This window comes from Enoplosus armatus, chromosome 13, assembly GCF_043641665.1.
Source record: "Enoplosus armatus isolate fEnoArm2 chromosome 13, fEnoArm2.hap1, whole genome shotgun sequence".
NCBI classification, from domain to species: Eukaryota; Metazoa; Chordata; class Actinopteri; order Centrarchiformes; family Enoplosidae; genus Enoplosus; species Enoplosus armatus.
Window position 1 is genome coordinate 12,682,607 of NC_092192.1, and position 140,979 is coordinate 12,823,585.

General features: G+C 40.9%; 12 protein-coding genes across 15 annotated transcripts; 8 read left to right on the top strand and 4 right to left on the bottom strand.

The window, feature by feature from the left end:
• Positions 1-19,886: 19,886 nt before the first annotated feature.
• Positions 19,887-25,067, top strand: LOC139295672 (T-cell surface protein tactile). Its single transcript, XM_070917904.1, has 7 exons — positions 19,887-19,968; positions 20,203-20,541; positions 21,091-21,203; positions 21,371-21,527; positions 23,226-23,708; positions 24,405-24,513; positions 24,694-25,067. Exons 1-7 carry the CDS (start codon positions 19,887-19,889, stop codon positions 24,776-24,778), a joined length of 1,368 nt encoding a protein of 455 aa, XP_070774005.1. The 3' UTR covers positions 24,779-25,067.
• A 2,588-nt stretch (positions 25,068-27,655) lies between these two features.
• LOC139295827 (uncharacterized) lies at positions 27,656-29,783 on the top strand. The gene is made up of 4 exons (XM_070918091.1): positions 27,656-27,686; positions 27,853-27,977; positions 28,356-28,414; positions 29,245-29,783. Exons 3-4 carry the CDS (start codon positions 28,379-28,381, stop codon positions 29,725-29,727), a joined length of 519 nt encoding a protein of 172 aa, XP_070774192.1. The 5' UTR covers positions 27,656-27,686; positions 27,853-27,977; positions 28,356-28,378; the 3' UTR covers positions 29,728-29,783.
• A 4,096-nt stretch (positions 29,784-33,879) lies between these two features.
• timm10b (translocase of inner mitochondrial membrane 10 homolog B (yeast)) lies at positions 33,880-35,655 on the top strand. Its single transcript, XM_070917920.1, has 3 exons — positions 33,880-33,988; positions 34,104-34,199; positions 34,637-35,655. Exons 1-3 carry the CDS (start codon positions 33,962-33,964, stop codon positions 35,297-35,299), a joined length of 786 nt encoding a protein of 261 aa, XP_070774021.1. The 5' UTR covers positions 33,880-33,961; the 3' UTR covers positions 35,300-35,655.
• Positions 35,656-37,902: 2,247 nt separating this feature from the next.
• ilk (integrin-linked kinase) lies at positions 37,903-44,897 on the top strand. Its single transcript, XM_070917200.1, has 13 exons — positions 37,903-37,965; positions 38,530-38,688; positions 40,825-40,990; positions 41,121-41,216; positions 41,423-41,519; positions 41,639-41,722; positions 41,810-41,895; positions 41,985-42,094; positions 43,242-43,369; positions 43,525-43,646; positions 43,786-43,885; positions 44,100-44,230; positions 44,357-44,897. The coding sequence occupies exons 2-13, from the start codon at positions 38,600-38,602 to the stop codon at positions 44,504-44,506; spliced, it is 1,359 nt and encodes a 452-aa protein (XP_070773301.1). The 5' UTR covers positions 37,903-37,965; positions 38,530-38,599; the 3' UTR covers positions 44,507-44,897.
• Positions 44,898-45,948: 1,051 nt separating this feature from the next.
• smpd1 (sphingomyelin phosphodiesterase 1) lies at positions 45,949-52,018 on the top strand. Of its 2 annotated transcripts, XM_070917227.1 has the most exons (8): positions 45,949-46,167; positions 47,624-47,944; positions 48,151-48,431; positions 48,686-48,859; positions 49,140-49,311; positions 49,550-49,626; positions 50,188-50,333; positions 50,422-52,018. In XM_070917227.1, exons 1-8 carry the CDS (start codon positions 45,949-45,951, stop codon positions 50,838-50,840), a joined length of 1,809 nt encoding a protein of 602 aa, XP_070773328.1. In that variant the 3' UTR covers positions 50,841-52,018. The 2 variants fall into 2 exon arrangements, with proteins under 2 accessions (XP_070773328.1, XP_070773329.1); XM_070917228.1 differs by lacking the exon at positions 48,686-48,859 and having other exon boundaries at positions 46,014-46,167.
• Positions 52,019-52,184: 166 nt separating this feature from the next.
• tpte (transmembrane phosphatase with tensin homology) lies at positions 52,185-57,914 on the bottom strand. The gene is made up of 19 exons (XM_070917293.1): positions 57,836-57,914; positions 57,324-57,409; positions 57,086-57,166; positions 56,938-56,985; positions 56,668-56,829; positions 56,025-56,144; positions 55,620-55,719; positions 55,406-55,469; positions 55,219-55,283; positions 54,978-55,038; positions 54,820-54,901; positions 54,602-54,690; positions 54,424-54,485; positions 54,240-54,320; positions 53,781-53,886; positions 53,585-53,682; positions 53,392-53,487; positions 53,232-53,302; positions 52,185-53,113 (listed from the first exon to the last, which is right to left on the bottom strand). Exons 2-19 carry the CDS (start codon positions 57,368-57,370, stop codon positions 53,011-53,013), a joined length of 1,536 nt encoding a protein of 511 aa, XP_070773394.1. The 5' UTR covers positions 57,371-57,409; positions 57,836-57,914; the 3' UTR covers positions 52,185-53,010.
• Positions 57,915-59,413: 1,499 nt separating this feature from the next.
• fgl1b (fibrinogen like 1B) lies at positions 59,414-61,951 on the top strand. The gene is made up of 9 exons (XM_070917658.1): positions 59,414-59,419; positions 59,526-59,591; positions 59,868-60,129; positions 60,322-60,481; positions 60,627-60,724; positions 60,817-60,905; positions 60,996-61,121; positions 61,242-61,306; positions 61,638-61,951. Exons 1-9 carry the CDS (start codon positions 59,414-59,416, stop codon positions 61,816-61,818), a joined length of 1,053 nt encoding a protein of 350 aa, XP_070773759.1. The 3' UTR covers positions 61,819-61,951.
• A 642-nt stretch (positions 61,952-62,593) lies between these two features.
• LOC139295781 (thrombospondin type-1 domain-containing protein 1) lies at positions 62,594-68,747 on the bottom strand. The gene is made up of 7 exons (XM_070918039.1): positions 68,696-68,747; positions 67,185-67,564; positions 66,428-67,088; positions 64,614-64,775; positions 64,028-64,442; positions 63,369-63,930; positions 62,594-63,270 (listed from the first exon to the last, which is right to left on the bottom strand). Exons 1-7 carry the CDS (start codon positions 68,745-68,747, stop codon positions 62,650-62,652), a joined length of 2,853 nt encoding a protein of 950 aa, XP_070774140.1. The 3' UTR covers positions 62,594-62,649.
• Positions 68,748-71,381: 2,634 nt separating this feature from the next.
• Positions 71,382-76,976, bottom strand: vps36 (vacuolar protein sorting 36 homolog). 3 transcript variants are annotated; one of them, XM_070917333.1, is made up of 14 exons: positions 76,861-76,976; positions 76,544-76,612; positions 76,336-76,406; positions 75,795-75,909; positions 75,595-75,684; positions 74,844-74,930; positions 74,187-74,219; positions 73,923-74,000; positions 73,586-73,720; positions 73,395-73,460; positions 73,143-73,207; positions 72,625-72,709; positions 72,387-72,463; positions 71,382-72,128 (listed from the first exon to the last, which is right to left on the bottom strand). In XM_070917333.1, the coding sequence occupies exons 1-14, from the start codon at positions 76,927-76,929 to the stop codon at positions 72,047-72,049; spliced, it is 1,122 nt and encodes a 373-aa protein (XP_070773434.1). In that variant the 5' UTR covers positions 76,930-76,976; the 3' UTR covers positions 71,382-72,046. The 3 variants fall into 3 exon arrangements, with proteins under 3 accessions (XP_070773434.1, XP_070773433.1, XP_070773435.1); XM_070917332.1 differs by having other exon boundaries at positions 76,834-76,976; XM_070917334.1 differs by lacking the exon at positions 76,544-76,612 and having other exon boundaries at positions 76,834-76,976.
• An 854-nt stretch (positions 76,977-77,830) lies between these two features.
• Positions 77,831-87,275, top strand: proser1 (proline and serine rich 1). Its single transcript, XM_070917734.1, has 12 exons — positions 77,831-77,875; positions 77,968-78,033; positions 79,260-79,328; positions 79,555-79,649; positions 79,809-79,902; positions 80,234-80,344; positions 80,836-80,937; positions 81,578-81,656; positions 81,958-82,050; positions 83,289-84,618; positions 85,837-85,981; positions 86,098-87,275. Exons 1-12 carry the CDS (start codon positions 77,831-77,833, stop codon positions 86,221-86,223), a joined length of 2,355 nt encoding a protein of 784 aa, XP_070773835.1. The 3' UTR covers positions 86,224-87,275.
• Positions 87,276-88,386: 1,111 nt separating this feature from the next.
• On the top strand, positions 88,387-92,405 carry stoml3b (stomatin (EPB72)-like 3b). The gene is made up of 7 exons (XM_070917330.1): positions 88,387-88,458; positions 90,264-90,367; positions 90,484-90,556; positions 90,687-90,769; positions 90,883-91,086; positions 91,610-91,744; positions 91,894-92,405. Exons 1-7 carry the CDS (start codon positions 88,395-88,397, stop codon positions 92,080-92,082), a joined length of 852 nt encoding a protein of 283 aa, XP_070773431.1. The 5' UTR covers positions 88,387-88,394; the 3' UTR covers positions 92,083-92,405.
• A 4,250-nt stretch (positions 92,406-96,655) lies between these two features.
• On the bottom strand, positions 96,656-126,146 carry mtus2a (microtubule associated tumor suppressor candidate 2a). The gene is made up of 15 exons (XM_070917659.1): positions 124,068-126,146; positions 122,470-122,704; positions 118,752-119,002; positions 107,201-107,369; positions 103,566-103,664; positions 100,606-100,793; positions 100,405-100,530; positions 99,021-99,087; positions 98,346-98,560; positions 98,145-98,250; positions 97,970-98,043; positions 97,761-97,859; positions 97,440-97,559; positions 97,199-97,299; positions 96,656-97,088 (listed from the first exon to the last, which is right to left on the bottom strand). Exons 1-15 carry the CDS (start codon positions 126,144-126,146, stop codon positions 96,656-96,658), a joined length of 4,362 nt encoding a protein of 1,453 aa, XP_070773760.1.
• Positions 126,147-140,979: the final 14,833 nt, after the last annotated feature.

A 140,979-nucleotide genomic window follows, 5' to 3' on the forward strand; every position in this document is an offset into this window, starting at 1 on the left:
TAGGAGCACATTTCTGCATGCTACTCAATGGGGGCAAAGGTAACCTGCTCGTGGGCTCCACATGTGCTCAAAGATTCAGTGTCACGGTGTGTAACAGCCTGAGCACGACACAGACCCCATCAGTGGAGCCTTTTTCCGTGCGTTTTAACAAAAACCTTAACACTGTTGATAAAATAAGGCTAGACTTCATTTCCAACATAGTGGAAAAAACTCAGAGGTGTTAGATAACAAGAGACCCAGGCTTTTCCGTCAGTTCATTTGCTTACAATAGGGTTGTTGGAGGGGGAAAAAAAACAAGGCAAAACCTCTAAAAATGAAATGAAATGAGAGGATAATTTGAGCTACCCTTGTGTGTCTGTGTATACATGTGTTAGTGTGTGTGCCTGTGTGTAACAAAGATGTACGCTCTTCATGTATTCTGCTCCCCCAGTGCAATTAAACATCTCTTCAGACATTGAACATGCATCAACAGACATCAGACAACAGACCTCAGACTCGCTATAAGCATGCTATTGGCTACAGACAGCTAAAGGCATTTGATAAATTATTTAGGCTTTTTTTTGGCCTAGCTGGTTCTGTTTTTCTGTTGGTTTTTTTAAATGAAGTAATATAATTCAGTTACCTTGATCTTGGATTTATGTTCATGTCTGATATCAATTGATTGCAGCTTGGAATCAAAGAAACACTTAAATCTTTAATTCCAGCACATCGCCATTCTATATCTATCTTACCTTGGCAATAAAACAAAGCTGACATTAGTCTGGACACCACACTTCTGATCACCAGAGATGGTGACTCTGGACAGTCCAGGACTACATGCAGAAACAGCAGCAGTTCCATCAGACATTCAAAAGTGCTGAAGCAATATCCAAAGTAAGTATAAAAATGGTAATACATTCATTTATGTCAAAGAAGGATGTGATCGTGTAGAAAAGAAAAATGCCTCCAGCCAGTGATAGCAGGGGGTCCGTAAGGAGTGGATTCAGTGTGGAGTTGGTGAAGAGCGTGTCAAATAGACATTAAAAGCATCAAGACCGGTATTTGCACCAGGGGGCACAGAAAAACTGTATATGAAAAGAGAAAAAAACTTCATAATTGATGCCAGTGCCCTCCTGTTCAAACAAACAGAAGTTTCATTTCAGACCAGTCATCATCAAGGAATGAACAAAGTGAGCAGTTTGATCTTTCTTCAGCTGCAGAATAGACAGAAAATGGAAATATTCACAGCTCTGATTACTTCTGTGCTTCTATGCTTTCAACACATTGCAGGAAATGTGAGAGTTTTCCCATTTTCCAAAATAAAGGCAGACTCGTAAAATCAGCATATAGAGTCATTAAAACTTAAATACAAGCTCTAATTTGACCAAATTCTTTAGCAGGGACATTAGTTCAGATTGTTGTCTGGATAATTTATTGTACTGTGTGTACTGGCTGCACTAAGATAGTAGACAGACTTAATGGTGGTTTTGACTATGATATAATACCTAATAGACATTCTAATTGATGGTGCTTATAGTACAGTCAGACTGGAAAAACAACTTGCCCAGGGTTCTTTCTAAATTTCTAAATTTGTTTTGCTTATCATCCAAAAAAAGTTTGCTTCCCCAGTCCAACAAGATTGATGATCCACTTTTTCATTTGAATAGTTGTTCAGAAGCAGTTTGAGGCCATCCAAAAGTCCCTTTCCACAACTTCTCTAAATTCCATCCACCACCCTGACTTCCTCGCCCTTACTTCCTGTCTTGCTGCATATAGTGCACAATACATCCTGCAGTGGCACTGAAAATTGGCATTGAACAGAAATCTTGAGATGCAGAATCGTCCAACATGGATGTAATTCCAAGGGATACTGGGCTGTTGTGTCATGACTGCTGCTATTTCACACTCTTCACTTTCATCCTCTGCCCCCAGCTACAGTAGGTATGGGTATTTACATGCATACTGTACAATGGCTCTGAGAGCTCAACGTGCTGCAAAACACAAGTAGACAAAACAAAAGCCACTGAAGAAAACAACTCATCACAAGATTTTCTGTATTTGGTTGTGTTTTCTCACTTTGCAGCGTTTTTTTCTAAATGATGCACATGTGCCATTCTCCACCTGTCTAGCAGTCATCAAAATAGAGCTTTCCCACCTCAGCTACCACCTGATCACCACAGCTGTGCCGCGGCTCCATCACATCTCCATCACGATTCCAATGACCGCAAGACGCCTTTATAAAGCGGAACAAAGCCACATTTCCACTATTTGGGCTGTTTTGCCAACATTGTTTGTGTTTTACACACACACACACACACACACACACACACACACACACACAAACATATATTGAATATAATATAATAACAATAATAATATAATATATTGAATACATATTTGCAGCTCATTTAGATGTGTAAACAGATGCTTTGTGTTGTACTTCACTCAGTTTACTTACTGTAATATCCCATATTAGCAGCAGGAATACTGTCTCCTCCCTTTATTTATTCTCTCTCTCTCTCTCTCTCTCTCTCTCTCTCTCTCTCTCTCTCTCTCTTACTAACAAACCAAACAGCTACAAAAACAAGTTTTTTCTTTATATGTGTTAAGACAAAGTCAGTAACAAGTTACAATTACTATCTACCTATCAAAAGGCAAAAATATTCTAAATCAGACCTGGTGAGTAAACATAGCAAAGCTAGGGGCACCCTGATGGCCAAGGGATTAAGGTGCCGACCAAGACCTGTTCTCTGCCCAGCAGGCATTGCACCCACCCCTACCCATTACCCTCCAGGTGCCAAGCCCACAGGTTACAAGATGGTGAGCCTCCACGGCACAAGCCCAGCTGAGCTCTGAGTGTTACTGCTGGCCACTACTACCAGCCCTGAAACACACAAAGCACAAAAATAAATGGTTTTGTTACGTCTGTAGAACTTACGTTAACATTACTTTCTCCCAGTTTTCTACCACTCATGAACTAGGTCAGCGTTGAACCTCATTGTGCACAGTACCTTCAAATCAGCAGCTGACATAGTTTGGACAAAATGGCTGTCACATAATCAGGCTGAACTGAAAATGCATGGCTGGTGATAGCACTACCACCATTACTTGCTTCAGTGGGTCAGCCAGATGTGAAAAATGATTATGAACACTGCTGTGTTATGAAGAACGTCTTGGGAGTATCTGATCATGTCAGTATTTTTAATGTCCCACACCAGACATTGTGAAGACAGACATTAGTGGTTGAGATTGTACAGGGTTGTACAAGTTCTGATGACGTGAAATGACAAAGGGTCAAAGCCACTGGTTGGGGCATGAAGAGCCCCCACAAATAACTTCCAGTGCCATTGATTATAAGTGATAGTTGGAAAAAAAAGACAGAATTAATTGATGTAATTCACTTTAAACTGAATTGAATCACTGAATGTGATATACATGTTACATACTTTTGTGTGTGTGAATTGTGAGAGTGCAACATTTCAGGTGATTTAGTTTACCAGTGACAGTGGTTGTGTTTTAACTGTGTGTGTGTGTCAGCTTCGGTGCAACTGCTGCAGATCAATTTGTACATTTCAAATGAGAACGGTTTTATTTCTTTTGTCTCTTCAAAAGTGTTGAACTTTTTCGACGCACAGCGGTGCACTGCAATGTGATATTCGCCAGATGTGGTAAAACAATCCTGCTGCCACCTGCTTCACAATTGTCTCTCCGGCACAAAGATACCATTGTATTTGCACAGTCTGTCCATTTAATTGGCACACATAGTACCAAAATCATCTTCAAACTCACACTATTGACCTACAGTACAAAATTAATTTACATAAGTAGTTAATGGTTGGTTAGATGGGTGCCTGCCTCATTTAAGCAGGTCAACAAGTCAGTTAAAATAATTTCTATCATGAATGCTCTCAGAACTGAATGTTAATGTGGCCACACACCTTGATGCTTATAAATTAGACAAAATATTAAAGTCATGCATCTCCAGGCTAAAAGGTAAGTGTAGTATGGATTTGGGACACAGCCATTGTGTGTGCTGGTGATTACAGTTCATTGGTAGTACAAGTCTGCAGAGCTCTATCATTGTCATTCTTTGCTTGACAAATAAGCCTGAATAAGTAGTAAACTTTGACCATCTTAAACTGCATCATTATTGAAAATCATTATTATGCTCTCGTCTCTTACAAAGGGCACTCAAGACAGAAGGTACATGTTTCAATCTCAACCTAAATTTAATCAGAATCTCAACTAAAGGCTCCATAAAATGTGTGCATGTGTCAGTGAAGACTGGGTGTCTTGTCTAGTGTTTATCCTGTATCTATGGGTGAATATATGTGTGTATGCACAGAGGGGAGGGTTAGGGAGGACTCCTGGGGCTTATTTATACTGTTTTATTTTTTTGAAGTAAATCAAATCCCATAAGCACCAGAACTCCCCCAGGTCATACTTTATCAACAGCTCCACCACCTCTAGCTAATATTAACACGTGGCCCATGTGAGATTTGACAAAGTCAAATTTCCCTCAGGCCAACTAAGTTCAATCCTCAAGAAAGGCCACACACATATCACGCAATTATCTATGGAGCTATTTACAAAGTCTTTCTTATGTAATGTAGAAAGACCCTAAAGAAACCTGGTGATGCAAGCATTGCATAATTGATATAATACACAAGTAAGAATTCAACCTGGTGGCATTAAAATGCTCTTTAACCCTTGTTACAGACAAATTCCAAAATTGTCTTTTCAGTGTAATAATTCACTCAGTTCACCAACGTCAAACAGCATATTGAATGCACCAACATCAACATGTTGTTAGACAGGAGTCTAACAAACAATATTGCGTGCTGCTTCGTCTGTCAAACTATCAGTGAGTAATTTGGTTTGGATTAGAGTGAACTCTGTTGATTTATGAAAAACACAGCCCTATGTATTATTTTAAAATGGTATGTCTCAAAAGCATCAACCAAAACAGATTATTTAACATAGAAAGTAATTTATCTGTTTGTGGTGGACAAGGCAAATTGTAATACGTAATCATCGCAAATAATAGTACAGATGCAACACATGTAAACAAAAGGGACTAAACATGAGATCCTCTTTTTACCCTACGGCTATTATCATATTTTTCCATTGTTTAAAACACACACATATATATTTTGATATTCTCTCATGAAGTGCATGCTGGAATAGGCTGGAGCCCCCGGTGACTCTGAACAGGATAAGCAGGTATAGAAACTGGATAGATAATTAGATAATATATATTTTGTCCTCACTAAAAACTAGATCTGCACACACAAACAAATGAAAAGTGTCCTGTTTTACACTGACCATACAACCTTTCACGACACTAAGGCATAGACTTACATGGCTCATTTTTTCCTGGAAGGCTACATAGCCTACAGTATATCCTTTCATGTAACATCAAACATGAGGCAGAATGTATTATCAGAGGTGGTTTAAAAATGTATAGACATACAAGCCACAAAAAATACAAAGTCTTCATGTTAACATCATATTTCATGAAAATCAACTATTGCATATTTGCAGTACTAGTCCCACGTTGCCACATATTCGGAGTGTGTTGTATTTTTTATCTTTCATTGTTTATTTTCATGGCGTTCCATTTTTATAAAAATAATTTTGCGTGTTGATTTTAGAAATGTTTCCCACCATTATTTAACCAAAGATAAAAACATCAACAGGTCGTTTATGGAGGTGAAGGATAAGTAGAGGAGGACAGCGTTATTCATTTAGGTGCCTGGCTGCTTTACATTGCATAATTCATTCCCGAGCTGGAGTGGAAATATATAAACAAAAAATTAATAGGTGCTCTAAGTGTCTTCTAATATCCCCTGTGGAGACTTATATTGCGTTTTTGCTTTTTAAATCACTGAAGCCTCACTTCTTGCCCTTAAGGACAAACAAAGCAATTTTTCAGGTGCTTTCAGCCTGGTAACCAGTTTATGTTTGCAAATTGATTTCATTCAGCTGTAAAAACAGCTTTGGTCTGTGAAAATGTCCTCCCTTAGTGATGTTATCCTATAATAATGCACCACTATGCACGTATTCTTAAAACAGAGAAAGTAATTGGTGTTCTATTAGAGGAGATTAATTTATTGAGGACATAAGTACAACAATGCTGAGAACACTATATTCAGGGTGTTGAATATAAATCTAAAGGCATATAAAGGTTTTTTCAATTATTCTGGCTGATTAGACCTCTTCTCAGGTTGACATTGAGCAGTCACCAAACTGCATATACATAAAAAAAATAAATAAAGGTGGAAGTTATCTTGCTCTAACAGGTACTACAAAACAAATGGAAAAGTCAAGGAGTCATCAATCAAGCGCAGTCTGTACACGCCCTCAACCCTGGTTCAGCCCAAGTAAAAGTGCAAACACCTGTGGGTGAACCATGGTTTTGAGTTCAATTTAAGGAATGGTGAATGTCACTTTCACACACCAAAAACTGGAATAACCATAGTTTTTCATAAACCTGAAACACGCTAAAATATATTAAAGCTAGTTGAGACAAGGCACCAACTTTCAAACACGGAGTAATTCAAAGTGCTTTACTTAAGACACAGAAATACATTAAAACATTATTTAAAACACAATAAGGAGGAACATAAATCATCACGTTATGTACCTTTTTCAGGATTTCTAACTATGTTTATCAGGTCCACAAATTCCCAAACACAAGCTTCTGAAGAGTAGTGTTTCTCCTTGCAGTGCTTAGAAAATGTCTCAAATTGCCTCAGAAACTCATGCATAGTTGTCACATACTGGCAGCAGGCTTCATACCTTAATCCCAGATTAAGCTTTGAAGCAAGGTTACTCAGTGATTAATCTTAGAAGCTGTACATCATTTGGTATGTATCCATCAGTATTTAACTGTGACTTTCAGTTCCCCAATTGCACAATGTGTCTTGTGAAATGACAGGATGGATTACATTAGACAAAAAATCTGACTCATTAATGACACATCACACTTCCCTTTTTTTTATCTCATTTGCTTTCTTGTCAAGATGTTTATTCTTCAAACAACCAGCACAATGAATACTTTCTTTTTACACTTGCAGAAGCAGAATATTGGTGGAATTTGTGAGACACGACTACCTTTTCTTTCACAAAAGATTCCAACTTGAGCATCCTTAGGCTAATTCAGACAGTGATATGATTGCTTTTAGACCACCAGTTCTGAGATCCCTACTCCCACTATCATCGCACTGGATGAAAAAAAATGTTCTACCAGATAATCTTCCATATCTAAACTGCTAATATGAGCAGACCTTTATGGGTGTTCACTCCCATGGCTGTCACTGGCCAAACTATCAAGCGTCTGTATTTATTCTGAGGGTGTTTCTCTTACATTCAAGTTTCTGGTGATGCAGTTTGTGACTGATCTAACAGTCACTTGTTTAATGGAAGTAACTGGCTGTTCCTGCTGCTGAAAATGGAAAATGCATTACTTCCTCTGACTCAGAAAATTTCTCAGAAAATATACATACACAACATCTGATCTATTATAATACAGCATTGCAATTAGGTTAGGAGTTTTTGTTGTGTTCAAGTGGAAAATGTGTTGGGAGGTAGCTTAAAATAGGAGAATTCATGATCTGGGACCGTGAATATTCAAAGTTAATTGCATCATAATCTAGCTATTTGTTGGGGGGGAAATGGGCTAAAGTTGGTAAGGGTACATTTTGCCCTGACAGTAATAGTAAATGAAACATCAGGAGCTCACAGAAATAGTTCCGACTGGGATATTATACTGGAATATCGGAATAAATGTAATATCATAGGAATGTTATACGGGGTTTGATAGGCTGATGATGATAGGCTACTAAGTGAACTAAGATTTTTTAAATGATTCAGCACTGACTTGTAGTTTTCAAGATATCGCACTTAAGATGTATGACTGCCCGACCACTTAGGATCTGTCCCTAAAGGAGCAAAAATACAGTGTGTGCAAATATGAAGTTGTACAGCCAGGATTACAACGGTCATAAGAAAAAATAAAAAAGGGCTAACCCGCAGACGCAATAACACACATAGAGGTGACAAAAGAGCTGGCAACATTAAAGGGTGGAGTTCACACTCAGCATGAGACCCTCAGCTCATGCTGCCTGTAATGTATGTATGTATGTCCCACACTTCCATTCTGCTCCTCCTGCATTTAATGTGTCCTACTTATAATGTGTACAATGTAAAGAACACCTATTATAGCATCAATCAGAATTAGCTCTGAAGCTGTCCATAAACAACATATAACAGCCACGGGGGAAAATTGCATGACGTGCTTATGTCATACACGAATACATGACATAATCATGCCAGACTGGCTCTTCATGGTCTCCAGAGGATGAATCCTGCTGCTTTTAGGTAACACCATGACTCTCTATTGTGCCACCATCTGGACTCATTTTCCTCATGTAGAAAAAAAAATATAATGGGCATAAAATTTGAATGAATGCATTTTGGAAAGTAATCCAGATATTTAAAACTGTAATTAGATGTAGCACTTGAGGAAAATTAGCCTCTTATACTTCATACCTGGCTGCCTCAGAAAGCTTCTGTTTCTCACTCCATGCATTAAGTTCCCTGCTCCACTACAGATAACAATGGCCAAACAACTGCAGGCAACTATTTCATTTCAAAATTTAAGATGCAAACTTTGAGTATGAAGAAAATTTCCAATAATTAAGAAAGTAGAAATAAGTGCATAGGGCACAGTGTACAGACACATAGGGCTACAGAAAAGCACACATGAAAGGGGGAGAACGTATATAACTTAATTAAAAGTGACTTGAAAATGTCCTTTTGCGTCTCTGTTTAAAAAAAAAGTCTGTAATTAAGAACCCTGATTAAATTCTGGTCATCTCCTCAAGACAGCACACTGCATTTAAAACATTTGCTAGTTTAACGGTGGAATCTTATTAGAATGAACGACTTGTGAATCAAATCCAACTTAGTCTGCCATGCTGCATTCACAATAATGGAAATAGAGGATGAGGGGATTCAGTGAAGTGGGAGAGAGAAGGGCCTTTGAACAAGTAGAAGAGATGCGTGTGTTGGACCATATCAAAGCTCTAGGTTTATGTGTCTGTCTGGCTCTCTTGCATTTCATTCACCACACTTTTGGTATAATATTCTGTCACTGTTACCTCACCTCAGTCAGCCAGGCAGTTATGCAATGCAATATAAAATTATACCTAACAGCAAAACACTTCTTTCTTCAGACACAATCTTACCAAATAACTCTATTAGAAGAAGAAATATTTCGTGACACCTGAGTTGGAGGAGGAGAATTGGGATGAAACAGATTGAGACAAAAACAACATTTCATCTGAAAAACAGAGAGAGACAAAGACTGAGAACAAGTGTGAGCGTGACAGAGACTGTTTCCACATACGAGTGACAGAAAAAGCAAGGCGTTATAGCTCACCTTCTGATCGAAGGGAGGGTCACTATCACTCACTGTGACACTGAACATCAACTAAAGTCTGTTAATGCGCAGAGGCTCCTAGTGGATTTACAACAACATAAAACAGAGAACTGACCTGTCTCCTAATTGCTTATAATTCTGCTGCTAACAAGATAGTTAAGAATTGCGCAATCGATGAGGACATTATCATTTTTAAATGATACAGCTTCTCCCCACTGGATACAATCCTTTTCTTTGTTTCCCTAAACTCATCATAGCTTGAACTCTGCCACTGTTATGTTGCATAATCTGAATGGTTGTTATGTGTTTGAATTGCTTGCATTGAGGCATGACAGAAGCGTTGACCCTGTTATTTATCTACATTAGATATATGCATCTTTATCAGCGCAATGTTACAGCTTTACAACTTACAATAGACCAGATGTTGTCATTGTAAGAAGAGCAGGAAGTGGGATATACTGTTGATCCGTCTCCATAAATTGGTAGTTGAGGGTTTTCAGATGTCAGGGATGCCTATGACAAAGGCTAAAATACTTGCAAGGTACTGCTCTGCTTGCCACTGTATTTTAGAAGGCGCTGCTTCCTGGCCCCCTGAATGAATCTGATGTGTCTTGCTGGAGACACAACCTCCTCAAGTGTCAAACAGAGTTTGTGTCTTCCAGAATTTATGCTCCAAAAGAGAATGTGAACATAAATAAAAGCAATAAAGCGTGTGTGTTTTCACATAAAAGTGACAGAAAAAGAGAGGCATTTCTGTGGAAAGCAGAGGCAGACAAGGTAAGGGTGTAATCCAATCTTGAATACATGAGAAGTGAAGTACACCGCGCTGAAAAGGTTTTCTGTTCAAGAACTGACTTGGACAGCAACACTAACACTACAGAGAGAAACAGAGCTGAGAGAAGCAGATCAACAATCATCCCAGCTACACAGTTCATTAAGACTTATTCTGTTGCACGCAGTTAGGCCAATACTTCATTGAGGGGGACAGCTAGATCATGCCCTTGTGGAAAAGCAGCACTGAGTGCATTTGGGACTGCGGTGCAACAGCAAGCTCCTGTCACAATAAGACTTGTCTCATGATGCTTCCAGGGAGTACAAAACCAAAACACAACTGCACATTACAGAGTCTCAGGCTGGAAGTTGGTAATGTAAAGGAGGTTTCTAAGGGGATCCATATAAGGCTACATAGTCAATTGTGTCGCACTGAATGCAATTGAGTCAGACTGGATATAAATATATTTAGGAATCATCCCCTTTTCCTAGAAATTATGTTTGCTGTATTTGCAGCTAGATTGCTTTGCCAAGAACATTTCAAGCATCTATGAAGAGGTTGAATGCTAACGTTAGCTGTTGTCTAACGGTAGCTAATGGATGATCAAATGTGTTGTTTTACTTTGAAACATGGCCCAATGTCCCTCCAGATTTTCACTATCCACTGTCTTTTCAGTTGCTGATCAATCAGGAAGCATTTGTCAGATACCCTATGTTTATACGACCTGGAACACAGCAGCACGACATTATCCTTATGATAAGAGCATTTGAGCTTCCCACCCTGAGTGTGACGTCAGAGAAAAATGGCCGCAGTGTTAATAGGTTGTTTTAAGCAAGCAATGCTGACGTTTTTCTGGCAAAGAAAGTTTCAAGTAATTGCATTTCTTACCATTTGTTGAAAGTTTCATGTACGCTTCAAACATCCCTTTGCTTAGACATCATCTTGTTCTGTTATTAATAAGAGGCAAGAGAGCAGATGATTAGGGAGTGAAAGCGACCTTGAAATATTCCTTCATATCTTTTTAATCAAGGCAAGAACAGAGCACTGCGGACATTGTTGATTTTAAATCACTCTCTTAGCGTTGTTGTTTTTTTAATGTCTTCTTTTTTTTTTTACACTCTCCTACTGCCTGTATACCGCATTGGCATGGGGCCTGCAGTTCAAATGGAGCAGCCAGCTAACCAGCTGGGAGTCAGGATGCACATACCATGGCCATGCAATTTCTCAGTATGTGGATGTTGGAACTGCTGTTGCTGCTGTGATTTAAAATCTAACTAACTGGCTGTTTGCCTGAGCAAGAACAGTGGTAGTTGCATAAGCAGGCTTGATGTGGGTAGGAGTCAGACACAGATCCTGCTTTGTAATACTAAGATGTCTAATGTCTAATCGTCTTTGACGTCCCATTTGCTGTCTCTGGCAGCTTTTTAAAGATGAAGAGAGCACTCCTATTTAACTTGAGGATTTTTGTCATGATGTGTAGGTCTGAATCCTGCAGGTTACATAATCGGCAACACATGAGATGCGTTCTGTTGTGTTTGTGTTTATTGGTGCGCACCATTCCAAATATCATAAACAAAAAGGAAGAGGAGCGAAATAATGTTGGTAAAGAGTGTGCGATGGTTTGTGGCGGTTTCAGTTATTACAAACTCATTAGACACAACTGAGCAAGAATCTATAAGATTGGGATCGCATCAAGGTTTCTGAGCAAAGAGCTTATTTTTCCACTACATACAGCTATTTTACACTTTTTTTTATTTAAAATTTTTCAATTAATTTCCTACTTTCTTCTTTCCTAGAGGAAAAGTCACACCAGTGACCCTTCCATGGTGGAGATTGTCTCTCCACTGCACACACCGTCCACTGTGGAGGATGATGGTTAGCTGTCTCAGAGTACACACACACCATGAAAAACAACAATTACCAAAGTTGAGAGAAATGATGCAGTCAGAGTCTGCTGGCATAAAGGTGTAAATCCTCTCTGCCTTGCCCACTTTCTTTCTGGTCCAAGCACAGTGAACTGTAATTGTATATTGCAAAGGCAAATTTGAAGACTTCTGCCTGAAGCTCATCAGTGATGTGGCATGCACTGAAAATCCTCTCTGGTTAAGAAAAAAAAAACAAGGCGTACAGTGTCATTAAAGCACCATCTTGGATGAATCACACTGATATTGGTGATCCCCGACTTAGTGCCACCGGCAGGTTAACTTTTTTGTTTCAGAGTGAAATGTCTTACAGCTATTGAAGGAATTGCCCTGGAATTTGGTTCAGACATTTACGTCTTGAATTGTATTAACTTTGGTGATTCCCTGACTTTTCATCTAGCCCCATCATCAGGTCAAAATTGTAATTTGTCCAATTCTTTGCTCTATTACCAGAATACCTGTAAAACAAATTTCTCCTATCAGCCTCAGCTGCCCTCTCTGTTTACTGTTTTAGGATTTGTTTAGATTTTGTGGATTTCAAGAACCCTAATTTCCCATCCCTAACTTCATGACAGCATGCAAAGAATATACGATATATGAAAATGAATTAAAGCAATAAGCATAAGAAGTGATTAAAATATTTTATTATCAATGGAAATGATTTTCTTAGCCATCCAAGCTCCCAGTGTAACTCTAACAAGGATGGTCATTTTCATTATAAAATATGAATCTATTACATGCTGGTGAGGTAGCGTGCTGTCACCTGCCCAAAATTTTTTGGCTTTTTTCTCCATTATTATCATTTTCAGCATTCAACATCATTACACCAAACACCAATTTCCCCCCGGGGATCAATAAAGTATTTCTGATTAAAACAGACATCTTGATATCTAATATCAAACTTAACAGAATTTGTGATCATAAGTTAATCGCTGCTTTTAAAACTGCTCATAGTAAGAGCGGTTGTGAGGAATGGTATTATAAAAGTCGATCTGTCAGTCAGAGGGAACTGAAGTGGAGATAATCATGTCGACTAATAGGAGGGGTGGTTGAAGAAGTGAAAGTGAAATTAGCCACAAGGATAATGAGTCATGTCTCAATGTGACTCCGTTACGCCATGCCAGCACAGCAGCACCTTATGTCACTCCAAACACTGCTGCCTAGTTGGCATCTCTCTGCTCCATAAGTCAGAGTGGACCACGGAAACCTCAAAGTGCTTATTCCGCAGTTTTTTATATATAACAAGGAAGGCTTTGTCTTTGTGTTCATAGTAACTGACCTCCATCACTGCCAGGAGGTGAAACACTAATTCTATGATGCTTTTCCTCCTTTAGTTAAGCAACATTTTGAAGCCATTTGCTTTAATCTTGAAGAGGTAAACTGCTTAACAAAATGTCTTACTTTGGTAAAATGTAACATGGCATGGTTGAGCCTGGACAGGAGCCTAACTAGGTGGACTCAACATCACAATGTTTACATGAGAGTGTGCTTGTCTGTGTGCTGACGTACATGTGAAGTACCACAGAAATGGCTTCAGAGAAGAATTCCATCATAGATAACTGTTTTCTTCAAAAACGACACATTTCTCAACAGTATTACTCCAGAAACGTTTGTAAAGAACTGTTGTTGTTTTTGTTATGTTGCTGTTTTGTTTGGGGCAAAAAGAGCCACTGCCCTCCTCTCGTCAGTTATTACAGTACTTTGCTAAAACACATGCTGCTGTTAATGCTATTACATTCTGAATACCAACTGGGGCACATCAAGAGACAATCAAATATAACTAGCGCACAGTGGGAGCAAACATGGTAATACAAATAGCCCTCTGCCTCTTTGATTAGATTGAATTGAATTGGATTGAAAAGCTGGAGAGGAGTTGTTTACATGTCCCCTGCCCCAAAAACACATGGAAGTACACACACAAAAGCACACAGACATGTACTGCACACACACATTTCTAAACTAGATTAGATTTCATTTCTTTGTCACCATTCTAGTCAAATGATGAGCATAAATGCACCCTCCTCTGCTAATCTTGACCTACAGCGCACACACTCAGGGTCCCTAGACAGGCTGTCAAAATCTTAAACCCCCTCAAATGTCATTATAGATAATAAGAGACAAAATGCCCCAGTGAAAATTGTCAGACACAAGCAGTGTATGTGTGTGTGTGTGTCTGTGAATGAAGACTCATGTGTTAGCATCAGGAACCACAACGTGCGGCAATGGCACAGTACACTTGTCCTTACTTTTCCTAAAAGTTTAACAGAATGCCACACAAGCTGACAGAAAAGTGACATCTGACAGGGCACATGGAATTCAAGTGAGAAACTGCAGCTATGTGGTAGTTGTAATGCTAATGTAGACTGCATAAAGAAGTGAGAAACTACCCTACCTGACAGAAAGACTTGTAAACCACTATAGACTATGTAAACCATACCTGTAGTTGATTCTGATAGGTGTCAACTATGAGCTAACTTTCTAAAAGCCAATTCAAGCCAACTGAAATGTATTAGTGGAGCTTTAAGCCCATTTGACACTTTTGGTTGATATTTCCCACCTGACAAGATTAGCTGCCTTACTTAAAAATCAATTGTATTCCACTGGTAGTTCCTCCTGAGGGAGCAGCTCCGAACACAGGCCCAGGTTAGTAAATGATGGCTACTAAAGAATTCAGTATAGTAGAACTGCCTCTTAGGAGTTGAGGCACATTCAACCTTAATCAATGGATGACGTTCAAGAGAGGGACAGCCACAGACTCCTGAAGGGAAAGACATGGAAAAGTACAAGTTGGAGTAAGGGGTCGAACACGGGAAGGAGCTGTGTGTATCATAATAGGAATGAGCAGTTGGAGCCATGACGCTCTCATCTGTTGGGTTTGTTCTTCCTCAGTGCACTAAATCAGATTCCCAGGGGACTTGCATTCAAGCAAGAAGCCCTGAGACATCGGAGTAAGGGTTCTGTACTACAGCAAACCCAACAAATTTGTAAAACCTATTTGTGCTGTCAGAGAGATCAGTGTAAATGCATGAGACAGTAGAAAGAGCAGCATGTCTCACACCGGAGGGAGTAAACGGAAATAAAAAGAATTAGGATAAACAAGAGAATTTAACGCCTTTCACGTAGAGGAAATCTGACTTGCAGCAATTGTTTTAGTGGCTTCATAAACTCCAAAAACAATTTTAGACATACCACAAATAAACTGTTCACCACTGGAGGAGAGTGGCTGGATGCCATTTCTTTTGTTGTGTAGAATAGCAAGATGAAAAAACAAAACATTTCTGCATTCGACATTCTACATTGCCATCACATTCACTTTTATTCATCCTCTGTGCTTTGTCTGATAGAGATATTTTATTCATATCCAGGGGATAATTGGGGATTAACAGCTCTAAGCTGGCATTTTGATGGCTTTTAAAGAACACTGATTTGCTCTGAGACAACCAACAGTGCATTTCTAAGTATAGTTTCATTATGAGCTCTTCTGTGGGAGAGGGAGCCATTGTGAAAACATGAGAGTAAGAAAGGAAGTGACCTCAAACTGAAATGACGTTGTCCATCTAATTACATACATGTCTGTTTGTTGTGTAAAGTTGAGAGACTTTGTTCTTTTTTTTAAGTTTGTCCTCAGTGAATCAAAGTATATCATACTATATGTATGATGACTTATTTTGAAGGGGCCAGAGGGGCTCTTGTGATTGGCCTTAACTGATAACATCTGCCAACAAACCCACTGATGATGTATTTTAATGCATAACAATGTATTCCCCCTAATCCCACCGTGCATGCCACCCACCACGAAAAATATATCAAAAGTTTACTGCCACGTCTAATGCACACTGCATACAGCACACTTGTCTACATGTTGCACTGTTTCTTTTTTCACAAAAATAGGGTTTCAAAGAACATCATATGTTGCAGCTGGGTAATTTTGTCTTTCATGGTAGAATCACTTTCACAGAAATCCCTTTTGTTGATCAGAATGACGCCACACAACATTAGGTTCAATAGTTTTGGTGCCTCTGAATAACTAGAGGCTGGCTAGATATTCAGAAAAGTGCAAGCATGAGTAAACGAATATGAATAGCATGCCCTCTCATTGATTATAATTAGTTCAGTTGAACAGCTCATTACAGTTTCTGGTGTTGCTTCTCATTGTGTCAGTTTTTTCTTTTAAAAGGTGGATGAGTGAAGGAGCAATGAATAAATTGTTACATTTCTTTTTTTTGCTATCCCACCTTACACCCCCATACACTATTCACCATCTTAAAACATTCATTCTGTGGCCCATTGTGTACAGTCCTGACAAGTTATAAAACTCATTTTTATCCTTCACAATGGCTCTCTCAATTTGTCTCTCCCTCCCTCACTCGGCTCCCACTCCCAACAGTCTCCGAAATTTCATACTTTCAGAAAGTTGTTGAGAGTTTTAAGTTGCTCAGTCATTGCTGTGCTTGCTATTTGTACCCATCCATTTATTCTTCAAAGGAAAGGCTGAACTTCTTCCCAAATATTGGGGATAATGAGGAAAACAGGAGACACCCATCAAAGGAACTATTGAGCAAAGGTGAAAGAGGGGCAAACAATCACTGTAAATCTGTCGTTTTCTGAATGGGTCAGTGCTTTCCCCCAAAATAAGTGCAGTCATAAAAGACCCCCAAATTTTGTGTCTTAATGTGGCAGTTTGCCTTCAGTCCGACCTCCACCAAATGGCTTCTTTTGACATCAAGGACAGTGATGTTGGTCTTTTCTGTCAGTCTTTCCGTCACATTGGTGAACAACAACTATTTGATGCCATGAAATGTTGTACTGACATTCATTGTCTCCAGAGGATGAAGCCTAATGACTTGGTCAATCCCCTGACTATCAGGTCAACATTTAAATGTGTCCAATGCTTTGATTCATGACCAAATATTTGCAAAACTACCATCAGCCTCAGCTGCACTTTCTATTTAGTTCTAATTAGGGAATGTTAACATGCTAACATGCTAAACTAAGATGGGGAACATGGTAAATTTCACCTGCTAAACGTCAGCATGATGATTTAGCTAATTAGCCAAAGTGCAGCCTCACAGTGCCCCTAGCATGGCTGTAGACCCATAGTGTTGTTCAACACACCATTACAATATCCACCATGCCATAAGCTTTACAAACCCATTCATAATTTAACATTGGTTTACATAGCTGAGCTTTCAAAATATAGAGAGTAGAGTGTCCCTGTCAGAACACCAGGACAGACATTTCAGAATTGACTCAGTCACAACTTAATTGGGATGTCTGGTCTCCATTGCAGCCTCTAGGGGCCACTAGTTGGACTTTGAAGTTTTACTTTTGGTATTACAATTTTACATTCCAAAAAGGAAAATGTGCCCACTCCTCGTAGTATCAAACCTGGGTTCCTTACAGTGTTACGATGCAGTAATAACCACATATAAACTTGCTCTCTCAGCCACGAGTCCCTCTCGGCCTGATTGGACATGAATGTGGAGCATAAATTGTTAATCTTTAGTGGGGTGACCAAATGGAAATCCCTTAAACTTACATAAGATCATTCTCGCTGTTTCAGATCCAGATCACGTGTGATCCATGATCAGCATGTTCGTTATCTTTTGGTTTATCTATTAAGGTTAGAGTGAGAAAGTAGTAGAAGTTACACTCTTTGTTATATTTAGCAGCAGGACAGTAAAATAGTCTCTCAGGGCTCCAACTGGTTTGTAGTCAGACAATCTGTACTACATGCCCAGAGTTTAATAATACATTGCCTCTAAAAAATCAAACTCGTTCACAAAGATAACACTGTGCTCACAGCAAAACTGAGCAGTGAATGTGGCTAAATGAGCAGTGCAGAATGTGTGAATGAGTGAGAACACTGGCCACACACCCCCTATAGGTCAGCAGACACACAAACGTGCACCTTACACACACACACTTAGATACAAATATCCACACAGAGTTTACAATTAGTGTTCTGGTGAAATATGCTGCAAAAAAAGCACAATTTGCTGCAGGTCACAGGGGTATCGAGGCGCCCTGGAGACTTTCAGCAGGTGTGGAACTATTAGTGTGTGCAGGAGGGGTCGAGTGCACCAGCAGGTCACAGCACTTTCTCTACTTCTCATCACAAGCGGAAAGCAGAGCCTACCAAGACCAGTAATTCATTTTCTTCATAATTATTTAATTGTGAATGACAACAGTTCCTGCTCTTTACACTGGGAGGTGATTACAAGCTAAAACATTACTTACTGGCCAAACGGCTCACATTTTGTTCTCATCAGTCTTCTCGGACCACTGCATGAAGTCGTCACGGTGATGTTACATTCTGACAGAAATCCTTGAGACTTCCGCGAGTCCCCGGGGAAGTGATGCTGCCCTCGTCAAATGAAGCAATGCAGCAAGGTCCCCTTCCACTTTGATAAAACACTGACAGAATACTGATATAAATCTCTCTTTGGACAGCAGTCAATAATTAGATTTATACGTTTAAGTTATGAAGGTCATACATAGAATATGACTGTAAAATGATCAATCATTTAAATACATTGCGGTGTCTACAGAGAGTATTCATAATGAATGATGTCTTACTGTCTTAATATGTGGAGAGATGATAAGAATGAAAGGTGGACAAGCTGTTTGGATAACAGCATTTTGTGAAAAATTGCTACCCTAACCTTTGAAAACATTGCCACCCATTCATCAAATATGTACAGTATATCAACAGGTTTAGCTTAAATCCCTGAGGAACATTCTTTACAGAAACATTTGCCTTATAATCAGCACTGTCTTATTAGCCTATTAGATATGCACATCGATGTAGCCTTTGGTTAGAAGATTTAAACTGATTTCCCAGTTTATTCTTATGATCTGTGCTAATTGGGTGTAGTTATATGGAGCCCTCTCTCTAAACACTGCAGACAAACGATTCAATTTTTTGAAGAAAGAATTGGAAATCCAGTGTTGTGACATAGTGTCTTACAGGAATGATATTGCTTTTCCCTAAAGAATAGGGTAAACAAATGATTTAATTGGAGTAATAAAATCACATTTGTCAGAATTTGCCCATTATTTCTGTAATATTCCCTTTTATCTCTTTATCCCTGCGCAAGTGTGACAAGCTTTATAGTTAAGTTCTGCTTTGATACATTAACCACTAACAAGGGTGTGTACAGTATGTGCCTTCATGTCTTTGGGATGTGCCTGCAAACAATCTACTTTTGTATGTGTGTTTAGTGCATTCATTTGCTCATAGAGACACTACCAAATCAAACTTTGAGTTAATTACAAAAATACAGTTCAGATATTTACAAGAATAACTTAATTTAAACCTCAAGGGATTTATAATTGTTCAACCTGTGCATGTTTGGAATAATAATTAATTATTCAAAAGAACGTTAATTAGTCTTTCAGTCTTGTTTGTGTCTGTGTGTGTTCCCTTGGTATCTTTCTTCCTGGATGATTTCGATCATCAGTGATGTAATCTAAAATCAAATGAGTCTGTTCTCTGCATCTTTTTAATTAGTCCCGACTAAAAGAATAAATAATGATAAGAACTGCAAGGATTTACTGCACGTCTGCTGCAAATCTGCTTTGCACCAGAGGTTTTCACCGCTTCCTATGACTCACTCTTGTCTCTCTCTCTCTCTGTGTGGTTTCCTGTGAAGATAGGTCATTCTGTTCTCTGTCTCAGTCTCTGCCCCACTCTTTAACCTCAGTCGACAGTCTACTGTTTCTGCCTTTGCTGAATCCCTCAATGGATTCAGCCTGATTGATCGTAATGAGTTTGGGGAGCTCAGACATGGCTGGAAGTGCACTGGGAAAGGCCTTCTCTCTCCTGCTCCTCGCCTCTATTATACAAGGTAATCCTGGAGCACATGTGCTGCTGCTCATATAATACACCAGCAAAGATGGGATATTCACCATGGGTTTGAAATGTGTATTGGCTGCTGGTGTGACAAGCTGCCTCAGTATAATGCTCTGATTTTATCTGCCTGCATCCCAGCGGACTGCAGTTTGTAATATCAACATCAAAGTGTAAGTGATTTTGTGTCCTCACTTTTCTTGCTTCCAATGCTATCTGATGTGCTTGACAGGGCTCCAGGATTTTGAGGTGTTCCATAATGAAAAGATGGAGGCAGTAGTGGGCCAGAACGTTGCCTTATCCTGTTCTGTAAAAAGCAGTACTGATCTCCAGATTGTCAGTATTGAATGGCATAAGAACAAAAACGAAAAGACAAAGCTGGCTCTGTACAGCCGAGGCTATGGAATCCATTTATTTTGGCCTAATGTCAGCATGCAGATTGTAAATAAGTCCATGGGATCCTACCTACATCTTTCTGGGGTGCAGAAATGGGACAGTGGCATCTATACTTGTGACCTCACCACCTTTCCTCTGGGCTCCATCAGGACAGAAACAGAGCTAAAGATCAAAGGTAAGACAAAGGCAAGTACATGCAAAGCCACAGCTGCATACCTCAACCAGACGCTGCAGTCTACACAGGATTTAATATTTGGATAGAGACGTGCAGTAACTTTCTATCTTATTGTCCGTTGCATATATTTCATGTTACTCCTGATTGCATCAGAGCTCTGCTCCTCTGCCAACCTCAGCACTTATTTACTTCTGAGAAAATGTATGTAATAATTGCGAGAAAACATCTAAGAGTTTGCCACGAGACATTTACTTTCATCCCTCGCTTGGCCTACCCCCCCCCCCCCCCAATCAGTCATGTAGTTGTCCAATGAGGCAGCCACGATACACCCTTACCTTCTTTTCACCTGTAAGTGAACTGAAGGGATGTTATGATCACAACAGAGGCAGAGGACAATTACAGACGGTGTTTATGCGTATTGCATATGACTTACAGTCAGTAATCTTTCGCTGATAGTAGTTATTTGCTGTATTCATTTTACAGCAGATGTTTTCCATAGTCATTCTTGTGCTGTCAATCCAAATGAATATCACATTATCTCTCTATTAGATGTTGATGTTGACATAATGTGTGATGTGGATAGCACTGTTGAGGTCCACGCTGGAGAAAATGTGACCATTCGCTGCAGAGCATTCCCTAATGCAGAGTACAGGTGGACCAAGGTAAGGGGAAACATTTAATCAGCCCATTTCTGCCATTCCAGTCAATTTCACTCCATTCATCCAACGTCAAGATGATTTGATTACCTCTGACATCAAAACCTACAATACCAACACATCTTTTCAACATGAAAGGTATTTATATGCTGCATAATCTTGTTTTGCCCTAGAACAAGACGGTGGTGTCGAAGAATGAATCTCTGGAGCTGTGGTGGGTGACGGTTGCTCACACAGGGCTTTATGCGGTGACTGTCAACACAGGAAACAAAAGTCTGCATAAAGAGTTTATCGTCACGGTGCTAACAGCAACCACAAGCTTAGGGACAGGTGAGCTTCTATATTTCTTTGCCGCTATTTCTCTCTTTGTGCTGCACTCAATTTCAGCATTTCCTCGGGGCTGGATTAACAATCTAGTAGAGGGCCCAAGAGACTGAATGACTTAATAAACTGCACTGGACCAGAGAGCTGATACTTGACTTTTGTTATTATACTGTAGCTCGCTCAATTTTAATTTTTAATTAGCTGAAAGGGAAAAAGAGAGAGATTCAAAGGATTTCGAAGCTGCCAGCCAAGCTATGACAACATACCAGTAACTGTGAATAAATTGGGAACTACAGAATTTTGAGTGAAACTCTCAATTACATGCTGCAAATCAATTGCCCCGTGGGATTTAGGGTTAATACTGAACTAAGCTGAACTAAAACAGTATTCACAGCTTTAAATTGTAAAACAACCAGACCAGCATGTCGCCTGCCCCCACTGGTGATACAGCTTGCTGCGAGTGGGCTGTGCTTACGTAGGAAAATAATCCCCGGTTGTCTACTTTCTCATCCTGTATTCGTGTTTCTCATGAGAATTTGAATAGAAGAAAAGAAGCAAAACTCAAGCCACACAGACGTCAGAAGTCACTTCCTGCTTTTTCTTTCTATCTACTTTCAAACCACAAGAACAAACACACTGAGCTGAGTCTCAGCAGCGTCTCTGAATCGTGACATGGGGTGAGAGCACAATCTGTTGGACAGATTGGAGTAGTACAGCCCAAATGTAGGTGTGAAAAATACTGAGATAAGCTGCTTGAGACGGACACAGCGTTGTATTAGATCCTGTTGCATCGCAGCATTGGATTTGTTTAATATGCTTGTAAATTAACTAAATTTTAAACTAAACATTTAAATCCCTCAGTTGTGTCTCATCTGGAATTTGAGCTAAGATTAATGATCGATCTGCAGGGGTATGTATGTGGGTACGCATGGCAGCAATAAAATAGTAGAAAACAATTGACGCACTACGTTGAATTTGAAATTCACGCCCACACCTTTGCTTCAGGAATCTGCGCCCATGGCTTCAGGGTCCAGGTTCTTGAATGAGCTCTTTGCCTTATTTTACCTATTGATTATGCACAGAATGCTCATAAATGCCAATTTGGCCCATGTTTTAATGATGTATCACGGTGCGTTGGGTTTTTTAAAGTTTTGTGGTGCATTACTTATACTTCCTACTCGTTATTCAGCTTTTCAAGGTGAAGCTCGTTAAAGGAACAGTTTGACGTTTTGGGAAATATGCACAAAAACCAAAGTGTAAAAACGACAACTTGTCATTTTACTGGGGGTTATGTGCCGCACTATTTCTTAGCCGGGAGCAGTTGCCAGGCAACCAGTGGAAACTCCAGGAAGTTACTGCACCTGGTGAAGAAATAGTTCCAGGAAATAACTCCCTGTAAAACCACAATTTGTTGGTTTCATATTCATGTTTGTTCATATTAAACAAACTAGATATGTTAATTAGTGACCTTTAGAGTTGCTGGTAGCTGGTAGCCTATCCATCGCAGATTCCAGTGTGATGGATAGGCTACATTTTGTTAATCCATGTCCACAGTTTTCCATGACAGGTATTTCTTTTCGAAGTGAGAACTGTGGAGCTCCAGGAAAGTATGTTTTTGATACTGCAGTGACAACATCAAAACAGCACAGTACACTGTTGCTGACAGCATGTTTATTGTAGACTTCTTTGTTCTGCTACTTTCAGATCTTGTGACAGTGACGCCACAGTCTAATGTAACTGAGGAGGGTTTGATCAGATCAACAGACAGCAGCCTTACCACATCACCCACCACTGGGCTTTCAACAACTGACACCAATGTAACGTGGACCACGAGTACGGACACTGACGTAACAGATGATCCAAACATCAGCAATGTTACAGCTGGAGAGCGTATACCCTCTTTCATTAATTATACACAGATCAGCATCACGTCATCCCCTGCCACGCACACTGACCCCTATCACTCAAACAACTCCAGTGATCAGGAGATAAACCCGACTAACACTTTAAACACATCCACTTTTTCTGACCAATCAGCGACCAGCAACCTATCCACGACATTAAGTTATGGTAGTGAGGTGTTCAGGTCAACACAGGAGACGAGGAATGGGTCCACGGGAAGCATTACGGAAAACTCTGACAACCCTGGTACAATCCCAACTGGAAATACAATGACTGAGAATAACGGTAATAATTACTTACTATCACTATTACAGGTGTTGCTAGAGTTGAAGAGAAAAAGTTATATGATCAGCAATGGGTTATTATGCATTTCCAGTCTTTGTCTGAGACCCTGAATTGCCCAACATCCCTTTTGTTTGCCTTGGCTTTTTAGTGATGCTCTCAGATAGTTTTGGGCACATCATTTACTCTGCAGACTGCAAACAGTGTGGTTAGCTTTGTTTGTGGCCATCAAGGTGAGGCGGGCAGCCGCAGTGCCGGAAAGTAAACAATAAAAAGTGAACCCGTAACTACAGACAACAGAGCTCAATGCTTAACAGGCAAGACCCCTTAAAAGCTACAGCTGCATATTAGCTGCAGGTTTCTTTGCCTTCGCCATCTGCATCTTTATCACATGCGGAGGCTTGACAGATTCCAGTGTTTTTCAGCCTCAGGCTAGTTTGCCTTTTCAAGGTAGAAATCTTGTTGAAAGAAGTGTCAACTTCTGGGGTTGGAGTCCGACCAGCTGAGGGGGAGGACGAGACACACTTTTCTGCCTCAAGGCAAAAAAGTTTCACATTGTAGCTTTACATTTATTATCAATATTTGTTGGGAGTCTGCTGGATTTCACCAGAGTAAGCTGATCAATATCTTAGAAACACATATTTAGCTTTTGCTGTCCTCCAAAATGACACTTTTCCCCTCTCTGACTCTGCTTCTTAGATACTGATGGTGTACGGAGTCATCTGTGGTTGGTGTTAATCATCACTCCGATGCTGGTATTGATCGCTGTGGCTGGCTTTCTCTTCAGGAGACAAATTATAAAGCGGAGGTACAACTCTTGTTACCTATCCATTCAAGCATCCTCTACGCCTGCCTGCACTTATTCAGGGTCATGCTACTGGGTGACCCTGAAAAGACATGAGTTCCCATAGATGCACATGACCTATAATATATTTGCATGTCAATTTTCTAGCAACGCCACCAGTGAATGTTTGTGCTCTCTCTGTAGGATGGATCTACCGCCTCCGTTCAAACCCCCTCCTCCTCCAGTCAAGTATACAGCTGCCAGGCACCACGAGCACTTCCCTACTTAAAGGTGTAACTTGGTAGAACTTGGAGATATGAAACATATGTAATCCCTAATATATTGCACAACGGCAGTTAATAAGTTGCGTGCATTAATGGTGGGGGTATAGTGTAAGCTGTATCCTGTGTTACTCTTGCGGTCAGTTTTGAACTGTTACAAGACAGACACAGGCAACTGTACAAATGTGGGCTGTGGGGTGGGTTCTACGCTACTGTGTATAAAATGTTGTTTTAGTTTTAGTTTTTGTATCAAATGCATAAAAATTCACAATAAAGTTTCTAACGTTTGTAAATAAAAGCTGGTTTAATTTCAGTCTGAATTGACTGAGCTACTACACTGCAGGTGCTTGTGTTATTTACATTCTTGCAATATCACATATTCACTGTGCCTTTCTAAAGCAGTCATTTGAAGTCCCAGCTGTTGTAGCTTGTGCAGCAATAAACAAGCACTCTATTTGCATAGAAACAAGACTGTTATGGCTGATTTACTTTCCATGTCCTTTAAAGATCTGCTGTAATTCTGGCTTTCAGCTGTGATTGACTTCCTCTAAAGTTGCTGTTTAGTACTGATGTTGCAAATTGACTGATGGCTCTATATCAGACCAGTGGTGTCCACATGTACCACAGAGTGACATCTGAGTTTACAAATAGGGGCCTAAACCACAAACCACATGGGATAAATGGCTAACAATATTTTGTAGTCCTGTGTGTTGATTATTTCTTTGATATAACACACACACACACACACACGCACACACACTGCACAACTGCATTTTTTCATTTTTTCTTCTGATTTTCCGACCACAGTAGCAAAACCACAATGTTCTGTGTGTAAGCAAGATATAAATTCTTGATATGCATAGCTCTGAAGCCCCGTACACACAGACAATCCATATAATAAACTATAAACTATCAGTCTATTGTACTGCACTCAAACATGTCTCGACATGCAGGCTTGTTGTTCGCAGCACTGTGGGAACTCACCATGTGGAAATGTAATTAATCATTTAGAGGTTAAGACTTGGTTTTAGGGTTAAGTTCGAATCAGGTTTAGTCAGGGCTAGGATTAGGAGTTCATTTTAAATGTTTTGAATTTTCAAAATATTTTGAAATTGTTAGCTGACAAATAAATTGAGCGAACATTTTCTGGCTTTTTAGGGTGAAATGTTTTGGCGTTTTTGATTGTTTGCTTCTGTGTTGACATTTTAACATTTAAAATGAATAGTGAAGTTGCTAACAGATGTTTATAAACCGTTGTCATCTGTACATAGTAATACGTTGATCTATTTAAAATCGTACTGTATCTCACAATGGTATTGAGACCGGGTGCCTCAGAATGAGGTTACATTGTTTCCTGTTTGTAACTGAAGAGCAGCCAGTTTTCAAAGCGCTGTGATAAGCGAGAGGTAACTAAGGCAAGGTAAAAATAGACTACAGTGTAGCACACCTCACTGACTAAACACTGCGATGCCCTGTAGCCTGAGAGCAGTCGTGTCAGACAGACAAACTGTTTTGTTCAAGACGGCTGGAATATGACAGGTAGGGTCAGGGCAACTTTTGAAACTTCTAAAATTGCATTTAGATTTTCAAACTTGCATCTAATATTGCTATCTGTGTAAAGATTGTATCCCTTAGTGTAATTCCGCAAAATGTTTCTTTTACCACAAAAACAGGAAAAGGTAAATCAGCATATGTCACAGAATATGGCAGAACAAAAGGTAAAAGTAAAGATTCGCGGATTACAATGAGGTGATAATCATAATTCATGTATGTAAAGGTACATTTCTCTGTTGATTGTAGTTTAGTATCCACACACAACCTTGTTTTGTTGATGTCACAGTACGTTTATCATACCATGTGCATACCATACCATGTGCAGCACACTCCGACACACTTTTTAACCAAATTGTTTGTTTTTTTGACTTACAGAGAAAGTAAGACAAATTTACAATAAAACTGTGGTAACAGTAGGAAGAATGAATTATGGAATTTGTCGGTATTGTTTAGTTGAAACTGGTAAAATACATATTTCCATAAATATGGAATTTATATTTTTACATGCTTGTTGTCTGTCAGATTATATGTTATATGTTAAAAAAACGTAGTACCAAAATGTAGCTACAAAAAATGTAGCACCATCAGACCACGGCAAATTCCTTGTAATGTAGGTTACTTGGCAATAAACAGTTTCTGATTCTGATTCTGAAGAAGATAATTTTTTTTTTTACAAATCATCATTTAGCCTCAAGACTATTTTTTTGAAAACCATCCGAAGATGTAGTAGTAGTAGATGCAGTAGCTCACAATACATTTGTAGTCTACTCTAATAAATTTACAATGGCCATAACAGTCTTTAATGGTGGCAACTTTCTCTGTTTTTCCTCCAGTTTCCTGTCTTAAAAGTCAGGGTTTGTCCAGTGTTTGTTTGTGATGACGCATTGTTTTACAATTTTGTAAAAAAAAAAGTTTCATCTTCTCTGTTTGTTATTGAGATGTTCAGAGGGAAATTCCAAACAATATTAGTAATAGCTGATGAAAAAGTATGAAAGTCTACACACTGACTTAGAAAATGTACATGTTGATTCCCACAGACAGATATTTAAAGGTTTGAGGTGTTAATAGTCAGTTTGTGTTTGTCTTTCAGAGTGTGACACTGAACTGACAGGTCTGGTGCTGTTATCTCTGGCCTTGTTGATGTCTTTGTGTCTCAATGTCGTCTTCTGCATTAGACGAAGAACCAGTTTGTGCAAAGGTATGGTTAAATGTAAAGTCAATTTTTTGGGCATATTGTGTTTTTTTATTCTAAATCTCTCTCAGCTTTTACAAAGGACAACAGGGCATTCTATAAATTGCCAAATATTTTGTTCATACAGACATAGATGAGAGCTGCTTCTCACACATTTATGACAGAGAAAGGTATGCTTTTTTTTTTTTTTCTTTTTTTTTTACAAATAAAGCACCATTATTATTTAGTCCAATACATCGTATGTCTTAGAAGATAGAAATATTGGAATACCTATCTACAAATGACATCTTATTGTAGAAATAAACTGTGAAATTGTTCCTCCACATCTTGCCGAAGGCCGTCACAGGATGAAGGGCATTACTTTCATAACCTCAATCATCATGAGCAGCAAGAAAATCCCCACAATCATCATGAGCAACAGGAAAATCCAATCTATGGCAACATCAGCACAGACAGAAGAGGTGAGTGCAGGCGTGCAATCTGTCACCTTTTTAAAAAAGAGTAACGGGAATTCATTGCATTTTTCTTGGAATGCCAGTGTATCACTCAGTCTCACAAAATAATTTCTACATGAAAATATATATTTTTTTATGATATGATAGTTTCCTTTTTCTGTATTTGTAGATAGTATATTCTTTGCAAATACCATGTGTGTGAACTGTCTAAGGATTCCTTCACCCACTGTTTTTAGATTTACAATATATAGCTGCTTTGTTTGTAGTAGATGAGCCTTTAAAAATCTAGATTCTTCTCTGTTCTCATTTATGTGATTTCCGTGTGCGTATTGTAGTTAGTAGAATGTTAAACAAGTGACCAAATCATGTGTTTTACTTTTTCAGGTTCTGTAGAGATTTGCTACGAGATGATGACCATGCAACACACAAGAGATCGTATGACGGTAATAGCTGTGACTTTATGTTCAGACTAGCGTGTATCAGCGGTACAATATCTCTCACTGATGTAGTTCTTACACAACTCCCACATAGTTTTCATTATTTATTGTATGTGATGTTGTCACATACTGTACAATGTATATATAATTTTATTATGCATTTAATAGCATGTGTAGGGACTGACAACATTATCGCAGTGAAAAAAAGTGAAAAAAAGAGTGAAAAAAAGAAACACATGCTTCTGTGCACTGTGGCGCAGGGTTAGTTATTTCACCAGCTTAATGTTTGACCTGACATGCACATGTGTTTGACGGGGATACATGCTCAGATAATGAAATTGTTAAACCTCTCTAAAGCTTTGCATATCCAATACAGAGGATGAAATGTAGTGAATATAACATGCACTGAAGCTTAGGAGCAAAAATGGGTTTGTATAATCATATTCTAAACCAATCGCTTTTGTGAATGCTGCTATTCTTGTATATGTGTTGTGATATTCACACTAAAACTAAATATATGATGCCATGCACTTTGTGTAAATGTAGACATGCAGACACGTTTAAGACATGCTGACATATTTGCTTTCAAAACGGAAGGTAGCTGACACCATTAACATTGTGGTCACTGAAACTGTCAACCAATGAACATAATTAACAGAACATGTTCTAAAAATAAACTAGATTTACGGAAAGGCATGAGACACACAGCCACAAGATCCAACCTGAGATAAAGGGAATGTATTAAAACTGTGTAGTGCTGCAACATTTTTGTTTATTCATGTAAACACCTGAAAAAAAAATGACCAATGGATTATGTCTCCATTGTCTGAAACCAGTCTTTAGAGCCTGACCTAAATTATGCCTCACTGGATCTGAAGGTGGCAAATAAGTACAAGAAGAAGCATCGGCATCAGCAGGGACGAAACAAACTGCAAGATCAGCTGCCGGTCCACCTCACAACCCCTGTGAATGCTTTCTTGGAGGTGGAAGCAGACATGGAGGCTCACCTTCCTTCCAGAGACACCAGCACCATGGTTTCACACAGCAGCATCTACCTGAACAGTCAACAGATAGCGCAAGAGACAGAGGAGATGGAAAGAGAAAGGGGCATGAGCATGGAGAGGGAGAATGCGGGTTGGGAAGGAATAAGAAGGCGGGAGGATGGCGGAAGTAGAGAATGGAAAGGAGAGCAAGAGAGTGAGGGAAGAAAAGATTGTAGTAATGGGAGTGTGCGCGCACAGCTTTCAGTAGAGGCTACTCAGAGTGGCACTGATCATTTCATCAGCAGCTTTAGCCTTGATAGTGTCCAACAAGACTAGGCAGATGTCATATTAAGACTTTTTTCATGTTTCAAACTGTTCAAAACTGAATATGCCACTTGAAAAGGGCAATAAAGGCTACTCTCCATTACTGTGTCTGCAAGAATGAAAACTATGTAATCTTCAATATTCAACGAGCTTTGCACAGTTGAGTAATTTCCTCTTTGATGCAAACAAACTACCTCTTGAACTCTCAGTCTCCACATTGAGCAACTGAGGGGAAAAAAAGTGTACCTTTCTGTGCAGAGGATGTAATCAACGTAGAAGATATAAAGAGAGAAGGAAAGTCTGTGTGTGACATTTAGAGGTCAAGGGCCACATGGAAATTTTCAATTTCTTGCGAAAGTCAAGGAAAACATCAAATCATCACAGGACGCGGAAGATCTCGCCCTGTTGTGTCATAATGTGTCATAATCACATATCAACAGATGTCTCATAGAAAGGTGTGAAGGAAAAAAAAGAATCTTTCCATTTGTTTTCCATACTGTAGGCGATGGCCAAGCCTCGAGAGGGGATACTTTCTTGAATAAATAAACTTGCCAAAGCACACGTGAATCTGCTTTTCAGTCATGTTATGACTGAAGATAAAATTAACATGAAGACAAAAATTTAAGGCAAAAAAGTAAAAAGGCAAGTGGGACATTAATAATGTCATTTTGTTTCCCCTGTGGGCATATTGTTATGTAAATGTCACACACAGAGGATTTTCCACGTCAAAGTCATGATAATGGTCATTAGCTTCATAATCTATTGCACTTATGAGCTAATGCGCCATCTGCTTAAATTATTATTTCCCTCTCTGTATTCCCCTCTCGGGGAAGATAATTTAGTGCCCTGCTTTATGAGGGAACTGAGCTCTGAAGTGAACTCAGCAGTCAGAGGCCTGCAGCACACTAACCATTTGTTGACAGTTTTTCAATAACTGACCATGGCCTACTTCCCCTCTATGGATTAATTTTTGGCCTCAGGCCGTTTTGGATGTAACTGTTGTAGACATCCAGGGTAGCAACATAAAAAGACAAATAATAATAATAGGGCACTATCAGTAACCGTCAAATCTCGCCATGAAAAAAAAAGGTTTCACTGACAATACCTGACTTGCAGTGTTTTTGCCTGGAATGCATGCTCGGATAATGAAATTGTTAATATAACATGCAGTTTGAGTTGACATGCAAGTATAATCTATTCTAGACCAATTGCTTGAATACATTTTGTGAATGGTGGTATTCTAGTATATTTATTGTTACATTCACACTGAAGCTAAATATATGATGATGATGCATTTCGTGTTAAAATACACATGCAGTTTTACCCATGCTGACATATTTGCTTCAAAACAGAAGGCAGCTGATGCCATTGACGTTGTGGTCAATGAAACAGTCAACTAACGAACATAATGAAGCACTAAAAATAAAGTCGTTTTACAGAAATACAGGAGAACATACAGCCACAAGATCCCACCTGAGATATTAAGTATGTATTAAAACTGGTGTGAAGTGCTGAAATAACCTAGAAATATTCCCCTTCAAAGTTGTAAACTGTAATTAGTAGCATTCTATCATCAGTAATTAATATCAGCTAGATTCTGAAACATAAGTTTAAGTACCATATGCGATTGACACCATTGCCAAGAATCTCTACACATTGTATCAGTCTCTACATTATATTTTACACTGTATGGCAGTCAGCTGGATTGCACCTTGGTTGCTTTGGGTGACATAATAAAAGGCAGTTTTTAAGGAATCTTGCGATGGCAGGTGGTGGAATGATGAAAGGCAAAAAGGAAAGTCATTTTCAGTTCTTTTTCCCTCTTTACAAAACCAACAAAAACATACGTCAGGAGTTACACAGAAATTATACTAAGGTGTCATGGTTAAACTGAAAGCGAGGTCTTACAGGATAGATTCACAATTTTGTCAAAGTTTGTCCTAAAACAAAAGTTAGGTGCCCACATGAACATTGAAACAGGTTTTGCATACTGGAATTATTCCTCCTGTTTATACTAGCCATTCTTCAAAATTCTTGTCCCAGTCCTTGGTCTGTGCAAAAATCAGGTCTAAACTTCTCCCAAAGCTATTATGAGGCTTCAGCAGTCTGAGTTAGACAAATCAAGTGGGTATCTTCCAAAGTTAAAAGTCTTTTTAATACAAAATTCCCTCTTTGTGTTTCCCTGGACAGCGTTGAGCTGCAGTGGAGGGATAGTAACACGAAGAGGGAATTCTTAACTACAAAGACTCCATTTGTCTAACTTCGACTGCTAAAGCCTCATATTAGCTTCAGATAAAAAATGGAATTGATTTTTACACATGAATTGTCCCCCATCACTTACACTGAAAGTGCAATAGGAAGGGATCTTTGAATGGCCAGTATGAACAAAAGGAGTGAATACAGCAAGCAAAAACTGTTGTGTTCACACAGGCACCTGACTGTTGTTTTAAGACAGACTTGAAAAATGATGGATCTATTCTGTGTGTGCAGAAATGCTCTCTCGTGAGCCTAGATGTGGCTCAGAAAGCATATTTTAATGATCTAAGCTAGGTCATCAAGTGCTCAAGCTGCAATTTCATGCCTCTAATATATTGTGGCAATAAAGGAGGATATAAAATGAAACTGAAGACCAATCTATTCTTCTTTATTGCAATGATCTCTTAAACATAATTGTGTCACTCGTGGTTTTCATTAAATGTTTATGCTATGCAACAAAGCTAAGTTTTGGCTGTATTTCTTGTTGTTCTTTTTGAGGACTCCATGTAGAAGACTTTGCTTAATTGCCAACGTATCTTTGATGAGTTACCAAGGCTGTTCTTGTAAACTGATATTTATTCAGTGAGAGTTCAGGGAACTAAAATCCCAGTAAAATAAGATCCTGCATCATTTTCCATGGTGCAGATTCTGTGGTTGCCATGGTCACAAGGCGAGCCGTGGCAAGAGAGAGGCAGCAGCCCTCTTTCTCATTGCAGCCTAGCTCGTGGTTTGTATGTATGTAGGCTACCACTGTAAAGTTTGTTATGATTGGCTATTGACCTGTAGTCCGCCTAGTGGCCTGAAGTAATAGGTGTTATTGTATTATTTATTTATGCACAGAAGAGAGATGACAGGAAATGAGGGGAGAGAGAGGAGGAATGACATGCAACTAAAGTCTACAGCCGGACATGAACCGGGGACAATTTATGGTTGGTGCTCTTACCTTATAGGGTGCCCCAGTAGATTACACCAAAATGGCTGGTCAAAATTGAATCGTATGTGTTTTCTGATCTGCCAGCCCTATGGTAAATAAGATTAAGTTTAGATAATTTAAATTAATTGAGCAGGTTAGGCAAAGATTGTGGTCATGGTTGATTATGGAGAGATTGCCTTCATTTTTAAAACTGTCTATGGCATGAAAATCTCATGCTTTGCATCCACCCAACCTCCTTCCTATGAGGGCCTTCACACCAAAGCACATTAAAACATTCACTCTGTTTGGAAGTTATTGCTTTCAGGTCATATTATCATACAAAGCTGCCTTTAGGGCTGTTTGTGTCAATATAACGCCACACTTCGTCTGCCTTTGCTACTGGGACATATCAGTCATTATTCTCATATGCAAGAGGTTGTGTGAGAACATTATGTTTTAAGTGTTTGAGAAACAACCACTGTTGTCGTCATCTCCTACAATATGACCCAAGTTTATTTAGACCAAACTATAACAAACTGAAAATACCAGTACTCTGTGCATTTTTAATCAGTACTTTTGAGAAAAACTTTTGTTTTGGGCCTGTACCAAATTGGTTTGTTCTAATGCTGTGCTTTGGGAGGTGGAGGGATATTGACCACTTACCTGTTGAGGCTCCAGAAACACGATTAGCTAACGTTAACTCTTCAGCTTTTTGACTGAATGTGACTTCACCCAAAGAAACTGCAACTGTCGTTAACGCATACCGGAAATGAACGATTTCTCTGTTACCGAGTGAAGCGTCTTGCTGGTCGTAGACGATCTTCGTTACAAACATGGCAGCGCGCATGTGAATGTCATGCCATCGAAGTCTATTATCTGTATCAGTTCGTGTTTGGGTGCGATTAGTGATACGTTAAAGCGGACATGTAAATGACATCTTGCGGAATTGTTCTTTCATTCAGCTCAGACAGCTAAGCGTCAGGAAAATTACACAACTTAACTTGATTCATTAGCTGACCGGCTCTCGATGTTAGCATTTTAGCTAACGAGTAATCAACTACTTCAGACGGAATCACGATGGATCCTGACCAACAACTGAGAAATGTAAGTCACATTCATATCGGTAGATATACACATTCATATGCAGTAGCAGCTACATTTGTGCTTATTTTCAAATGAGCAGTTCGGTGGTGTGTTTGAGTGATTGTGTCTCTTGCAGCTGCGGGATTTCCTTCTGGTTTACAACCGCATGACTGAAATCTGCTTTCAGCGATGCACCAGCAACTTCAACTACAGAAACCTCACTATGGACGAGGTAAGAATACTGGAGTTACAGCTGTATGAATGCATGCATATAACGTTATGGGACATGGCCTAAAGTATGTAGACACACACATCATTACTCCCATATATGTGAGTGTTTAATATCTCCAGAAACATTGGCTGTAATACGATAATGGCCTCACTCTTCTGGGAAGCCTTTCTACAAGATTTTGGAACCTGCTTGCAGTTGGCTTTGTCCCATTCATTCACAAGAGCATTCATCAGTGAGAGTGGCCACTCATGTTGAGGTCATTGGCTCTGTGACCTCGCCTTGTACATGGGGGTCACTGTTGAAACAGGAATCAAACTGCTGCCATATAGGTGGAAACAGATTTCATAGATTGAAACCAAGGAGCCTAGTTCACAGACTCGTATAGCTCATATAGTGTATCATGAACACATACACTCTGATTGCTGTTGTCTGTCCAGGAGCGCTGTGTGGACAGCTGTGCGGGGAAGCTGATTCGCTCTAACCATCGTCTGATGGGCACGTACGTGCAGCTCATGCCTCGGATGATGCAGCGCCGGATGGAGGAGATGGAGAACAAGGCTGCAGAGAATGCCAAGGCAGCAGAGGCGGCTGCTGCTTCTGCATATGTGGGGCCTCCTGCCACAGAAGCCTCACCAGCATCTCAAACCCCCATCACCTCATCTCCGCCCCCGCAAGTACTGCCACTGTTAACTCCCTCTATGACTGATGTCGGACCAGAGGGCCATGGCTCAGTCTTAAAGTCAGCAGGATTAGATATTCCAGTTGAGCTCGACGCTGCTGTACTCAAATCCACAACAGCCGCAGGAGTCAAATTATCAGCTGCCGCACCTCTCACACCTGTAACTGAAGCAGTGAATCCCTCAGTGCTTAATGAAGCAGGCAGTGGACCATCTTATACAGTAGGCTTTCCTCAGGCGCCGATAGCTGGTGCCCAGATTGAGTCTGGGAGCTCAGCGCCTGTGTTTATGCCATCCAAACCAACGACCTTGTCAGAAGATGTGCCTGTGTTGACAGTAGCTGCACCTACAGTGTCTAAATCCAAAGAGAGTCTGTCAGGCCAAGTGAGAGCCCCAGAGGTCCCCCCACCTTCAGGCCAGTAACGATGCCCTGTCTGAGTCTGTCTCAGGTGGTCAAACTTTTAGTCCCTAACTCCCACCACAAACGACCCACATCTGATGAGTAACTCATCACTGGCAGTCCCAAATGTGATGATCTCTGTATTGCTGAAAAGAATAGATGATCTACATCCATTATATATGATATCATCCTGTCAAATAACCTTTTCTGGCTACAGTCTCTCAAATGTGAGCATTTTTCTTTGTTTTCATGTTGCAAATAATGTTTTTCACTATTTGTTTGACACAATTAGCATCTTGAAGATGTCACTTTAGACTCTTAACTGCAGGCGTTGTCATTGTTTTTGACATTTTTTTGACTCAATAGTAGATTTATCAAAATATATTAATTGATTATGAATATAATCTTTAATTGCATCTTTGGTGTGTATATATAATCAAAATTACAATAATATAATTCATTACGATACAGTATTGCAAAGTATGTCAAATGTTAACAAAAACAAATATTCAGACATTGAAATCCTAGGTGTAAATGTTATGTTGTTTTGTGATAACGGGCAATCATTAAAATGATTATAATGATGGCAGTGATATTATCACTCGAAGCTCTACAAGGATCAATTCCCAGCCTGCTGGATTGTGAAGGCCTGATCATTTTTGGACCTGAGTTCGGACTTGCAGGAGCAAGGAGGGCTCAATCTGATGATGCCTTAAACACACTCAGTCTTGATACATGTTCTGTAAGATGACACAGTAAATGCAGAAATAAGATCCTCTTCAATAATAAAAATGAGAGTATTCATGACTTTTTTAATGTTTTCTTTATTTTAAATGCTCCTTTGACAACCTCTTGTATCTGTTTGAAAACATTAAAGGCCCTCCTGCTGCCGGATGTCCTAACGCAGCAGTGTTTTGGGGTGTGTTGCCCTCACTGTTGTGGGTGTGAATCCAGTTCATGACCTTCGTCACATATAATCACCTCTCCCTCCTCCCATCATTTCCTGTCTTTGCACTAAACACGCTATGTACTCTTTAATCCATCAGCAAAACCATGATAAGCAATCTTAAAACAGCATTCCCAGTGGTTTATTCCTCCACCACAAAGATTGTAACGTTCTTCAGTATAACTGTCAGCCAGCAGCTGTGACAGACAAGAAGTATTCTTTAGGCTGAGTATGAAATGGTTTGTTCCTGTTTGCATAATATGGTCATGCAATAATCAGGCATGTTAAGCCACCCTGTTGCAGATTTCACTGTGGCACATGCAATAAGTCTCACTTTTCTAAAAACACATTTTGCAATATTTCAAGTGTCTCTTTTGGAATCATTGATCACTTCTGCTGTTTGGTACAGTTATGAGTTGGCAAAAAGGTGTGAGGTTGCCTCTCAATTATTGTACTTTAAGGGAAACCAATTATTTTTAATTAGCATACATTGATGGTACAACATAGAGGCCAACCAGTATACTGGCCGATATTAACTTTGAACTGTTAAATGTCCTGATTAGTAGACCTTGGTCAATCGATCAATCAAAAATGTTGACGTTATGTGTGTATGTGTAAACTAATGTCAGCAAATATATCCTTGTTGGCTTTTTCACAGCAGATAGTTTGACTTTTCAGGAAAGGCACAGGTGTTACTAATAACGTTAACGATGGCTCCGTTCTATTTATGTCTCCCACTGAACACAAATGTGACAGCATGCACAAAACCAGGACCCTGAAACTGAAGCAGCTAAATGGAATTCAGATGAAATCATTACTTTTATTATTCGCACCTGTGCTTTTCCTACTGTGACATGTCTGTGAAAAAGGCCTATCATATTTTACTCAACATTTTTTACTGATAAAACATAGAGGCCGACCAATAAATCAGCAATGCCAATATACAGGTTGATATTAGCTTATGACAGATATATTGGTATCGGTATATATGTCAGCCAATAAGCAGCAAGAAACTGCAGCACATTAGGATATGTTGACAGTTATTGAGACACAGTTTGGCCACCAGAGAGCACTGACACGTTCATTTCTCAACAGTAGAATTTCCTAATCAGTACACACAGGCCTTATTCACTGAGGACACTTTGTAGGAAATGCACAGGTGTGAATAATAAAATGAATGACGTCAGAATACTTGAATAGAGCAGAGTCGTTCGTTAATGTTATTTGTAACACCAGTGCTTTTCCTGCTGTGAATAGTCCTGTCATATAGTAGCCTAGTATCTTGGTCAAAGGCTTATCTTAATAACCAAATTTGAGGGATCCTTATCAAAAAAGTTTTTGTTTATGTTAAAAAAAAGATCAAAAAAGGAAAATGAGCCTTTTGATGATATGAGCCCATGAGTGCATTCTCAATCATGACAAACTACAGATATAGATGAATGATTAATAAACTGAATTCTCTCCCTCCTCACCAGACTTCGGTGTTTTCGGCCCCGTGTGGTTATGCCGCCGGGTGTAGCACCGTTGCATTGCCTCCAGCAGGGGGCGCTGTTGTGTGAGTGTCCTGGGACGGGGCTGCCAGTAGCAGAGCTCGTCTCTAACTTCTCACCAGTAGCCCACATCCACTCTGAGGAGCGGGGCGTGGACTCAGACCGACTATTCTCTGCTCTCAAATTTGAGGAGACGGCCGACTTTCGGGGGGGGAAAAAAGAAACTGACAAGAAATCGATCGATTAGCAGCTGGTAAGACTTTTGAGAACGCCTTTGTATGTTTAAGAGTTTTGTTTCCATTGTGTTTGGGGAGTTTTTGTTGTGGATGTCCAACTTCACTTTGACTTTTTAACAATAGATTTCACAGTGATCCAATAGGCCAGCCCATCCGATCCCACGGAGGAAGATAAAGCCAAGGGGAAATGTGGGATTGTACAGCTATTTAAGTACTTTCATTTCGCTGGACTCTGGCGGGCTGTTTATGTTTATGTTATGTTACTTTCTTCTAAATACACGTTACTGTTTAACAATCAGTGTAAATCTAATAAAAGAATGTTTAGGAATATACAGATACCATAAAAGGCTAAATATGAAGTACAGCCAGCCTTCTGACACGGATATTGTTTTTCACATCACACTTTACCTTGGCATTATGGACTTTTATTTATTTATGGATACAAGTCAACTTACTGTAGGCTCAAAAGACAGTGAGTGATGTCTGTTTACCTGCTTATATCAGTTCCCTGGAAGATGTACAGCGCAAAATCATTTGTAAAAACCATGTTTACTTTTTTTTGTTTGGGACACCTTTTGCAGGCTACATGTCCCTGATCTCAAACAAAATCAAAAGAGCAAACAGTCAAGAGAGGCAGCCTGCAGCATAACCATGGATGACATCTTCACACAGTGCCGAGAGGGGAACTCTGTGGCCGTTCGTCTGTGGTTGGACAACACAGAGAATGACCTCAACTTGGGGTAAGTGGATATGTATCTGCAACACATGAAGATGTCTGCAGTGGGACAGACTGCCTTTATCTTCCCTTGGAGTCTAGCTGTAGTGTCTAAAGTCTTCTAGAGTCTTCTAATAATTGCAGTTGACTTCATAGCAAACGTACCACATTTGGTATGGTAGGTGAGTGTGTGTTTTAGTGTGTGTGTGTGTGCATACGAAGCAATCCTTGGCATATTAGAGGTGGTCAAATAGTTTCCATACTGTGTGCTCTCCCTGCAACTCCACATGCTGCTGAGCATCACCCAGTAATTCCAGTCCAGTTTGCACTTTTTTTCCATTTTCTTCTTGGATTGCTCTCTTTATGATGTCATCCCCCAAAACTGTGTGTGTGTGTATAAAAAGCAGTGGGTGATTTTGGGAGGTTGTGCGGTGACATAAATGACTCAGACAACAGACTATAGCCTAAAACTCATCCTACGCTAGTCTAAAGAGCACAGACTGACTTTAGATTACAGTGCTGAAACCATTTAGCTGATTGACAGAAAATCAATCAACAGCATGTGATAATTGTATAATGATTTTAAATTGAATATTTGGGGTTTTATACTATTGTTCAGACAAAACAACCACTTTGAAGACGTCACCCTGTTCTCTGAGAACAATTTGTGAAATGTTATATATTAAAGAAATAATAATAATCTGAAATATAAGCGGTAGATGAATTTATAATAGTTATTAGTTGATTTTTTTCTACTTGTTTAGGATATACAGAGCATTTCTGCCTGTTTACATAATCTCCTCACTAGAAAGGAGCTAGAAGACCTCACTGCTAAAGACCTTGGTTATCTCATTCTTGGGCCAGGCCATATATGTGCAGTTTGTTGACGTTGACTGTGAGGGCTGCAGAGCTGCTGGCCAACCACGCAACAGCCAAGGCCATTTCCTCTGCTCAACTCCATACAGGGCCAGGCCCTCGCTGACAGAGCTTCTCAGGCAGCTAGCTGCAGCCCCACATAAACATCTGAGAGACCAGTCATTATGCTGGAGGCCGGAGCTGTGGCTTTTACTCTAAAGAGGCTCAATTGTGTGAACCAGCCCCCCCCCCACCCCCCCCCCCCCCTTCAGAATATCCAATAATGTGTAATAAGTGTTACATGCTGGTGGGAAAATACGTTGCTTAGCACCAACTGAAATGCTTCCCCTTCCATTTGTAATGCACAAGTTAGGAACTGGAGTCCACTGAGACAAACATTAAATGCCATTTCAGATCTCCCCCAGGAGCGGTTTTGTGTGTGCGTGTGTGTGTGTGTGTTTTTGAGTGAGCGACACAGGAAGACATGGGGGAAAAAGAGAGAGAGACTGACAGAGAATGCGTAGCTGAGGATTCCACTGTGCATTTTCCGCTCTGCCATTCCTGAGATTTTTCCCCCCCGTTACTTTTTATAGCACACAGGGTTGGTCAGACTATGAACTGTCTGTCCACAGTGCTGGATCAGGGTTGACAGAGAATGTGATGAACTGCTATTCCACTATAGTGTGAGCTAGTACTGCAGCTATTTCCTACTGGCTAAACAAGCCCACTTGAGGTTTATTGTTAAACAGTGTAGAGCTTGTGGCTTTGCGGGGAGTTGCGAGAAGCCCCTGCAGCTGCCTTGGGATCAGCTAATGTAAAGCACTCGCTTGGGCGAAGGGGGCCAGTCACACATAGGTGGCAGCTCGGCTCCTTGTAGACTGCGGCAGTGCTATGTACGCTGCCTGTGTGTTTGCGTCTCTGCAGCTTGCACAGACATATTTATCGCTGGGCCAGTCGTCAGAAGGATACAGGCTGCCGGCAGCGTGAGGAAGCATGTGCTTAAATCTAAATAAAGATTGGTAGGTAGTGGGTGTGAGAACCTGTGTGGCTGAGTGTCAAAGAGAGAACACCACAGATATTTTGTCAGCTGGTAAATGCTCGGAGTTGTTATGAGAGCCCACCAGCACCCTCCTACAAACGCCTCAAGGGAACAAGTATCACTTCACCTCCAAATGATGTCATCTTCAAAAATTCAAATTAGACTTAAAAGTGTCATGAAGCAAGGTTATCTCAGCTTAATGACTAATGGGCTAATTAATGTAGGATTTGTCCTTCTTTGCTCTTCCTTCTCTCTGTTGTGTTTTAGTGATGACCATGGCTTCAGCCCCCTCCACTGGGCATGCAGGGAAGGGAGGAGCGGCGTTGTTGACATGCTCATCATGAGAGGTGCTCGCATTAATGTGATGAACCGTGGAGATGATACCCCACTGCACCTCGCCGCCAGTCATGGACATAGAGATATCGTGGCTAAGGTACACACACACTCACGTATGGTTGTATGGTTACAACTGGACCTGGGTGCATGCGTTGTTGACACTGTCTGAGGGGAGAACACTTGCTCTGTTGTTCAATTTTCTTCACTTTATAACCCGTGAATGCCAGCTGATTCAGTGCAAAGCAGACCCCAATACAGTCAACGAGCATGGAAACACACCACTCCACTACGCCTGCTTCTGGGGCCAAGACGAAGTGGCCGAGGTACAGTACAATACACCTACAGACACTCCTCTTCTTTGGGCACAATTTGTTGTCTGAAACGGCCCTCTTCTGGGAAGAAACGGCCACTACAGTGCCATTTTGTTAAGCAGTGGAGCTCCGACTGCTCCCAGTGTCTTTGCTTTTAATCCAAAACCTATGCTTAAAATCTAATCGGTGCATAATGTAGTTTAACCCCTCTTTTTTAGGACTTGGTGACCAGTGGTGCCCAGGTGTGTATATGTAACAGATATGGACAGACGCCTCTGGACAAGGCCAAGCCTCACCTAAGACAGCTGCTTCAAGGTCAGAAGTAATTTGTGGGCATTTTAACACTGTGACAGGTTATTTCCTATGAAAAGAAAATTATTATCGCCACTTTATTTTTGTGATTGTTACTTCTTTTATGTGTGTTTTTTTTTTAGAAAAGGCAGAGAAACTGGGCCAGAGTATGACCAAAGTCCCATATAAGGAAACTTTCTGGAAGGGCACCATGCGAACACGACCTCGTGAGTCACCTGTGTTTCATAAAAAGGAACAAATCAACATATTAAATCAGGACTTTTGTTTGATTATTCTTGTTGTGGCTCTATCAGGTAATGGTACCCTCAACAAGCAGGCTGGTATTGATTATAAGCAGCTTTCGCTTCTGGCAAAGATCAATGAAAACCAGTCTGGAGAGGTCAGTTGCACTTTACTGCTGTGCGTCGGTCTTTTTCACTTTTTTTCCAGCTCCTCAGTTGTTTACTCAACTATGTGCTATGTCTGTAGTTATGGCAGGGTCGGTGGCAAGGGGATGAGATTATAGTCAAGGTGCTACAGGTGAGAGACTGGACCACCAGGAAGAGCAGAGACTTTAACGAGGAGCATCCCAAACTCAGGTAATTCATTAGTATTCTAACAATGACAAAGTGATAGTGGTGGATTTGGTTGGCCCTTAACAGTATGTCTTATGGTGTCTGCACACAGAATAGAGATTTCAGGGTTCATTTAGTGCATTAGTCTATGAGCATTTGGACTGATAAACACAGTGCTAATGTGGGGATGGATGAGATTGATTGGTGGCGATTGAGGTCAGTGGTCACAGAGAACTGATTCTTGTGTAACAAGAAGTTTTTACTGCTAGAGGTCACAGAAATGGGTTTGGGTCGATGTTGTGGTAAAGTAGTCGCTGGCAGCTGTTTACTGTGTGATGTGCTCTGCTCTACAATGTGAAAAACAAATTCCACAAACATCCTTCCATCGCAGTAATCATGAAATCCATTATAACATGAAATCTGAAGTATGTACAGTCTATTTCAAGGGAGGATGTTGGTGAGCCAAAAGGACTTCTGCGTTCAGTGAATCATTATTGACACCGTCATCTAATTAATCAAAATGAATCACAGAATGAAATGACACCAAGCAGCGTAACTCAATCAAGCAGAACACAACATAAAGGGGAGCACATTAGCATGTTACCTAACCCGGCCTAACTTCAGACCTTTACTAAGTGACAGAAAAAACCCTAATTAGACAAAAATGAGAGAAACCTTTGAGCAGGCCAATTCAAAGCATGTGAGCAGTTGGAAGACGCTGGCAGTGTGCTGCTTTCATGTCGGCTTCAGCTCTCGCCCTCTTTTAAGAATTGAAACACACATAAAAGTACTCGGGATGAATGTGCTTAAAAAATTCAGCGGCAACATATCATCTGACACATATTGCAAAAAATTAAAGAGCTTCAGATAATGAAAGAGTAAAAACTACTGCTCAGCTTGACTTTAAAGGGCCACAGATGATACAAATGTGGTGTATAATAACATGGATTCTTGAGTTTTCTTCATGCAGAACATGTCTTGTCTTAATGTTTTTTTGTTTTAATGGATGAATTTGTTAATACCTTATCATCAGTGAAGGACTTCCCTGTTCTAAGAGTATATAATTATTTACTTTTTCCCCCCTCCTTCCTCCTTTTTTTGTTAACATTTGTAAAATTACATTTACACACTCATTCTCGCTCTCTTTGTCTGTCTCTCTTTCTGTCCATAGGATCTTTTCTCATCCAAACATTCTGCCTGTTCTTGGGGCCTGTCAGGCACCTCCGTCCCCTCACCCCATCATCATTACCCACTACATGCCATACGGATCCCTCTTCAACATACTCCACCAGGGCACTAGTAAGTAATTTGTGTTTATGCACATGTATTAAATGGATCAAATTAGCATTAAAGTTAATACCAGCCCCAAAGCACTACGGCTGAGCATCTTCATACTTTTTACTTTTCTCTCCTCCCTCCTCCTCTGTCTTTACCGTCCTCTTCCTCTTCCTCAGCTCTGGTGGTCGACCAAAGCCAAGCAGTGAAGTTTGCATTGGACATTGCCAGCGGCATGGCCTTCCTCCACACCTTAGAGCCAATGGTTTCACGGCTTTACCTCAACAGTAAGCATGTCATGGTGAGACACTGTTCTACTGTCTTTGACCTCTGGCGTATAAGCAACCACGATAATAAACAAAAAGATTTTGTCTATGAAGGTGACCCTGTGACTCATTGACTCGCCAGATGTTTGATGATGTGCTGTGTTTCATTTGCAGATTGATGAGGACATGACAGCCAGAATAAGCATGGCAGATGCTAAGTTCTCCTTCCAGTGTCCTGGTCGTATGTACTCTCCTGCATGGATGGCCCCTGAAGGTATTCATTTCTTTTTTTCCCTTCCGCCCACTCCCTGTTCTTCTTATACTTTATGAGTCATTCAGTACAGGAACATACTGCACTGTGTCATTTAGTCTCAGCTCAGTGGTGGTCATGCAGTTAATCTTGTGTGTTGCCCATGTTACAGAATAAAAACAATCCCTGTGAGTTATTCCGGCATGTTTATGGTTCTCCTTGTCCTGGATGTTTCCAGCTCTGCAGAAGAGGCCTGAAGACATCAACAGAAGATCCGCTGACATGTGGAGCTTTGCAGTGTTACTGTGGGAGCTGGTTACCAGAGAGGTCCCCTTTGCTGACCTCTCACACATGGAGATAGGCATGAAGGTAAGTGGGCGCTGTATTTATCCACCCACAGGCTTATACTGTATGTTCACATTCACATCTCTATATCTCAAACACCGTACCGAAATATCCAGAGGCTTTTTACAGCTTTCTATTTCCATTGCGCAGGTGGCTCTCGAAGGTCTTCGGCCAACCATTCCACCGGGGATTTCACCTCATATCTGTAAGCTGATGAGGCTCTGCATGAACGAAGACCCAGCCAAGAGACCCAAGTTTGACATGATCGTCCCCATCCTGGAGAAGATGCAAGACAAGTGAACGCCTTCGCATGCCTTGAATTTGTACACTCCTGTTACGATGTTTTTTTTTTATTATCAAACCACTCTGTATCTTCACTTCAATCATGTATCTGCTAAGCCACTGTAAATAATGCCAAGAGACCACTTCAGCTACACAATTCAAACAATAAGTGTTATATTGCTTTTCTTGTATAATTTAAATTTGAGGTATAAATGTTCTTTTGCCTATGTTGCTTTTTTTTTTTGTATGGCCGAAACATGTTCGCTGAAATATTGGCAAACTAAATAACGGCAAATTATATTCAGTGATGAGTCAGAAAGAAACAGATCCAAAGAAATGTGTATAGAAACAATGCTTTTATACACATTAGCGAATACCAATGCAATAAATGTTTTATATTTATGACAAATCCTTGTTCTTTTATTGTGGAACACTAAATGCTCACTTTCTTAGCACAGGGTCTGCTTGACAGAAAATTTTCAGCCTAATGTGGCTTTCTCCAGCGAATGGAGTTTGCTAGTTATCATGGAGATTATTCAGTTCATAGCTCAGTTGCTGTCCACTGAGCAAACTCTTTCTTCTGATGAAGGCCACAAGATGGGGCTGAAAGCTCCAGAAAGTTTATAGCAAATGGACCCTGTGCTAGTATCTATTTTTCAAGTTCAATAGAGAACCTTCAAGCTCAGCTCACAGGCTGTGGTTGCAGATTTCCTCAAAGAACGTTTATAATTGAATAACTTTGTAACTTAAAAGATTCATTGCCTGAAATCTCTGATGGACTTGGGATGCAGTGTCTTGTATTTGTTTGGGAGTATATAACAGTGAGTGTAACTTGGGTTTATGATGGGAATTTATATTTTGATAAATTCTTGTTGGACTAAGCTACTGTAACATTATGTTGCAGCATTGAGGGGCTTCCTGCTGTGAAAGCATTCAAGGGAAACAAACAGGGAACTGTAAATGCATTCTTCTCACAAAAACTTCTGGTGCAACTTCCATTTCACTAAGTTTTGCTCAGAAGAAAGAAAAGCAAAGAAAAAACCTTTGCCACGTGATGAGTCAGCTGACTGCCTGTGCCTTTCACAAGACCGACGCGTGAGGCTCGCTCACCATAACAAGCAGTGTGCTGCACACGGAGGCGCACGCAGAAGGGCCCGTCCACCTTGTTTCAAGTAGAAGCGGGACTTTCTTGGGTCTGCCTGTGATCACTGCTCTCGGTCCAGAGCCGGGGAAGAAGGCGACGACGACCGACCGGTCTGCACTTCTTTGGAGGTGATTACAATAGCAAAAGTTAGCTAGCTAGTTACTTTGTGAGCAGGCTGCGTCGAAGTCTGTTCTTACTTCAGATTTGTTTGTGGGTGTGTGCGAGAAATGTATTCTCAAGTTAAAGTGTTGCATTACACCGCTGAGTGTTACTTCCTTGACGGGTTGTTCTGCTTCGTTCGTGCCTTCACAGAACAATGAGGCTCCCCACGCTGCTGCCCGCCTTTGGGCTGATAACCTGCACTCTGGCGTTAATGTTGCCGCTGTTTGGGTCCTGTCATCCAGCACAGACCCCAGAGCAGCCCAGGCTGGTGTTCATGGAGCAGATTAACCGACCAGAGCTCGGATTTAACTGGAAAAATGTCACCTGCCGCTTGTGCAAAGCAGTCTTCACCATCCTTGATATCGCCCTTCTGGTAATGTTTGAACATGTTTCTCCCTCAGAAAGAGGATGCAGCTGCACCTTTTAGAGAAAGTGACCTCTTGTAGGGCTGCACAATATCACCTTAAATGTACACCATTCTACATTTTATCTAGCTAGATGTTAGTGGTTGTTGTTTAACCAACTAATTAGCCCGCAGTTCCGTCCAGGAAGTCAGGAATCTTTAACTGGTAGTGGAAGAAAGGATATTTTGACAGTATATCTTCCTAGGTACACCTAGTTTTAAACTAATGCAGTTTAATGCCTGGCCTTCATGATATGATTATTGTTCAGTTTGAGTTGTACCTTTTTTTTTTTTCTTTTTTTTTTAAGAGAGGTGTTGATTGAACTTTACAGTCGCTCTGGAGGGCTGTATTTTTGGTGGTGTCAGATTGTATTGCATTATATAGAGTGGTATTTCTACTATCTAGTATTTTCTTCACCCCATATATTATCGATGATGATGGCATACACCTCTCAGTATATTGAAAACAATTCAGCAGCGCCACAAACTACAGCCTCCTCCAAAATAAAGTTGAATCAACTTAAACAGTTTGAACAAAAACTGAACAGTATAACCTTCATGGTGGTTGGAATCAAGATATACCGTAGTGTCAAAATGGCTGATAACAATAAATAATAACAAATAAAAAATATGTTTGGTTTTTTTAATTCATCATTGCATTTTTCTGTTCTGTTTGCTCTCTTCCTTTTTGTCCTGCTCATAACCAGTTACAGATGTCTGACCTCCTAGACTGAACTGTGGGCTAAAGGGTTGCATGAACTTCTGGTTAGATGTTACTGACTTGTTGTAGCTTCTCTCAGTTTGAAAATACTCAATTCAAGATGATTGAAAAATGTGATGTGAGTACAGTTATGTCACATCCTTTTGCTCAATGCAAACATACAACTAATACACCACATTTAATGTAAGTTAACACTAACTTGCACGGGGTTACTCAGGTTTGCAAACAATTGTGGCATGTGACACTAACACCCCCATATGGAGAGGTCCAGTTCTTGTTTTGTGCCTTAAAAATATTGTCTCTTTTTATATCTCCTGGTGTTTACGGCTGACTTGGCACAAAAACAAGCTCGAGACATCTTGGTCATATGGTCTCTTTGTTGACCTCAAGTGCTCCTGTCGTCCAAAAGCTACAGCTGTTGACCTCAAAAACACGATTTTAGATTCATTTTTATTGTTCACATCAGAAGTGTAAGTATTACACTTAAATGCTGCTCTCAAACAAGAGTGTGACTTGTGCATATTGAGATGTAGTAAGTTGGAATTTTCCATTTCAGATTTCAGCTATTTTTTCAAGAAGTTTGAGGTTTTGACATCAGTCAGTGAAGCATCATGTCTAAGGCCCTTTTGTCTTTATGTATTTAATGTTGTTGGATTTTCACACCTCTTCTCTAATCCTGTTCTGCCTTTTTGTTCACTCTCCTAGAGTGATGTAAATGAAGAGCGAGTGGCATTTGCAGTGCGTGAAGCGTGTATCCGTCTCCATCTGGCTGATGAGCAAGTGTGTCGAGAAATAACAGAGTTGTTCAGGGATGACTTCATCCGGGCTCTGCAGCAGTCCTTGCTGTGGCCCACTGAAGCGTGCGCCCTGCTGGTTGGCCCTTCCTGTGGCAAATTTGACATCTACGCAGCCTGGAACATCACCTTGCCAAAGGCCCCCAAGCCCCCTGTTACACCACCCTCTCCTCCCAAACCGGGTTCTCCACAGAGCAGGGTCCTGTTTCTAACTGACATCCACTGGGACCAGGTGAGTGTGTACCGTTGACCCTCCCCCTATTGATGGTGGACAGTATAAATTCAAAGACCACAATCTCTGTGTTAAGGTCACTTCCTCCAAAAACACATGATTCAAGTTACTGATTTACTTTGACAAACCAGAGAACAGTGGAATGATTTTGGTCACCTGACTTTGTTTTGGATCATGCTTTTAAAAATAGCCATCTCCACTGATAGGAGTATGTAGCCGGCAGCACCGCAGACTGCAAGGACCCTCTTTGTTGTCGTAAAGACTCCGGCTCTCCCAGCTGGAGGCGGAGGGAGGCAGGGTACTGGGGAACCTACAGTAAGTGTGACCTGCCTCTACGGACGGTGGAGAACCTTCTGGAAAATGCTGCCACAGCCGGACCCTGGGACTGGGTCTACTGGACCGGAGACATACCAGCGCACAATGTCTGGTCTCAGACCAGGAAACAGCAGCTGTCAGAGCTTACAGTCATCTCCAGGCTCATCCACAAGTAATCTCTCTTTAGGATTAACTTTGAATTTACATGATATAAACATAATTGCTCCTTTCACACATAAAATAACTTAAACACAGTGTTGAAATGACCTTTCAACCATGTTGCTGGTGATTGACAGCCGCTTAATTTAACCTTAAACTGGCCTTGTACTCTCACTCAAAACATGCTGGCTGCTTTGGTCAGATGTTTGTCATATGTTAACTGGAATTGACCCAAACTCTGGCCTCTTCCTCCTATCTATTGTCCAGACACCTGGGACCTAATGTGACAGTTTACCCTGCTGTAGGGAACCACGAGAGTACGCCAGTAAACAGCTTCCCACCCCCCTTTATTCATGGCAACAGATCCTCTGCCTGGCTCTACGAAACAATGGCAAAGGAATGGGCACCATGGTTGCCGGAGCAGGCTCTGAAGACTTTGAGGTTGATATTCATGTTTTATGATATCTGCATGTCTATTGCGTGTTGACGTTGTTGTGCAGGTCAGGCCACCCTATAGATAAGACGTATGTGCTAACATCAAGTAAAGTGTTTATTTTAGATAAGAAGTAGGAACTGTTCTTGCAGTTTCACTTTGGCTTCACATCCTACAGTTTGCGAACAGAAGTTGTCACATGCCTGAGATTGTTGGTTTGGAGTTTTGATTGGGGGGTGGGGGGCTGAGCTGAATATGTCCTTCAACTCTGTCTTGGTGTAATTTCAGATACGGAGGATTCTACACAATGGAGATTCAGCCTGGTCTCAGGGTGGTCTCTCTCAACATGAACTTTTGTGCTCGAGAAAACTTCTGGCTGATGGTGAACTCTACTGATCCTGCTAACCAGCTGCAGTGGCTGGTCCATATTCTCCAGGCCAGTGAGGACAAGGGAGAGAAGGTGAGCAGAGCATCAGAAGACAGTTTGGTCACTAAACATTGTAAAGCTGATGGAACACACTGTGATTTAAGGAGGCTCAGGTTCGTAGCCACGTGCTTCATGCTAGATGTGGTCAATGACACTCTGGCGTTCTCATTTTGCTTCCCTCTAGTCACTTGTACTGAACATGAGATTGCAATAAAAAATGTATTGGTGCAATAGTCTTCTTGAATGTGGTGTAATTCTCTCCTTTTTATAGGTACATATCATTGGTCACATCCCACCTGGACTGTGTCTTGGCAGCTGGAGCTGGAACTACTATCACATTGTCAACAGGTACATAGATCATTTAACGCCTTAAGATGCAGAATCCCAGAACTGAAATTGAAGTTGCAGTGCAATAAAGATAACTGCAGTAGCGGTACATCATTTAATGTCCTGTTTACCTGCTGTTTTCACTGAGGGAAGGACATGAAGTTCTGTACACTCAGTTGTGGTTTATTGTTAATGTACAATGAAGGGAAAAAAGCCCATTGAATTTAATATGGAACATGCATTCCCCAGTGCTATATGCCTTTTGTAGCTGCCATCTACTGGAAGTGTAATGCCAGTATATGGTAATCAATCGAGATCATCAGTAGTCTGGGAGCATTGGGATAATCTGTAGATGTATCAGTTAAATGTGTGGTTGACTTGTTACTAGTAACGCTTGTTTCACTTCCTCTTTTGTTTGCATGGCTGGATCAGATGTCTCTGTGTTTTTTTTGTATTTGCTTTAATTAATGAATATGCAAGTTTTAAAGGTCCATGTCCTGTTGTGGTTAAACTTGCGTGTGACAAGTTGTCAAAAACAACATTTTCTCTTTTAATTGTTTAACATTCTCTTGTTTTTTCCAGATATGAAAGTACAATTACTGGACAGTTTTTTGGCCATACACATCTGGATGAGTTCCAAATGTTTTATGACGAGGCGACCATGACCCGCCCATTGGGAGTGGCATTCATTGCGCCCAGTGTGACTACTTATGTTAATCTTAACCCAGGTGAGTCCAGAAACTAGTTGAGTGATCTCCCAACATTTCAGAAGCAACACACAGCTTAAAAAATATACAATTATTTTTCTCTTTCCAGGTTACCGTGTGTACTATGTGGATGGGAATTACCCAGGCAGCTCTCGGCTGGTGCTTGACCACGAAACCTACATCCTCAACCTCACAGAGGCAAACCACAGCCCAGGAGTGTCAAGTAGCCCAGAGAAGAACCCCAAATGGACACTGCTGTACCGTGCCACCAAGGCCTATGGTCTGACCAGTCTGTTCCCATCTGACTACGACAGGCTGATGCAGAGCTTTATCAATGATGACCAGGTCTTCCAGAAGTTCTGGTACTTAAGACATAAAGGACATGTATCAGAGCCCTGCAAGGAGACCTGCAAAACCACAGTGCTCTGCTTTCTGCGAAGCGGGCGGTACGATGAGCTGGAGCAGTGCGACCTCCTCAATGGTTTTGGAGGAGACTTGGCCCGGGCTGCCCGAAAAACCCTTTGTTGACCTGAGGAAGTGTGGACTGAAGGTCTGGGTGGGGAGGAGAAAAAAAAGCAATATGACCAATATGAAATGGAGCCGAACAGTTTATTTTTCCTGTTGCTGGTTTGTCAACAAGGATTGTTGTGTTTGTTTGATAACATAAAGTCACATGAGCTAGTACTCTGACAGTTTATGTGGACTTTATAAACCCGACATGGAGTCTGAAGAGTTATGTCTTGTGTAATAAGTCATGTTTTACAAAGACATCTAACTGATTACCATTTGCAACATGCCTTAGGTTTGTCGACTGCTGTTTTGCAATGCCAGTTGTGCAAAGAGTGCTTGGAATGGTCCCGAAAGATGTTTACTTGAAATGCACAGGATTGCAGGGGTTAGGTGGTTTGTTCAAAGTTGTCTAATAGTTTTGGCAGTTCTGCTGTATTGGGTGCCTAGTATCAGGGAAAATGGTGTTAAATGTATTTATACTTGACAACAATCTTAAATGCTGTTCTACAGAATAGCTTGTACCCAATATCAAAATGATTGTCAATGTTAATTTCCTTGAAGATTATCTGGAGGTTGTGCTTCATAAAAATCCCAAAGCTTTAATCAGAATTCAAAAGAATTTGAATTTCCTTTCTCATAAATTGTGAAACATAGCGGGAGGTTTTCATTAGAATTGATGGCTTGTCTGTCCTTTTTTGACCTGTCTCACACTGCAGTGTTAACAGCTGGGATTTGAAGGTTGTAAAATGATTCAGGCCACTTACATTATTGAATCTGGTTGATTAATTGACCTCAGCCATCACCTCTCAGGTTTGAGCTTTGCAGAGTTGCTACGCGGCACCCAGCATCTCTAACATTATCATTTTGACGGTCCTTCGTCAGCACAGTTGTGGGGATTTAGGTCAGTTTGTAAAGTATCTATCTTAATGCGCAGCACCATCTGCCTCAGCAAAGAGGTCTTCACACTTGATTAACAGTATTTCTCATTGAAGTTTACTTTTGTCTGCACTTTAATTCTTTGTTGGCCAGTAGGTTTAATAGAGAGCAAGTTTGATAGACCCTCAAGCACAGCAAGTGTCTCAGACCTCGGTCCATGCGACCTGCGGTGTAACATGAGCATGGCATGTAATGCAACTTGTAAAATGAGCAATGATTTAAAGAGATTGTATAAATTATGAATAAAAGATTAAATCTGATACTCATGTCCACTTGTTTTGTGTTTGCTGTGAAGGAAGAATATTGAATACAAATTAAATGTATTTATTTTATGGCAACACAGTGGTGACATTTCTTTAAAGTGAAAGTGTATTTTTAACTGTTTTTCATATTGGAATAGGAATTAACAGTTCATCCACTGCCCAGTCTCCTAAAATGGCAAATACCAAAACTCACAACAGATAACCATCAATCCCTGAAGCTTCGGCATTCACATCACAGGGATCCCTTCTTGCAAACATTTAAACTTAAAAAAGCTGTGTAGCATATTTACAGATGTATGCAACTCAGTGCAGCAGGTACATGATGGATTTTTATACTTAACTCACGAAAGCCACTCGAGGTGGAGCTGTGACGGTTGTCATGTGTCACCCTGTGTTCTGGTAAACTGTTCTGTGGTTTTCACTAAGTATATTTCCGTCTTGATTTCCTTCACTAATAAACCACTACTTCTGCATATAGTAGTGGCTAAACATGGTATGTTAGAAAACTAGCTAGTTTCAAATGTACTAAATACTTCAGAGGGGATGAATTGATAATAGCACTGGGAAGTAGTTCAAGACTCATGAAATGGACTGTGTTAAAGAGATAAATACAGCCCAACCTTTCAGCATTATAATTCCACCAGGTTTTTCTGATTCTTTTTCAGATTTTAACATTTTATTTTAGGACACCAAAACGAGTCACCACACACACAGATATCAAGTGATTCACAGGAAGACATGACTAGTTATTCAATGGTAATTCTTCACATATGTCTTCTTTTAAATTTCAGTTTAAGTGCCACAACTCATCGGAGCAACACTGCAGTCTACGTGATTTGACTCAGTGGATGACCCCACTGCATACAACAACATCTGAACAAATGTCATTTCTTCAGTTAGTGTTCTACCAATCTCTGCTCACCATCCGTCATTGAAAGTACAACTGTAACAAGCCATTTTATCCTCCTCATCTTTCTACAGGGCTTCTATTATGGTTCTGAGAAGAACATAGTGACACCAAAGTCCTCCTTGTACAGGTTCCAGGTCTTTGGTTTGTGTGGGTTGTCCAGTTCTTCTCTGGGTAGAAACAGCCTGTGGAGAGTTTGGAGGGAACGCAGATTTAACAGGCAGCACCAATGTCAAAGCAGAATATGAAACCTTTTGAGTGAAGAGCGACAGAACTAATAGTATCAGAGGGATAGAAACATACTTATTATCCTCTATGAAGGAGGTATTGAACCAGAAATAGAACGGAACATCTTCATATCCTTTTGGCAGACCCTAAAGGGAACGATGAAAACAAAAGATCAGACAATCAGGCTGAACACCAGCTTTTCTTTCATATGTAGTTTAAAGGGGCAAACACTCACGGCACTTGATTCAAACATGACCTTCACATCCCCTTCAACCACAGGCCCATTCTGTAGGCTGATGACTGCTGCATTGCTGCCTGCATCAGGAAATACCTAAAAAACACCAGAAATGCATGAATCACCCGTAATAACCCTAACAAATGAATCAGGACGACCTGATGAGTGTGTGTGCCGAGTGAGTGAGACTTACTGAGCAATTCTCCTGTTTGGCACACACACATTGAAATACCAGCTCTTTCTTCACAATTATCTTCACTTTGAGATCGCTGCCATCACCTTTACCCACACCTAGGGTATGAGCAAAAAAAAAAAAAAGGATATTAACACGGGCACAAATGTGAAGGATATTCACGTTGGGAGTGTCCTGCTGGCTTGCTGGGTTTTACCTGCTATGGAGTGGATTCGGATGCTCTTGATCCTGAGGCTTTTAGGTGGAGGTAGCTGTCTGTTGAACTTGGACTTCATGATCTCATAGTAGCCAACGTATCGGCTCTGTGGTTCACACAGACACAAAAGAGCTAAAACTAAACTAATCATTTTATAGTCATATAGTCATTTTCTCCACTGACAATCCATTCAAATCTTAACTAACATCATTCAAAGCTATGTGACTGCAGTATCTTTCAAATTGTTTTGATGGCATAATTTCTTGTTTGTAGAAAAATTAAATGTCTGTGTTGCTTTCACCCCTTCTGTCTGCCACAGTTTAGTTTTTGATACTACCACTAGGAGGCGCCAGTCACAATCTTTTCGAACTGTAGACAAAGTGTAGTCTTAAAATTTCTAAATAAAAGCCTCTATTAAAAATAGTCTTTCTGTTTGGCCCCTGAGTGGCTTGTTCTCACCTGAGAGGGAGTCTCCACTCCCTGAAACTTGGAGCTCCGACTCTTGTCTGTCCTCCTCTCACCAAAATACTCCAGACTGTCCTGGTGGACAAACGAAAGAATGTGAGGAAGTAATCTTGTTTCAAAATGTTTTGCTAATTCATTAACCATTGCTTGAACAAATGTTAAACTTAAATAGACGTACCTGTGCACTCTCAAACTGGTCACTGTCGATAAACCAGGTGCACACCATAGTACCTGTGCGTCCTGTGAAAGAGTTTTACCTGGTTAGTAAAGGGTAAACTAAGAGTGAAAGTTACACATTCCACAAATTATGTCTTTGTTCAACTCAAATAATTCACTAAATCATAATGACACATCACCTTTCCCTCCTTTACAGTGAATAGCAATGATGTTTTTGGGATCAGCAGACATCCACTCCCGCACGCTTGCTGTGTATTTCAACATGTCCCTGAGGCAGATAGCAGAACACACAATGATAAAGACATTGTGATAAGATGGCAGGCCCTCGTGTCCTCTGTAATCTAAAGTGCTTCCGTATAAACGAAAATGACACATCGCGGCAGAAAATGTGACTCACTCCAAGGAGGGGACGTTGTGGTCATCAATGAACACCCGTTCAACCCTGTAGTGGAAGAACTGGGGGTCGTAGCCTTTCTCACCTGGAAAAAAAGTGGTTTGTGTGGTTCTACATAAAAGGAAATGCAGCACATGTGACGAGAGGAGGTGCCAACTTACTGCACAGGTTGTAAACTTTATAGTGGTCTTCATGTTTAGTGTCTAGGAACCTCGCCACTTCCTGCACAGAAAGAGAGGAGAAGTAGGTTAAAACACCTGAAGTGAATACTTAGAGGTCTGTGGGTCTACTTTGACCTATTAATGGATTAGTTGTGAAATTGGTGACTGTAATCAGATTGAAACCATGGAGGTGGACTCATGCATGTTGAGATGGATTTTAATGTGCATGTGTCAGACTTACCTTGATTGGATTCCTGTAGAACGACTGCTTCCCGGAGGAGGGGAAAGACATGGCGATGACGCGGTCTAGAGAAGAGGGTAAAGATGCAAACAAATGTTCCACTTCTTAAAGGGTGTAATTTCTAGTCATCTGTTTTAGATGTATTTTCTGACGTGTGGGTTTTTTTGGCATTGAATGTAACAACTACCTGTGACATAGGTAAGGTCAAGGTCAAACCCATCCTTCTGATAACGCCGCTTGTTCTCAGAAACCTGAGAAAAACAACAAGTCAATGATCAGGAAATAGTAGACATCTTCTCTCTTGATGCCAACCCTAATTCTACAATCCTCCAGAAGACTCCATTGAACTTCACTGCAGTAGGTATTCACAGTTTTCTATGCTTCCATGTTGGTGACCTTACCATCCTCCTGGTGACCTTCTCCAGCTCTTTCCTCTGAGCTGCCAGTCTGAAAACCCTCACCAGGATTATTATTCTCAGGAAACGAAGAAACGTCACCACCCTGATGAAGAATGAATAAAGTAAATATGCTTAAGAATCATTAAACAAATGTTTACATCTTAATGGCGTTAAGTATAATGTACTAAACATTATCATAAGGTCTTTCTAAAAAATGATAAAACAATAAAAGGGTCAATAGCACTCTATGTACTGTAGGGGAAATCAATATTACATTACTAATCAGTATTTTTAACAGTATATTCTCAGTATGGCTTATGAACGTAAAATGTTAAATCATCTTTGATGTTCACTGCATTGATTGTTCAGTCTGAGGTTAAACAAATATTGCATGTCCATTAGCTGTACCTGGGGATGAGACTGGCTCCTGACAAGTCACTGAAGGTGTAGATCATGGTGACCACCAGTGTGACTACCACAACACAGGCGTCTATGATGTTCAGCTTGGAGCCAAAGTAAACTTTGAACCTAGGAGATGGTTAGATAAACATAACATGAGTCAATTAACATGCCGCTGGGAAAATTGTCCGGATCATGCAGCTACTAGTATGTGCCTGAATCTTTAATGAATATGAAAAGGTCACACTGTGCTAGTACTCTGAATCATGATGTTTCCCAAGGACCATATTTCCTGTCCAGCTTCCTCTTCATAACTTCCCGTTTAACAGCTAATCACACTTGATTTCTGCTGACACAGGACTCTGGGAATGTTTGCATCACTCTCACACTTTCACAAGCCAGCAGTTGTGCAGTGATAACTGACGACGTGGGTAAGCTACAGTTTCAACCGGCAACACCACAAACTAGTGCCTGAATGAATCCCTTCTAACACAGTGTCAGCAAGTAATTAATATTAGGAAGGCTGTAAGAAATATAAAAAAGGGTACATACATTAAATTGCACAAGTGTTATATTGCATCCGCCCCCATATCATAAAGACGCTGGCTATACCACCACACTACTGCATGCAAGGCCTTCCAACCTCACTCACCCTTCCACATAGACCCGCAGGAGAACGTCAAGGAGGAAGAAGAAGGAGATGGTGAGGGACACGGCCTCTAACGCATTCCCAACCTCTCTGCTCTTGGCTGGCAGGGAAAGGTCCACGATCACCAGCACAAAGTCCACGAGGATCAGTACCACTCCAAATATACTGGGAGGAAAAGACGGATAAGCTTCAAACACATCATCAAACACTACCAGGCAAGGAAAGAGCCATCCTTCCAACATCTCGCCAAAAGAGTTCCCAAAACACACTCACCGAAATCCAAAGGACATAACAAAAGGTGCTATTTTCTTCCGGATATTGCTGCAAAGGAGGACAGAGAGTGACACTGACGCTAGTAAATGTGCTTCTGAATAAAGTGCTGTATATGAAACAGTCTGCAGTCCAAGCTGTATACACTTACTGATACATTGTGTCTGGGACCACGCTCTCATCCTTTCCATCATCAATCTCCACTTTAGCATCCTCCATCTTTGCAATGTTTCTAATAGATAGTAAGACAGATAACACAAGATGACATCTTCACTAAAAGCAGGCTGAAAAGACATAAAACCACATTTACATATAAAGCAACAGCTCAAACATTAGTTACATGCTGCAGTAAAGATTCACACAGACAGAACAAAGGTTATGTTCCTCACCCATTTACACCTGAGTCTGACCCTGGACTGAAATAGACAGAGGACATGATGTGTGTGTCTTCCTTCTCGCTTCCTTCTCAAAGTCTCTACATTAAAAAAGAAGAGTGTGCAAAGATCATGTTGCTCCAAAGTTACGATGAAAAACAAGCAAGAAGACAAAACCTCAGAGTGCTGTTGTTAGTCATTCACATAAAACTCTTTGAAAGAAAGAAACACAAACACTTTCTCCATTAAACGTCTCATCAGCATCCAGCGTTAAATCACATCACAACCAGTGTTCAGATTAGCCAAAGACATTATGATGCAAGAAGTCAGCAGAAGTGTTCAAGACAGTGAAGTATCCGGGAGTCATTATTACCTCTAAGAAAAATGAAAACAACCAGCTAGATTTAACAACCAGCTGGGCCAAGCACCTTCCCACCGCAGTCCCGTCCTCTCCGGGGGCTGTTTGATCACCCGTCGTCACCAAATTAGCTCCCAAAAAACTAGCTAAACTCGCAGCGCCTGCTTACCGTTAGGACTGTCGTTCGTGAAATTATACGGGAGTTTGTCTTGTGACTTCTTGTGAGGACAAAGGAAGACGGTTCAAAGGTTAACCGGGTAGATTTTTTTCTGTCCATCCACTATTCCTCATCGTTTCTGCAAACGTAGCGGTTTCGGACTTCCCGGACCTCGGGGAAAAAAAACAAAACAGAAACACGCTCAGCCCTTTTTTCTTTTCCTCGTTACTTTTTCCTCGTCTTTCCTCCTCGGCTCACTTTCACACCACAGCTGGCTGAGCCTGACCGTAAACTTCCTGCGCAGAGTTAAGCTTTAGTATTAGTTTAAAAAGTGAAGGCAACAGGCTGCCGCAGCCCCCTCACACCTCCCTCCTCTCTGTAACATCTGGTTTTAATCAAACGTGCTTTCCCAAACGCCGGATAGTCCTGGTTTGCTTCGTCTGATCGTAGCTGAAAGGCTCAACGTTAGCATGACAGAAATTGTGTTAGAGGTTTGCTTTTAATTTGCAACATTTGTATTTGATTAACATTTGTGGAAATTTTATTTTTCAGCTAAATGTGTGAAACCTTAGAAAAAGGCAGAAGGCAATTTTGTCAAAACCCAGGAAAGGAGAGGCTAAATTAAAGTTGAAAGACACTGCAAACGGAGGCATAACAATAACCGCAAAGCTATAACACCAATAATAAACTATATTTAAATAGCGATTTTTCAAAAACAGGTTTTCAAAGTGCTTAAAAACAAAGTCATGGTGGAAAAGTTCAAAAACATTAATATAACACAACCAAAAAATTTAAATGAATGTAAAAAATGTAGCCTAGACACAATACATATTGTCCAAATATATGCCAATAAAAAAATATATTATATATATTATATATATTTATATATATATTTTTAACCACCAACCAAAAACGAACACAAGGGGGAGCCACATCTACATCACACATAAAGTAGTTTTAGATCCAACCCTGGATTGTTTTGCATTTGCACTCTCTTGGCATGCAGCCATTACCTCCATTCTGTAAAATCAGCAAGTTATATAGTTAAGTTCATATAGTGTACAGTATATAGTGTTAACAACAAGAACGTCCACTTTGTCTCAGTTATCACTTTCTTCATTTTATCTTCTACATAATTTTCTTGATGTTTTTTTTCTTAACGCTTGTATGGTTGAATTTGAAAGAGGTTTCCCCCCATGTTCAACTGTTAAATGAAGACAAGATGTGCTGTGGGAGCACAGTGATAAAACATAAATCAGCACTTTAAGGAACAAGAATTGACACATTTCTAGACTGATTTTATTTACCAAAAAAGGAAGACAAAAATAAGGTCAGTACTTTTGGTATGTAAAGAATGGAGTCCTCTAGACACTCTCTGTCCATGAGGCCATCTGCAGGTCTGGGATCAGCTACTCTTTCCAAATACTTGATTGCTTGATAGAGGAGGAAAACGACAAACTGGCTTGAGTTCAGTGTTTGGCAAGGTTGGTAAACCTCTAATGCGGACCATGCAGAACCAGCCCAGCCTATAAATAATACTGAGAGGAAAAGAACACTGAACCTGGACAAAACAAGGGGAGACGTTGTGAAATGAAGGTAAGCTTGAGGTGCAGAGATTCTTAAAGTTTCAAGAATTGCAGTTTCTTGATCGGTATCTATTTATTATTATAGTCTTTAATATAAATTGTGTTTATCATTTCAGACTGATATTGCAGCAGTGTTGGTGTTGTTGGCTCTGATGTGCCCAGCCTCATCTACACAGCACTCAGTATGTAGCTTATCCTACTCTCTAAAGGGCTGCGGGATATCTCTCTTTGTTTTTGTGTTTACATTGAAAATTGAAAATGTATGATTCCAAAACCATAGCAATGCAGGGCTGTTAAAGAACTGTTATTCCTAAAAAGAGAGTCCACATGAAAAAAATCAGTTTCACAGATGCCTGGAGATGTGGCCCTATGCTTTTGCTGGCCCCTCTCTGGGTACCAGTATAGTATTAAGGGTGGAAATGTCATGTATAACGTGAAATTGGTTTTACTCATTTAAGGCAATGAACTCATGCGGGCCAGAGGTTGCAGCTCTCAAGCGCAGCATAAGGAAACTGGAGAATAAACTCGTGATTGGGACTTGGCAGATTGAGCACTTGCAGATGCACAAGTACTTCCAGCCACTTCAACCTGCTGTGACTAAATCTGACACTGACACAGCACCCGGTGGAAACCACAACAACAGTGGCACATTAGACAGCTCTGATATGACGCTGATGAAACCACTTCCACCAGCAGTCAATTTAATTGTCCACGATAAAGGTAAGAAGCGCTCACATCATATCATGTAAGTGTTTGGGATGAGCCTAAAATGCATGAGAGAATTCTGAAAAATATTTAATGTTTTATGTAGTTTAGTTGTTAATATGCAACATGAGTAAGCATATTATGAGTTACAATGGTAAGGGTGATAATCAGCAAATCTTTAAGGCCTTTTCAATGCTATTTTCCCAGACTGTTCTGAGCTGTTTGACAGGCTGAGACCACCAAGCGGTTTCTATCGCATCAGACCCAAATCCCAGCAGGAGCCTTTTTTGGTCTACTGTGACATGGAGGATGGAGGAGGATGGACAGTGTTTCAGAGACGACGGCATGGAAAAGTTGACTTCAACAGGTCTTTAAGCCGAGAAAGTAGCCCACATACATTATATGGGAAAATTCCCAAAATCCACGCAGAGCCCTGAATCAGATTACAGTGTAGATGGAGTTTACACAGCTGTTTCATGTGAGGTAAAGTGTCTGCCTAATTCTCCTTGCAGAGACTGGGTGGACTACAGAGATGGCTTTGGTGACTTCAAACTGTGGAATGATGAGTTTTGGTTGGGGAATGAGCACATTTACTCTTTACTCTCAGAAGGTCACAAATTATTAAAATCCCAGAATTCCTGTTTCACATCTCCTTTTCTTACTGTATCTAAATGTTCTTGCCTATCTTTCTGTGCCCTGAAGGTAAGAACCTGGTGAAGATAGATCTAATGGACTGGGATGGACAGAGAAATCATGCATTTTATGAGAACTTCAGGATCACTGATGAGGCCGTAAGATAGGCAATTTCACAGTTCTGTTTCTTGGTCTAGGAAGTAACTGCAATCCCCAACAGACATTACTTGCTCTAATGCCTATTCCAGGATAAGTATCGCCTCCAATATGAGCTGTATAGTGGGAAAGCTGGAGATGCTCTGACTGGTGGTGGGGGGATGGTGGAGCACTGGTCTACTTGCCTAAGCGGCATGCAGTTCAGCACCAGAGATCAGGTCGGTCATCTATCCCCTTTTTACCTATTTAAGATGGACTTTTTATGGTCTTATTAACCGTAGCATTATTGTGCAGACGATGACAGTGATAACACTGATGACTGTAATGGTTTTTGACAGGACAATGACCGCTACCTTCAGGGCAGCTGTGCTCAGGAGAATAAGGCAGGTTGGTGGTTCAACAGGTGAGACTTATCAAATATATCCAAGTGTGTATTACCATCTTTCGGTTCTGTTTGATTGTTGCACAAGCATTATCAGTTGAGCTGTTATTTCTTTTCTGGATATAAAGTTTCTGTAGTGGGTTTTTGCTTTGCCTGTTGAACAATGGAAATAACTATACTGTTCAAGCTAAGGACACAGTTATTTCCAATTTATTGTGATGAAAAATGTTCTTCTTCATGTGTCCCAGAGCAAATGCAAAAGCTATAAAAATATGTAAAGGTTGAATCGCTTCAATTTGTCTTTTGGAAAATGTTACACCCTTGACATGGTATACTATCGTTCTATCTACAGGTGTCATGCAGCCAACCTAAATGGGAAGTTCTACCGCAAAGGGGAGTACAAGGGCCAGTACGACAATGGAGTGGTGTGGGGGACCTGGAAAGGCCTTTGGTATTCCCTTCGACACACCACCATGAAGGTGCGGCCTCTGGTTTTCTTGGACGTCACGGGCAGTGGAGCAGGGGAAATATAAAAACAGCGAGCGTCATATTCCCCTGAGTGATACAGAATGAAGTTTAAAAAAAATGAGGGCAAAGATTGATGTCACGTTTAAATTCTTTGTATTTTAATTTCTCCCTTTGCTTCATTATTTGAAACTATTATCAAATGGCGATAATACAGTATCTTCTGTTTTCCAGACATTGTGTTCTATAAAGTGTATCATATTATTCAATACAATAAAACAAACAGCATCACAGCAATGCCTCACTGACTTTCATATTTGACTCTCAAAAATAGTTACAACTGCATACTATTGCTCTAACTAGTGCATTTTGCAGACAACAATGCCTAACATTGCTTATATCACACATACAAATTGTCCCTGTACAGTATTGTACAGTATTGTAGAGTGGGACTTCACAGCATGATAAAAACAGCACATTCAGCAGTGCAGAACAATAAGACTAATTTGTTTTCTGTAGTGTTTTGAATGTTGTCAAAGATAGGGCTTTGTGTTTAACAGTGCATACAGACGTAGGTTAAATAAATGACTTATTATAGCAAATACTGTACCAGTAGTTGATATACCAAGAAACCTACAAAGAGACATTATGAACATAGTCATACTCTGAACAAGGCAAATACTGTTTGTTCAGTTATAGTGCCAACATTTGACATATTTAAACAATTACAATTTAAAAATTCAATAGACATTTGTTTTTGAAACAGAAACATAAATATCTTTCAAGAAAAAAAAAGCAAACTCCCTAAACCTCTAACTTCCAATACAATCTTCTTCACTGATATGAGTCTGTGTTAAGATGAGGTTAAAGTATTGTAGTTTACTACAAACAAGTGTGACCTACTCCTCTTCGCCTACAAAGGAGGACAGATCTAGGTCCAACATCCTCTGCTCCGCCTCACTCAGCCTGTAGGGCGAGTCACCACTGGTGCTGTAGTCTCCGGACATTGGCAGAGAGCGGCAGCGGCCTTTCCTCTGCTCCGAGGATGACACACTGAAGGTGGAGCTGCGCTGCCGCCCCCTGACCCCAGAGCAGGCCTGAGCCTCCTTTAATTTCCGGGCCAGGATGTTCCTCTGGATAGGTGATGGTCCACGACGGTTCCAGTTCTGCTCGGCCCGCTCTGCGCGATCCACACTCAGGCTGGCAGGCTCCACTGTTGGACCCCCAATCCCTGAGATTCCCCCACCACTCCTTTGCCTTTCCCCAGTGCCACTGAGGTCTGCTTTAGCATGTTTCCCAGATGCTGAAATGTTGTTTGTGTTGGTTCCTGTATGTTTGAGTTCATGATTGTGAGAGGGAACAGCTTTCTCTATCCAGGGCTTCCTGTGGTCATTTCTCTGGGGTCTGGATTTAGCCCACTCTGTGGCCCCATGCTCTGGAATGGGGTAAGAACAGTATGGCTGCCTCTCCCATCCTTCTTTGGTCCAACAACTTCCTTCAGGAAGGGTCCGAGATCCCACCTGAAAAGGACAGCGTATGATCTTTTGTTAATTAAAAAGACCTACACAAATATGACCCACAGTATATAAATACACATAAATAAAGCTGGATAGGCGACCTGGGTCATGCTCCTTTCTCTGAACTGTCTGGGCTGTGCAGAGGGTAGAGGCTGTGGTTTGGTGTCATTAAAACTGGAGGTGCGGCGAAAATTTGGATTCTTATGATAGGAGTTTCCCATTCCTGCATCTCCTCCTCCTCCTCCTCCTCCTCCTCCTCCTCTGAGACCTGCTAACCCAGTCCTCTCTACCATCTCCACCCAGTCAGCGGTACGGTCCCGCCATTTTGAGCTGCCCCTACTTGCATGAGCAGAGACAAGAGGACCTAAGACCAGCTCCACTCTGGGACTCAGTCTGTCTGGCGTGACCCTAGAAGTCTGTGATGGTGGCTCAGAAAAGGGAGCTGCAATACAAAAATGGTTTAGGTTGACGTCGTCCTGGAGGCCCAAAGGCAACGGGGAATGAGTGAATTCAGTTGGTGTAGAGATGGGGGAGTTGGTGGGTGAAGCAGTTGTCTCTACCAAGGTGTCATGGACTGGGCTTGAGGAGACATGGTATAGCTGTGTGGCTTCCTTTAACCCCTTCTTCTTCATTTCTTTCAACTGCTGCTGCGCCAACCGGTACCTAGAGAGACAATTTTATTTTAGTTTCTAAGACTGGGGAGTGACAGAATAAGTTTGTTCTATGTGTGATAAAAGTAGACAATATTCTTGCAACATACCCAAATATTGGTGGCAACAACTTCTGACCTGTCGGGGACAGCCTTTCTGGGTCCTGTGAGACAGGTATCACGAGGGTCTGCGAGATAGGCTGACTGCTCAGAAAAGGAGTGTCTTTCTGGGCTACACCCACACCCACGCTCCCTGGTGGGCCATGGCCATCAGACAGGCTGGGTCTCTGGAGGCTGTGGCCACAAATGGAGGCTTCATCGGAGAGCTTGCGGCCTGCAGGGGAATGCATGGAGCCTCTGCGGACAGAGCTGCACGGAGGGGTCTGGCAAAGCTTTCGCCACACAGTCACCACAACAGTCGCCAGAATCACAGCCAGACAAAGCAAGATACCAGCCACCACGACAATGTTACCACCTAGGGGTGCAACTGGTACAGGGGGAAGGGATGGAGAAGGAGCAGGCAGCACTGTGGAAGAAAGGGAAATATGTTAATATGTGAAGTCTGCATGCTCCACAGTGCATTTTGTTTAATTTTCTAGTCTAGAAAAGATGAGGAAAATGAGACAGTGAAATTCTGCAGAAAATCAAGGGACAGATAGAGCGAAAAAAAAAGGCGATGAGGGGTGAAGAGACTGACCAACACAGTCCACCAGTGAGCAGAGGGACTGTTCCTTCACCATGCCAGTGCACTGCATCCCTCCCACACCTGAGGGCAGCAAACACTCACGCACTCGTTCCCTCACCCCATCTCCACAGCTCACACTGCACACGCTCCATGGCTGCCATGGGCCCCATGACTCTGCAGAACAACAGAAAAAAAAATGTTGACTGCAGAGAAATTGATATGTTTACAAGCCCAAATGATCACATGCCAACAAGCCCGCTCTGCTATCCTCATCCATATTATGAGAAAAGATTTTCAATTTCATGCAGTGCTGGGATGAGGTAATAAAAAAGCCAGTAATAGTATAACAAATCGCACCCTTTTACACGGAGTTGAAAAAGGCTCAACCATTATATCATGATGGTTCACATGACATCCACAAGTTAATGCTTTAACCCCAAAATAGACGAGGTGAGGACACAGCTGCAAGCAACTTTCTACAACAACAATGTGGCAGTTGTGGCTGATTTACTCCCATGTTTGAATAATAATAATAATGTTATATTAATTGTAATGTGTCAACATGACCATGAGGCACCTTATTCAATGGATTTCCATTTAATTTGGTAAATGGCAAATATATGTAGCAAATATAGTGTGGCTTCTATATATTTAATGGTGTCGAGCATTAGAATTTCTTATGAATGACTCAATTGTGTCTGTATGCAAAACAACTGAATAACTGGTTATGTGCGGAGGTTGATGCTTCAGTATGATGTGACATTATGTACTGTGCTACACTGGAATGTACCAGGGTTAATATAGTGGCATGGCCTGTCAGCTGCAGATTACGTTGCCTATTTTCAGTATTGTGGTGATATGCTGATATTTTTATTTGATGACGCTCAGTTGCACACCGCATTTGCATAACATACTATACGACATACTAGGTCACCCTCCACCTCACTATCAAAAAAAAACTATAACAAAAGATGACTATTTCAGTCTAACAGGCCCTAAAATAGCCATCAGTCATGTGATCTTTATTTTCTCTTCTTAAAGTGTGACTTTAATGCGTAGTAATGCACCATCAAACTGACTGATATCATTTTTAATGTAGATCTGTGAGCCTTTTTTCATGATGCAATCATGGATATTGCTATTTATAAATGTGGAATGACCTAAAAAAACAGACAACGAACAAGAGTAACAGTTAAATATGTTTACTATATCTAAAATGTGACTACACTGAATCGGTTTAAAATACCAATTTGTTGATTCTCTTAGCATATAATACATACAAAAATATAAAATGAGTAATAAATAGCTAGTCATACCATCAGCCTACAAATGACTGAGAAAAAAACCATTTATCTGATTTGGACATTGTGGTTTATACCTTGCAACAGAGGCCTTTTTCACAGCAGACATTTTTGTCATAGTAGGAAAAGCACAGGTGTTACTAATAACATCAACATTTTATTCAAGTGTCCTAGAAAGTCATGACAGTGTGACAATGAACCAGCAGGCACAATAGGACCCTGAAACCAAAGCAGCTATCATCATCAACTTTTAATTTTAACACCTGTGGTTTTTCTGCTGTGGCAAGTCAAAATGTCCCCTGTGAAAGAGGCCTCTTGCCTACTCTCTAATGAGGCCATTTCTCAATTAGTGACTGGGTTTTATCCACCACTGGATTTTATCAAAAATATGGATGAATAAAGCAAAATGCAAGTCTTATTGAGCAAACCACTGCACCCCTGCTCCACTGACACTACTGAATGACAAGCAGAAGTAGAGTGCAAACATAATCTTGGCAGCTGTTCTGTGTGAATGTGAAATCTCACCTGCACTCCTGTGAACCACCAAACAGGTCTGTGCAGGACTAGGGGAGCGACTGAAGTTGAAAACAAAGCGAAAGCAGTACTTGTTCCTTCCGGGGGAAAATACAGAACAGTTGAATTCTGTCTCATTCTCTCCTTGAGTCAGCCACTTAAAAGCCAACGGAGGAGAAGAGGGCTCCTCAGGTCCAAACCCCATCAGTGCTGTTCCACTTGCTCCCATCCCAGAGGAAACAGCAACCCCTCTTCCAACACCTGCATCTTTATAGAGTAATACTTTCCCATTGATGTGAGCACAAGGTGGGGTTATCAGTTTAACAGTCATCGTCCCTTCACAACCACTCCTGTAAACGTTGGCGTTTTCCACCAGCAGCTTATAGGAGAAGACACGGGAAAGGTAAAGCGGTTCAGAGCTCTTCACATCCTGTGCTGCATGAGGAGAACGTAGAGCCACTCGTATAAAGTCTCTTTCTGTGAAGGGGAAAGCGCAGGACAGCTCAACACTCTGGGAACGGAGGGGCTTGATTGGGTGACGTGTACGGTCTCGGACCTTGTCAATGCTGTTTCGCCCTATCTGGTTGTACTCCATGTAGCTGACTTCTAGGAAGAGAGCAGAGTCAATGCCGCTGGAGCAAGCCTGAAAGTGTTCGTTAGTGGATATCCCAACCTGGATGTGACAGTGACAGAAGAAGAAACTATAGTAATCATTCTCAGCACAATAAACCAACTTGGAGTGTAAAGTTTGAGATATTGCTGGTCTTGCCTGAAAAGATCCTGAGTGGTTTCCAGCTCTCTCCACAGCGATGTGAAAGGTGGGCCACTGCACCTGCAGTTCTGAACTCCACCACCAGGCAGTGCCCTCCGTGCTACTGCCGTCTGTGCCATTAGCACGAGAAACAGCAGAGATGCTGGTCTGCCTCAGCAGGAACCGGAAAGTTCCCGCGTACAGGAAGCAAGAGCAGTTGAACTCCACCCTGCCAGCCAATTCGTTGTTGGGGAGAGTCTTGGTCAGAAGGGTGGTGTTGGTTTCCGTGTTGACCAGAGACAGGCTTGTGCTGTTGGATTTTGTGCTGAAGTCCACAAATACACTGGCGTTGCTAAGAGCAACGTGGAAGGAAGGCCAGATATTGAGCCCTGCAAAAGCTACAGGACAGGATGCACAGAAACAAGATAGGGCAAAGAGAAAGAAGATTTTACCTATTGCTCCTGCATCTTGCACAAACATTTCTGAGTATGTCCACTATGGTTAACACGTTGTCTCACAGATTTTGTCGTTACTGATTATTTGTGTATTTTAGAGGCTTTTTCAATTTTCTTGATGTGAATTTGCATTTTCTAGAATTGATGTATCCTAATATCAGTTGGTGTGGACAATTATATGTCAAGTTGTCTAATTAATGTCTGGACTGTATGGAAAGTGGAAGTCAAATGGGAACTGTCATTTTTAGTTGACACTCACCATCAATGTGGGAGAAATGCGAACTGCTATGTAGAGCATAATTGTGCATCATGATTCATGATACAAAAAATCCAATGTACAATTATACAACAATAAATTATGTATTGGCCTCATGATATATTTCCCATGTCCAAGTGACACCAAGTTCAATTTTAATGACCACACAGCCGCAAAATTATGGAAATACTCAGAACGACTAAATAATAAGCTCAGTTTTCAGCACACACACTGTAGATCCATATTAACAATTGATAGGAATCACTAGTAGTTCAATTCAATTCAATTTATTTATATAGCGCCAAATCACAACAAAAGTCATCTCATGACACTTTACAAATAGAGCAGGTCTAGACCAACTCTTTATAATGTTATTACAGGGTAATAATAGTAGTAATAATAGTAATAGTAATAGTAGTAAGCTACATATTTCATACACACCATAAGTTCCTCAATTAGTTAACCGCTAAGCAGTACCTCTGAGTATATTAGTACAATATCAGTACCTGGGGAAAAAGTAAAAATGTTGCTGCACAGTAGCATATTGTTTTAAAAGCTATTGTGTTGTGTAGTGTGTAAATCCTGTTGTGCATACCTCACATCCTCACAAAGCAAAGAGGGTGTGGGAAGAGGAAGAGGCTGACCCTCCACTACTCCCCTTCCCTCTCCCATTTGAATGAGGGCACATAGTAGAATACAGGATGGTACAGCCCATTTAAGTCAACATGTGTTTGCTTGATCAGATTCATTTAAAATAGCTGATTCTGCCAGCCTTTTCAAACATGTAGTTATGTTTAAGATGGCTTGGTGGCACTCACCATACCCCATGAGCGCCAGCAGGAAGGGCAGCAGTGAGACAGCCTGTGGCATTCCGATGTCCGTGCCTCTGTTTTCTCCTACACCACATGACCGTCCTCTTCCACCACCCCTGACCTCTACAAATCAGAGGCAAATCACAAAATAACCTGATAATCCACAAGAAGGCAGCAGGGGCAACTATCAATTGTGCCTGTAGGCATCATCAGACAGGAGAAGGCACAGAAGACGTAGTGCACTGATCTGAGGTATGAAAAACAGGAAGGCTGTGACCATGAGGTTTTCTGGATTTACAGTGGCGTCTTCCTCTTCCTTCCATCCTCACAATGGGAATGGAGGGCTGCCTTCTGCACACAAGTGTAGTAGCTACAGGGGGGCTTGGTCCATAACAAATATTTATGAGGTACTGTAGAGCCAAATCCTTGTTGTTTGGTTGCTTGCAAAGTTTTTCACTGACTGTTTTTCTATTGTTAGGAACACAGTAGACTACTGCCTTTCTCAGAAACAAATGCCAAAACTTGGAAACTTTTGGTACCAGGCAGCTGAGACTTACATTTTACACCCCCATTCAAATTCAGACTGCTTTGCACTAGCCATGGACGAATCACATGAGGCAGCAATGACTAAAATTCTCTTTAATACACTGTCGCTGCATCAGAAAGATGGCCTAATATTTACTCTTAGGTTAACACATCTTTTAGTTTTATAGTCAATTCCCAACCAAATAGTTAGCATAGTGTCAATATTTTATCTCCATTACACTCGACTCAAATGTATCTGCTCAGCCATCAGAGGTCTAAGTGGATGAAGGCAGACTATTTATCACGTCACTTCTTCTGTTCATAGTCATTAAACCTTTTTTTTCGGCAGTTAGCATAAGTATTGCTTAGACAACTTTCTCGTGCCTTTGGGACATAGTTCATAGTTTTGTATAGTTGGAAAATAAAGCTGTTGTACTCACATCTCTTGTTGACTCAGCACAGCATTATTCCTGTCCAATTTTCCAAAACAGCAACCGCAACAACGGCCCCTCCACGTGCTGGTAACACACTTCTTCTGACTGCTTATGATTTCAGTGACAGGCAGCAGCACGAGCGTCACGGACCCAACGGAGTTCTCCGAGGGCGCGCGCCGGTGTTCAGGGCGCGCGAGAGATCCGCTCACAGTCACTTCACGGTCAACAGCAGGGCGTATTGAATATCATGTTCGATATTTACGACAACGTCCAGTGACGTACTGGTAAACAAACCAATAGGCTACTTCCTTTCAGAAAAAAACTTGATTCATTATATAATTGAGGAAATATTTGGAGAAAAAAAGGTTGTGATGGGTATATTCCTGCCTGGGAGGATTAACATGCAAAATGAAGCAAAACTATTCTCTGGTTTGGAAGTGGTTCTTTCAGTTGGATTCTGAACTTCTGTGAGAAAATTGAGACTCCCACATATATTATTTTTTTTAAGTGCACATGCACTACCTTGACACAAAGTTGACCTCGGCAGGTAAAAGGCATTATAGAAAACTAAAGCACAAATGAAAGACCCTTTCTCCTTCTGGCTGTTAACATTACACTGTATACAGTGAATCATTCAAGAGATTATCAGTTTTAACAACAGGCACCTGGGTCATCAAAAGACTTCAGCACAGGTGCCTGAGGAAAGTGACTACATGGAAAGACATGTGAGATTCAACAGATGGATCTATAATTCACTCCTTCAAATGACAGCCTCACATAAATATTTTTTTTTATATGTAAAGGGGTTGTTAAAACTCATGATATTCAGACAGGATAGCATTGTGCATCCTAATTGGCACAGAAGGCAGGGTAACAAAATAAAACATTTTATACAATGCAGTCACTGTATTCAATTGCAGAACTATTCATCTCACACAATCAGATAACCTTCCACACACATAAGATGACTGACAAGTCACTCTTGTATAATCCACTGATGAATAAAAACATTACAGAGATTTGTACAGATGACACTCGGCCATTCAGCATATGGGTCAATTTAAAATGCGCCATTGAGTGAATCAGTCCACCTCAGCATGCAAGAACAGGACCTATTTTGTATAGAAAAACGTTCACAGAAAGTTCAATGTCGTGCACAAATCCCTAATTATTAGATCTCAAGATTTCGTGAACCAATTGAGTTCATCTACTATCAATAAATGAACCACATGGCAGGGTCTAATCTAATCAGCTGTAGAGCTCTGCAGGCCTTCAATTTTCCTCCACAGAGAGCCAGCAGAAAACAGGAAGCTTCTCTGGAGATGAAACACCCTTTATCGCTCAGCTCAGCTCACAATGGGAACAAAGAAGTTTTCAATTCTTTGTGTAAAAAGCCCTACAGGGACGCACAGAGATTAAAAATAACAGTACAGTGGTAACACTCCCAGCAGCGAGTCTAACATTCAGACATGAAGCTACTTAGACCAGGTGGTGTTTATTACAATATGCTTTCACGCATTCATTGCTACTTCTGCAGTTACTCTTTATATGATATACTGTGAATAGATGGTAGACAAAAAATTACAAGCACTTGTTTTGCAGGGGCTCTTACCTTTCTTTCAGTTTGGCTTCAAAACAGTCACTGATTTCTATAACACAACCTCTGCAATAAAGGGACTGATGACATTTGGCTGCCCTATACATTATATGCTGTGAATCAAACTGACAGCAGATCAGGCATCTTATTTTATTTAGACAAAGGTGAAGTAGGGTATTTAGACACTTGGGCGGCTTGTTCTTCCCTTCCTAAGAAGATAAGACAGCATGACAGGCTTTATTCCTTAATCATTTATTACATAAATGTATTTTTTAGTTAGGAAATCGTGATCAGTGGCTATGGGATTTTCTTAACAGTCCACACTACTTGAAAAAAGGTATAAGCTGTGTGACACAAAAATGTGTCATCAATGAAATTCAAAATCACAGCGGTGCAACAAAAATGTACACTGAAGTTTACCCAAACCCATTTGTTACTAAACTCACAAGATGATCACTCCTCCAAGCAGAGTGAATCTGGGAACACTTTGCTGCATGTACAGTATCTGCAGTTTCCTGAACAGTTTCTGGAAAAGTATATTCTTGATGAACTTTAAAGACAGACTCTAGCTCTTAGACCTAAATAGAAAATAGCTGGTAGAACCTACAATGGAGTTGCAGAGATCTACCACAAACAGAACACCAACCGTTCAATGATCAAAACCAGACAGTACAGCAGGCACTCTGCTGCTGTACATCAGCATGTACATGTAGATTGTTTTAATGCATCAGTCTATCAGCAGAGACAGTGCAACCCAGTTTAAGTTATTTTTCTATCTCTACAATAAGGACTGTAAACAGGTCAGAAGAGGTTTGGGTAGAATCTCAAACCCTCAACAGAGTCATCTCTACACAGGTGGCCCATCTTCTCAGCCAGCAGCAGCCTGCAGATGAGGAGGGAGCAGAGAAGAAAAACGTGAGACAAAATGCAGAAATGAAGACCAATAAAAATGAGAAACAAAGACAACTTGTCTTTGTTAGAACAATGTGTAGTGAAACAGACAGACTGACATGATGAGTCTTGGTAAAGTGCACATTTTGTGCTTAAAGCAAAGTGAAGGCTCTCCTGGTAAATACTGCCATTCAATCTACAGTATTCGAGTGTTTAACTGCTGCTCAGCTGTATCCATGCGTTAACTTACCGCTCTTTAGACAGAAGAACTGAGAGACCCAAGAGCTTTGCAAACTCCTCTGCTGTCAAAGAGCCTTTGTCTGACACCTGCAGAATATGAAGATGATGAGATGCAGAGATAAGACAGGGAATGAGATAAAAACCTATCTCTAGACATTTTTCAAAGATATATGTCCAACATAGCATGCCTGTCTAATCAGTCTAAACCATGTCACTGTCAGTATAATGTTTGTAAGGGTAAAGCTTACATTGTCCAGTGCTGAGGCTATCATTTCCTCTTCGCTGTGAGACTGCAGCTGGACCACCATCACACCACTGTCAAACACACGCAGCCTACAAACAGGACAAGACAGATGAAGGAAAGAGTGTGTGTGTGTGTGTGTGTGTGTGTGTGTGTGTGTGTGTGTGTGTGTGTGTGACAGAGATAGAAATCCGGTCAACAGATTTAAAATAGGTTAAAAAAAATAGGGAGCTAGCTAAAGAACAGCAACCAGTTTGAGGGTACTAGGACCAGCGTGGTAGGGAAACAGTGTTTCTTTTGAAACCCTGGGAAGTGACAGGAAATGACAGTCACAGAGGGCTGGACACCACTTCCAACAACAGGAAGCCAGGCAGGAAGAGCCTGGCCTCTGTGAAGCAGGCGCCAACTCTGCCCTATATTCCTTTAATAAACACATAGCCTGGTCTATAAACAAATTAAGGTATGAATGTTGTATGCGCACATGCATACATTAAACAATACAAGACAAACAAAACTCAAACTCACCTCAACGGTAGCTTCAATGACTCAAACATCTTGCATGCATTTACTAAATCTTCTGGAGATAAAAGCTGCGGATAGCAAAAAACAGAAAAACCTCAGTATCTGACAGGCCACTGAAGATGTGTGTGTAGTGTGAATGTACAGATAGCAAAGTTGTCTCCTATTATCAATTCAGCTAGAGTGAACATACATGCCCACTCAAGTATGACCCATAAAATCCTTCAGTTGTTGTGTGCACATTTATGTGAGCATTACCTCCATCCCTCGAGCACGGTTGACGAGACAGTACACCTCAGTGAGAGCCATCATACCTCCACGCTCCTGAGAGGAGGGAGTGGTAGAAAGACAGTGAGAGAGAGTTAGAAATGAAGGAGATGATTGAAATTAGTGAATGATCGTAGCCTGTATAGATGCAAAACACATGACGCCCAAAACTTCACACCTACCTCCAGAGGGGCCTGTAGCATATCTCCCAGCTGCTTTGCCAGCTGCAAATGGTAATGTGTACCTGATCCATGGGTTTCCCTGGTAACAGGGTTAGCAATACCCATGCTCAGTAGGTAGGACTTAAACCGAATCGTCTGTAAAACAGAACAGAACAGTTAATAAAAAGCAAACTACTTGAAAACTAAATTGCATTGTGTAGCAGCCTCATGCAGAAACACTTGTTTTGTACATACGTGTATTAGGCCTCAAGTTGTGTGTATAATGGTCCAGTGAGGTTGGACAGTACTACAGTATTACTCCTGTTTCTGTGTCTGATTATGCTGGTCAGGTTCTCACCTCGTCCTCTGTTATGTCTCCCTGCTTGTCTTTGATCTTGTTGGCTATAGATCTGGACAGCTCCACCATCTCTTTGGCCTGTTGGTTAGAGTAGACAGTTCCCCAAAACCCCATTCAGCAAGTCCCACAGCATAGCAGTATATGGGCTTAACACAGGTTTGATATCCATTACGTTATGATGTTTAAATGATCATACAATACAATTGTTGTTATAAATCAACCAGTACAGGATATGTGAACATACAAAAGGAAAGCATTCTTTACCTTCACCATTAGCTTACTGAGGTCCTCAAAGGCCTGAAAAAAAAGACACTAAATGAGTAATAGTTCTTAAAAATGTTCATAATTAAATAAACCACGAAACTTCATGGTGACAGATATGATTTAAATATCATTCCACAGCACACACACCCCTCCACTCCTATGACTGATGATAACACTGAATATTCTCCCTGGCCTTAAACCCCCATTTGTTTCAATGTCATACCTTTCATGAAGCAAAATATATGTCATTTTGTTTTTTTAATACATATTCAAGACAAACATATATACAGTATGTCCAACTGCGGCTGTATAAACACATAACTTCGTGGTTGCCTAATGAGTGTCACAGCGACTGTGGTCAGCTTGAATTCATGTCAGTTACAATAAATTCCAATGATGAGAAGTTTTTATTACAGGAAAAAGCAGATCAAAGCATTCACAGAAACGTTTTAAACCAAACCAGTCTGTATTCTCAGCATGTTCACACATCATAATACGGCTAAATACAAAACTTTGGCTTGGAGGAGGCTGACGGTATGGCACATGGGCAGTTTACTTAACTTAATGTCTAATCAAATCTTCAACTCTATAGCAACACCACCACAATTCCCATTCTGACACACATTTCAGTATTTCAGTATTTTTACTTTATAGTACCTCAGAAATGTTTTTGTCTGTTTCTTTCCTCTTCTCCTCTATCTTCCTCTCAATGCCAACAATCCCAACTGCACGCGTCCTTCCTGCCTACATGACCGTGAAGGAAAGAAAAACACAGAGTGTAACACACAAGCAATTCAAAAGTTGGTAACAAGCCTTGAGGGACAAGGAAAGACAAATGACAAGGGAACAAATTGTGGCCAACTGCTGTTACAATACACAAACTAATTTCAGTGACAGCGATTTCATAGTGTTTATCCAAAAACTAAGATTACTGTAATCTCATTTAGAGACACGTGACCAAATGAGTGTGAGTGTAACAGCCTATGCAAAATCTTTTATTTTTTTACTTTGGTCCTGCTGTGGGATGCTATACCTAATTTGATGTTAATGCCAATTTCTACCAATTGTGCAATACATCAGAATCAAAATCAACAACATGCATTCTGATACTGCTGTTTTAAAATCCCTACATAATACTCAGAGGCAGACACTCTGACTATTTTAACTGTCAAAACCAAGAATATAGTGACAACACTGCCCTCCTGTGGAACATTATTTGAATTGACAGGAGTGTCATTTCCATGTATCATCAAATATTAAACTGTCCACTGGCAGTTTGGCTGGTAAAGTTACAGTCCTGTGGTGTGGAAACAAGTCACATAACATCCTAGCATCTCACTCAAACAATATAACAATATAAGGAAGGGATTCTAGTCGGATGAGAAAGAACATCTATTCAGATTCTAACCTGAGAGCCGGTTCCTGTGGAGATTGGTTGTGAAACTGGTGTGTTCTCCCATCTCTTCTGAGTCATTTCCTCTGTTAGCCTCCTGTAAAACTACAAGAAAACGGCACCATGTCAGTTCCAGGTTATAAAGAATAAAACACAGAGTCTCTCTAAAGAAGGCTCATTATAGGGTGCAAAATAAGCGAAACAAGTGCGACTACCTCAATCTGCCCATGTTCTTTGAAGGACAGCTTGATGAAGGAGTACTTGCTGTGTTGGTAGGGACCTGGCTCCTTGTTGGCAGGTGTGGCGTGCAAGTGGATAACTATTTTTGCACTACAGGATAAACATCAATAGTTAATTTACAATTTTCTTGAAAATTTAAACGATTATTGTTAACAACAGTGAAAGTTCATTCTTGACAGTGAAAATAGTGGTTTCAACTACAGGGGCTATGATATTCTCCCCAAATACAACCACCAGTTATCACATGACCAAAGTTACAAACTTAATTCACGTGACGACAACTGAGCAATCTCCATGACAACTGAGCAAACTCCATCCACTGATGAAGACAATGAGGTTCAGTTACAAACTCCAGAAAAAGCTAGTAAGTGGACCTTGATTTAAGGTTGTTGGTCAAATTACACATTTAAGTATAAAAACACAACCTATTGTTGTTTGATAATTTTTAATATAATACTGAAATCCTAGATCTCCTTCTGTTGTTAGAAACCACAAGATTTATTTACTGACACTCACCTTTTTCCTATTCCTGCTGCCTGCTCCTCAAAGAAGATGATCTGTGATAGGGGCATTGCTATGCAGCATTCCTACAGATGGCAAGAAAAATACAGAAGTCATCATGAGAGTAAGCACCCAATCCATAAGGACAAATCTGTGAACAATAGCACACAATTCTCACGCAATCGGTGCAATCAGTTAGTAGTCCTGTTTACTGCTGTCTTACATGATTTTTAACGTCCCTCCAGATCAACCGATGGGTGCTCAACAAGGAAACTCCAACATCCAGCTTAGCCTGGTACAATGACAGGAAAAGACATGAAGTTACTATTTTCTTATATTAAGTTCCTGAGTCATTTTTCGTGTTATAATCACCTTACACAGCATTTAACCACCTAAAACCATAACGTTCTACCTGAACTGCATCAGCACCTAATATGCACCGCCGATAAGTTATCACTGCGTTCTCAAACTATCTTAGGCCATAAACTTAACTATCAGAAAACAAAACTATACCTTATCATCGCCGTCATACAGTCTGACACCTCGTTGCTGGATCACTAAAGTTTCGTTTATTTCCAAGAGCCCATTTGACCACGAAAACCGGTCCATTTTTACTATTACTAAAACAATTATTCCTTATTCTACTCTGCTACCGAGATCCATTTTTATGTTTACTTCCTGTACGCTGACCAAAATTGGCCTGGCACCGACTGCAGAGAAACACTAAAATAGAACATAAAAAAGAATATAAGTTAAAGTCAATTCAATTAATAATTGTGTTGATTATAAATCAACCATTTTCACTGATGATATTACCTAAACTAACTGTAATCTTCTTACTTTTAATTAATTTCCTACACGATATGGTGATTTTCTGACAGGCTACCTCACAGGGGTCCTTTCCGGTGTTGACGTTACTAGCGCCAGCTGTCAGTGCGAGCTAGCAAGACTGCTATCTTTTCCAGCGCGTTATGTTGAATTTTTTATAATGAATTTTTATATTTTCCAGTCTCAATCGTAATTATCGCCAGTACTGAATTCAAACAAAGCCTGAATGAATAGATGCGCAAATAGTTTTTCGCATTTTCTTGTGACTTTTTGTTGAGCTGTGCTCAGAATTAAGGTAGCTGTAGCTGGCTAGCTTGTTGTTAGCTGCGGACAAATCTGGTGCAGACAGGTTTTGCACTGCAGATACAGCTTCTCTTGTTTTGAAGTCATTGTTCACTGGCGGAACTTTGTATCGTATAAAGGAATGTAAAGACCATGCAGCTTTATTACAGAGCTAATAATTTACTGCGAATGTCCATTGCTTTACATTGTGCAGTCGCGGCATTATGAATTTTATATCAGTAACGTTGGATCAGTAACATAGTATTTAGACTTAAAGTCATCCGAATGCATTTTATCTTAAATAACCTTATCTGTATTGTAAAAACTGTATTTACTAGTTGCGTGGTGTAATAACTGTGTTTATTGACAAAGAGGCGAACGTTTGTTTGAATCTTCAAACATGGATAAGAAATCATTTGATATTGTCTTGGATGAGATAAGAAAGGTAAGGAGTGTCTAATCCTAAATCGCCTGTCTGATTTAAGATTTGAAATCGTCTCAATTTAAGGTTTGGTAATTTTTCATTCTGTGTTTCAGTGCGTCCTGACCGATCAGCGGATCAAAGCCATAGAGCAGGTGCATGGATATTTCTCCAGTGAGCAGGTAACTGTCCAAACAGCAGCACTGTCTTGTAATGTTTACATCTCAGTTTCAATCTCCAGCTCAACACATACTGTGCCCCACAAATTCTTCACAGTCCTTCACAGTGTGTGTTTGTCATAATAGAAAATAGAAAATGCCTCCATATGCCTCATATTAGGACCTGATAATATTACTACTACTTGGCTCACCTTATAACCAGTGTTGCATATGGGTAGATTTTAAAATTGAATTTGTAAATAAATGGAACTTGTGTGTTAGTTATGATGTTTTGACATAGGTGCAGTGGTGGAATGTAACTAAGTACATTTACTCTTACTTAAGTACAATTTTAAGTACTTTACTTTATTTTTCTTCTCATGCCACTTTATACTACTACTCCACTACAATTCAGAGGGAAATGTGACACTTTTTATTCCACTACAATTCTTTCACAGCTTTTATAACTAGTAACTAACTAATTCTGTAACTTTACTTTAATTTTTGATTTTTTGTACACAAGTCTTATGGAGATGTACAGGTACAGCTGAAATAATTAGTTGATTAAACAATTGGCAGATATTTTGATAATCAAGTAATTTTTCATGTAAAAATGCCAAACATTTCTTGGTTCCAGCTTCTCAAATGTGAGGACTGGCTGCATTTCCTTTTGATTATTTCAATTTATTTTGAATAATTTGAGGTTTGAACTATTGGTTTTGTGAAGGTGTTACTTTGGGCTCTGGGTAATTGTGACAGCATTTTTTGCAAACCAAAGAATCAATCAATTCATTGAAAAAATAATCAGCAGATGAATCCATGATTAAAATAGTCATTATTTGCAGTCCTATACAAAATAGTTAAAATTAGCTTCACCTCAACCTCAACTTCAAAACAAATGTAAAATACTGTGTTTACATTAATAAGTAATAATAATCTTATATCCGTCACAGGGGCTATTTATCTGGATTGAGTATTACTTTTAATACTTTAACTACATTTACTACATTTACTTAAGTAACATTTTCAATACAGGACTTTTACTTGTAATGGAGTATTTTTACACTGTGGTATTAGTAGGTGTGCAAATTAATATAATCACAAAACTTAATTAGGTGAAATGCAGTGTCCAGTGTCTTTTATCAATAAAGGTGCTAGTCAAAATTGTCATGTTTTCACACTTCTTCCATACCTGAGCAGTGCAGCTCTAGTGTTATTGTAAGTTGTAACACTGTCTTTAACATCTGCAGGTGATGGAGATACTGAAGTACTTCTCATGGGCAGAGCCACAGATCAAGGCAGTTAAAGCTCTGCAGCATGTGAGTGTGTGGGTTTTAAATGATTGGGGCACCAAAGTTAGTGGTTTGCATTGGTAAATGTGTTTATTCATTTATATTTTGCTAAAAATAGATATAATAGAAATGTGTAAATACACCAATATTAGCGAAACTGTAAATATTGTTTTGTGTTGAATTGACATCTCTCTATGTCATTAGTATGTTTGAAAGTGCTCATTAAATATGTTTCTCCTTCTGTTGCCCTTAGAAAATGGTTGCAATCCCTACAACCAAAGTTGCAAATATCCTGAATTGCTTCACCTTCTCAAAGGACAGACTGATTGTGCTGGAACTAATAGCTTTGTGAGTACATTTTGAAAATGCATTTATGCACCCTAAATGGACTTTAAAACATTGTCAAGTCATGTTGTATTGTAATATCAGCCTGTTTGATTCAGTCAGTCGTGCAGTTGTTAGATTAGTTGGTTATTCGTTAAATAGCAAATATCTGCTCCCTTACAGGAACATTTCAGATGCTCAAAATTATCGTCCTGTGGAGGATCTGTTTCGCATACACTTGTCTGAGAAGAAGCGGGCTCGCAGGATACTGGAGCAAGTAAGTTCACCATTACAAATTCAGCGTCATGGTGTAATTTGTGTTTTAGGTGAATTAGCATACAAAGCATTTTTTTTTACTAATGTTATGTGTATGTCTTGGTATCAGAAGACCTTGGGGAGTCCCTTTGGTAACCATAAAGTCCAAGGGAACAAGTGTTGCCTAGTGCGATGTACAGGGACCAGCGATTGATGCAATTAAAATAGCGGTGTGCATGTGTTAATGTATTGTCTTTGACATCCCTATTAATTCTAATATTTTAATGCATGCTGTACACACAATCAAACTTACACACACAATTTCTAAAATAATACACCTCCTGTTTCACTAGGTGTGTAAGGTTGGCTGCAAGGCTCCTGTCGCCATGATCTCCTCCTGTGGTATGATACCAGGAAATCCATACCCTAAAGGCAGACCCAGCCTGGTCAGTGGCACATTCCCTGTAAGTATGTGCAGGAGCATTCCTGAAGGCTTCGCAGTCCTGAGCTAAAGGATTTTACATAGCTAACCACCACCAACTCTCAGTAGAAATAAAGATGTAGATTTTATTATGTCTTTGGTATGTACTTCCCTATAGTTTAACCTGTTCCACCTCCATGTCTCAGGATATTAGTGAACAGAACAAAGTTCAGAATCTACATGAAGTAACCTTTTTTTCCCTTAATTTACAAAATTGGAAAGGTTATGTATAAAACAACATTGTGTAAATTACATATGAAAGCTAAATACAATTTAGGAAGATTAGTGGTGATTTCTCACTGGTGTGGCAAAAACACACACACACATATTTCTTTGTCTTGTGATTTTAATCTAAGTAGACAGCAAAAAAGTGGCACGTGTTTCAGCCCCTGGAGGTTTTTCTGGATTTTTTTTCTTTGCCTGCTCAAAATAAGCCTGACCATGGAAAAAAATGTGTTTTGTGTATAATCACAGGGAATCCCTCCAGTAAAGAAGGAAGGCGAGAAGAAAGAGGACACCTCTAACAGTATGGAAGGGAAGGGAATTGCTTCTCGTATTATTGGACCATTCAAACCTGTAAGCACTACAATGGGAATCACTGACTGGGATGATGTAATAGTGCCAAGATGCCCCCAGAGAAATCTTATGACTGAGTGACGAGGCCTCACATGACTAATTACATTATTTACACATGATAAAAACTTCAACCTACATGTTAAGCCATGTTATATAAGCTAATGATAGACCATGGTGAGAGTGATAAAATGGACTGTACAGTAGAGGGCATAAACAGAATAATAGAAACGTATAGAAACTAATATATGAGTCAGAGGACATTACTAGCCACCCTTCACATTTAGATGTAAAACACAGAAAGCGACTTTGCACACTGTACTCCAGCTATTTGCATATAATGTAAATGTTCTGGTGAAAAATCTTCCATTATTTATGTTTTATTTGCTGGTATGTAAGCATAGTCATCTTGGAATATGGGAACATTATCAAAAAAAAAAAAACGTTGCATCATCTGCTGCATAAAAATGACTAATTTATTGGCTTTTAAATGACCATTTAGAGCAGTGGTTTGACTCTGTTTTCACACAGTGTTATCCTCAATGTAATCAGTGTGTTAATGACCATTGAAAACTTGCATTACAGATTGTGATCAGACAGAATTAGCTGATCAGTTAAGTGTTTTTGTCTCTGCCTTTTCTAGTTCCCTTCAACCTACAACCCTCATCGGCCCGTGCCCTACCCTATACCACCCTGCCGACCCCATGCTACCATTGCACCAAGTAAGAAACAACCTAGTTACAGTACACACACTGTACCTGCCCTGTACAGGGCAGAGAAACAATCGAACACTATACAACTTGACAATGATAAGAAAACAGATATGTAAGATAGCAAGCTCTCAGACAGTTGATGAATTGATAATGCTGCTTTGAGTGGTTTTAGGTGCAGTTAGGCTTGCTTGTTTTTACTGCCATCTGGGTTTGGTTGAGGTATAGTTCGTAGTGGGGTGATTCTTACGTTTGTATGTGTGTATGTATGAATGTGTGGTGGACACTGTTAATATTTGCAACTGCTACTCAGGTGCGTACAACAACGCAGGCCTTGTTTCTATGGGAGGGGTTATAACAGCCAACGTGGCCCCTCCCCCCTACAACTCCACCCACAAAGTAGCAGGTACGATTTAAGTGTGCGCGCGTATGTGTGACAGCAAATAGACACTCCTTGAAGCTTGCTGCCTAACTACCTGGCATGCTGCTTACCTGCGCTTCTCAAGTTTATTGCCTTTATCAGGTGAAGAATGTGCTTCTTACTTCTGCTGGAGTACACTGAGTGACCAGAAAAATACATTCCCCTGTACATTTCAATCCAATCCAATACAACAGCTGTGTATTGGGTTCCTTTAATTCAGAACTGATGGGAGAGATGTCCATTCAATTTTGTGATCATTTTTGAGGGGGGTTGTTGTCGTATTAGATTGAATTTTCACATTTTCACATAGTATTGCCACTAATTTTTCTTCTCCAAATAGATGTAGTAGACAAAATGGAAAATCCTATTGAAATACTTTTCAATATAATACAGTCCAATACAACACCACAGAATGGTAACACACAAACATCTAAAATTGTAGTCAAAAGCGCATGTTTTTTCAAGGCTTCTGTTTTCTGGTCAGTCATTGTAAAAGTATGTTTTGGTGAATTGTGAGGACGGGTCTTTGGTTGCCTGGACGGGGAATAGCTTCAAACTAATGGCATTAATCTTTTTCTTTCTGGAATCATGCTGTGTGCTGCATTTAACATGCATCGCTTTGGATAACTTGTTGTTTTTTTGAACGCACTGTCTCATCAGTTTTCATAGTTGAAATACATCTTTTAGGGCCTTTGGGGAGATATGTGGTCATAAGAACAAAGATGTCTCAAGTTTCATTAAATTGACAAATGTCCAAAGCAGTGTTGAGATAAGAACAGTGTGAGATGAAAGTTGATTTGAGGTGACCAAGCCAATTAAATTATTAAACATTTCCCCAAAGGTAAGAAGAAGACATATTCCAATATTGAAAATTGTTGGAATTTCCATGTAATAAGTTGCACGCAGGGATGCTCTCTGGCTATTCCTCCTTGCTGAGTGTCTCCTCTCCTTTTTCTTTTTAGATGTGAGTGGATTGCTTCTTCAACAATACTTTGTTGGGGTTTAACCTATTCTGTCTGTGTCCTGGAAAGAAATTTATTTTGATCAGTAACACTACAGATCAGAAAAGAAACAAAAAAATCAATAATTTAATGTTAGTCTGGTACTATTTAAATGTATTTCATTTGTTTTCTTGTTCTTAGTTGATTCTAACACCATTTCAGATAATAGCAGTCATCATTTTAGATTACCCTTTTCACCAACTCTTCTTTTTTTCCCTCCAGGTTATGCCAAACCAGGCAACCCGCAGCACACCACACCTGGAGTCAACAGCGGGCCCCTCCTCATTCCTCATGGCTCCACGCCTTCTACCCCTGTCCCACCCCATGCTTCTCCTGCACAGCCGACTCCCACAACCCCTATCACACCAGTTTTCCCTGGCATGGTTCCCTCTTACAACCCTAATGCCCCCTCTCCCTCCCCTGCTCCATCCCCATCTGTGATCAAAGCAGGTCCACAGACCCCCAGTGGCCATGCTACACCTACACCCTCATCTGTTATTAAAGCCCACACTCCTTCAGGCACCCCTTGTGGAACTCCTGTCCCGGGTAGCGGGGGGTTCTCCTCTTCCCCCTTCCATGTTGTTTCTCGGCCAGGCACCCCTGCTACCTCCCGCAGCGGCCCAGACCTCTTATGTCAGACGAACACCATGGGCTCATCTCAGCAGAAGGTTTTTTCCACAGACCACCAGTCAGGCATTCACCCACAAGCAGGTAACCCCTCTGGGTCAGTGATCCGAAGTTACACCCCCTCTGGACCACCATCTCTCACTCCTGGATCATCCACTCCAGTTATTCCAAGCTGTTCCACCCCAGGCCCCAGTCCCAAACCCTCCCCAGCCCATTCTGCACAGGTTCAGGCTGCCATGGCCGCGGCTGGAGTCCTGAACAGACACACAGCGGGTAGTAACAGCGGCAGTAACAGCCCTGTGCCCTCTGCTTTCAAGGGCACCTCTCGCTCTGGCACACCGTCTGTTAGCTCTCTGGTGGTACCAGGTTCTGCGCAGGCTGCCCTGGCACGTTCCTTCGGTCTGTCACATCCTTCAGGTTCTCCTCAAGTCTCTCTCTCTAGTCCTGTTGCTATCACCGGCCTCCAAGCTCTGTCCTCCAGCCCAGCACCCTCTCATTACCCTGGCCTGTCCCACTTTCCCTCCCTTTCTCCTTCCACCATCCCTTCATCCATGCCTCCCGCAACCAACATGTCTAACCATCCACCAACCTCCATGTACCCAGGCCTGGCTCCCAACGCTGCCCCCAGTGCAGCCTCCCCTTTTGGTCTGGGCCTCACCTCTGCCCCCTCTTTATTCCCAGGCCTTCCGCCTGGCCCTAGCCCCGCTGCCTTCCCAGGATTGGGGGTTTCAGGAGGACATAGTGCCGGGAGCCCTGTGTTGTCTTCATTCATGGGACTGCCAGGGGCCACTCCATCTTCAGTAGCATCGGTGGCACCACTGCAGGCAGCAGCAGCCGCAGCAGCAGCAGCCGCAGCTGGAGTTCCATCATCATCGCCAGTTTTGCCAGGCTTTGCGTCTGCTTTCAGCTCCAACTTCCAGCCAGGGTATGTGAGCTTTGAATATTTTCACTGGCCGGCATACAGAAGCCATGCCATATAGGTCTGTGTATGCAAATTGTGCTTGCTGTTGCAGTAGTCCTATTTTGTTACTCCCATTTCCAGTAACCACAGTAGTCAGACTTATGACATTGATTTTCACTTGCGTGTTAAATGGCTGGATAAAGGGCATTATAAATCATGTCCATTGATTTTTCTACTTAGGGTTTTATGGAAGTGGAAACACTGCAGCGACAAAGTGCAAAGTCCACTTGTACTCCTACTCTGGAGTGTCACGCCTAGACTTAGGTTAGCGTTGTCTCAAAGAGTTCATTGCCCACTGTACTAGGAGATTATTGTCAGTTATATATTTAGCCTTTGTTATCTTGTCAATGAACAAGTGTTGCAATCACAAGCCATTTCATGCACTCAAGAGGCAGGTGGCGTCCTAGGAGTTATTAAATGAACAAGCAGGTTATACTTTTATGTTTATGCATGGGGAATGGCAACAAGTGTCGTAAAGTACACATAAGACAAATTACATTTCCAACAATACTTCTAATCTTTATACTAGTATTTTGCTTCTACTGTTATAACATATAGAAAAAGTATCCACTCATACATACATTTGTATATTCATTTAGAATATAAACATAGATGTTGATACATTATTCTGTATACTCACAGCATGTACACAGACTAAAAGGAATAGTTTTTAGTTTAGACATTTTGTGAAATGTGCTTATTCACGTGGCAGAGAGCAGTGAGTCTCCGCTGGTTGCCTGGCAACTGGTCAGATATACTTTGGCACATTACACAGCCAATTGTCATTTTTACATGTCGGTTTTAGTACACATTAAACAAATGAGAATTAGAGACCTTTATAGGTGCTGGTTGGCAGATTTTGTTGCTGTTAGACAGAGCCAGGCTAGCTGTTAGCCCCTGTTTCCTGTCTTCATGCTAAGCTAAGCAGGATGCTGGCTCTAGCCTAATTTTTAAATGGACAGCTATGAGAGCATTATCGATCTTCTCATCTTACTCTCACTCTGCCAAGCATACTTCCCCAAAATGTTGCTTTAAAGAACATCAAAAACAATAGTTATTAAGAGTTCTATAGTCACAGAAAATATGTTCCTGTTTTCCATGTACTAGGATGTGTTGAGAGACTTTCATTATAACTAAAATAATATAACGTGTAGTCTCACAGTCATTATTCTGGTGTTACAGGTTGAGCAGTGGACTCCAGCCTCCAGGAAGCAGCGGGTTCCCTGGCTTGCTGTCCTTCCCTGGGGTACCAGGCTTCTCCCCCTCTGCCTCCCCTGCTGCCCTTGGTGGCCTCCACAACCCAGCCATGCACTCTGCCCTGCTGCAGGTAGACACACACACACACACACACACACACACGCACACACTATACTCTGGCAGTTATTATTTGAATATCAATTTGATAAAGCCTCACTGCTACAAAAACATTGTCTTTTTTTCCAGGCTCATCCCACATCTGCTTTGGAGAATTTTCCTCCTCAGCCCAACAGTTTCACCAACTACGGTCCAGGCCCAGGAAACCCCTTCCCTCTCCAACCTGGCCTACACCCCCAGTTGGGTTGGCAGTGAAACCCACAATACACTTTGAAACACTGAGTACACGTACATGCCGACCCCTGCCCTACCCCTCAGCTGTTGACACGTTTTGATTTTTGGCCTTGAACCCTGAAGAGCACAGGACAGTTTCAATATTGTTCAATAATACTACTATGATCAACACTATCATGACCAGTTGAAATAGTGTGTGGAAGAGATGGCATATCTCTTATATTATTCATAGTGAACAGTTGTAAATATCAGTAGTCAAAGTTGTTAGGTTTTACAAGTAGACTGTGACTGGTTTTAATGTTAGCTGAACTTGGCTGTTTTTAATCAAGTTTATCAACATTTATTAGTGAATAATGAAATATAGAAAAAATGGAAAAATGTACATGATATCATGTAATGACTTGACAGTATCCTCATGTAGTATTTCATGTCCACTCTCAGTGGAAAGGACATGCTTATGATACTGATTCCTTGTCCTGAATTGAATATTGTATTATGACATGAAATCTTAAGGTGACTTATGGTATGTTGAGTTGTATGACGCCGTCATATTTTGAAGTGGGCACACCATGAATATTTTGAATCCTTGTGCTGTGTCAACTGTGGGAACTTGCATATGGCAGTTCCACTCTTGTTTGTGTTATTTTGAGTGGACACACACTTGTGGCTGTCAGCAGTTTACTGTGATTCACATTTTGTATGTTTACAAAGTTCTTTTGACAGATGTCACCCTGCTAGTACTGTTTTTACAGTATTTGACCAAATGTACTGTATGCGGGTGTTTGTGAGAACAACTTGAAGCATTTATTGATAGATATGTGGACTGGATATAAAATGTCTGTATTCTTCAGTAATGCTTTGCAACATTAGTGAAAACTGTAAATTTACTTCATTTACTGTACACTCAGACAGTTGTTTGTTACACTGTGTTATTTTTGTCTTTTTTGCCCTTTTTTGTATTTGCACCTGTTTTTATTATTTTGTCAGTAAACTGCTGGTTGCTGTAGCTTGTTGCTGTATCTCTATTCTGTGCGATGCCATGGCTGTCAGGAAGGCCCCTTAAATAAAATAACTGGAGGTGGACAAAATAATGGAAGCACCGCATGGAAAAGACCTTTGTTACAAAGACAGCTAGACATGTCGATCCTATGGTTGAAGGCCAGCTGTTATTTACTTTTAAAGAGGTGCAACAATCATCACTTATTTATGTCGGAATTAATGGTGCAAAAGGACATGGACATACTGTATCAGCAAAGAAAAGGGTAAAAGTAAAGGTTCATGGTCAGAGAAAGACTAACAGGATAGTTGTTAAATATTACAAATTACAGCCTCAAATGTTACCAGATCATTGAATCTGTATTGAAGGCTGCGGTCATCATATACCTTAATTGATACAGAAATTATTATATTATATAACCCTCAATATTACAACAGATTTACAGTCTGCTTAGAGGTCTACACGGTGCTTATCATGAGTTTGTGTTTCTAATATTGCTCAACACAGGTGATGCTATCAGTCATATGTCAATTAGTCATGAGACTTACAACACCCAGTCATGGGATCTCAATGGAACAATTTCCATTTTCCACTTTGATTACTATTATCTGCTCAACCAATTCTGTTCTTTCTTGTCTTTGTTTCTTAAATTCCTCCTCTTTCTATGGTCTTGAAATAGGTCTTGTGAAGTATTCAGTTTTAGTCACTCACTGAATCCAGTTTTACAGAGTCAAATGTGCTAATTTTTTCCACAGATGCCAGGCTTTTGAATAGTTCCTCACTCTAGTAGGAGGTGCAATGAGGGAAAGTTCAACATAACATCCTGCATTTCTTCTTCAGACAAATACCTTCAGTGAATTGTTTTTAATACCTAATTCGGTTGGGACTGTTAAGACTGTACGAAGGCCCATATTCTGCAATCTCTTTGTGACAGTTTCTAGTGTATGCATCATGAAAAAATAATAGATGCATTTAATATCCTGCCCTATATTTTACTAGTATTTTCCGGTTATGTGTTAGTATGATAATTGTACTTTGTTGATGATCAACCCGGAGTCGGAGCCACACCTACACCATGTCTGAGCTCTGTTATATTGCAGCCGTGCAGCTTTAAAAGGCTGGGCGACTCCCTCCTGATTAGATTCACTTCGCCAGACTCTCTCAACACATTTCCCCTTTCAGTTTAAACCAGCACATGGAAATGGAGGACCAAATGGAAAGCCAGAAGAGAAGAGGAGTGAGCAAAGAAGATTTGATATGTAAGATAATTTCCTTTCACTGTCTTTTCATTTGAGCATTATTGTTACATAACTGGTTAACTAGTGTTAAAAAAAAGTCAAATATTACCATCAGCATACTTGCTCTAAGGCTTTGGTCAACAGTGTTGTTTACTCTTCCACGAACCACGAGTTCCACGTTGAATGTGATTTGTCATTATGTGTGCAGGAGTGTATTATGTCTGCCGTGCATATATATATATATATATATATATATATATATATAAGCTCACCTGTGCAGGTAAAAAACAGTCACAGAGGCAAGGGCAAAGTAGAACTCCATCGTCATGGAGACAGAAATCACATGTCACTGAGAGACAGAGTCCCAAAAGCATGTGACTGTGAGTGTTTGTGAGTGTCTCCCTTCATTTGTGTTTGTGTCTCTGTATCCATGCTCTGTGAAGTCAGGTGGACGAGGAACTGTCATGTTTCACAGCTGGGTTTGGTTTGTGTGTAAATGTTCTTCAATTTGGTTGCTGATAAGAAAATGTTTGAATATCAGAGAATTTTTGCAGCATAATTATTTCCCAGGTCTTTGTTGCCACCAACCTGTTGGACAGGATCATGTGACAGCTGTGTACACATCATTTACATGCATCCACTTCCAGTCCAGTATTTGTTGGTGACGATCATGAATTGGGTGCACAGATTATGTGTGTATTGTCCCAATTAGAATTTCTGTCTTCCATCCAAACAAACACCTAAACCTATTTAACGGAAATCATTTATAGATAAAATGAAGATTGCACAGTGTAATTGTGATTGTAACAATCCTCATAAACTCATAACCAACATAAGCACAACCTTTCCCAGTAACTATCATAGATCATGTGAAACAGTGGAAGTGAATTTGCAAGGATCTGCAATAATTCTACTTTACAGTTTTGTGCGGTGAAATCTCCATGAGTTCAGTTCAACAACAGGAAACAACGGCATTTCCTGTGGTTTGACTTGGAAAGAGAGACTAATGTTGTTTTTTATGATACCACGACAAAGAGAATTGTAACAAAAGGACATTGGCAAATTAAAATATAAATATCGTCCTCCGACATTGTAATACTGCAGGGTGCTCAAGTTTCAACCATGAAGTCAAATGTGCCTTTGATATGTGTTAATACGTCCAATCGATAGCTGTTGTCTATAATAATGAGCTGTGACCATGAGGGATTTGGTGTGAAATGTGATAGCTCTTTTTTTGCGAAACATGCACAGATAAAGACTGAAATATAGCCATTAGAGCTGGAAATGACTTGAATGAATGACTTCCTTTGTTACCACAGGGGCACTCCAGAGATCATGTTTCATGAGTACATTTTACTGTTTGCACTGTATGTGAGTTTCTCTGTGTGTCAAACATAGTATATAGCTGGAAAACTGAGGCACAATCCATTCATAGTGGTTATAAATGATATGATTTCGAGGACAATATTAATTACACGACACATTTAAAAATGAGCTGGTGTGCTCAGTGAAATGTAAAGTGTGTTGACCTTTTCAGCAGTTGAGGGTTGAAAGCTTTCCTAAAGGTCTCCTGTGTTGTTGTTACAGACGGCCAAAAGACATCACCTCCACTTCCAAAGGGATCCAAAGTATTTTCAAACTGGTTTCTGATCAGTAAGCTTCTGGACTTTATGGCAGATGATCACATTTCCCGTCATTATACCCCAGTGAATCAGATCTTGTTTCTTCTTGATGCAATCCTCTTCACAGCTCTAACTTTCCTCTCTATACTTCATATCAAACACTCAAACACACACTGTTGTCTCTCTCTCTCTCCCTCTCTCTAGCTGAACGGACAGGGTCTTTGGGATGCATTGGATGGGTCATAGTCATATTATCTGGCCTCTTCACACTTTTGCTCTTTCCCATCACCATCTGGTTTTGTCTGAAGGTGAGTGAGCTCAATAAATCAGCACACTGGGTTGAAGAGCATAAACCGGTATTTCCTTTATTGCAAATTTGAATGTAAATTGAGCTTGTGCTGTGGTCTTCCTGCTGGTATTGCAGATTGTTCAGGAGTACGAGCGCGCTGTCATCTTCAGACTGGGACGCATCACAGACAGGAGGGCTAAAGGACCAGGTAGAATCACTAACAATTTCAATTTCATTTTTTTGAGCAAGTGGTACAAAAAATCCTGGATTTGTGGAAAAATGAATGTCATTTTTGTTTTTTAAACAGAAAACTCATGTTCTTTCCTGTTTATCATCAGGAATTTTCTTTATCCTGCCGTGCACTGATTCCTTTGTGAAAGTGGATCTGCGAACTGTTTCATTTGACATCCCACCACAAGAGGTAGAGCAACACAAAACTGTCTTTGTCTGGAAAATGCTCTTTTGCAGCATTATAAAATGATTTCAGTTCAAATCTGTGGACACACACACAAACTAAATGTGTTTCTACTCTAGATCCTGACCAAGGACTCAGTTACAGTTTGTGTGGATGGAGTGGTGTACTTCCAGGTCAGTGACCCCATCGCGTCTGTGGCCAACGTATCTAATGCGGACTTCTCCACCCGTCTGCTGGCTCAAACCACCCTCAGGAATGTCCTGGGGACTAAGAACCTGGCTGAGCTCTTGTCTGACCGTGAGGGCATCGCTCACAGCATGCAGGTACAGAATCTAACGCTTTAAAGCTAAAAAACCTTTGAAAGTAGAGCAAATTTCACACTTGAATACACAAGCAAAGAGCAACTGGAAAATAAGTTATGTTATGTGTATTTTTCACTATGGTAAAATGCATTCAACATTCGATACTGTTATAAAGTTATGATGTGGTTTAAATAGATTTTTCAGAAGCTAGAATTTCTTTTCACTACTCCATCCATTTTTTGACATAAAGGCCTTTCTACATCACTGGGATCTCCTTTGAGACTTCATATTTACAAAGTGGAATCTCTCAGGCGGGCATCTCTGTCCCCAGATATCATATCTGTACTGAACAAAAGAGAAACTTTCTTGTGTTTTCTTTGTTTTCTGAAAGTTTCTCCCAAAGGAGGGCACCGCATCAATTGACATTTTGGTGGCTTGGTTTCCTTGGTTTTTAATCTGTAATGGAGAGCTTTATGTGTGAGATGATATGGAATAATCAATGTAAGCTGCAGGTATGAGTTCTTCCTCTTTCTGTCTTTTCCAGAGCAGCCTGGATGAAGCCACAGACAACTGGGGCATCAAGGTGGAGCGTGTGGAGATTAAAGATGTGAAGCTGCCACATCAGCTGCAGAGAGCCATGGCGGCTGAAGCAGAGGCTGCACGAGAGGCCAGAGCCAAGGTCAGAAACACGTAACACGACACATACAGAACATGCAATAATTCACTGTAAAACACAATGTGCACACACAAGCATTGAATAGTTATTGTGAGAGAAACATTGCGTTGTTTGTGGGCCATCCTCATCTCTCTTTCTTGACCTATGTACAGGTGATTGCAGCAGAGGGTGAGATGAACGCATCGCGTGCCCTGAAGGAGGCGTCCCTCGTGATCGCAGAGTCTCCGTCAGCGCTACAGCTTCGCTACCTGCAGACTCTCAACACCATCGCAGCCGAGAAGAACTCCACCATCATCTTCCCCCTGCCCATGGATATCATATCTCACTTCATGCGGAAGTGATAGCTCAGTTTTGCTGGTCCTCTGAAGTCACCGTTATAATAAAACATGAATTGGATGATATCAGGGTACATTTCTGTGGCTCCGTACAAAATAAACTGTCAGGGTGCAAGATAATGCTATTGTTATATGGTTGACATTTTTTTTCAGAGTGATCATAGAAACACCTTTATGGTTTATATATCCAAGCTGTGATCAGGCCAGACCTGCTAACCAATGTGATTTGGATTAAATTCAGAGTAGTCTAGTTTACATGTCTTTGACAAAAATAATTATGAAACTGCTATTTTTTGTTAAAATTATATAATAAATAATATCATATGATGTAATGTTGACCAGTTGCATATTTTGCTACATTAAATGTGAAATATTTAAAACTAACTGGTGAAGTTTTATTCTCAGTCATACAGCTCACAAAGCTTCTATTGCCGCATGTCTTGACCCTTGAGTCACTAATATGATGTCTGTGATACTGGTTTATGGTTTTGTCACTTCGCGTAGAACGTGTTAGTGATTTTTTCGCCATTGAGCAGCATTCTTAAAAATTCTCCAGGCTTCAGGTCACATTTTTAACATAAGCAGGCTCTGTGAAAAAAGAAGAAATCTAACATTGTCCTCGTCTACTAAGATTTATTTTATACGCAGCCCGTATTCCAAAAATGTGCCTAAACGAGCCGTCAGGATTTCCAAAAAGTTGTGATATCACAACTATACAGTCACCGCACTAAGCCACGCCCCCAACAGGTCATCCGATCCAGGCACAGCACACCCACCAAGTACAGGGACGAGCTCATCCACCCGCTCAGTCTGTCTGAGTTATTCGACAACTCTGCTCAGAACTACTCTTTTGTTTTTGGTGGTTGTTCAGTTTGTCTAAAACGGCTTGTTTCAGACAGAGGGTGAACTGAGGGGCTGCATGAAGGGCCAGTAGAAGATAAATAAGGACTTTTTTAAACTGTGAATCATGCAAAGCTACTCTAGTGGTGTCCCAGAATAAAAATACAGAGCTGAAATGAGCATAATGTGGGACCATTAAGATTTTTGTTGTTGCTGAATATGAGTTGAAGACCAGAGAGAAAGATAGATTTACAGACAGATTTACCAACAGATTTACCAACCTCTAAACTTGCTAATTCTGTCCAAGCATACTTTGAGCTTGTGCTCAAGGCCAGTCCTGAACATCTACAGTAAGCTGTTAACTAGGACAAGCACTTGCATCCAGAATACATGTAGCAGGTAAACACACTTGAATGGAAGTGAAATGAAATGAAACATGGACATCACGTGACTTTTCTTAAATATTTTTTAATACAGTGTTCTCCCCAAAAAGTACAAATAAAAGCATCAACATACCATGTATACATTACATGTTGAACTATCTCATTCCTTGCCTCCTACGCTACAGTTACATTTTGACCATCACAGATGCAGAGAGGTAAGAGAAGAGAGGGAGAGCGAGAAACAGCAAAGACAGAAAAAACATGCTTCTATTACGTTTTTTTTGGTGCACTAAGACACAACTCATGTTGTAAATGTATTTACATTCAAAACATACAATCAGTGCCAGAACAAACCGATTCAGTAAACAATGTCTCTGGACCAAATCCATACGGGGTAACTGTACAGCTTACCTCCACAAATTCAGATTCTAACGCTGAAAGTAGACAAGCCATGGAAACATTAGCTACAACAGCGTTTAGACTTCAACATGGACGTTTCAATCCCTAATGAATTAGATAAATTACCTATGTTTGTTGCGGGGAGGCTCAACCAAGTGCTACATATTAAATGGATGCTACATAGTGGTCAGCCGAGAGGTCCTTCTATATTAAACAAAATCACATGAATGACTTGTATAAAATGCAGTCATTACATTTTTGACATTCAGCGCATAGTGAGACACAGATGTCCACAGGACACATTGAAGGGTCATTACAATACCAGTTCATTGTTTACAAATCATAGTCCATTCAAAGGTGAAATATTAATTTAAGATGAAATTGGTAACTTTACGCTGTCATTTGTAAACAATAGTTTTTGTTGCATCCTTGTAGACTGTTTTTTTTTTTTTTGCACCTGAAGTGACCTTTAGGAGGACCCTGAAGAATCATTCAGCGATGTAGGTGTAAGTATAATCCCAAACATTTTGAAAACACAGTGACTTTCTGACTGGTATATTCTTACAATTGATCGTTATGCAAAGACATTCTCAAAATCATCAGTTTTAAGTATAAAATAAGTGAGAATTGAGAGACATTTCTCAAATCCTTTGCTGTACTTGACATTCTGTTGTTTAAAAGAGATTTAACCCCTGTGTATGTATCATACAAAAAAATCTTGAAGATCCACGAAAGAATCACTTTTACTTTTTTCACGACCATCAAAAGTGCTGGTATCGCAATTAAAGATCTACTTAAAAGTCCATTACTGAAAAACTGGCAACCCAGGAACGTCATCCTTTACATGCTGGTAAAAGGGTTACATTTACTCAACCTGTAACGTAACAGAAAAAGTGACCAGGCCCCCCTCCCACCCACACATTTAACTTCAACAATATTACACTAACCCTAACCCCTACTCCTATTAGCAAACAAACTTACCCTCATCCCTTCTCACTGGCCTTGTTTATTTACAGCGGCTCATTTTCACGTGTGGTCTTAGCTTTGTTTGTTAATGTGCGAGGAAAATCACTGAGATTACACTGTATAATACTGTTGTTTTCAATGTTGACTTGTTCAAAGCCAGAGGAAAGATTAGGACCCTGAGGGTAAGTTAGAGCACAGTACAGGAGGCAGCTATGACGTACTGTATGCTATAAAATAATTCTCATTCACTTATTATATACCAAAGGATGGTTTCTCTGTTGTATTTTATAGAAGTGTAAAATCATCTCAGGAAAGATCTTGAGAGCGTATAATGTTCTGTAGAGAAGCTATACAAAAGAAAATTGAAAGTACTTCTAATCTAAATTTAGAAAATAATTCCCTGAACAATATATTCTTGCACACTGAGAATTCAGTGTAGCTTGCAAACGTTTGAACATAATGCTTGAAGGATAAAAAGTGTCATTCAGATAAACAAAACAGAAGCATCAGAAGAGGTTATGAAGAGGTTAACCGCAGGTTCAGACAGGGTTACGCTAATCTTTGTGACACAAGTCACAAAGGGGTAAACAGAGGGTTAACCTGTATTTATTTTTTTAACCTACATAGCTTATAGACCCATATGCATGTGATGAAGTCAAAAGATCTGCAGTATATCTCCTTTCTCCTGCGGTACATCACATATTCCACTTTATTCCACTTGTGTCCCGGGGGTGATATTTTAACACCATTCATTTCCCTCACACCTCAGGCTTAATCAATAGATCAAAGCAATAATTAAGTTTCACATTAGGACTGGAAGACTTCCACAGTACATGCTTGCTTAAGCAGCAAAATACATGTAACAAATAAATTAGATATAAACATCACATTTGAAAGTAATCCACAACATTTAAAACAGCGATTCCTGTGTTGGGTTTCCCCCCTAGCTTGGAGCTCCATGGTAGCTGTGTTGTTGTTGTTGTTGTTGTTGTTGTTGTTGTTGTTGCTTTTGAGCTACAGACACAACAGACTGCACATTCCCGCTGAGGTAAATACAAAATGGCAGACGTAGTTTTTGCAAGTTGACCTGAGGGATCTCGAAAGTGAAGAATAGCTCATGTGGAGAGATGCTGTAGGAAGACCTGGCAACGTGTGAACATTAAGTCCTCTGTGTTTTGCAGGTAAAATGGCTGGGGTTCCAGCTGGGGTTGTCCCACACAAGTAAAACTATCAGCATTGGACTAATTACAAAATGTTAAATACACCTTGAGGAGGCTGGACAAAAACATAATTCGCTTTGATTTACAAACAAATTGTTTATCCAAAGTCCTTCATGAAGTAAAATGTTGGTTGTTCTCTGCTGGTGAGACGGCAGGACGGAGTATAAGGCGCTTTGTTAGGGATTTTTCCAGATGAAAAAAAAAACACAATAAAAAGAGCTGATTCAGTTCATGATTCTTCATGAATTGCAATTCGTCTTTTGAAACAGAATTGACTATGAGAAACATTTCCCAATGGGAGAGAACGTAGCTTATTTTATCAAGGACATGACCGTGTTTTTAACACACCAGAATATTGTGTTCTGGTGTCAAGAGTGCGCTACTTTCCATCTGTACGGTTTCTGTCTGTGTGGGACTCATGGCTACCCATGCAAGGAGGTGTCACTACATGTCGACACTATCTGTGTCGCTATCATACAGTATATACAGTCTACATTTCAAGACTCCGTATTTATGCGAGTTGGGATTGGGGGACAAAGAACTGAGCTGCAGTCATCTGCATCCATTTCCCATTACAATATTTATCAGTATTTCATCTGTGTTGTGTTTCAAATTCAAGTCTCTGTTTGTCCTGTGATGACGGGAGACCACAGCCCTTGTTTTTGTACTTCAATGCCATTCGCATTCAAAAAGGGAGGAGGAAAAGAGAAGAATGAAGGAAATGAAAGAGATGAGCCAGTTAAGAAAAAATGAAGAGAGAGAGATGTGAGCTTATCTCTGCAAAGAGCTGAGACAAGCTGCTGAGTTACAGCGATTGGCTGACACCCTGTGTGTGGGCGTGGCCGGGCCAGGGGAGTAATTCTGATTGCTCGCCGCCCTGTGAGTGGGTGTGGCTGGGCCCGGGGAGAAATTTTGATTGGTGGCGGCTCTGTGGGAGGGGGAGGAGGAGTATTGAGCCTGCTGGGGAAAGCTGTGGTAGTGAGTGGGGGAGTCGCACCCTGCCACAGGTGAGGAGGAGAAGAATGGGGATGAGGGGACGGGGGAGGTGGAGAAGGAGCGGTGCAGTGGGGAGGAGGCAGGGGACATGAGGGGACTGGTCTGGAGACGCCAGAGGAGCTCATCGTTGTTCCGACTCAGCCGCTTCTTCTCAGTGTTCTCCTTCTCGACGCACTCCTGGAGGTTGGCGTTCTCCTCTGACAGTTGCCTGCAGGGAAAGCAGCACAGAGGAAGCTAACGTTAGCATAAAGCTACAGCACGCACTACATGAGCGGTGAGTATAAAGTACAGACAGACTGAGTGTCAACGATGTCTCACCTGGACAGGGCCAGGTTCATTTGAATACGAGCCTTCAGATCTTCATTCTGCTGCTGCAGAACCTGGACCTTCTCCTCAAGGAACACGTTCTTTTGGGCCTGCTCAAAAGTAGAACACAACCACAGCGCAATCTTTCATTCACCAGACACACTGACCGTCATGTGTATCCAGACCAGTGTGCATGTGTGTGTTTGTGTTGTGGAGGTGGAGACAGGACTTGAAGTAGCTTATTTGAGCTTACCACTTTCTCCAGATCAGAGATCTTCATCTCCTGCTGGTGTATCTGCTGGTTCTTCATTTCCACAACCTCCTTCAAGCTCTTCAGATCTTGCTCAATGTGCTGGTATGGAGCCAAAGCATCCTGTTACAGACACACGTGCACATTCACAAACAAAAAGACAAGAACAAGATAAGAGAAAGATAGAGCGTGATGATGATGGGGTTTTGAAGGTTACACGTATGCTGTCAGGTTTGTAGGTTCAATTCACTGTTTATTATACATATATTAGGACATCTACAATACTTCTAAGTTATTATTTGCTTGAGAGTAGGTACAACTCACAACTATCTGTTCATCTGTACTCCTCCTCAAAGCCTCCTCAAAGCGTTTGGCTTTGTCCCTCAGACTCTGGTTTTGAAATGTGAGGGTATCCACTTGATCCTGAACAAGCATCCGCACACACAAACACAATAACACACATAGCCTCAGTGCATATTAGTGTGCATCAACCACAAAAAAAAACGTGAATTATATTTTTTGGGGACTCATACCTGTAGAGAAAGTCTGAGTTTCTCAAAATCCTCCTCGAGAAGCATCTTCTGCTGCTCATGAGCTTTCCTTAAGTCTACACACAGATTCAGAGGCACAACCAAGAAAGAGAGTTGATGTTGTTTCTAGCAGTGCCGGTGTCTTATTGTGTTTTTTAAATGAAGTCTAAAATCATACCTCTCATGGTACGGGCGTGCTCCTCATGCAGTGTTGCCATGGTGATGTTATGCATGTCTCTGAGCTCCTGAATGGCTGCCTGGTGGTTGACAGTCATCTCCTCCACCTAACACACCCACACACACACAGTGATGTCCTTTAATGACTGATCAGTAATCATGTGAAAGATCTCATCAAAGCATACATAAAACTTTCTCCCACCTGCTCCTGTTGCTGAGTCCTCAGCTCCTCCATCTCTGACTGATGCTCTGCCTTCAGGTGTTCTGCCTCTGCTGACTGACACTTCCTAAGCCCCTCCTCCACAGCAGCCAGCTCCGCCTCCTGCTGCAGCTGCAGCTCCTGCAGCTCGCGCTCAAACGCCACCTCCAGCGCTGTCTTTTCCTGCTGGAGTCTCTCCCATCGTGCTGAGTTGGATGCTGTGTATGAAGTAGAGTGCATCTTATGTGTTATTAGAGAGTGCATAATAGTGTTCTCTTTCATTTTAGCTTGATACAATTTTGTTGTGTGGAATCATTTTGATGTTTTTAAATTATTGAATAATTAATCTTTTTGAAATAAACAAAGCAGAATGAAAAGGGGCTTTCATAACACTTTTTCACAGAAGACAATTTGACATATCACAGTAGGAAAAGCACAGCTGTAAATGATAAAGTAATGATGTCTGAATCCCATTTAGCTGCTTCGGTTTCAGGGTCCTGTTAATGCTGGCACCCTGTCACACTGTGATGGCTTACTGGGACACTTGAATATAACAATGCCTGTGCTTTTCCTACTAGGACTAGTCACAAAATGTCTGCAATGAAAAAGTCCTATCTGTTACCTGATTTGATTGATTAGGTGTTTCATTTGTTTGATCAAATGTTGGTTCTCACTCACCCATTTCCTCTTTGATCTTTTGCATTTCCAAGGACAGTTTCCTTTGATTTTCTTCTGTCGTTTTATTCTGAAAATTGGAAATAAACCACTTAGTACAATTTATGAATTGTGGAGCATGGATGTAAACGGTGACATAGATCGTTAACTGCTCGATCCTACAGCCATGCTAGGTTATAGTTAGGCACAGTGGCGCATTGAGGTAAATGCTAACGTTCAGCATGCTCACAATGACAACAATGCTAGCATGTTGGTGTTTAGCAGGTAATGTTTACCATATTCATCATCTTAGCATGCTAACATTTGCTAATTAGGACAAAACAGCAGATGCTGATGGGAATGTTTAGCAGTTTCTTGGTCATTAACATTGGTCATTAATTACTGGATAAACATTTAGAGCCACGTGCTAAAAACACAGTTAGAAAACCAAATGTGCCTATTTTGTCATCATGCTCACTGATTCATTTAATTAATATTTATACACTACTACAAAGGCCAATCATTCTTAGCCTTAAAAAACTAAATAATAAAAGATAAGATACCAGAGGATTATGATATCTGAAGACATACTGTATAGATAAGGCCCTGACATGCTGGTTAAATTAAATTTAACTAGCATGAGCTGCTTGGGAAAAAAACACTACCATGGATGTATCTTATTGATATAAATAAACATTCACAACTCAAAGCTCAAACATACTGTACATGTGCTGTATACTGTAGCTGTTGTGTCTGACTGATGCCAGCAGAGGGGGCTCAAACCTACTCAAACAGGCCCACACTTGAACCATTCTACAGTATATCTGCACTCTGGGCCAGTGATGGCAGCACTCAGACAGTGGCCATAAAGAAGTCAGACAGTCCCTAGACAGCCATCTGCATTACAGCTATAGCACCTCAGAGGCCAAATCATTCCATCAGACACAGAGAGCAAGATGAAACCAGCTCAGTAACACACTGAACTCTGGAGGACCCTTCCCACAGTCGCAGTCACATTTGCTCATCGTGCTGCTCATGGACCATGTTGTGAATCCCACCTCATGGTGTTAAATACTGTATGCGTATGAGTTCAAGTGTGGGTGAGCATGTGTTCTCTACAATTCGGGCTCTGTGTAAATGGAAAGGATGAGGCACTGTTGTCTATCTACATTGAACACAGATTAACCTTTAATACTGTTAGTCAAGGGTTGGACTGTGGGGGACATAGACATGATGATGATGATGATGATGATGATGATGATGATGTTGATTTGACCAAGGAGTAATTTGGTATTTTAGGCCTTGGAAATAGACTCTGTATGGGCAGGTGCAGTGCAGCAGCATTATTATGGTGTAAGACAATATTTATTTTATTGAGCGTATGCATTGTATTACTCAAGCAGGCTACCTTGAGGCAGTAATGCTGAGTGGTGACAATGAAGGCTTCCAGACCCAAGGAAGTCTTCTTCAGTTCTTCTCTTAGAGCTCTCAGCTGCCTCTCCTGCTGCTCACAGCGCCCCTGCAGCCTCTGAACCTGAGTGACAAAGAATAAAATAGAATACAGTGCAAACTCCAAGCGGTTGCTGCAGAATTTCCCTAAACAACTCACCTCCTCCCTCTGCTCTTCTTTTTCTCTTTCCTCTGCTTGCCTCTCTCTCTCTTTTTGTTGAGCCTCCTCTTTCTCTCTCTGCAGGCTCTCCTGCTGTTCCTGCTGCAGCCTCAGGGGGGCCACACGGCGAGGGGACACTGGGGGAGCTGACCCTCGCACTGCTGCTGCGGGCCTCTGCCCAGACTGGACTGTAGGGAGAGAAAAAACAAATATAGAAAATTAGACTTAGTTAGAAATGGATCTGCATGGGCATGTGTTTTTGCTTGGAAAAACGTTATAAATATATATATTAAGGAAATATTCAAATTACATTACATATTAAGTAGTCATGTACTAATTATTAAATCTAACTAGGACCCATCTATCTATAATAATAAAATTGATGAGTATTAAATCAGAGGAGATTTGACGGGACCTATTTTCTAATGACTGTGTCCACATGATAAATGATAGTAAGCTAACTGAATCTCCTCTATAGAGGAAGCCTTGGGGTAATTCCCAGTCTGGGGTTCCTCATGATGGACCATCTAATCTCATGATGAATGTGATCAGTATCAAGAAAACATTCAGACGCAGCATGCAATAATGTATAGACACTGTTACAGAATACTTTTATGAGTGTGCTATTAGTATTGCGTTTGTGTATAAAACATTTGATCCGTTAATGATGAAGGTAATTTAAAGGCCAGACAAGCAAACAAGTGACAGCCATTTTTCCTTGGGGGTGCACAACCATTAAGCTGCAGTTGACACACAGGCAGTCCGATTAACCTCTGTGTGAGTCACCTTGTCATATGTAGTGTGAACACATACTAGCCTGGAGATACACAGCATCAGAACATTACTCAGCTAGATGAAATTCTTTTAAAATGTACCCTCTGTAAGTTCACACTGAATGTCTCCACACACACACACACACACACACATTCACAATAATGAAATCACTGCAGCTCCATATTACCTGCCTCAACCATATCATTCAGTCCTACTGAAGCATGAGGAGTGGTCTCCATGACAACGCGAGGCTGGGCTTGGGGGGCAGGGTCCCAGGTAATGAGTGAAAGATTGGTGGGGGGGGGGGGGGGGGCTATTGGCCATGGGGGGCAGGGGGTACCTGAAAGCACTGAATGATTGTAATGGTGATAGACTTTAAGGCCAATTTAGAGAAAAGAGGAGAGCTAAAGGTATAAATTTAAGACACATATCCTTGCAAGTTTATGTGTTTATGTGTGCAAATAAAACTCTTCTTCTCTCTGAAAAATGTAAGAACTAAACATCAAAATGTGAAAAAAGAGAGTGATGTATTTTCATGGCATCTCATAACCGAGGCTTTGCTTCTAAAAATGTGCAAAACTGCAATTGTTTCAATATTACATTTTCATCATTGTCTTTGCCTTGAAGGCACATTAGGATTCCCCGTCTTTGAAAACGACTAGAAGTCTTATGTAAATGATGTATTCCTTTTTTGCAGACACACACCACATGCACACACACACACACACACACACACACACACACACACACATAGACATCTGTAGGTTCTACCTGAAAGGTTAGGGAGAGTTGAGTGAATACTAAATGAATTTATGTGGCTGAGTGTGAAGGCAGCATGCAGATGATAGCAGAGGGGTTGATGGAGGAGGAATAATGAATGCGAGAAACAATGAGAAAAGGTGATGGCAGAGACTAGTGTGTGTGTGTGTGTGTGTGTTCCTGCTAGGGTGTGGTTAAAGGTGGTGAGGTTGGGTTATTCATGAGGCAAATTGCGTTTTCGTTTCAACACACCAGCAACATTCTGCTGGCACACTGTCCAGAGCAGCTTCAAGTAGGAACAACAAACTGACAATATCTGTAAATCCTAGTGAAAAATGGAAAAGCTACAGTGCTGAGAATCAGAGAGGAGGAAAAATGTTCTTATTTTGCGACTGTGTGGGAGGAGACAAGGTCCAGCAAAAGATGCAGTAAAGAGAAGGGTGAACAGTAACAGCAGCACTTTAGTAAAAAAATAGTGAAGTGAGCAAAGCGAGAGGTGTAGCCTGAGGAGATCAACTCTGCAAGGAACCTCTGCAATCCTGTAAGGAAATGATTTTACCACTGCAGAGCCAAGAGGAAGAAAAGTCCAGACTGCATGGATCAAATCAAATCACAAGATAGAAGGAAGTGCTAACCATCATGAATCTCCCTTTGAAGCTGCATATGTCCAGCACCGCCTATTTGAAATGGATGCAAGCTGCTTCTGGGTGTGAGTGGATTTGGTGTGTTTGGGAAGGGAGACCATCAGGGGGGCTCGGACAGGAGGATTAGGAGACATAGAAAGCCAAGCCAATCAAAATAGAGGGGACTAGACCTAATAGATAATCTTTTTGACTTGTCAAACACAGGTGTAACTCATAATGGCACAGGTCTTTCCACTTCTTTCACTGCAGACATTTTGACTTGTCATTGTAGGAGAAGCGCAGGTGTTACTAATACCATTAATGATGACGCCACTCTATTCAAGCGTCTCAGTATGTCAGCATGTCCATTATCAGGGCCCTGGAGCCAGAACTACTGAATAGGATGCAGCCATAATATATGTTATTAATTGCACCTGTGATTTTCCTGCCATGACAAGTCGAAATGTCTGCTGTGAAAAGGCCTATTGTGCGAGCTGTGAAAGTGAAAAATTGTTTCTCTCACAAAAGACAGGGTATTGTGCAGGAGGGCTCACTGACGTACTGAGGCACTTGAATAGAAAGGCGTCATCATTAATGTTATTAGCATCACCTGTGCTTTTCATACTTTGACAAGTCAAAATGTCTGCAGTGAAAAAGGTCTATCGTTGTGACTTTTCTGGTCCCGTGTGTGACTTTAATTGCCATTAAACTTTGCATTGTGATTGGGTGAAGGTGGATAAAGACAGTAACTTCATGTATGTGCATTTTGTATGATATGTTTTGGTAACAAGGAAATAGACTCACCCGGGGACTGAGGTTTGGGAGGAACAACCGCCAGCCTCTTTGGGGAGGACGGGAGAGAACGTGTGACCTCTGAACTCCGCTGAAACTCCTTCCTGCCAACTGTCAGTCAACAAGGATGCAACCAATCAGTGGATGTTATTTGGCTTTCTTCAGAAAAGCACACAATGACATTGAGATAAAGTAAATGCAGCAGTAAGATGTAAAATAGCTACCTCAGATTTATATAACATTAAGTCATTATGTCAAACTTGTCCAACTTCCTCACACACACACACACACACACAGAGGCATCAAACCAACCATCCTCCCTGTCGACTCCTCACTCTCTCCCTTTTTCTTCTTTTCCATTTCTTTGCTGATTTTTCCCCTCTCCTAACTTTTTTCAATCTTTCTGTTACCCTCCTGCTTTCATCTCCAGCTATCGCCCCCCTGCTGCGTAGTCTAACTATGTCCCATGGGACTCTGGGTCAAAGCGAAGCAGAGCATACCGTGGGAGATGTGCCCATCACCTCCCTGCTCTCTGTGACATTACACACTTTGCAGCCAAGGCAGACAACAATCAGGAACTCTGTCGTAGAGTCGGTGGAGGTGTGTAGGAGTACAGAAAGTAGCTGAAATTGAAACAATAAATGTGAGGTGCATTAACCAGGAGCCCAGAATGGTTAAAAGCGGGGAGAAAAGAAACAGTGGAGAAAAAAAAACAGATGATAGTGAATAAGGAATTAGGTTTCAGGAGGTTAGCAGGGAATCTGTTGTGAAGCAGAGAGGAGAGAAGCAGAGAGGCCTTGAAAAGAAACTAATTAGACCTGTAATGGGAGAGAAGCCTCTGATCCTGAACAAATCCCCCAAAAACCCTGGAGAGATACTTCAGGCCTGCAGAGACAGTGTGTGTGTGTTTCATACAAACGTGGCTCTCAGAGTGACTCATTACTGCCAAGTGAACACCAGACTCACACACACACACACACACACACACACACACACACACTGCCAGTCTACTGCATTGTAACTAAAACCCAGCAAGATTGTCTTGAACTTGTATTTAAAGAGTGTAAAGCCTATTTTAAACAAACATTTTCCTCAAATACTCTTACCAGGAGTTAGGTGAGAACATCAACATACTTTTTTTTTCTCTGTGTGTTAAGCAGTGAGGTGTTTAGCCTAGCTGAGCACAAAGATGGCAAGCAGGGGGAAACAGATAGCCTCTATCAGAAGTGAGAAATAAACTATTATTTTTCCTTCCACCAACTCCAAAACTATCTTGTTCACAGTTACTGGGCTACAGTAAAAAAAATGAATAAACAACATTTTGACAAATTCCAAGTAGCATTTATACAATTAACTTAAGTGCTAGATAGATAGAATACTATGAGGCAGCCATGCTAGCGGTTCTGTGAGGCTGTATACAGCTGCACTTTGAGCTAAATGCTAACATCAGCATGCTAATATGCCCACAATGACAATGCTAACATGGTGATGTAAGGCAGGTATAATGTTTAAAATGTTCACCATCTTAGTTTAGCCTGTTAGCACAGCAGTACAGCTGAGGCTGATGGGAATGTCATGTACAAAATCTGATGGCAACTCATTTTATAGTTGTGAAGACTTGTGAAGACAAAAAAAAAAGAAAAATATGTGATCACATTTTCCAACTTAGCCCAGTCCACATCAGACTTTCTTCATCACAAACTTTTGTTCATTTTAGGAAGAAACAGTTTGAGAAAATATAGTTTCAGGGACTTCAATAAATTAGATTTAGTCATTGTTAACTTGTCTGGTGTTAATCCCTGCATTAAAAGACCTGTCAATCAATTAGAGAGCGAGAGCAAGTTCAAATCATATTTTTTACTTTTGAGGCCACTCCTTGTGAATATATTTGGATCATGGATTGTGCCTTTAAGGTACAGTACATTTTATGTGGAGAGGCATAACACAATAACACGTTCTCTTCTTCTTTGACAGCCGTGTAATCGCCGCCCCATCACTATATGAAAACTGCAAATGTGTCCCCCCGTCCCAATATTTGTAATAACAAGTCATCAAATGCCTCTAAAAGCAAAGAGAAAGCCATTTTTCTTCCCTCAGTATTTACAGTGTTAATAATAATTAGTCACTGAACTCCTCCTGCTTCATCTTGGTTTACATGTCAACCACCAACAGTGAAGTGAAGTCAATTTCATTTTATACAAATTGCAAATTTACCTCAAGGGGCTTTACAGTCTACACAGCAAAAAGTTGAATACATAGCACGGATAAAAAGTACTGTCTGTGCATGACTTGCAGGTTGACAGGAACTCCTCAGGTACTTTTTCATCAATAATTTACAGCACATTTAAAATCAGCTCAGGCCTACAGAAACACGCTGTCTGCATTTCTAGCACACAGACCTGGCTGGGGAAAACAGTACGACACTGATGTCTACATTGTTTTGCTGTCTAAAATGCGTTTTGCCCTTGTAAGTTGTGTTTGTTTTTGAGACATTCTGTTCACACTACAGCAAAGATGTCAGAGTTCTGTGTCTTTTATTCAGCCACTGTAAAAGTTTGTTAAAAAGACATGCGACAAGTGTGAGTGAGTGAAGTGTGATACTACAGGGCTTCTGGTGTTAATTTCCATGTGTGAAAAATACAACTTTGTGTGAAAAGCATTACTGCCGGTGCACTTCCTCGCTTCTGAGCAAACCATATTGGCACTGTCTACCAGGACAGGTGTGACCCAACAAGTTCATTCATCAGCAAATGTGTGGTGTTTATGCTTTATGGTACTTCACCATAGCTTTAAGAGCTAAAAGGGTATTTTAAGCTTTAATCTTGATATTTTAATGCTTTCTAGGACATGACAAAATGCTGTCACCATGAACAGGAGTACTCTGGAATACATTTCCGAACACTTGAAAGGCAATTCCACCCATAGATATCTCTAACACAGCTCAATACGTAGTGTGAGTGATTTTGTAAGTGAAGTGAAATGTTAAAAGTGTTAAGTTAAGTTAGGTTAGTGGCTTCTAGCATTTCCCAAAATGACTCTCAACAACCCCTGAAAGCAGGAGGTTGTGCTTAATTAGGTGCTACGCTGTATATTGAGGCAGAGAAAAGCTGCATTGTCCCAGTAAGAACACATTATGCCTCTTCTACCATGGATTTATCGCTATATAAATATTTAACATTTGTGCAAAGTACTGCATCTATAACATAAGCGCTCGCTCTTTGACTATAAAACCTGTTGTTTACTATTGTACATGATAGTGTACATCATGTATGGTCTGCTGGTTATTAAATTGTTCACCACATATGTGACAACAGCATGCGACAATAGGACACAATCTGCTGCTGGTGGAAAACTGCATCTCCCTCTCGCATGCATGGAGCTCAGATTGTATTTGCATATACGGATGAGTACACCGCCTGTTCCCTTTATAAATACATTTTATTGTTCCTGCACAAACTGAAATACACATTCCATATACATTGTATGTATAAATACACAATTTCTAGAAGAGTTAGAAGGTTTTGACTGAAATTAGTGTTTGTAGAATTTGTCTATAGTATTTTAAATTCTGTGTTTCTAACAAACAAATTATTTCTGTAGTGGAACCAACAATCATGCTCTGTTCTCCTACAAAAACCTCGACTGACCTCCAGGGGAGCTCCTTGGCTGGGCGGGCAGGTAGCGCCGGGGCAGGGCTGGGGTAGAGGGCGGCTGGAGGCTGTTGCTGCGACATGGAGCCCCTCTCTGGTGATCTGTCGACGGAGGGCCGGTGGCCACTCTGTGAAGAGGAGGCTCCTCGCTCACACTCAGACCTGGAATACACAGAATTATATTTTGTTAATGTTTTCAAATGTATACGTTTAAATTCATAGTAGATATGTTAGATATATATTTGCTATATCTCAACTGCTCCTTTCTCTAATCACATATTGGTTTTTCTACAATCTGATAGGGATGTGTTACGTCTGAATTCAGGTTCACTGGACTGAGAAATGGTTTGTAACCTCTGGGTCTCGCTGCTGCTGCTCTCAATCATCCGTCTTTTAACCTGGAGCTGTGCACTTATCCTGCACACACACATGTCTGACACACATGTTTACACAGGGACACCTTAACACTTCCACATGAGCACATGCATATGCAGGAAAATACAATGCACACATACACATAAGCGCACTGATCATCGCTCATCCTGGCCAACAGTGGAGCTATAATCTATCAAATGACTGGAGGATAGTTTACACACTTGCAAGAGCACACTCTCAAACACTGCGTGTATCCTGCTTGTCTCCTCATCCCCGATCAATATCGACACCACAGATTGCCTGCACTTCTCCACCTTCTTCATGTGACAAGCGGGGGATAAACAATTTAATGTAAGGCTGCTTGTAAGAAGGAGCCCAGCACGACTTGCATCTCTCCGCATCCTCAGAAAATGCAATGGCAGGAAAAAAACCAAAACAGCTGCTGAGAAAATTTAGATATCAAGAGTTTCTTTTGGTCTGCATTGTCTCATGTTAGAGCCAAGTCCCTCAGGCGCTCAGGATTAGAATAGTGCACTGCAGGGAGCCTCATCTATTCAGAGGAGCAGCTTTGCCATTGGTTTGGATTGTTTTGGTGACCAAAGTATTCCACGTCCCTGTGCATTTACAAACAAGTGCAGAAACACTAAACACACACACACACACACACACACACACACACACACACACACACACACACACATGCACACTGAGCTACTTATAAACACACTCCTTCATTTGCTCCCTCCAACTTTTGCTGCATTGTACCAATATTGTTGTAATTAGTGAGTGGGAAGTTGGTTTGACATTAATTCATTAGCTTGCTTACAAAGAGGATTTGCAAATATGGCAGAACAGAGCTGACAAAATTTTTTATTTTGTGCATTTGTTATTTTAATTTTAATAAAACACATAAACACACCCTTGTCGGTGATCCGTATGTCTGACAATTCTTGAAAAAGAAAAATGTAAAGAAGAAGAAGATGAATATACGTACAGTATAATGTAGCAGCGCTGGTGCACTTATTATCAAAATCCAATATTTACAGCTAATTTAGTTCTAAAAATAGACCAGATTTATTGCATGCAACACATAAACATGTATGTATGCATACAAACCCATACCATGGGTCTTTAGAAGCCAGGGAGCATATTATGCCCACACACTGTCTAATTCATTCATTTTATTCTGTTAAGCCCTCAATTCCTTCTATTTCTTTATTTCTCTTCCCATTTGTTCTTTTCTGGAGTCAAAGAGTCACACATGTTAAATCTAATTGTTTTTCTGATGTTTTTCTTTGAAATGTTTATAAGGTTATGGAGGTAATACCAGGTATTGTTGTGTTTTCATGTTTGTGTCACTGACATTAGACAAGACGTTTTGTGTTAGCTTCCTGTCACAGTAACATAATAGTGTGTCAAGTTCAGCATTTTCTTTGATATTGACACTGTGTTTATTTATCCAAAGTGCTTCACAATTTTCCTCTCATTCACACCCCGGCGGCAGCAAGCTACCCACTAGGAGGTCCCAAGGACACTTCAGGGGGAGCCAGGTATTGAAATCTCCAACCCTGCGATCAGTGGACACTCCGCTCTGTCTCCTGAGCTAAGGGAGGGTTTTGATGACAGTAATTTGAAGATGTGCCTAAAAGCAGCTGACGATGAGAATCATATGTTATGCCAAGTGATCAGAATTGGAGCATGTGACAATGCTAGCTCAGGGGTCATAACATTGACAGCAAAATAGACCACTGTGCACAACCATGCTGCAATAACAACAAGACATTGATCTGACACTGATTGACTGTGATTTGGAATTACCTTGGAGACAAATGTGTGTTGTGCCAGTGCCAATTATTGAGCAGCTATATATGCCAGAAATGTGTTTTGGGTGAGGTTAGTCTTGTCAATAGTATGTTTTGAAAACTTCACAAACAATGTTTTTAAAAAAAAATATATATAACTAGAATAACATGCTTCTCAGGACTCAAGGTATAATAATGGTATAGGTAAAGGTAAAGGTATAGCAGTGGTTGCTTTACATATTTGCCGATGTAAAAATGAATTGCAATTGAATTTGCTCACATTTTACTTATAAAAATGGAAAAAATACACATATAAATAAAAATGCATACATAGTACAGATGATGATGCCTTCATCTATGATTTCGCACTGCTGTGTATACTTGTGCTGCTCCCGTTGCTACATCACCATATACTACTGATTCATGTTCAATTGCCAAAGCTTCTTTCGTCATGCCAGAGCTCCTTCAGGAGTTGATTAGTGAGGCTGTTTAAAGCATTTCCTCCTCATTAACCAGTCAAGGGCATGGGCACTGTGTCCAGGCCAGATCTGATCCTGGACAGAACACTGCACTGCTGCTACTGAGCTCTGCAATTACTGCTGTCAACATCCTCCATGTGAGGACTTTCACAGTCTTAAAGATGAAAACTGCATTTGTATCTAACATATCAAATGATTTTTTTAAATACTGGTGCTCCTGAGTTGACACAGATTAATTAACTGGTTGATATGAACAAATGTGTGCTCATAGGTCATAGTCATAGGTCGAGTATTTACAAACAAATTCCCAGAGCACAGAGTAGAGAGGGGAAGAGTAAATGATGTTGTCCGGTTGTCAGAGACACAAAATTGAGCAATGCTATGAATGATTAAAAAGGAGAGTGGAATTCAGGGGCTTAGGGAAAGAGACAAAAAGGAATGTATTTCATTAACGGCAAAAGCATGCTGATATGCATCACTGATTGGCAAAACGCCAGCCGACGATGGATAGCAGAGCGTGAGGAGGATAGGAAGAAGGAACGAAGAGGCTCTCTGTGTGGGATCAAGAGGAAGCACACAAAAGGATGTGGAAAAAAGAGCTAGGAAGAGGAATAAAAGGATGGTGCTGCGATGGAGCCAGTGGGCAAGCTTAGGTTATTATGGTGATGGATGAAAATTTATAAGATATTAAAAAGGGACCATGAGCAAATAGAAACGGCTGAGAACAAAAGACAGCAGGTTTCTCCAGCTCAGTGGGAGGCCATTTTATTGGAGCAGCTTGCACCTCATAGCCAGTAGAAGAATGCTGACTCTTATATCTCAGTCTTATACACCAACTGAAGAGGAGGTAGACCGTGTTCATTCTCAGAGGTTTCTCTTAGTGTATATAAGGAAAATGGCAAATGGCACTTGCATGAGCACCAGTTTGAATTTAATTGTAAAAAATCCACTTTGGAGGTGTTTCACTGCAGCATAAACTGTTCTGTGCTTGTCAGCTAAATCAGCACACTCACATTCTGCAAAAGAAACTCTTCTGCTGTCCCAGAGGAATGGATCAGGGTGTAGTCTGTCCAGGTTGATTACAGCACAAGTGGCATACATCCAGGTGCACAGCTTGCAGTGCTGACATGCCAAAGAAATAGCTCTTATTCTTCAAAAAACATATAGCCCCTGGGAAATGAGTGAATACCTTAAATTGTATTTTGTGCTAAAAACCCCCCCCCAGCAGCATCTGGTACAAATGGAGTCATTGGGATAGCTGGATGGTGGGTTTAAATGTATTGTGATAAAAAAGCCTCTTAAAAGTCTAAAATTCCCACTGAAATGATGTATAAAGTAGCATAAAGTACAAATACCTAAAAGATATACTACTACTAAATACTTTACTGTGCAGTTCTTGGGTGCATTTGTGTATGTTTTGTGTGAATTTGAAGTCTAACCTTACTTGTGCTTGTTTAATTAGACTACATGTTCTCACAGACAGATGTCAGCTTCATTCAGCACTGTTCAATACAGAAGACATTGTGTGTAATTAAGCTTCAAGAGTGTTTTCATCAAAGCCTAGGATCTGTCGCTTCCTGTCAGTCGCTTGCAGTTGGTTTAAAATGTCTGTCACTCTTCATCCATCCGCCATAAAGTGCAGGGCACGTCATTCCCTATTGATCACTTTTCCTGTGATTGTTTATATTTTTACTATGCTCACAGTATATGCACACAGCATATTGTCTGAATTATGTTTGATGCTGTCACCAGAGAAATATGGAAATCTGTCTAAACACTCAACATGTTGCTTAACATTTTCCCAAACTGTATCTCCAGGCAGACCAGTGTCAAGTAATTTTTTGGTTCTCAAAATAGTTTCAGACAAAATTTAAACAACTAGACTTGATATATAGGAGACTGAGTTATTCAAAATCAGAAACTGTGACTGCTAACAGCTGCTAACTGCTACTTATTTAGTGCCAGAACACCAAATGCATGATACATTCAAGCAAAAATATTATGTGATATATTACACTTATGAAATATGTATGAAAGTATGAAATGTTGAGCTTTAATTGCATACAAATCAGTGTCAGTGTTTGTGAGGATAACAAGATGTGTGTGACAAGTAAATTGAATTCATGGTTTTGTTGTTATGAAGTGCATAACTCCTCCTGGCAACAAAAAAAAGGCATCTGCCGCGATGTGTGTGAAAGTCAAGGTTAAAGCTGCATACATAAAGCACAAAGTAATGGCCCTGCAGAGACTAGACTGAGAGATAGATTAGATGATAACACTGGAGCTGACAGCAGCATCCACAGCCCCTACTGTCCTCTGTCAGGACCCAGATGTCAGGAGATTAGAGGTTCAGTCCAACCAGAAGAATGTGTGAAATATTTCTCCTCTTATGGTCAACAAGAGAGAGACGCTCCTCTGTGGTAGACCAGCATTCACTGACCCCAGTCAAAAGGCATTGAAAGTATATGACATCTGAATAAGTCACAGACTTTTCCTCCCTAAAGTGTCATTTTAGGACTCATAGTATAATCTCAAAAGCCAAATGCCTGGTGATAAAGATCGTCTCTGGCTGAAGAGCCAAGGGTGCTGCCCACAATCTGCTGGGCACAATAGGAAAGTATCCCTAACAAGGAAAGGCTTAGGACAAGAACAAAAGTTATGAAAGGATTAAGCCGGATCAGGAAAGAATGAGGAACGTACAATTAGTTGAAGTTCTGGGATTGAAAGAGAGGGCAGCAGAGGGACTTATTGGATGACAGTGACCGTCTTATAACCAGACGGACTGGGTTCAAACCCCAGCCACAGCCAGAACCCTTCCTGAAGTGTCCTTGAACAACACACAGTTTCACATACAGTAGGCTACAGCTCACCTTATTGCTGTGTCTTTCGTTCAGTTTGTGTTCACAATCTGCAAACAACTGACTCACTTACTGAGGCAACAGCTTTCCACACAAGAAGACTTTTTAGTGGTGCTTCACCTTTGTTTGCACCGAAATTTCTATTGAATTAAATGTTCTTTTCTACCACAATCTTTCTTCATGTGCACATCTGCAGCTGCCTTTTAGGGATTTTTCATACAAATATGACCCTCGCAAACTGCATGAAGGTTACTGTAGTAAATTCAGCAGAGCGCAAAATCACCAAAGCTTTGGCATAACATTAAGCAGCTAATTTGATGTTTTACAAGATGATAACCTAGCCAATGGATGTTTAGAAAATAAAATGAATAAAATATTCATTTACAAAATCTTCAAAAGCAAGTGTTTGGAATTGCATTTCCAGAGTATTTGCTATCCACATAAGCTTAGTGCAACACAACGTTTGCATTGCATTTTTAATTTTTATTATATTATCAAGGCAGGTATAAAAAAAATAACCCTAACCCATGTAACACTCATTCCCTGCAGGTGGCATAAGTGTTAAAGTTGCACCAGCTTTTATTTTCTTTGCCTGTAGATGGCAGTGTCATGTTGTAAATTGCTGTTGCCGTAACTGTCCATGTCATGAGTTGCTTGAAAAACAGGAAAGAACACAAAACAAAAGAACAAGGTCTACGCCTCAACATTTGGCTGACAGCTAGCTACCTTTTCATGCGGATGGAAACGCAATGTAAATACTACATGAGGCACCAAATATATATTCTCCCAATAGTGTCATGTCTTGACAAAAAAGTTTAGTTAAATTCTCTTTCTCTCACAATTCTAGTAATGGCAGAATATTTACAGACATTATTCTCTTGTTTTGAAGGAGACAGCAGAGCATTAAACTGATCCAAAGTGTCCACAGAATAAGAACATTTGCACTTTGGTAGAGAAAGCCACAGCTAGGGTGAAAAGCCTACACATGCCATGGAACATTTTAATCTGATTAATTCACAATGTAGACAGAAAAGAGGATTACTCAGTAGGAGAGAGGATGAACACAACACCTACGAGGACACAATAATATTAGGTTGAAGAGCAGGTTTACATGTTTGTCTGATTTTGATGCTCCTGTTTTCACATTCCCAATGTCTTTGTCAGTCTGGACAATCAGTTAAGCTCATAAACAGTGATTAACATGGAGCTGGATAAAATACGCTGGGAGTTTATCAGTTAATGAACAGGCCCATTGAGCCCATCCTCACTGTCACTGCTCTGCTGCTTCAGTAAGCCTCTGCCATGTTAGTTTTTCCTCTCCTCAGAATGGCAGCCATATATAATTGGCCCATCTAATTTGCTGCTCCACTAGTGTGTGTGTGTGTGTGTGTGTGTGTGTGTTTGTGAATATCTGTGTGCGCACATGCACCATAGAAACCATCTGTTCACAGTGAGCTAGCATGAGTCACAGACCAGATCTGAGCCATGGCATCTGGGGTATGGCATCCACTCTCCTCCCTGCGCCAGTCCCTCCATACTTCTCTCTTTCCGCTCTTTTTTTTCCTTCCACATTCTCCCTTCCTCTCTCCCCTCTGCTCATTTTGACTCACTGAATTCGCTTTTATCGCAGCGTCTCCCTTCAGCCGTCCGCTCGGTTTTCCCTATCGTTCATTTGATTTCCACCATTATTTCATTATCACCCAAAGAGAAGACAGATAGAGGTGATGAGGCTCTAATAATACAAAGTTTGTTTTGGTGATTGAGTTTCCATCATGGAGGCAGTGCGGCTCGAAGGCACAGGCTTCATCAGCCTCCTTCTGCTGGATTCCCCTCTCTGCTATGTAACGGAGTCTGTCAATCACAGTGGAATTAACAACGTATCCCCTGGGTTTCTTACACGCACAGATGCTCTCTCTCTAATGCACGTGCACATACACACATGCCTGAGAAACCTTAGGGGATATCTACGAGTGGGCTAAAGGGAGGATTGGGTTAATGGCTAATCAATGTCATATAGAGTAACCTATAGCCCCTCAGATGCTAGACAAACACACACGCATGCTTATATGCAAACAGGCGATAAGAATCAATCAAGGCCATACCAGTTTAGCTCAATGTCACCTTGGTTACCTTGGTGTGAGGGTGTGTGTGAAGTAATTGCGTGTTTCCATTTTAGGTCTCCTGTGTCTGTGGTTTGTTTCACTCCAAATAATCTACAGTATATCTTGAAGGCTAGTTGTTTTTACTTCACAATTAAATACTCCAACAGTATTAAAGGGTTAGTACACATAAAACATATATTCTTACTTACCTCTTATACCTTTCAGATATAAAGTACATCTCTGAAATGTCTACCGCTATCCCGATACAGTGCGGTTGAAGGGAAATTTGTTTGCTGTGTTTTATTGGAACTACTTTCAGCCAGAGAAATAGTCCCTATGAAAACTATTGATATGACAGTGTGTTCAGTGGATTATCCCGAGTAGCTGGGACATTGTTTCTGGGAAGAGAGATTACGCTGTTGAATTTTTTGTGTGTGTAATTTGGGTGGTCCAACCCTTTAACAATGTGACTATGAACTAATGCCTGTGCATTAGCATATTCTTCCTCTTCCTCTGCTTCTCCTCTCTCTTCTCCGCAGACATTACCCATTGATCAGAGCAGGTTGACAAGCGACGACAGTGGGGAGTTTAAACTCCAGGGATACTTCCTCTAACCCACTTTACTTGAACACAGCAATCCTTTCCTCCCCATCGCTCTATTCCTTAATGATTCCTCCAATCCGTATCACCCAGAGCCCTAATGGAGTCTGCTTTGCTTTCTGATCAATGGGGAAAACGAGGAACTGAGCCCGGCCTTTCTTCTCTCCGTTACAGAAGGAGATACTGGCTTTGCAGCGGCTCCCCCAACGTCCTTGATGGAAAGATGTGTGAGAACTCATCTGTCAATCTGTCTGTTCTTTGATCTGAGTTAGAGCGCAGTGAGAGGGGGGCAAAGATCCCAGAGTGGCAGGTCGAGGAAAACCAGGTATCGCAAACAATCACCACATACACACTTCCCGTACTTCACAAACACTCACCTATGCACACACATAACGCACAAATAAACGTGGATTAAACAGAGCCTGAAGATTGTTTACCACTCTCACATGCTTAACTTTTCTGTCCCCATCGGTATTTCACCATCTTGCTGCGAATCACATCAGTCTACAAATGGATTTGTGCAGTCACTCCAATATTTCACATTCTGCCTTGGGCTACGTAAGGATTTCAAAATGCAATTATTTTGGGATAAAACCGACAATGTCTAAAATTAACTTTGAACGAAATGTCACCCCTATTTTTCAGCTTTTCTAAACTGCCCCTAGGACAAAAAACAAAACAACCCCCCTTACCCCTTTCATTTTTAAGGCTCTTACTAATTTTTGATATCTGGCCCTTTTCATACACAGTCATGGTTTTGCAGAGAACAATCAATCTGTAATGACTGAATCCAGTTCCAGAAAAGACATGGTACTTTCAAAGTTTTAAAGCTTCAAAGAACCTTTAAAAAAAAAAACTCCCCAATTTCCCAAAGAAAGGTCAGACGACCCCCTGGTTTAAGCTCGACAAGTGCTCACACACTGGGAGAGACAGAGCAGGATCTACAGTCGAGCCCAGTTTAGTCTGGAAGGTTCAAATAGAGCGGAGAGTTCAAATGCCTCACAGCTAAAGGTCACGAGCACCACACAGAGCCAAAAGAGGAAGTAAATGTTCCTGCTCTCCCCTCCTGCCTCTCTCACTGTCTTACACACAAACACACACACGCACACACACACACACACACACACACACACACACTCACAGAAATGAACTTCAAAGGCCCTTAATCTTTTGCCTCTCATGTCTATCATCCTTGATTCCATTTGGGTCTCACCGTGCTCTGAGCAGCATCAGTTCAGCAGCAGGAAGAGGAACATTGTGCTTCAGGCACTACTTTTAAAACTTGTCTTTTGCGTTCTGCTGGCAGGTGTTCTTGTGTGTTGTGTGTATGGGAGAGTGTGTTGACAGGAGTAATATTTATAAAGTGGTCAAAATGCCTAAAGAGGTTTGAACTACTGGTGATAAATTACCGGAGTAAATCTGCACATTAATATTGGCAGCTGTTGAAACAGACAATATGCTGACAAGCAAAAGATCGGGCCACTGTTATATTATCTATACTTATCTTTGGGATTTTGTGGATGCACTTGTTACAGTAACATCAAGAGTCACATTAAGTCTGATGTACATTGCTGAGAATAAACTTGTGATCTGTGGCCAGAACGTTGCAGCAGAGACTTACATCTCATTTCACTGATTGATGATATTGATATTTGCAAGTTAATGTATTTGGAAAAGTACAGTGCAAATGAAGCTATTATCTGGAGGAAAGGGGAGGATAAATTCAATACTGTTGATTACACTGCATTTGTCTCCGACAACAAACCAAAACACAAACGGAAAAATCTAAATATACAGCTGCAAACGGGAGTTGGTGGCACACAAGTGCCATGGAAACTGTATTTTTCGGATCATTACTGTTCTGCTAAATACAGATTAACTTCAGATGCTGGAGGGACGTATCACTTTGGACAACCGATTGCTATAGTGCCACAATATTTTAGTTTAGTTTGGGCCTTTATGAAACAGAAAATGAAAAAAAATGAAAGAAAACCTCCACATTTATGCCATTTCTTTCTTTTTTAAATAAACATGTTCTGCTCTGGAGACCCACGGGAGTCCTCTTTTCCTTGTTCCACAGTAGCTGACAGGGTGGCTCCCCCACATTGCTGCACAGTTTGTATTCATTTTCAACCAATGGGAGAGAAAAAAGAGGGATGAAAAAAAGTATGAGTACAAAAAGGAGGGAACGAGGGTGAGGAGTGATGACATAACAGGAGGCCTGACGTGCATGAGAGAGGAGGTGCTTACGTCAACTGTAACTGGGAGAGGAAGAACAAGCATTCCCTATGTAGGTCACATTAAAAACACATGCAGCTACCAGAAATTCAGCCAACTAACCAACCAGCCTGCCGAGCAGCATTGAAAGCACAACTGTAAGTGCACCTCCAGTTCACATGATGGGATCTGTTATTTCTACATAGAGTCAAGACAAAAAAAAAGTGGTTACAAGCTGAACTGTCAAATGGGGAAGTTTCATGCCAGTATATGAATCAATGATTTATCCCTGTTGTAGTACATTGTGGAAGTTCACATTATATTTTCTACTTTTTCCAAAAAGAAAAGGAGTCACCTGTCTGTAATACCACACCAACTTTGTCATGTCATCACCCTTTACTCATGAATCTTAAAAATCATCCTAGAGCAAAATTAAGCAATTAGTAACAATGTCACGATGTTCTGACCTCTAGTGTTAATGATAATGATTTTAATGAACTAATGTTAGTGCCCCTATTTGGGGCAATCATGTGTGACACATGCACAAACAAACTGATTAATGAACACACAATGAAACTTAAATGCATCGAAACTTTGTCTAACGATAATACCCAGCTATTAACAATTACACTATTGTACTGGCAATGTCTATTGCTTGAAACATCCCTTATATTGTGTCCTCATGTGTTATAGAAAATGTGCTTGGTCAAACTGCAGCTCTACAGTTGTAATTGACCTGGAACTTGTGTATGAAAATACTGAGTGGAGAATAAATTGCAGAGCGGGGTGGAGCTCAGTAAGAGAAAGCAAACTGTAACATAATGAAGGTGGGAGGGGGATGTTTATGCAAACTATATTCATGAGGGGAATTCATAGAAGAAGGCAATAAAGACAGTATGGTGATGATCATAGTGTACTCATGACGAAGCGATAAACTAGGTGTTTGTGAAAGTACCACAGGGATTAACAAATAGATACCGGTACATTGTAAAAAAAAAAAAAAAAACATTCAAGAAAATGTAGCACATGCCGGAACTTAAATATAATAATCAAATCTCACAAATGGCAGAACTGGTGTCAACAGATATGTGATGAGTGGACTCACGATGAGCTGTCCTGCAGGGGTCACTCTGCGTGCTGTCAGCAGAGTGGGCTGAGGACACGGAGGACACGCTGGAGCTCCTGACGAAGCCAAAGGCTGCCAGGCGGCCCGCAGGGAGACGGCTGGAGCTGAAGCCTGGGGGGCGCAGGCCTGACTGGCTGGCTTTGGGAAGCAGAGACCTGGAGGCCACGGCCTGGGGCGAGGCTGCTGCTGTCACTGGGGTGGGAGCAGGAGTGGGTGCATGATCGGTGAAGACCTGGTCATCTGTTAGAAAAGCAAAACATTTTAAATCATGTTGTTTGACAATATTTTGAAAACAGAAAGTAGTTCAACAGTTGTGAATCTACATGGGGTGTCCCTAGCTGAACTGACAGGAACCAGATAGAGACAGTAGTCAGACAACTCATCATTAACTGCATTTCAGCTTATGTGCATGGTAATTAGCTGCATTCAGTTTGTTTGAGCTGCAGCATGTGGTGCTGGATGGACAGCACTGCAAGAATAGGAAGTAAAATTGTGTGTGTGTGTGTGTGTGTGTGTGTGTGTGTGTGTGTGTGTACTGTAAACTCATTATCTACCACTCATAGCATAGCCGTGATATTTATTTCCCCCGTGAATCATTCATCATCCTGTGTTGACTAAGCTCTCAGTGGGCTCCAGGAAGTTTTCTGTGTTATGACTTCTACAGCAAGCAAATATAATAACTATATACACAACAACCTGCGAACAGCTGCTTTTGGCTCTGGCCGTGCTTTCAGACTGGGCTAGCGGCCAGCAGTTTGTCTCATGCCAACATTGTAATGACATTCGATATGACACCCATAATTTAGGACATAGATGACAGTGTCTTTCCAATACATACGTGTTCGCCTGTGTTTATAGTTCATTACATGATCAGTAATCCCTCATTATTATAGGTAGTACACTAATTGTAACTGCCGTTACCCAAACTGCATAGAAGCTGTGGCTCTGTCATACAGGTTTCTAGACTTTAAAGCAGAAAATAGAGTTAAAATGAAAGGCAGATTAAAAGAGAGAAGTAAATGAAGAGGAGACAAAACGTCTTTATTGAGGAAAAGAAAGAAAAGACAGGGAATCAAGGAGAGAAAGGGTGGATAAAAAAGTAATCATAGCTCCACAGTGGCAACTATTGTCAGCGAGCAACAGGGAAGAATCCTCCCTCACAGTAATCTATGGTTTCTAACAGCAAAACAGATGAAATGTGCAGGCATGAACAACCCAGGCTGCACACACAATCACACAGTGGGCAGTGGGCAAATCCACAGGCCTTGGATAAGAAGCCCCCACCTTGGCTATCCCAGCCTACAGTACAAGGTTTAGATCCTGGGCAGAAGAAGAGCATTATCCCCTGCTGGCTGCAGAGATAAGGTAGGAAGCCCTTATTTCCCCTCTATTTGGCACAGTGCATGCTACAGGGTAACCACCACATCAATACAAGAGGGGGGAAAAAACTGAGAGAAACAAAGTGGGACAGAAAGAAGGAGAGAAAAGTCTCCAGTGTAACTCCCCTCCAGCATCATCAGTGCTGCTGTTCACACTTATCACCTCTTTCCTCCTTCCTCAATATCTGCCTGTGTGCCATGCAATCTGTTTATTAGATTAGAGCTTGCTCCTCTTGAGTGAGAAGGTCAGGATCATTAAAGATAAATGTCCTCATTTCCCTCTTGCCCCCCCCACCCCCTCTGAGAGACCAGGGGCAGAGCCTGACAAACATCCACTTTAGCCTAGATATCACGGACCTAGGCTCCTGCTAAATGAAAACACACATTATTCATAACCACCTAAAAAGGAATGAGATACATGTATTAATATGACTTTGTCTGTCCTTCTCTCTGTCTAGATTTCACTGTATTCTACTCTTTTAGCGCCGTACTTTTTTTGGTCACCTTCTTCAGTGTTTCTCTTACATTTTTGTCACAAATTGCACCTGCAAAATACACTCTACCTGATAAAGTGGCTCACAAAAACTACCAAAATAGGAAAGTGTGAATTTGAAAATGCGTCATAAATCATAAAGCCCTGGGTGTGTTCAGCCATTCCAAAGATTTGAATAAATCCACTTCACCTTGCCTGTAGGTCTGAAACGCCACCTTCAGTTTCTCAATAGCCCCTGAGAAATGAAAACATCTCCAAAACATCCATTGGCTTTCTTTGAAAGGAAGAGCACCCTAACTTGAGATGAATTATGTAAATCGGGCTCAGACAAGTCAATGGGACAGGCGGCTGGGATGAGGACTATAATGACCAACCAATTTTAATTACAGCCCAAGGTGAATTGTGACAACCTGCATGGATTTCCTCAACAAAGCGTTAAATTGCATGTTATTAAATGTGATACTTGAGTGCATCGCAATCTCTGCAGAACTGCTTGAGCAAACCACAGGGCTTCATTGCTGTGAGGAAGGGAGGATAAGAGCCTCAATATGCAGAAGTTACAGTAGCGTCGACACAAACGTCCTGTCCCGTAAGTGGAGGATCCTCATTATCATAACAATATAGAGTTTAAAACTTACACAGTAATTATGTGAGTAGTTAGAGTACTTTAACTGTTATACAATAGCTATAAAGTATAATTACTATGATGTGTGTATGCAAGATGGAGAGATTTCCCTTCACAAAAGCCTGAAAAGTTATAATTCACAGTGATGAAGAGGAAAAGAAAAATAAAGTGCTTACTGGCACTTTGTTAAAGGTTACGGTCAGATTTCTCTACGAGATGGATGAAAAACAAAAATAAAAACAACAGAAATCCCTTAGATACATACCCTACACACGCAAGGATGGACACACAATGCTGACCAATGCTATATACACATCATCTATTTGAGCTGGTGTTTATCCATGCAGTGTGTGTCGGGCAGGATGCTGCAGGGATGAGAGATGATTCCAGCAGGAAGATACTGACGTTACTTAAGTGTTAATTGCTTTGCACTTCAAAGCCTGTAGTTCCCAGAGGGCCAAGCAGCACTGAGACAACATACATATGTATTAATAGGGATTATGATAAGGAAGCCTGGAACACCATAACACTATGCTGATCAATTCTCTATTTGCAGTTTTGGATTGTGTGTGTGTGTGTGTTATCTGTGAGTGTACATATTCACATGTATGTGTATTTTTACTGTGTGTCCGGGTTATCACGCTCAGGGAAAGAGCAGATCAAATATGCATGGAAGTGATAAATGGCACAGCCTTCCAGCTGTGTGCAGGGCGATGAGCAAATTTCATACTTCAATATTCCAGCGACAGCCGAGATGTAATGTAAATCTGACTTCAGCAGTCAGAGGTGGTATCTGAATCATCTGAATTAGAAATTTGCTGTGTGTGGAGAGAAAGTGTGAGCCAGCTTTTATTTATTTATTTTGTTTTGTAGATGGCAGCTTTCTGGAGCAGAAAAAAAGTCCCCTCAGAGTATTTCTTAAAGCCCTCCAATCAGATCAGCCAAAATTAATCTCAGAGAATGCATTTTAATGAGCTGCCTTCATCTCACGCCAATTTGAGGGAGGGAACAGTCCCACGACTGCTCGTTGCTGCAAAGGAGAAGAAAGATAAGGTAGCTCTCTAGTGTGTCAAATTTTGGGTTACGTACTGTAGCTCAAAAGAGGCCATCTCCATCTGGCATTCTAGTTGTTTTCTGTGAGGAAATGTAATGCTGCTCAAAAAGCAAATGTTGGAACTTTATTAACCTGCGTTATCTTGGCTTTTCTGACTGGTCGCTGGGCTGACAGGTTGGACTGGCTGGCTGAAGACCAGCGTTGACCTCTGACCCTGACCTGGTCCTCTGCCCTTGGCTGAGCTGGCAGTCGTCCTGGTGACGGCTCCCAGGCCCAGGCGCAGACCTCTGCTAGAGCGTAGGAGACTGCCGCTCCCTCCCGCCTGAGCAGCCGTCCGGGCCTGCAGTGCGTCTTCAGCATTGCTTCCTTTAAAACTGTCAGATCTTCCCACCTAGAGATACAAATAATGACATTAACTTAAAAATACTATCAGCTAATTCTCTTATAACATTTTTGGAGTTCTGAAGCATACATCATTTGAAATCACACTAGGAGCAGAAACCATGTCAATTCTCCTTGAAGAGTAACTTAACACTAAATCCACTTTTTTATTCATTTTCTCCAGAGAAAATCCAATAATTCTGTCCTCTAGACCCCCAAACATCTGTGAAAAATCTCTAATGTAACCTGGGACACTCTGCCCTGAAACTGAAAAGAAATATTCATAGTATTTCCAGCAAAGGGTCAAAGTTTATGTGAATAATGATAATATACTTAAAAAAAATACTGGGACCATTCAACAAATTGCATATTCAGTACTTGCAAATTCAATACATGCATGTGTTTGCCATGACTGCAGAAACACCTTTGAGCTTTCACAGATGTTAATAATGTGTGTCATATTAAGTCCAGGAGCACCTATTGGGACTTTCTGCTGGCATTCGCTGACATGCTAATTTGTTAACCAGCATAGTCTGGCTGCCGTGACATGTTTAATGTTGTATATTTTGCCTGTAATATCGTGGACAGACTGGGCATCAAAACATCCAATGCACCCTGTAATCCAATAATTACATTTTACATCTGTCATTGTGTCCATATAGACTATTTGTTATCAAACATTCTGTACGAACAAAACAAATAATTAGAATATGATAAGGCTGATCGTGTGCAATAGATCCAGAGTGTCCAGAGACCTGATTGATCTGTGAGTATAGGTAATAAACAGTCTGATAAAACCAGTTGTGTAATCTAAGACTCAAGTACTGTACTTTAGTAAAAAAAAAAATGTGACAGTTACCCTGTGTGCTGGACAAAATGCTAATGTACATACAGTGACATACAAAGTGTTGAGAATCATCTTGTCCCTGTGGGCTTTGTACTTCAAAATACATTAACTATTTATTTCCACATGCTGGTGTTTGACGCTGTATGAATATGAATGCCAAATGAAACTATTTAATCAGAATCAATAAGGGATGATTTGAAAGCGATAATGAGCAGCTCATGTGAGAGTGGGAATAAAATGCAGAAGAGCTGTGATCAATTATACATGGTTTACTGTGGGATAGAAATTATGGACATCATCTAGCGAAACTGCTATGCAGAGTCAACAGATTTAAGAGAAGAGGTTTTGTCTTTGTACTTAATGTATATAACATACTGTATATCACAAAGTAATTCTCTCCTGCTAATTGATATGGGAACCATCATTATTAAATCCTATTTCTGTCCTGTCTTATACTTCTAAGAAAGATTTATAACAAAAACCTTGAAATGAGAGAAGTATAGTAAAGACTGCACATAATACTCACCCCTGATGGTGGCCCGTAGAAGTTGTCTGCTTTGCTGCCCAGTTTCGGGGGTGCTGTGTGGCTGTGTGTGTGTGCATGTGGAGCGGCATGTGTGTGTGCAGGGGGGACAGTGTGTGTGTGTCCAGGGGGCCTGATACTCCTGCTCAGCATTCCTGATGGGAAGATGTTTGTCTGCATCTCTTGGCGGTACTTGTCGTAAAGCAGATTGGAAGCACTGAGTACTGGGGCTCCTCTGGTCTCTGTGTCAGGCTTGGAGGGGTCTTTTGGGGTGTCTTTGAAGGAAGTGGGTGCTTGGCTGTGTGCGTATGCTGAGAGCCTGGATGGTAGAGAGGACACCTGATAAGGTCCGTCAGCAGCCTGGGGCTTAAACTGAGGATTCTTTCGGACATAGGTAATGATTTTGGGCCGAACTCCTTTAGGTTTAAGTTTAGGTGATGGGGAGCTCTCTCTGTGGTTAGAGCTCTGCTGGTTGTTAAGAGGCGCTTTGGGGATTCCACTTGTGCTTATATTGGTTTTGACTGGTGCTCTCACGCAACTGTTGCCATAGCCCTGAGCTGATGTCATTACAGCAGGGTTGCATCCTGACGGGATGTGTCTAACCACTCCAGGGACATTCCTGGAAACGAGGTACATGGAGGGTTGCCTGCGTGGTGAACCCTGGGGTGTCCTGAGAGGGGAGTGGGGAGGAGTAGATGACCTGGAATCAACCCCTGTCCTGTTGGGACTGGAGCAATTCCTTCTGTATGTGAGCTGCGTCTGGGGTCTCTTCTCTAAAGTGGAAGGATTGGAAGGACTTGAATTGCGCCATGCAGTTGTAGCCGGCTGTTTTTCTACAGGTGCAGCCTCCCTCTGGGCTGCCTGGTTGGGCTGCCTGGACTGTGAGACGCCAGATGTATTGTACAGGGGGGAGAAATCTGAGGGCTCACGTAAAGATGATTTTGTAAACTTTCTGTTTGACCAGTTACTGTGTGAATCTGGAGAGGGGTCGGGGGAAGAAGGTTGCCCTGTCTCAGCTAGATGAGCATTGGGCTCTGCTAAGCTCCTCGCTCTTCCCATCTCTGTCTGACAGAGGGGTCTGACGAGCTGTTGCCGCCGTGGTGGCATCACCCTCTCCTCAAATCCAGCCTTCCTCCTTTGGCCCAGCCCCCCATCAGAGGGCAGTCTATTTCTATGATGACTTCCCTCCTCCTGTCTCTGATCCTGGCTGTAGTATTGAGGATGGCCATGATTCTCCTGAGGATGCGATGGCGGGGAGTTCTGGTTGGCATCTACATGGGCTGCCCTTCTTCTGGTCTGGGCTGAGGTAGTGTTGTTTGTATTGGGATAAGAGTCGGTCTTGGAGTTGGACAGAGGGGAGAGAGACAGCGCACCTCCGCTACTATCCAGAACACTTGACAGGCTCCCGCTGAGCGAGACGGCCGACAGACTGGAGACAAACACATTAGTCTCAGACTTGGACTCCTTCAGACCTCCCTTCCATCTCTCCCTGTCTCCTGCTCTACCTGACCTGGTGTCCCTTTTCTCTATTGAGACTGTCACACATGTGTCTTGCTCTTCAGTGCTATGACAGGCAATCCTTTTCTGCACCTCTTTGTGCCTCTGTATCTTGCTCTCCACTTTGTTGCTGTCATTGTCATTTCTCCTCACTCCGATCGAAGCAGAGCTGGCAGTTGAGCTTGAAGATATGGACATGGAACCCTCATCTTTTACATCTCTCATACTCCCTCCATCGTCTTCCTCCTCATTCTCCTCGTCTTGATCCCTCTTACCCAAGAATGTATGTATCTCCTGACACTCCAAAACCTCGAACTCTCTGAGATCAGACTCCATGCATTGCTGCTCAGAGCCCCAGATCACTAACTTGTTGGGGGATTCACTCTGAGAGACCAAAGGAGGGATGGAGTTCGTGCTGTACGCTGTGTCCTCTATTAGTCCTCTTCCTTCTTGACCACCAATTGAAGATAATTGATTGGCATTATCATCCCCAGCTTGGGGAAACTGGATCTGGGTTTTGTTTCCAATCTTTTCCCCTCTGTCAACATTGACCCTCAGTCCCTGGAAACCAGTTGGGATGCTCATGTCGGACCGATTCTTTTGGCACGCTCAAAGACTCCTGCAGGGTGCTGAGGCCATCTATGGAGTTACAAATGTGTCTTCCCTCCCTGTCTCTCCTCTTGAGGGTCGGTGTGATGATGGCCCTTCAGTTGATTATTCCAAGGACAAAATGTCATCTCATGAAATCTTTTTCACTTATCCTGCCATTTATCCTGCATTTACTGTGTGCTAACAACACTGTCTTTGATGGCTCTTCAGGGAGATGGAGGTCTGTTCAATCTGAAATGAAAGACAACAAAGGAAAGTGTAAGTAAGGGCAACAAGTAAGCATACCTGAAAGGCATCCACTTCGGTAGAAACCCTTCAGTTTGTTCCCCTACAGAGCCACTTACGGCGTTCTATATTTAGTCTGGTCTGGGTAGCACCAATTTCTGAAATCAGCTTTGCCCACAGTCTCATGACTCATATCAATGGATGGTCATTTGAAATGAAACAGAACTGGCTGCCCATGGGACAAAAAAGGCATATGGAGGCCTAACAGGAAGTGACAGTCTTGGAGCTATTTTGATTCTACTTTAAATGCATATATACAAGCACCTGCTCAAAACATTTTACATTAAATGATTATAATGATGATCAAATTTGAACATAAAATGTGTTGTGACTGGTGGCTAAATACACTCAAAGAGTAGTAATGTTCATATTATAACCAGCAAAAGTAGTACAGCGTTAATAATAGGAATGCAATTATCAAATTATGATGCATGTTCACTGTAGGGCAGAATGAAAATAGATCATTAAAGAGAGAAGTGGATGATTGCTGAGGCTACAGACAGTTTGTATGTAAGTGAAGGAATCACCCTAGGGATGTCTGATGAAGACAGTAAGGAGGAAGAGAGGGAAGGGTGCAAAGTGTTTTGTAATGAGCTTTTCTCCTCAAGAGACACTGAAAAATAGAAGACAGAATGAAAATAGCAGAAAAACATCTGCAATAAAAGTATGGTCCAACCATTTTGGTTTTATAGAATATACAACGCCAGCAAACAGAGTCTCTAATATGCTCAAGAGCATGTTCCCAATATGAGAAACATGACAGTTATGTCATGTAATATGTCATAGGCGAGGAGTAAAAACACCAGCTCAGAAGGGATAAATCCATACTCTAGGCCTGATCACTACAAGAGGGTCTTCTCTAACATGCCATGTGGCTGATTAAGCCAAATGCCAGGATTCGATCATACACAACAACAGCACGTCCTGCTTCATTTAAAAGCAACATTCTGCAGGATGAACAGAAAACTGAGATTAGAATTGGTTGTGTCGCTCGGAGTAGACACTATTTCCGTGTACCCGACTGCATGTGGTGCCATTGAACCATGTAGTCAATAGATCAGATGGAGCAGATGGCAGGGAGGGCAAATGTCTGAGAGCTTTGTCACACCATGTCAATGTAGGGCGGTTGCAGGACGGTTTAATCATACATCAACACAACCAAAGAAAACTTTAGTGACTCTGACAACATGAAATGACTGTTTGTGTTTTTGCTCTCAGAGGAAAGACTTCACATTTCCTTTTACATTTCAATCTCTCCATAATTATGCAAGAGCTCTATGAGGAATTCTCCCTCTGCCTTGAACTAGAAGCATCAAAACCACAGAATATTAATGGACTCAGCTTCATTTGCCCAGCAAGGAGAGTATCTTTTGTTTACTTGTTTGTAAAACACAGCCAATTTCCTACATCATAGAGAGAACATACAGAATGAAATTATATTTCAATCATATTCTGTCAAAACTGTAAATGTTGTGTGTTTAGAACAAGGTCATTATGTAGTCAAATATACATCTTCAAACCATCACACTGAATATTGGAGTACTTTCCAAAGTTCAAATAGGACTCCCTCCCTCTAATTATATGTGCAGCGTGGGAGTCTGTTCTCATTAGCAGGTGCCTTCTCCATGTGTCCTGTGGCAGCGATATCAGTGAGCAGAGTGAACTGCGAAGACGGCAGCTCTCACTGCCTGTGGCACATCTGATGCTGCTCCAATCGGGCGTAGAGCTACATTTTGTCCAAATGCACTGGGAGGGGAAACATTCAAGGATGTGATTTGTATTCCTGAAGGTCTCCTTAAAAGTAATTTGGATATATTATCATATTTTCCTGAAGAGTCGGTTAAAAGAACATTTTGTAGAACTTTTGGGAACTCTGTGAGCTGAATAAGGTTAAAAAAAGGTTGTTTTACTTAAGGATTGCAATTTTAACCTTCATAAACCAAATATTAAAAATGTTTAACACTTGTTACATGTTCACTTGCCACTGTATCAAATTTTATAGATTGAATTTAGATATTGGTGACAATAAGCTTTTCTTTACTATATTGGTAATATTCTGCTCGAGATCAGAGATTGCTGAGAGACAGAGGGAAAATGTATTGTGGTAGACAAATAGGCAAACAACATGTAGGACAATCCAGACATTCTCTTCTGCACTCTGCCTCTGTGCACACTGCTAATATTTACCCTTAGCTGGTGCACACAATCAAATAATTAGCTAATTATAAAACACACACAGACAAAATCCAAAGAGGCGGGGAAGGAGAGGGATGGGAGGGAGAGAAAGAGACAGAGAGTTATATTGGAGAGAGCGAGAATTCTCAGAGAGGACATGGTGGCACATCGATTACGGCACTGATGTAGCACTGGAGGTTGTGCTGATGACAGCAGTCTTGGGAGGCTGAGAGCTAAGCTTGGTCACAGTGGCTGAACCACAATAAGCTGCGCATCACCTCACAGCGAGGCAGACAAAACCAATCTGGCAGAGCCCCTAAACATAATAAGACAGAGAACAAAAGAACCTGTCTGGCCATGTGAAGAAAAAGACCTGTTGTGATGATAAAAAGCATAACAAAATGAGGTGTATCTTGGGATACTTCAAGAGACACACATTTGAGGAAAAAAACACTTGACAGGTTCTCCCTGCTGTCGCACTGCCTTATGTTGGTGACGTAGAAGCGAAAAGTAAAAAGGATCACATGGGAGTGAGTGGATGAAGCAGGACTGGTGTTGGTGAGGGGCTGACTTGATGTTTCCTTTGACTACTGGAATATGAATTATGCAATTACAAGTGTATCAAATGTGGATAAACATCTTTGATCATCAAGCCCCATTCAGAGGAAATACACAGGGACCACTTTTGGCTTTATGAGTTTTGTGTGCACTGTTTCCAACAGTGCTCAAAGCAAATATGGTAGTTCATTGAGATGATTTCTTTACCAGTTATCCACTATGAATAAATCAGATAAATGTACCTGAAAATGGTAACCTCTTTCACATTTAAAATATTAAAAGTGGTACTGATTTTTACTTTTTGGTGGAATTCAGAGCATACCAGAGAGGAAAAGACTGATTTTATTCTTGTATCTATGCATGTTGAGTTGATCAGAACTAGAATATGTGATGAAGGCAGGCTTTGTTTCAACTGATGGTGAGACCCACTAGTTGATGTAACTCCTCCTCTGGGAAAACAGCAGGAGGCAAAACCTGAGAAAAAATTGAACAGTCCTGCTTCTGTTGTCGTGGCAATGCAATATCCCTGGGAATTGGAGAATACATCCTGACCCCTGCGTCTTCCATCAGGGAAAAAGGTCAGCGTCAGAAAGAGACAGGCTATTCTGAAGGTCAGCTTTATTTTTTCACACTCGCAGCTCATGCATATATTTTGCTGAGTAACGCTTCCACATGTGATGAGATATATGCAGCAACAGGAACACGTAATGCACACGAAATACACACACTGCTAGAATAGCTGAGTTTTTCCCCAACAGGTATATACTACTCATCTAGGAGCAATCACATCCCTGCAAGTGGGTAGATAGATGCATCGCTGAAGTGATGAGCGCATGGGGCACGATAAGACGATATCTCAGCAGTGATCAAATTCAGTCAAGGACTGGAATTTGTGGTTTTCACCAGGCTCCTAACCTATCAAGTGCTCCATTTAACCCCAGAAAGCTCTTCTCAGAAGGTGGGAAATGAGGAGCCGAGAACATGACATGACGAGGGGACTCACTGGAAATGGATGGATAAATAAAATCTAGAGTGGAGTGGAATTGGAAAAGAGAAAGGCCTTCCTCATCCTCTTTTTTGTTTTGCTCTGAATGTGAGCAGGCCTGTGTGGGTGAAAGAATGAGACACAGACATGAGGTGGGAGAGATGAGACATGCAGATGGATACAGAAAGGAAGGAGGGTTGTCGCGGGAGAGCTACAGATTTCTAATTAGGCTGTTGGAAAGGGATACATCATTTGAACCTCTATAGTACGAGCTATAAAGCCCCGTTTCTGAGGTGCCTTACTGATATAAGCCCAAGGGAGCAGAGTGAAGTAATTATTGAAAATCCTTTACTATATATAATGCTAATGAGTGCTAAATTGCTCCCATTGATGTAACTGGTAACGCTTATTTCCATTTTAGAAATTTCTGTTTTGCAGGATTCTAAGTGGACTATCCTATCCTTGTTTCTCTCTAAAGGACTGTACGAAAAGTATTAGTAGGTGAGGTTTCGTACTTTTTTTTTGCTGAAGGGAAAGTAGTTTGAATTTTTAAGGAGAGCAGGGGAGGCTCTTTCAACATTTTCTCATCCTAGATTCCTTCCTCTTTGTGAGTTTTATGTAAAACAAAACAACAACCAATGGTTACACTGCAAAGATGGCTTTTGTTTTGATATTTGTTTTGTGCTTTTTGAAACAGCTGCCTGGAAGAAACATCATATCTGATCTCATACATAACAGGCTATAGCATGACAGGGGATTACACATGTTGAGATTTATGAATTGATTTCTTATTTTCATTCAGTGGATCAAAGTTAAGTGCTGCACAGAATTTTATTCCAAAGAGAAAATGTCCCAGAGAATCTCAATCAGTGGGTTGTTCTGCGTTTTCAGAAACATATGTGCTCAAGTGACAATACACAGACTGTATGTGCATATGAGTGCATTATGTCTCACACGGACATGCTCACCTGCACACACACACATCAACGCCTGCACACACCATTTTCTCTCAGCGTCTTTGTTGTCGGTCCAGCAGCACATGTGGCTATTACAGAAGCCATTTGTCTTTGGCACTTTGGCACTGCTTTATTCCTCTCCTCCCCCACTGGAGAGCAGACAGGTTTTATAGCTCCCTGGTCCCAGGGGAACCCCAACGACACACACACACACACACACACGCACACACACACATACACACATTCCCCCTGTCCCACCTCTCTTTCATCCATACACACACACACACACACTTCTGCAGAGATGTGAATTCCAGCACACTGAAATAGAATCAAAAGAGATGGAGGGAACACAAATGGATAGAGCGTCGACGTGTGTGTAACCATAATTTATGACTCCTGAGTGTTAGCACATGACATAATTAGATTTAGAGCAGGATTTACATTAAAATGCAGTGTAGCAGTTATCCTTAAAGATGAAACTCCACTCTTCTAATACAGTGCAGGCCGTATCTTTGCATGCATGTAATTAATCGCCAGTGACATCATCCTTGATTGTCCTTGTACACTTCCCCAAGGCTGGATTGTTTTAGAAATGTGAGTGTGTGTGAAAGTGTGCGCAAGTGTGTGAGTGTGAACTTGTGAACATCTACCCTCTACAGACACGTGGATGCATTTAAGGCTTTCGCACACTCAAAAATAAACCGGCAAACGCTGAGCACACACAAAAAACAATCATCCCCTTGTCCGTTTTGGAAAAGTATTCCTTTCTCCTTGTACTTCTGTATTCTATTCACATGCAACCATCCAGCAGGATAAAGCTTAGTGAGAAAATCTATTCAGAAATAAGCTAAGCTTGAGTCATCCGTTCCTTCTCCTCCCATCTCTGTCAGCGACACAACACAGACAGAAATAGCACTGAAATAAGCTAAACGCTCCATTTTCACAGAAGACACAATAGACACCGTGTAGACAGAATTTCACAAGTGATGATTCACTAAACTGTGTCCATGTGTTTGTATGTGTGAACCAAGCAATAACTTACTATGCACAGCAAAGGGATTACCATCAAGGAGAACAGTGAGGCAGAACTGGGAAACATCCAGAAATAGTCTCCTCCAGTTTCTTTGTCGTTGTACTGCACTTTATGTATAAATGTGCATTAAAAAAACAACAATCTTTGCTTTCCTGGCTGCAGCTTAGTATAGCTCCTAACTGCATTCAATTAAGCTTTGTCCCTTCAGTGATTCCCATCTGTTTCACCAATTTCTCAAAAAGAAATCTTTTCATGTCTTTATCTCTTCCCTCCAGTTCCCTCCATCTCCTCTCCCACCTTAATAATAAAGAGTTAATGAGGGCAGGGCCAAGTGATCAATCCCATTGTCATCCTTAGAGACGGCACATCAGCACACTACATCTGCCCAAATAATCCCTTCTCTCTCCCCCTCTGCCTCTCATTCCACTCCACTTCCACCAACACACAGTCGGACTCCTTTTTGTACCCCAGGGGGAATCATGCTGTATTGCGGGGGGAACTGTAACAGGATTTCTGCAGGATCTCGGGTCAGAGCGGGTGGTCATACCTAACTGAATAAGAAGAATGAGAAAATCAGATCATCTGCAATAAAAGCCGATATATTTCCTTACGGCGCGCATGCAGCCGGTCTTTGCTATCTGTGATAATGATAGGATTTATTAGCTAAAGCGAAATGAAAAATGGAGGCACATGTTGACACATCCATCCATCAACACATGGCTGACAAGATGGCAAACTGTATTGAAAAAGGAAACGGATGATCACAACGAACATTCAAAACCTAAACTAATCAGAATCAGAATCAGAATCAAAAATACTTTATTGATCCCCGGAGGGAAATTATATCAACTAATAGCATCACTTTCTGAATTACCCGTGAGCTTAAGGCATGCACTTGAATGCACATGCATGCAAAGTTGCACATATCACGACATGAGTGCCACCTACACACACAACTACACACACTCAGGCAGTGGCTATCACTGCAGCAGGAGCGGAGACAAAGAGACAGCTTCTCACTGGGAGAAAATGTGGCTTGCAAAATAGACGCCTGTCACACAAAAACACACTTGCTGATGAAATTTTTTTATTGTTATTTTTTCAGTGTTGCTTTTGGCAAGTACGAGAATCTCCTCTAAATCAGACATGGTTCCTCCTGCTCCCCTGTCTGGTTTTGCTGTGCTATGCATCCTGTATGGATGGACTGTAGTTGAGATGGATAAAGGGAAGACAAATGAGCAGGAAATGAAAAGAGAAATTACAACGGGAATGAGATGAATTGGGAACAAAAGAAAACAAAGAGGAACTGAAAGGGAGATTAGCATGATTAGAAATAAACTGACAGGCTACAGTCTGGAGGAGAGAATTGGGAGAAGGAGGAAGACGCGAGACTTTGTGTTTATTGGTTCATTGAGCCCTGCAGTTAAAATACAGACTAACATCCAGACAGGGGTGGCATGGAGGAGAGGAGAAAAAGGCTATCTGTCCACACTGGATGCTGCTTGCACCGCATTGTTATTAGCAAAGCCCCTCCACCCACTACCCTCACTCCTGTCGCAGAGAAAAATGTTAACTCTTGCATGGCTGGTGGGTGAAACTGTATGAGGGGACAAAGGGGAGAGGAGAGGTGAGGAGAGGAGACGAGTTCACTTCTAATGCAAAGCAGTCACAGACAAAGAATTCAACGATGGTGGAATTCTCTGTGGGACCGTGAGGAAGTTGGCACATGCTCACACAAAAACACACACACACACACACACACACACACACACACACACAGTCAGACATAAAGCTGGCAAGGTGAGACAGCCCAGACAAAGAAAAGCTGACTTAGACAGGCTGAGTCACTTCTGTTTATTTTAGGAAAATATGATAATAGAAACAAATGATGCTGCAGAGAGAGCGAGGAGGGGGAGGAAAGGAAAGGGGTTGTGGGGGATTCTAGTTTGTATTGTAATGTGTTAAGTGTGTGTATGCATGTGTAATGTGCAAGTGGCAAACCCCAGGGGTGTGGGGGAGGGATAACTGGCAAAGGATCAGTGAGAGGTGAGCAAGAAAATAGAGCGGGCTGAGGGTTTTGGGGTGGTGATGATATGCAAAAAAATATATGGTAATGGTTGGAACTGGCTGTGTAACAAAAAGACTGTTTTCATACATTGGAACAAGGGGAGGCGACAGAGTATAAGACGGGACAAAGAACTCCTTTGGGAGATTAAAGAGGAATGCTCACTTTAAGGATTCACATATGCTGCTGCTACTCTGATGGATGAGTTTATTTTTGGGAACATGGACAAGGCTCAAAAAGAATGTAGATGCACAACGTGGGGAAGTGTCATGAAAAATGAATGATGTGGACTTGCTGAATGTTTCTGTGGCTTTTCACATTCAAGTATAGCACCTGCAGTTATATCCTCATAAGAACAGTAGCGCTCACACTTGCACAGTTGAAGTTCATTCAAAGAGTCGCATTCATTTGCTTAATAAGGGCTGTAGCTTGCTGACAAAAATAATTGAAATGACACAAAATACATTAAAAAACCGAAGGACTGCACACATTTAGCAAATTGATACATGCACATACACACAAGTGAAAAGGGTATTTGATGTGACTGCCCACAGGACAGGGAAATGTGTGTGTGTGTGTGTGTGTGTGTGTGTGTGTGTGTGTGTGTCATCAGCGGAGGCGTGCCTCTCTGTTCACCCTCTGATGTCCTGCCTGTGACTGCAGGGGAGGAGCTACAACAGGCTCATTGCCACCTTCCAGACAAAGACAGCGTGAATTTGAGAACGTGTGTTGACACTTCATTCACACACACACACACACACACACGCACATCCTCATGCTGAGCAAAGAGAAGCCTCCACATTGTTTAATTATGAGTGATCATCACAACACAGGTTAGTGAAACAACTGCAGCCTCTTCCTCTTTCTGTCCTTCTCTCTCTTGTCTCTCTTTAACTACTTTCACATACACATTAGTTTTCTACAACACAGAAACCACTGTGGTATCAATAAGCACAATACTTTTGTTCAACAAAAAGAGAAAAAGAAGCAAGAAGAAAAAAAGAAAATCTTGGAAATACATAATCAACATGGAATTGAGAAGCATACTGACATACTTTCCCTCCTCTCTCTCCTTCACTTCACTTATCATCTCTATTTTCTCCCTCCCTCCTCCTCCTTCTCCTCTGTTCTGTCCTATAAAATGACCTTGAAGGTCGCACCGGTGCGCTACACTCATGGGGTTTGTGACAAACTGTCTTACCTGCAGAAACACACACACATAAACACCTGAGCCCAAGCACTAACACTCACACACACACACACACACACACACTGCTGCGAGTGGCTTTCCTGGCAGAGATCTGCTGAATTGATCGCTGTTCAGACATTGCAGAGGTCAGATGTAATGAATCAATCATACATTCATCAGCATCTGGAACAGCAGCTACAGTCGCTACAGCAGCTACAGTTACAAGCCAAGGCCACGGGCTCTGCTGCCCTGCTTCGATGCAGTGTCAACCTCCGCATTAACATGACCGGGAGGGATTGGCAAGATTTAGCAAAGTGGACTGGAAGATCCATAGATGTGGGACGTCTCTGATATTGGGATCAATAATGGCAAGCAGACAATGCCAATAAACACAAAAAACAAACTTCCCACACATGTTTTATGCACAACACATCGACCACGTTTGGGCAGTGCAGCCAAATGCTAAACGACGTGAACCTTTTCACAGTATCAAGGACAATCTGATCATCCGACACTGATCAATCAGGACTAGAGACAGCTGAGCATGAAAGACATGCCCTCCATCTGCTCACCTTTATTTGATCCATCCCTTCCTGTCTTCCCTCTCCTCCCACCCCCCTAAGTAGCCGAAAGGTGAAGCTGAGGAATTGTTGCAAAAGTAACTAAAGCACATAAAAATACTGTGCATGAGTATTTGACTAAGGCTTCTCTGGCATTACACAGGAGTTAGAAGAATAAGAGGTGAGGTCTTTATGTGTGAGGCTGCAGGAGCAGGGCAGTCTCATTCGTGCCTTTATTGGTAAATGAAGGCGAAGAGAAGAAACAGAATCAGAATGGAAGCATTTTACAAAATGAAACCACCATCTGTGGTAAATCGTTAAAAAAGGTTTCCTCGAAGGTTTGATATGTCTCCAAAGAAAGCATATCTTTAACTCAACTTCACACTCTTCACATACTGCTCATGCTCCTTTGAAAACCACTTCCATTAAATGGCTAAAGTCTGAGTCAGCATAACAGCACTACTACAACACGACTATAACACAATTGGTATCTTTTTTTTTTATGGGTAAAACTGTTAAGGATGGAGCTACAGAATGGAGCTTTTTCCATTTTTGTCTCACAACAATTATTATTGTATTATAGTACACAATCGGCCATTCCCAGAAATCTTACGAGACATTTCACAAAACTAACAGATAAAAAATAAGAAACAATCATTCTCACAAAATAATCAGAGTGTCTTCATTGTCACCTCTCAGGACAGTGGATCATAGCTGGGGTCAGGTCTAAAGCCTGGCTAATCTACGTCTGATCATTAGCACCACCAGACCTGACCTGCTCCATCCATCACACCAACCTGCTCTTCCCTGTCTGACCTCACTCCCTCTCTCCAAACCCGCTATACTCTGCTTTAGCCTACTGGCCCACTTACTGTATGATCTGCGGGTCAACTCCCATGTTTCAGTCTTGTTTTTTTTTTTTTTTTCCTTTTCAGAAACAGGCTGTGAGATTTCACAAACCCCCCCCCCCCCCCCCCCCCACAAACTGCACTACATCAGACATGCGAAAACAAAACGATCAGATCCATATTTAGCTGAGAATGCCGAGCGAACCGAGTCAGCACCAAGACCCGAATCACACAAACAGAAATACGTGCGACACTTCTTCACGAAACCGATGCTGGCCTCCGAAGCATCTTTGCAAAAACAAAAAAAATACTCGCAGGGTGTTTTCAGTTGTGCGACTTACCTCCAGGTTTCTCTGGTGTTGATTCATTTAAGAATGTCGGTGAAATGCCGGAGTTGCAAAACGAAACACAAGCGTGTCTTTCCACTCTCTCTCTCTCTCTCTCTCTCTCTCCCTCTAACTGGCAGCGTCTGACTGAACAGTGCAAGGAGAGAGAGAGATGCTGCGGACAGCAGGAGGGAGGAGGAGGAGGAGGAGGAGGAGCGGTGCTGATGCTGCAGCCGACACCTGGCAGAGCATCTTATGCTCAGTCGCCCGGGCTTTTCTCTCTCAACACATTTGCGCCCTCTGCTGGATCCTGTGAGAAGTAGGATGAGTAGAAGCGAAAATCAGTGGATTTAAATAAACAGCCACATAAACAGTCACCCAAAGAGTCTGAATTTTGAAAGGCTCGTTTTATTTACATGAGTTGATACATGAAACATACACAGACTTTAACCAAAGGGGAAAGGAGGAGAAAAAAATATTTAGGCATTTCAAATCCAAGTGACTTTTAATGTGAATTATAACAAAAAAGGCAATATTTGTCTTCTTTTTCTTTGTTAGAATCAGTCACATGTCATACAGTTGTTTAGTATTTCAACAGAGACCTGGAAGCCATTTTATGCTGACCTATTACATCTATACATCACATGTGTATACCTGAAAACCTATGGACAGTTTATAACACCTGAATACACTTTGACAAAAAATGAAATTAAATCCTAACTGAAGGCTCAGTTACAAGCTTCTTCTGGAGCTTTCAGCCGCATCTCATGACCTTCTTCAGCTGATGGAGTTTGTTCAGTTGTCATGGAGACAGCTCTGTTGTCATCACCTGACCTACAGTGAGTATGGCACTTTGACCTAGTCCATGTTGGCACTGATACAGTGACAACTGAGCTATCGCCATGACAACTCAGCAAGCTCCACCTGCTGAAGAAGGCCGTGAGATGCAGTTTAAAGCCAGATAAAAGGCTAGAAACTAGACCTTTAGTTTTTGCAAAGCCAAGGATGAACTTTCATGTTCACCACAATGCACATTTAGTGAACAACCATGTTGACGTGACAATGAAGTCGTGTTTCTAAAAAGGTACAGTTTTGTGCGTAAATGCAGCAAGAGGAAAATAATGCTCGTCTTCAGTGAGGCAGTGTTGAGTGACGGGAAACTGAACCACAGTGATGAATAACAAAATGGGAAAACATTGATGATGAGTGACAAACTCAAATAAACAGATTTTCAACATTTACACACAGTCTTAAACAAACTGGAAGCCAACAACCAAGAAAAAGGCAAGCAAAAAGGGCTGAGAAAGTGATGTAATCACAGCAAAATAACATGAAGTAGCTGGTAATCAACCCAGCAGATGGATTTGAAACATCAAAAGCCTGATAATGTGACACACGTTATGTAAAGAGAAGGATAAGGTCAGCATGAAGCAGCATCAAAGGAGAGAGAAAGAAGCTATTTTTTTAATCTATTTATATGTGAATATACACAGTATTTATTTCCGAAGTACACACTGAAGTTTGGCATGACATGAAGGAATAACAAGTACTTATTATGACAGAAGATAGATTTTCAAATTCACATGAATCCCTTTGTATTTATTCAACAGAATATCAAATTTCACGAGAAAAAACCCCAAATAATTACCACCACAAATATTCACAACTAACAAGGAAACTATAAGATCAAACATGAATTGTTTTATGTTTTCAAACTGAATTGTTGTTACAATATAACATGTTTTTGTAATATGTTATGCTGTGCTAAGTTAGATTTCTTTAAAACAAATAAAATTATGGGAAATGGGATTTTCATGTGCTTTGACTATCTGTGAAGCTGCAAGTTTTAACTGAAGAATTAAAAAAATAGATATCGCAGAATTTAAGTATAATTACTGCGATGTGTGACAATTCTACAACATAATTAATGTTATGTACCCAAACTATCAAAACCCTTGAAAAAGTCTGTCATGCATGGTTGATAAAAGTGATACTTGAAGTAGTAACGTGATGTCACAGATTATTATTACACTTCCACTGCGAAAGGAAAGGAACTTGTTTCTGCTGCAGTCATGCCAATATCCTATACTTCTAGTTTTGTAACTGCACTTTTTGTTAATAAGGCATTAATGGTTAAAGTCAAGACAGACAAAGGTGAAGGCAGTGCTTTTGCCAACCCTGAGGATTAAGTTTCAGTTGCACTGATCATGTAAACAAAATATAAGGAACACAATGTCAGACGCAAACAGGGCAACATAATATAAGCCTTTTGTCTAACTTACAAATAATTTACTGCAAGAAATATAAACAATATCTTATATACACAATCTTGATTATACATGTTTCTACTTATAGACAACTTTGTTGTAAAAGGACACGCAGTGAATGCACTAATGGAAACATGATATACATGTTGATGAATAGGTCTACATTTAAATGATGAATTAACATTTTGTTAAAAAGGGAAACTCCACCGATTTTACACCTCAAAGTGTTTACAGGTCTGCAGGAGTACTACTGCAAAGTCTGATAAATTGCCTCAACTGACGTCACTTCAGTCATCGTCGGTTGGCACTACAACTTTGTTGGACTGTGGGTAATGTAGGCGCCAGGTTTTGACAAGGAAGAAGAAAGTGTGGAATAAAAAAGATGATATCTCTGGTTCTGCTGTGTTGACTTTTGTCCATTTGTCCAACTGTCCATTGTGAGTCAGACAATGTTAAGGGAGTGCAATGGTAAATTGGTGGAGTTCTGTTTTAAGTTCATGAAAACAGAGAACATATCTAAAAGCATTAGATTGTTCAATGAAAAAAAACTAGGTGTACGTGTTGTGAAATACTACCATATCAAATTCTTTGTAGGCTTTCAGTTAGTTATAAATATGAAGTTGAATCACATAATCTGAAAAGCACAATGGATATGACCATGTTTTAGGAGGAGGGTAATAAAAAGACATTCACAAACATGAGAAAAGGCGTATAATAAATTGAGAACAAATACATTCAGCTAAATTCAACATTTTAAGAAAAAAAAAGAGAAAAAGAGAAACTGAACGTTACAAGCTACAGATGCAAAAAGACACAGCAGCCAGCACTGTGAAAATCCTCTATCATCTAATGTTACATGACATTAACTGACATTCAGCGACTGTCAGTGTCTCCACCTGATGTCCTGAACATGTGTCAGGATTCACATATCAGATTTCATATATTTACCAAGGGTATTAAATATCTCAAAAAAGACAGTGTCACTATTATTGTGAAGAGGATGTAAAATCAGGTATCTGTTAACAATGTATTACTAGTCACATGGTTTGAAATTTAAAATTGGTAGGCTTTAGACCGAATAACTTCCTCTGAATCTCTGTATCTCAGAGTAAGGAAATGTTTAATTTCTTGTTAAAGCAGTTTCTGCATCATAATTTGCCGCCAGATCCATGGCTTATGATTGTTCATGAATGCTTCTTGCTAAGACATACGCCTGCATTAAAATCATACGGTATAGGACCCAGACTTTGCCTTTGGCAAGTCAAAGCCTGGTACCTCAGATGGTATCAAACAATCCTTTGGACTTAAAATTGGACTCATGGAAACTGTAAGCTACAGCTTCCTGTTGGCCCACTTACACGTGCAGCTATTGGCCCGACCACCCGTTTCTGCCAGTGAACAAGGGTAATTATATCATTGACAAGCCAAGTGTGTAGCAGTGTATTGTGCAAACTCTCACTTGTCAGGGACGACTGTTAGAGCAGCATTTCAAGATCAGTTGGCAGGTTTAAGAGAATGCAGCTATTGGTACTCATCTGTATCTAATACTAACTGTGTATTCA

Coding starts and splice junctions, on each gene's coding strand:
- LOC139295672 (XM_070917904.1), top strand. CDS start 19,887: ATGAGTTTGGGGAGCTCAGACATGGCTGGAAGTGCACTGGGAAAGGCC. Junction 21,528..23,225: donor AACCACAAGCTTAGGGACAG/GTGAGCTTCTAT, acceptor TGCTACTTTCAG/ATCTTGTGACAGTGACGCCA. Junction 24,514..24,693: donor AGACAAATTATAAAGCGGAG/GTACAACTCTTG, acceptor CTCTCTCTGTAG/GATGGATCTACCGCCTCCGT.
- LOC139295827 (XM_070918091.1), top strand. CDS start 28,379: ATGATGACCATGCAACACACAAGAGATCGTATGACG. Junction 28,415..29,244: donor ACACAAGAGATCGTATGACG/GTAATAGCTGTG, acceptor GTCTGAAACCAG/TCTTTAGAGCCTGACCTAAA.
- timm10b (XM_070917920.1), top strand. CDS start 33,962: ATGGATCCTGACCAACAACTGAGAAAT. Junction 33,989..34,103: donor CTGACCAACAACTGAGAAAT/GTAAGTCACATT, acceptor TGTCTCTTGCAG/CTGCGGGATTTCCTTCTGGT. Junction 34,200..34,636: donor GAAACCTCACTATGGACGAG/GTAAGAATACTG, acceptor TTGTCTGTCCAG/GAGCGCTGTGTGGACAGCTG.
- ilk (XM_070917200.1), top strand. CDS start 38,600: ATGGATGACATCTTCACACAGTGCCGAGAGGGGAACTCTGTGGCCGTT. Junction 41,217..41,422: donor GCCAAGACGAAGTGGCCGAG/GTACAGTACAAT, acceptor CCTCTTTTTTAG/GACTTGGTGACCAGTGGTGC. Junction 42,095..43,241: donor GAGGAGCATCCCAAACTCAG/GTAATTCATTAG, acceptor TTCTGTCCATAG/GATCTTTTCTCATCCAAACA.
- smpd1 (XM_070917227.1), top strand. CDS start 45,949: ATGAGGCTCCCCACGCTGCTGCCCGCCTTTGGGCTGATAACCTGCACT. Junction 47,945..48,150: donor CTGACATCCACTGGGACCAG/GTGAGTGTGTAC, acceptor CTCCACTGATAG/GAGTATGTAGCCGGCAGCAC. Junction 48,860..49,139: donor CAGGCTCTGAAGACTTTGAG/GTTGATATTCAT, acceptor GTGTAATTTCAG/ATACGGAGGATTCTACACAA.
- tpte (XM_070917293.1), bottom strand. CDS start 57,370: ATGTCCTCTGTCTATTTCAGTCCAGGGTCAGACTCAGGTGTAAATGG. Junction 56,986..57,085: donor GTCCCAGACACAATGTATCA/GTAAGTGTATAC, acceptor CCTCCTTTGCAG/CAATATCCGGAAGAAAATAG. Junction 53,683..53,780: donor CCGAATCCACTCCATAGCAG/GTAAAACCCAGC, acceptor CTCATACCCTAG/GTGTGGGTAAAGGTGATGGC.
- fgl1b (XM_070917658.1), top strand. Junction 60,130..60,321: donor TTTAATTGTCCACGATAAAG/GTAAGAAGCGCT, acceptor CTATTTTCCCAG/ACTGTTCTGAGCTGTTTGAC. Junction 61,122..61,241: donor AGTTCAGCACCAGAGATCAG/GTCGGTCATCTA, acceptor GGTTTTTGACAG/GACAATGACCGCTACCTTCA.
- LOC139295781 (XM_070918039.1), bottom strand. CDS start 68,747: ATGCCACAGGCTGTCTCACTGCTGCCCTTCCTGCTGGCGCTCATGGGG. Junction 63,931..64,027: donor TTGTTGCCACCAATATTTGG/GTATGTTGCAAG, acceptor TTGTCTCTCTAG/GTACCGGTTGGCGCAGCAGC. Junction 63,271..63,368: donor GAGAAAGGAGCATGACCCAG/GTCGCCTATCCA, acceptor TGTCCTTTTCAG/GTGGGATCTCGGACCCTTCC.
- vps36 (XM_070917332.1), bottom strand. CDS start 76,929: ATGGACCGGTTTTCGTGGTCAAATGGGCTCTTGGAAATAAACGAAACT. Junction 76,613..76,833: donor TGTATGACGGCGATGATAAG/GTATAGTTTTGT, acceptor TCATTGTACCAG/GCTAAGCTGGATGTTGGAGT. Junction 74,931..75,594: donor CCACAGGAACCGGCTCTCAG/GTTAGAATCTGA, acceptor ACGGTCATGTAG/GCAGGAAGGACGCGTGCAGT.
- proser1 (XM_070917734.1), top strand. CDS start 77,831: ATGGATAAGAAATCATTTGATATTGTCTTGGATGAGATAAGAAAG. Junction 80,345..80,835: donor TGGTCAGTGGCACATTCCCT/GTAAGTATGTGC, acceptor GTATAATCACAG/GGAATCCCTCCAGTAAAGAA. Junction 82,051..83,288: donor CTCCACCCACAAAGTAGCAG/GTACGATTTAAG, acceptor TTTTCCCTCCAG/GTTATGCCAAACCAGGCAAC.
- stoml3b (XM_070917330.1), top strand. CDS start 88,395: ATGGAAATGGAGGACCAAATGGAAAGCCAGAAGAGAAGAGGAGTGAGC. Junction 90,557..90,686: donor CAGGAGGGCTAAAGGACCAG/GTAGAATCACTA, acceptor GTTTATCATCAG/GAATTTTCTTTATCCTGCCG. Junction 91,745..91,893: donor CACGAGAGGCCAGAGCCAAG/GTCAGAAACACG, acceptor ACCTATGTACAG/GTGATTGCAGCAGAGGGTGA.
- mtus2a (XM_070917659.1), bottom strand. CDS start 126,146: ATGAGCATCCCAACTGGTTTCCAGGGACTGAGGGTCAATGTTGACAGA. Junction 99,088..100,404: donor CTCAGCATTACTGCCTCAAG/GTAGCCTGCTTG, acceptor TCCAATTTTCAG/AATAAAACGACAGAAGAAAA. Junction 98,561..99,020: donor AAAGATCAAAGAGGAAATGG/GTGAGTGAGAAC, acceptor CTTCATACACAG/CATCCAACTCAGCACGATGG.